Source organism: Bolinopsis microptera, chromosome 2 (genome assembly GCF_026151205.1).
Source record: "Bolinopsis microptera isolate Bmic1 chromosome 2, MBARI_Bmic_1.0, whole genome shotgun sequence".
Classification (NCBI taxonomy): Eukaryota; Metazoa; Ctenophora; class Tentaculata; order Lobata; family Bolinopsidae; genus Bolinopsis; species Bolinopsis microptera.
Window position 1 is genome coordinate 8,571,259 of NC_087073.1, and position 117,132 is coordinate 8,688,390.

The following is a 117,132-nucleotide window of genomic DNA, read 5'->3' on the forward strand; positions in this document are numbered from 1 at the left end:
TTACAACCTACAAGGACGCGCGCCGAGTTGGACTCGTCGACGGTCCAATATATGGAACAGATATTTTACGAGTATCACCCGTTAACCTGCGCGATGACGACAAAAGTCTGCTCCTTCGCAATATAGACCACTCCCCTATATTATGAAGTGCATGTATAGGAAGCGTTTGTTATGCTGCGCGCGACGCTAGCCATGTGTTAATTAATTTCAGTGAAATTCCTCCTTCGCAAAGTTATTTTCCGCAATTTTCTGGATTCATTTATTGTTGTTGCGCGGCGCTTCATTGATCAAATAAATCGTCAATTTTTACCATGCACGAATCCCACTTATTTATAAAAAACATAGTATGTAAATATGGTGCACTTTTTTTCCAGTCACACTTTTGACTCAAAAGAATTAATGGTACAAGTACAACTACATGGTAGGGAAAATTGATCGTGCGTGGTTTAACCGCGGCGAAATTTTTGTTTTTCTCGGTTTCGAGTAGAAGCATTTTGCCGCAAATTCAATGTCGAAATTCAATATTCGCGGAGTCTATGAGCGAAATTAAATGGTTTTCATTTTATATCTGAACATCTTACTTTTAAAACTTTTCGATTGTAGACCTTCAGATTAAGTGACGATGTCAATTCATGGCAGCTCGGCGCGGCACAGTAGCGCATCTCGCCGATCTAGCGTGTCGCTGTGAGAAGCCTTATTGAGTGCGCGGCGCGGTACAGTAACGCATCGCGCTACAAACTTTCAGAAAGCATTATTCTGAATCAGAATAAACAAGCTTAACGAATAACTGCTGATTAATTAACTTTTGATATTTTACTGGGCGGCGCTCAGCCTGTCATTCCGCCGAATCTTTATTCATAATGAACATAATTAATAGCCTGGGGTCCCCAGGTAATTGATATTTGGTTAACTATCGTGCTGTAATGCTTCCAATGCTTCCAATGCTTCCAATGCGATATCAGGCTCGCTAGACTATGAGTTTGAGTATGCAATTGTATCGCCGATACATATTCTAGCGAACCTGATTTTTTAGATGCATCATGCAATGTCTTAATCGGCGCGGTATTTGCAAGATGTACTCAGTTCTTGTTCGACAATGTTTTCCTGATTCACGACTTTTGTGCCGTAGGAACTATTGGCATACTTTCGCTCTTATCCATTATCTAACCATGGCCCTCTCGTGTGATGCATTACCACCTGGGAACAATTAGACTGACAAATATCGTAGAAAGTTAATATAAATGAGACATTGGTGATAGGTAACTCTTCCATCGAGTCTTCAAGCCCTATTCTCTCAGAATCCTGAGAGATCATAGAAGACAGGAGACTAATAATCTCCCTGCATTATTATGTAAGATGTATAAAATTAAAGTTACATTATATATATTACATGAGCTGAGAAACCAGCCTATTCAACAGCAACCTATTATGTGACCACGTTCTCTCAGCTGGCTCTCCAGTACCCCCCTCGCCCCTCGAGAGACTGGGATCATCATTCTTTATAGAGATCTTAGTATTTTCCCGCACGCGCTAGTTGCAAAATAGTAAGGCTTTTGATTGTCACTATCATGATAGTGACAAGTAAATTGGAGTGAGTGCCGCAATAATTATAAATAAGTTGTTTCGCAGAATGTTGAGATTTCGCACCATTTTCTTCTTAGTATTTAAATTAATATTCATGAAATTTACGTCAGCACTCAGCAAACTCATAGCATTAGCATGTAGCAGCATTGGCGTACTGTGACATCGGCGTACCTCAAACCGCAACGACGCGATCTCGATATTCATCATTCCAAAAATCGTCTTGATTCTTGGTTCTACTTCTACTGTATAACTTATTTGCCGGTTAGAGCTAGAGTTAATCGCGTTTTAAATCTCATTAAACTATATAAAAAATAAGTATAAAGAATAAGGAAAAGGAACGGGAATGAAGCCAATACCAGAAGTGAAACCCCACCAAAGAATAATTGATCCTTAGGTAGACCTGGTGAAATAAAGTAACTGAACTGTAAGTTTAAGAAAAGACGGAAGGAATAAAGGAGAGAGGAAATAATGTTATGTGAACATCATCAGCAGATGACTTGGCACACCGGTTTCGGGGGTTTAATACCTGTACCGGTTTAATGTGCCAAGACCCCCTAGCAATCACTCGTCAGTGATCACCTGTTCACGTTAAATGTGATGTCAAGGATGTCGCTGACATCAAGTATACTGTATTTGTACAGAATACTAGGTCGGTCTTTCAGAAGCTTTCTGAATTTACTCTTCAGGAGTCTGTCATTATAACATCTTGAAAGAAGTGTCCTATAAAGGGTGTTGGTAGAACACAGAAAAGAATCAAGGTCAGAGATAATGGAAGAGTAACGAAGGACCTGACCGTAAAAAACATTATAACCAACAGAAGAGGAAATATTACTGTTAGGAAAGGTGTACATGACCACAGGAAAGTTGAAGTCATCAAGTTTGTTGTAAAGCTTGGTGGCGACGTGTCCGGAGTTACTCATCGAGATGTTGATGTCGAGATAGTTTACGGACTTATTGTCGTCACCACTCCTCTCCATAAGCAGGTCAGGTGGATAAATGGACCTGATTAGGTTAGAGAAATGCAAATAGTTCATGGTGTTGAGGTCGTCGACATATCTGCAGTTTCTTGAGAGGAGCTTAGCGAGACCGAACTTCTTTTCTTTGATTAGGCGTGTCATGTAGTTGAATTCACACTTCCCTAGCGAAAGATCAGCGAACTGGCTACTAGAATTCCCTCCCATGGGAATGCCTTTCGTTTGTCTTAAAATCTGATCCCCAAAACAAACAAAAGTGTTAAACAGAATAAATGTAATAGCTGTTTTGAGTTTATCAGCAGAAAAACATAAGTATCCGTTATATTCCTTTTTAGAGAAAAAATTGTTGTTCTTATACAGAGAAACACAAATAAATTTATTCGTATTACTAAAGAGGAGATCTATTAGCTCGAAAAGCAGTGACTGTACAACCTGAAGGTCTAGATTGGTATACAGAGTGGTAAAGTCGTATACCTGCATATTAAAAATCTCTAGTCTAGGCAGCCTTTCCAGGAACTGTTTAGAGCTGTTAATGCTCCAGTCGCAGTTAATTCCAGTATTGTTGTAGATAGAGTTGCAGTATTTGGAAAAGTATTCTTTTAAAACTTTTAAAGCTTTGTTGACTACAACTGATATCTGCTTAGTGGTACATTTACTGGCCCCAGCTATAAATCTAGACTTATAAGGATTCTTGTGAAGTTTAGGAATCCAAAAGATTCTCGGTAGACAAAGGTTGTCCTCAGAAACACGAATATTAAAGTTATCTTTAATGAAGTTCACATGTTCCTGAATAATATCATCCTCTACAGAGTTAACCGGATGATAAGTAGAATTGCCACGACACTCTAGAGAAGTGAGATCGTAGCCAAGTTCGTTGAGAAGGGTTAAAAGATAAAACTTCTTGCAGACAAAAACATAATTATTTGAAGCTTTATCTAAGCTAAGTCTAATATCGACACAAGCCACCACGGTTTATGGTAGTGGAAGTTGCGGTGGCGCGGCCTGTAGCACTGGTTATAAGTACTACATACTACTGCTACTACTACTAGTACTACAGCGTCGAAAAATACATCGAATAAAGTGACTTTGATACTCTCATGGCCGCTTCACAAGATTTAAAAAAATTTTGGCGAGCGATTTAGTGGAAGCGACTACTACTACTAGTACTATAAGTACTACTACTACTACTATAAGTACTACTACTACTATAAGTACTACTACTAGTACTACTATAAATACTACTAGTACTACTCCTATAAGTACTACTAGTACTACTACTATAAGTACTACTACATCTAGATCGGACATGAGTTCAATATTCGGCAGATAATCCTCCGAATCAGTATATCCATGTCCCGAATCAGGGCTCGCAGTGCTTCTTTTGGTTTGTCCCTTGCCAACTTTCTCTGGATCCATTATAATAGACAATGCTTTGTCTTGGACTGCCCCATTGTCCTCCACCACGTATAGTGATACGGATGCCGAATCCTGCCACACAATACACAATAATACATTGCTCACCCTCGTTAAATACAGCAACTAGTTCGGCCTAATCCCATTGTAGGTCCCGTCTTTACGTACTATCTCTCGGTAATGGCCGATCGCTTCTATAAATATAATGTATGTAACTCACTGAATATCATTAAACCATTATCTTATTTTGCTTATGGTGTCTGTATCCGGAGTATAGAGTCGAGGAGTATGCTTAGCTAGCTCATAACAGTAATAGTAACAGTTAACACGATAAAATGTTCAGTTATACATGTTCTAGTTCCAAAGTTTTTCTAAAAGTCTAGTTTAGAGTGGTCATCAGTGGCGTAACGAAGGGCCCCGACGAGAGGGAGGGGGTGGCACAGGCCACTGGTGGTCATCATCCTCTTGTGAGACATTAAGCTTCTTTTTTTTAATGTTAAATAGATTTGTGGTTAAATGTCAATTACTTCATGCCATGCACCATCAATACCTTTGTTTGTAGCATGAGGGCAACTTGCCAGTACTGAGAGTGAGCACTGAGCAGTGTGCACCCACACATACCGCTTTTGTCTTACTAGACAACACTAGTTATTATGGCAAAGAGTGAGAGGGAGCCCACTTTCTTGTCGAGTTGTAGAATTAGCCCTCGTTCACTCTCACAGCTGCACAGCTGTCTACTATGTCTATAGAGATTAGAGAGTTGCAGTCTCTAGACTTTACAATAGTATTTCCATCCGAACAGGGGAGTTGCAAGCTGCCTGATACAATAGGATGATCTCAACCAGATCACTGCCCACTGCTCCTATGGATATCGTTTCATGGTTGTGTAGGATATTGGTCGCATACTGTTTTTTTGCATATTCTTATTCGGGATGGTCAACGACAACTACTAGGCGCAGGCCTAAGAGTAAGAGAAGAGCAAAGAGGGTGTTCCTCTTCGAATACTAATGTCCGTGTTGCTTAAACGAGCGTGGTAAATCACTCTAAGTCTACGCTCGATCTTATTCATAATTCTTCGAGATTTCTCTAAAATGTAGAAGGGTCCCCGACGGCCGACAGTTGAAACCAGACCGAAGTGATGTATTCTCGGACGCTGATTTTGAATCACCCCCCAATCCCCATGACATAGGGTAAAAATGCTCCCCTGGCGAGATATTGGCGAAAAATGTTTCGATCACGTGATATGACTCATCATCCTTGCTCAAATCTTAATGCGTTTTGCACTTTGGCGAATAACTTTATTCAACTTTAAACTTTCGGCAGATATTGTTCATTTCCGATTCTGAATAATTTAAAATTTCAATTTTGTTACTCTTCTCGGTATTGGGTATACCTATAACATCCCTCAGTTTATGATTCTGGAGAACTCCGGGTGGTTTGATAGACTTTACTAGTTTAACAGAAACTGTAATTTTTCTTTGATAAAGTTAAGCATCAAAGCTTTGAATGCCAAATTCCACATGCATTCAAAACATGTGGTTGTATACCAATACCATACAATGTATAGTTTTTACGCATCAATGAGATCGAGATACAGATGGGTCGGGCAACGTCTGACAATGTATCAGTATATAGTATGTCAAGGTGGGGCAAAAACCTGATTTCTAAAGAAATCTGCAGATCTATACCTACTTTTAAAAGTTGTTTGACCACGTGACTGCCTCGATTAGAGGGCGAATGACTAACTTTGTGATTTTTATCTTGGATGGGTACTGGGTAGTAATTACCAGTAGTATTATTAACAGGATTTTGTTAAGGTGCGAGTGTATGCGCCTCGCTGGACGACTTTCCCTTTGTAAGTGAAATCAGTTCTGTGATATAATTTGCATAGCACGTCCCTAGCTTGTAGTTGTAGCTGTCCCCCTCGCTAGATAATAGAAATAGTTATCAGTACCTACCGTGGCCGTTATAGTTTCAAAGATCAAGTATATAATACTCGCTACATGATTTTGTTTGGGGGACCGCTTTGATGCCTCGCGCATTATCATGCCGCGCGCATCATCAAGCAAGCGAGCTTCGACGAGATTGTAGCAAAACTATACGAACTGGCTTGGAACAGGAATTATCGTGGAAAGGATCGTTATCGTCAATCAACATTGGGCTAACAGTTACAATTAGGGCCTCGGTTATACTGGGTCCATTCTCAGTCATCACATTCCTCCCGGGAAGATTTTAGAACTTTCGAAATCATAACTTATATATAATTATCATGTACATGCTGACAACCTCTTTTTACTAAATTAAGTTAAAGATGTTTTTTCTGTTATGTGTATGTTATTTTCTGTATATGTTCGGCAGGAAAGTTACGTTATTGAATCCCTAAACATTTTCAAATTGCATTGTGGCTGTCGATAATTTACCTCAGGCTATTATAAATATAATTATATTTATCACTTTATCATTTATGTTCATAATCATAAAATAGAGATTCGGCGGAATGACAGGCTGAGTGCGGCCCAGTAATCGATAATTTGAGTGTTTTCACGTGGTTCTATAATTTAAGTGTTTTCTTGCAATCCAATTTAAAATACCTAGGACCCAAATAACATTGGTATATTCATTTGATAATGAATATTGTGCACGTCAATGTAAACACAAACGTTTTGAACATTTTTCAGCTTATTGCCGAGTTAGGAATTTTGTCTGTGCAGATACATTTCTACTGCACAAATTTTTAATCCAAGAGTAGGAGTAGGATCAGTTACAAATAAATAATTATGCGAACAAATCGTTTGATTTTGTTTTAGAATACCAGCTAATGAGCTGATGACCTTTTGTGCTCTACCTTTGTTCAAATATTTAATAAATAAATTACTTCTAGTTCTTTTAGCTATGTAAGCAGACTCGCATACCCGGAATTTTCGCTAAACCCGTTGTTTCTTAAAACAAAACGGCTCCGCCTCCAGGCTCCGCGAGCTATACAAACAAAAAAAGGATTTGGATGGCCCCGAAACTTTGAACTGCTACAACGTGTCCTAGTTTGGAAGAATTATCGGAAACAATGGCGGAAACTTTTGACGGTTTAACACTGCAAGTTAACGGAGAAACTGCTGACGTTACCTGGAAACAGATCGCAGATATGGTATATATTTATAAGAATGCGGTTAAGGTTTTCGTTCCACGGCACGATTTCTTGTTTGGGGTCGTTCACATATTGATATTACGTTACACTTTGACTTACATTATTATTATAATTAAAGTTATTTTAACACAATAGCTAGGTATGCGTAAAACTGATTACAAATGCCCAAATGGGGAGGGGGTTACAAATTTGCCAAAAGTTCATTAAATTACGCAATACGTGAACGAGGCTAATTTATTTTAACATTAAACACTTTGTTGAAAGTAAAGTGTACAAATAATAAAACCACGTGACACCAGATCGGTTACAACGCATCAGAGATAAAAGAACTAAAGGAGACGGGGGAACATACCAAAAACGCTGTTAATATCTCATGGATGATGATGGCAACCACCTTAGTCTTCATCATGCAGGTTTGTAAAGTGTTTTTATAACAGCACTATAGCTGTCCACTGACCATCGTTGAAATAGATATGGAAGAATAAGTTTAAATCACTTGAGAATAATGTTTTGCTGCCGTAAATTATTGTGAATGTTGGGTCATATTGAATGTTCTTAAAATGACTCATAATTTTTGTGGTACTCCAAATTCTACTGGATAAGAAGATAATTGAAATGAAGTGTTGTAATTCGTGGTTGGAAATGTACATTATACACTGTACAGTGGTCTGACGAGGACAATTAATATCGAAGATATGCCGGATGTTATCACTAAGGTGTAAAGTTATAGTTATAACTCCACTTTTGACCTATTTGGCGGCCATTTATTAATTCCATAATTGCACCGGTTTTTGTTCCAGGGGGTGCGATTACAAAACTAATTGCACTGTTTTGAGAGTGACCGAAATCTTATTAGGGTACGATTACTAAACTAATTGCACTGATTCCCTGAAAGATGCTGTAAATCATGGCTCAGGCAGATAATTAGAGTTAGAGAGAGCACCTCGTAAAATGAGGACCTAATTAAAACAGAGTATTTTACTACTGTGAGGTGCTGATTCAAGTATTGACTTAAATCAACTACCTGAGGTAGTTTGCCGACCGTTAGTGCAATGGTCGCATGTAATACAATTACGGGCATAAATTTAAATTTATAGTTTAGGACAACATCTTTCCTTGTGTTTGGAATATATATATATGATAAGAATAGTAGTGTTATATTGACATGGTCACTAAAATACCCTCAGGAGGGGGTTTGCAAATTATAGCTTAAGTTCAGCGAGGATTAATGATGTACAAATATTCGGGGTGGTCATTTACAAAAGTGAAACAGCCTGATACGGGACTCGAACCCGTGACCCTCAGATTAAAAGTCTGATGCTCTACCGACTGAGCTAACCAGGCTTGGTAGACGTATTACTAACTGATCATAATTAAATTTTATGATAAAGACAATATCAATTATCACTGTAAGTTTTTTGACAGGCTGGGTTCACAATGGTTGAAGTGGGTTCTGTTCGGATAAAGAACACAAAAAGTATTCTAGTAAAGAACCTTCTGGATGCATGTGTGGGAAGCGTTATGTTCTATATCTACGGGTGGGCCTTCTCATTCGGCAAGGGCAACGCTTTTTTAGGTAAGAGAAACCAACTTAGTGCAACGTCTTCCCAGCAATAAGTAGCTTATAGTTATAATTGTTAGATTCTAAATGAAAGAAATATTAAGTCTAATTTTAGGTATACTTTACAGGATACAACGGGTTCGTTTTGATGTCAGGATTTAACAGAGACGGAACTGAAATTGTGGACCCCTACCAATACGCTCTGTGGACCTTTCAATACACGTTCTGTGCAACAGCTTCTACAATCGTATCAGGTTATTTTAAGTTACAACAACAAACTTCTATTGTATTGAAGTTATAGTGTCGCGTGATTTTTGTAACACTTATTGTAACACTTATTGTCACGTTTTTAATTGCCCATCAATCCTATTGATAAGAATTTGTTCTGAAACAATATTCTAATATTGGTGTCTGGTGATCAGTGTGAATACATGTAGTATTATAATCAGCAATCAGTATGATGTGTCACACACTCCCTCCTAATTGTAAGCGTGAACCAATGACTAATCAAGTATGTGATACAGCAACGAGCTAGAAGTAGATCCACGTGTTTTATTCATTGGATACTCATAGGATACTTACTGTGTTGTACATATATAATATAGTTACTTTCCTGAAGTCAATGGCACGAGTCAAGTTATTAGCGATAGCGTACTCTTTCTCTCTCCCAAATTTGAATGTGCAGTAATCCTCATCGTTCAATATGTAGCAAGCAATTCTATAAATAACTTGAATGGTGTAACTTTAACCTTTGTAAATGTAATCGATTGACGAGGCCAAGATGCTCAATCGGCCGATTACAAACTACAAAGCTTTACCCTAAACGGCTCACCTTCAGGATATTTTGATGTCGCCGTTTTTTGTATTTCACAAGTACATGGAATACGTTCATTCCAAAAGTAAAATAAATTGTATAATTAGTACAGACAGATCCGTCTAAAAAAATCGATCTGCTGACACTCAAAGCTTTCAGAGGTTTTTTGACGTTTTTGAGTCCCATTAGGTGCCCTTTATGGCTGACCAACTTTTCCAAACTTTTCCACTTGTCTTAAGGCCACTTTTTGCCACTTTACCACTTTTTACCACCTTTTTTGTTTGTCGAATATCTTTAGTTGTGAACATCGTAAAAAGTTGCGGATCAATCGAGTGTGTTCATATTATCAGGAAGAAAAACTTCCTGTTCAAACAATTTTTACGTCAGATAATAAGTTAATTGGATAATTATCAATTAACTAATTAGCAAAATTCTAAAAAAATTTTATTGGCTAAAAATGATCGGAATAGCTTAAAACACGGAGAAAAGTAGTTTTTAGAAAAAAATTTAAAATTTTTTACTCACATTTTTTTTTCGAGACTTAGAAAAAATTTCGAAAATTAAAAAAAATTTTCCGCCAAAAGTGATCAAATCGCATGAAACACGGATAAAAATGCCTTTCTAAAAAACGTAGTGAATTTTTCGTTTCAAGAATACTTAAATCGCCAATATTTGTAGTTGGAGTTCAGTAAATCTCGGCAGATTTTAGTAATCAGGAATTAGTATTACTAAGTGAAGAGGTCTGAAACTGAAAAACGTTAACCATACGATCGCGCGGCGATATAAGAGTTTCATAAACTAATTTTCACAGAAACTGCACCAATGGCACAGTCAAGATCGAAACGATAGCCTGCTGTACTGTCATTTTATTGATTTCAATGATGAATCAGTGGGGTTAAGATAATCACATTTGTAATAAAATATAAATAAAACATCTCTGTACCGTCAATTGTGCTAGTCTAAACCAGCCTACCTGTATTACCAGACCTCTTCTTTTCCTCGACAATCAAACCAAGTTGCTCATATCGCATTTGGTGGGTGATGTAAGTAGTAATGCGCTTAGTCAATAAAGACACCGTGATTTTTATTAAAAGGAGACGATGAAGCAAGTATTCATGACACAAAGAAGAATGGTCGGTGGGGATTGGGACCCACTTAAATCACCTTAACACAGTGCCCTCGGTAATCCATCCTGTCATTCAAATCACCTTAACGCAGTGCCCTCAGTAATCCATCCTGTCATTCAAATTATTTGTTATATATAACATACTATATATATAACATACTATATATATAACATACTATATATATAACATACTATATATAGTAGTGTTGTAGGTATTGAAACTTATACATAACGAGCTGTATTCAATCAGAATACGACACAATACGTGTATATTATATGGCTCTTAATGAGAAACCCGGTATAGAGACGTTTTAAAGTTTATTACGAAAAAGTATACTTGGCCTCATTACATGGCTCATTTACAGTTCGAAGAAGGCAAGAACAGATCAAGGAAACTAAGGAACAGCCAGGTCCAGAAAGCAAGTGTAAATACACCTTCCAACATCAACTGTGACTTGTTTTGTATTGTTCTGCATACCGCTTCATTTGCTATGCTGGATACCTCAAATCAACCCCATATGTCAGGGTCGGCTAAAAATACAGGTTCTTCCCGTAGGATATTCGGGGCTATGATGATCAGCTCAGGATTAATGTGGGACAGATGGACGCCGGACGGGCATTGAAAAGAGCGAGTTGAAAGCTTTCTGGTCTTTTCTTGCCTTCTTTGAGCCATGAGGCCAAGTAGACGTTTTCGTGATAAACTGTAAAACCTCTCCATACTGGGCCTCTCACGGGAGAAACGAGAAGTGTACGATATAGAACGTTTCATATACCTCATTAAGGGCCATAATATAATATACACGTATTGCATTGTGTCGTTTTGTGATTGAATACAGCTCGATATGTATTACTACTTACATCACCCACCAAATGCGATATGAGCAACTTGGTTTGATTGTCGAGGAAAAGAAGAGGTCTGGTAATACAGGTAGGCTGGTTTAGACTAGCACAATTGACGGTACAGAGATGTTTTATTTATATTTTATTACAAATGTGATTATCTTAACCCCACTGATTCATCATTGAAATCAATAAAATGACAGTACAGCAGGCTATCGTTTCGATCTTGACTGTGCCATTGGTGCAGTTTCTGTGAAAATTAGTTTATGAAACTCTTATATCGCCGCGCGATCGTATGGTTAACGTTTTTCAGTTTCAGACCTCTTCACTTAGTAATACTAATTCCTGATTACTAAAATCTGCCGAGATTTACTGAACTCCAACTACAAATATTGGCGATTTAAGTATTCTTGAAACGAAAAATTCACTACGTTTTTTAGAAAGGCATTTTTATCCGTGTTTCATGCGATTTGATCACTTTTGGCGGAAAATTTTTTTTAATTTTCGAAATTTTTTCTAAGTCTCGAAAAAAAATGTAAGTGAAAAATTTTAAAATTTTTTCTAAAAACTACTTTTCTCCGTGTTTTAAGCTATTCCAATCATTTTTAGCCAATAAAAATTTTTTAGAATTTTGCTAATTAGTTGATTGATAATTATCCAACTAACTTATTATCTGACGTAAAAATTGTTTGAACAGGAAGTTTTTCTTCCTGATAATATGAACACACTCGATTAATCCGCAACCTTTTACGATGTTCACAACTAAAGATATTCGACAAACAAAAAAGGTGGTAAAAAGTGGTAAAGTGGCAAAAAGTGGCCTTAAGACAAGTGGAAAAGTTTGGAAAAGTTGGTCAGCCATAAAGGGCACCTAATGGGACTCAAAAACGTCAAAAAACCTCTGAAAGCTTTGAGTGTCAGCAGATCGATTTTTTAGACGGATCTGTCTGTACTAAATGGCAATCAGATGCACTTAAATTGGCCACTTGAACAAACACCGATGGGACATTAAGACAACATTAAGACAACAATAAGACAACAATAATACAACATTAAGACAACAATAAGACAACATTAGGACAACGTTAACGCAACAAACACCAATAAAGGCGACTTTAAGGCAACATTAAAGCAAACATTAAGGCAACAATAAGACAACATTAAGACAAGATAAATTAAACTAATTCCTTTTCGCCTTCAGGAGCTGTAGCAGAGAGGACCCAACTATTTGCATATCTGGTTTACACATTCTTCCTTGTGACAGTAATCTACCCGCCGGTAGCTCATTCGATCTGGACGGATGAAGGGTGGGCCAGCCCATACAACCCTAACCCCCTATTTGGTGTTGGAGCTATAGACTTCGCAGGGGGTGTGGTGGTACACGTGGTGGGAGGGACTTGTGCTCTTATTGGAAGTATTCTCGTCGGTCCTAGACAGGGCAGGTTCGTGAAGAATAGCAAGATCGTCAAGCAGAATGCTGTCTTCCAGGTTTTAGGTGAGTGATTTTATGATCACGTTGGCTTTGCAAGCCCCTCTTTTGAACTCTAGAGTCAGCTGTAAATATATTGGACGATTTGCAGTGCATTGGACGTTGTTATTGAGTCCATGTATATATTATAATAGTAACAAGATGAGAGGACTCCGCTCTGTAAAACCGATATTAATTTACAGGAACACTGCTACTCTGGTTCGGTTGGTACGGGTTTAATTGTGGCTCCACGATGGGTCTAGGCGAGAACCTGTCCAACTCTGCTGCAAAGATCGGAGTAGCTACCACTCTCTCAGCTTCCTCCTCTGGAACTACAACTATCCTTCTCAACTTCTTCCTGGATAGAAGGTTCGTTGGTTCGATTGTTTGAATTTATTTACTCTGTTAGCAGTTAGAAGGTCTCAAAGTTGCTAAACTGGCGGCCATCTATGTTTTCGGCTGGTTGATAATTGCAGGTATTTTTTCTGTGCAGATATTTCTTTTGTGCGACTCATTGAATATATTTCTTGGTATCACTGAGCTGACTTACAGCAATAAGAAGGTTTGACGGCAAAACTTGGTTTGGACATGGTTTGGTATGGACATGGATTTTACAATAAAACTTTCGGATTGTCCTATTCTAATCCTGATATTTCCAGGTTTGATCCGGCAGTCGTTTGTAACGGGATATTAGCAGGGCTCGTCAGTATCACAGGAGGTTAACAACCGTTCTCTAACTCTAATTCACGCTGTAGATATTGAATTAAATTGTCAATCATGTCGAACCGTGAAATGCAGTATCACATTTATATAGTTTTTATAAATTACATCTCTTATCTCTTATCTCAGGGTGTGCAGTGGTGGAGCCTTACGGTGCCTTTATCATCGGAGTTATTGGAGCTCACGTTTACTACTTCGGCTCAAAGGTTTTAGATATGCTTTCTGGATGTGTATTTATCATCTATGTTACTTGATTAATCATTAATTCAGAATATATCAGGTTATTTCATACTAACAAATCATTACTGTTCACGCGAAATACAATAAAATTGTAATTTGCAAGTCTGAGTCATAATCATATTGTTATTAATATTATACCGCGTCAATGATACTGATACTGATACTCATTAATGATTTCAAATACTGCAGTGGGGATTTTTGACGGCTTTTGCAAGTTGTACATAACTTTATCTCCTCAGTTACTGGTAAACTTGAAGATAGATGACGTGGTAGATGCCAGTCCTGTTCATCTTGGTTGTGGTATTTGGGGAGCCATAGCAACAACATTCTTTTGTCATCCCATAACGTTTCGTGACTCTTTCAGTAAAATCACTAATGTTGACAACGGATACGGGGTGTTTTACGATGTAAGTTGAAAGAAGCTTTTGCACATCTTCATTTTTTATTTATTTCTGTGATTAGGTTAGAGACTACATATTACATAAGACCATCTTTTACAATAATCACTAAACAGTTTCTCGTTGTTAGGTACATACGCACGTTTTGCCACTAGTTATACCTATAGTGGGTAGTCGACAGGATGGTAGGGTCATGTTGCCATACAAATTGGTTTATAATTATATTAACTGTATATTGTAGGGAGCAAAAGGTGGAAAACTCCTTGGTGCTAACTTGGTGTTCCTCATTGCCGCCATTAGCTACGTCTCTGCCATCGCCGCCCCAATGTTCTTCGTTCTCAAGGTAAGATGATTGCGTGAACTATTAATCAGTCAGTGTAACTTTCTTCACAAATTTGTTTTACAGTACATCAGAATTCAGAATTACAAATTAAACACGTCGCTATAGCCTTTGCGAGGGCTGTTTACTAGCAATTCTGGGGGTTAAACGTTCCCTGCAAGGTGGTTTGCCCGATTAAGGGGCAGATCTTGGTGTAATTATAAGCAGCAGATCCTTGATACACGTTGTAAACCCCTTTTCTAAGATAAGAGGTATACAACGTGTAGCAACCAGTTAGCAGATCCATATTCTAGAAGTATTCGAGGCAAATAATCAATCCACGTGCAATGTGCATTGTTAATACTAATAGTAATAGTCTGCTCTGCTGCAATTTAGATTTTGGGCAGATGTTAGCTCCATATTATTCTCATTATCTATATTTATATAACTTAACTTTTCCTAATCAGATAACATCAGGAAACATATTAACATATTTGCTAGAATTATAAATCATGATTTCAAACTAATGAGTTTGGAAAAGGTTTAGGAGGAGGGGGTAAGGGAAGGGTGAGAAGGACTGAAAAAGGATCCTTATAAACCCATCATCAATCATTTTCAGATGCTGCGACTGTTGCGTATAAACAATATTGAGGAGAACAAGGGACAAGATAAAGTCATGCACGGTGGTGTTGCGTACGAGAACCCTACTGCTAATTCAAATAGTTCCATAAAGTCCGTAACCAAGACGTAAGTGCTTCAATGTCAATTACAAGTTGAGGTTGGAAAGTGGACTTTGAGGGCAGCGTTAACAAGCTGCATCATTGATCATCCATTTCTTTTATGTACTTTTTGCCCAATCAAGGGGCTGGCAAGGCGATGTAATCATACAACTTTGCTAAGACTATGCTTGTTTTACAATGCATGTACAAATTTGTTTCTTTCACTTTTTTGAGATGTTGTAAAAGTGTGCCACCGGTTTCTATAACCCCAAACAGACACAATCCTTTCCGCCCAAAACGGGTATTATTTATTAGTTTTCTAACAGTAACCAGCTGTCTCGCTCTTTTGGAATCCTTTTGTGTTACCCGATATTCGTGCGCTGCAGCCTGCTACTAGACATTAGGAACGGGTATTAGTTTCAACCCAAAATTTATGTACATCTCAAGCTTTATTTTTTAGAGAAATTATGTTTGAATGTGATTTTATTGTGACAATTCGTGACTTTCTGATTGATATAATTATCTGGTTGTTTCATAGTTACAAGTTTTTATGTGAATTGTAAATGCATCACATTTTTGATTCTGAGGTTGATTTAAAATTTGGTATTTATTTTTTATAATAAATCTACTGCTGCATATGATAAGAAAAAAATAGGACTTAATTTTGATCACGAAATTGTAAAACAATTTTACATACAATTATCATTATTCGCTGATTTATTGGTCAATCTGTGAAAAGATTAAAAACCTACTGTCGACTAAAATCACTGACTATTTAAGATTCAAATCTGAATGAATTCCAAACGTATAAAACAGTAAAAATGGTAAGTAAGAGTGATAAATAGTGGATTTTAGAGTTTTGATAGTATGAAAGGTTAAAATGAACTTTGTCAAAATGAAGGAATCTGTACTCCAGAAGCCTAGCCTTTAGGTTAGTTTCAAGGTTTTTTAGAGGAGACTATGGTCCATTGATCATGATTCAACTCTCCGAGTCTCTGTAAATGGGAGATAGTTCTGATAGGGGATCTAAACATCTTCTTATCTGCTTAATTTGACATGACATATCGGACATTTTAGGATTCCCCGCTTTGAACAACAAATTGGATTATTTTTCTGTTTCCATACTCTGAAAGGGATTATTGAGGGGTAGAAATGCTGTAACGATGGTAACTATCACATTTACCATGGTGACTTGTGTGACTCTATCAGTTGGAGGTAGGATGGGCTAACAGATAGTCTCTCAGATCTTCCTCGCAACAATCTCTCCAGTCCAGCACACTACTTACCTCATCCACTGCTATTCTAAATGCTCTTTCCCCTGTCCCTGTAAGTTTGATAATTTCTAAAACTAATAAAAACAAAACTTAAACTAGAATAATTGTAATTCAAATCAAAATATGACCAGGACCAGGACCAGGACCAGGACCAGGACCAGGACCAGGACCAGGACCAGGACCAGGACCAGGACCAGGACCAGGACCAGGACCAGGACCAGGACCAGGACCAGGACCAGGACCAGGACCAGGACCAGGACCAGGACCAGGACCAGGACCAGGACCAGGACCAGGACCAGGACCAGGACCAGGACCAGGACCAGGACCAGGACCAGGACCAGGACCAGGACCAGGACCAGGACCAGGACCAGGACCAGGACCAGGACCAGGACCAGGACCAGGACTACATTCATAATAGGAGTCACTGAATCTACATCACTGAATCAGAATCACGAACATGAAGGCAGGCGTTTAATTTGATAAAGAATTCATGTAAACTAACCCAATTTTTGTGACTCTAAGAAAGTGGTTGCCTCCTCAAGATCCTGTCTTGTTTTGAGGTTTCCCACCACTGTATGCAGAATGTTCCCGAAATTAAACTGCGTTTCTCCGTACAACTCGTAAAATGTGTCGTAGTTTTCCTGAATTTCAGATCTTTAAAAGTTAAAACCAATTAGGGATTGATGATATAACTACCAAGTGATTTATTTTATAAATCATAAACTCAAATCATTAATATTGTTTTAAAAGTATTTAGTTACTTCATATACGTACCTTGAGGAATTTGAAAGCTGCGGCGGGATGATAACCGGAAACTGAATTAAGAATGTCGTATTTATTTTGCAGGGGCACCCAGTCGTACTTCAGTGATCCTTGGGTTAGATCTTCGTTAACGCACAGAACCAGTTTTTAATCTTTAAAAGACTAATACTGAGTGCGAAACATTCTCTGATTATCAGTCTTATGACAGTTCACAGTGCATCAAAAACTTAACAGACTATATTAAACAAACCCTCCAATAGTCTAGTCACAGTTTCAGGGTTCTTTGTCGCACTCAAACTCCTGTAGTACTCCTGATTGTGTGGATATGACGTACTTTCCAGCTTCTCCCACAACTTTTCCTCTTTTCCTAGTTCTGCTACTCCGTAAGTTAGAACAGCTGAGGTTACCTGTAGGAAACATTTTATAGAATCAAGGACGGAAGTGGACGTGTACATGCAGAATGTAGATATAAGAATCGCATTAACTGTGATTGCATAAAGCATTGTAAATAGCATTGTAAGTAAGTGGATTGATTAAATGCGTTTTTAAAAATAATTAAAAAGAATTGAAAGGCAAAATTAAAAAACATAAAACCAATTAAAAAGATTAAAATAATTCATTGATAATGCATGCAGCAGAGGAAAACAAGAAATTAAAATAATTCATAGACAATGCAGACAAGTATTTTTCAGGCATGAAGAATCAAGAGACGACTGAACACTCAGTGTACTTGGTTGCTCCAAGCCTCTTTGTTTAATGAAATGGACGTTGCCTGGTAACTAGTGTCTTTTTCCCACGTTGCGAATTCTTCATCTGCTCTCTGAATAATTAGGAGATGTTAACTTCTGGAAGCACGTATAGTCATAATTAGGAGCATGGGATTGATTGTAGTCATGCTACACATAAAAACGATGTATCTCGAGACGACTAGCTTGTGACTCAAGCGGGTCGCCTAACTCGAGCCTCGAGATACGTCGTTTTCATGTGTAGCATGACTACCAGCAATCGTAATTATGCAAGCTTATTTATCTTGGGGCGACTGCGGCTACAAAACATCACGGCTGACTTGTCTATTTCTTTCAACGTCAGCTAACGCCAGCTATTGTGGAATGCAATGCCTGATACCATCTGATACCATCTGAATTGCATCGCAACCGGGAGTGCATTTCAAATCGCAGTTCATCCAGTTCATGATATCTCTTCCTGATACAACTCTTATCAGGAGCTACACTCCTCAGAACTCAAAAATCCCTGCTTAGCTGGAAGAATCACAAAGAGATCTCCTCTCTGTGATGACCCTGTTAAACCTTTAAAGCAAAACGAATCTCAACATAGGTGACAGGTAGGTACTAGATAGGTGGTATTGGTACTAAGTGAGGATTCAGTGGTGTCTCTTAAAAATGTGCTAAAGTACCATGCTATTGGATCGAACAGTGCGGTGCAACATGCAGCAAATATTTTCACTATACAACATAGACCACCTCGTCCTCGCCCTGATATGATGTGGCGGTAGGCGTAGTGGTACTGGGGGAAACGGACAACAAGTCCTTAGCGGTCTGGATACGTCTCTGTAGCGATATCAAATAAAAGTCAGGACAGTGCACATCGAATTCATATTGTGCAATGTGGAAAGAAATTAAGTGATGGGACGTTATGTAATATGACGTCAGGAAATATGACGTCACGTAATATTACGTCACATGATATGATATCACGTGATATGACGTCACGTGATATTACGTCACATAATATTAATATGACGTCACATAATATAACGTCACGTGATATGGCGTGACGTGATCGTCATAGGTCGTGTTTCCCTTACCTGAACGGCTTCAGGGATTCGGTAGACAACACCGTAGTAAGACAACAGGTTGGACAGTAGACCACTGCTTATGGAGTCCGTCTGTTTCAGTACTGATGCTTTGGTTATCAGGTCTTTCATGTAACTGAAATAAAATCAGGTTTGCATCAAGACGAATTTACCGAATTCTTTGATTTCACAGTACGGCCTATTTGTTCAGCAAATTTTTTACAAAAGTTGCCCACTACATCTAAACATCTAAACAGTATACCCACGTATTAAATAAAGGTTTGGTTCGGTTTGAGAGACTTTCAGCGATAGAGCTGATTTTGGAGAGCGCCTGGTCCCACACCATATAGGACGTTTCTTTTGGTAGATATCTGAACAGGATAGCTGAGTAATGATATCGTGCAAAGCACATGTATATGCTTTGCATTACAAGTCCATAGTAGACTATTTGAAATAGACGGTAATAGGTAGCACTGTCACCGCTCAATCAGGACAATTACTTTTGACGGCCTAAACGGAGAAATTTACGGGATCCTAACTTGCAGACGAGTACCTGTGCAGAGAACTGAGAGTTAGAACTGATGCTCATAATACTCATAATTTTACACGTACCTGATCATGTTCATAGCGTAACTCATTGGACACTTGTTAACCGTTGCCATGGTAATAACGTCTGATACCAATCCTGCCCTGTCGTCCTCTGTGAAATATCTCTCATGATCCGCCTCTAGCTGCTCCGCTATACCTCTGGTTATTGCAGGGAAGATTATAAAGGGGCGCTTGCACTGCTTATTTGGTAAAACGTAGAGAAATAGTGTCCAACTTTTAGGATATCTCAATCATAATGACAAGTTTTTAAGATATCTCAATTATATTGCGACAAGTTATTATTATTATTTATTAAGAGTCTAGCCAATATTAAGTTGCTCACTAGACAATATGTGCCATTTTGATTTAAAGCAATTCCTGATCGGCATAATTTTGTTGTCGACAATCGACATTTTGTCTCCCTATGCAAATGGTAACGTTTTTTTCACGTACTATGACTATTGACTATTGACTATGAACTTCTAAGGCATCTTTAAATTCACAGAGAATAAAATCAACTACTGAAACATCGGAATTAAATATATTTCTAACTATATAACTAGTATAATTAAGAGTTATGTGACGTAAAACTTCAACTCACGTAATAGATTGAAGATCGTAGTTGACCCTGATGAACATGGTGGAGTTGATGTTGAGCTTTATGAAACCTGGATCGTAGTTAAACGATACTATCTTCGTCCCACCATTCATCATAAACTTGTAAACTTTCCTTCGCTCCGTTCGTAATGTTATCATTACCTGCGGGTTTATAAGTGATATATTCTTGAAGGAATAAGATTTCTTTGTAGAGGTCAGACCATGCATTGATCACGTGCATTTGTTTAGTATCTTGACTCTTTCAACTCCAAACAATCAGAGTACGGTTTGTGGTTTTCATTTAGAAAATCTCTACCACGTACACGGTTTGTGGTTTTTAATAATTGTGTTAGAATAATGTAGCAAATTCTATATCCACACATGGTTTTCAACGTCATGCATTCATGAGTACGGCTGGTGGTGATAAGTCATTATCATAAAATGATTTGGCAAGTCCGTCCCTCAATACATGGTTTTCAATGTCATGCATGATTGAGTACGATTTGTGGTTCGTAATAATTGCGGTAGAATAATGTAGCAAATTCTACTGCTTCAAATGGCTTTTGATGCCATGCATTGAGAACGGTTGTGGTTTTCAATCATTGTCACTAAACTAATGTAACAAATTCTACATTCTTCCGACTTCCTTACGTGTTTTTCAATGTCATACATCATATCATGGGTATATATTATATATCATATACTTGGCTAGTATATATGAAACATTTGATATGGAGTTGTAGAGGGAGTTATGTGCCTCGCCGGGCTAAAGTAGTGGATGACCTTGCTGTACGGCAAGTTAAACAAGGATCTGAAACTACTAGGTTCCGTACAGACTCAACTCTGCACCCGTGTCAATATGTTCATTATATGCAAGCCTCTTGATTTATACCCTATGATATATATATACCCTATATGATATATTGCAGAGCTTGCACGCCATTTTGTTTTCATAATTCATTTGAGGTTAATTGTTGGTGTAATATGCTAAATTTATTTAAGTCGACAACTTCTACACTGGCTTTGTAGGTTGAGTGTTTGTGAGCTGTTTCTCCAGATCCCCCAAAATTTAGTTATCGTCCCAGTTTAACTTCAGTTGTATCATCACTCACTTTTTAATAACATTGCATTACCACATATAACTTAATCTTGCTTACCGGCCACCTTTTCATGACTGTCTTGTTATCTTTAAAGTTAGGTTTGTTGATAAATCGATACTGAGAAAGTCTGTATTTACGATTGTTCAGTTTTGTCACGCTCACTACAGGATATCCTGTCTTCGTCAGCCACGATCGCATAAAATCTGAGATCTTCACGTTTCTGTAAACGGGTCCTGGACATTGCACAAGTTAAATATAATAAACTATCACACCTCATAACGCATTTTGTGACGTAATTTCAGTAATTTTTGACGTCATATAGCAGCTTACACTTGTTAGCTACCTGTAGTGTCCATGGTTTTCAGAAAGTCCTCTAAGCTAGCTGATCCATATTGAAACTCTCTGACGTATTTACCGACCCCCGCTCTGAATCGGTCGTCTCCTATTGCTGATCTAGATAAAAATCAGGATCACATCTAACGTCCTACCTAATTGTTAATTTGCTTACCATCGTCTTATTTACGAATTGTCGCCTCAGTAAGTGAATACTGATCGTTACTGTGATAATTATTAATTAGTTATAGTTACCTAAGCATATCGAGAAGAGCGGCTGATTTTGAATAGCTGATAGCATCGAAGGCAGCAGCAGCCTCGGCAGGATCAGAAATGTTCATGGCAACGGGGTGAGTGTTGACGACACTATCGTAGTCTAGAGCCGGGTATCTGGATACTTGTAGCAGAGAGTTCTTTATATCCGACACTGTCGCGTGGGTGTTCTGAAAACGTGGCTTTTTAAAATTTGTATACTTTGAAAATGATTACACATTTTTGAATTCAAGGTATTACCAGCTCATATCTAAAAGTTTACATTAAAACAATTGTAGGCACGACCCACGTAGACCAGAAAACACGTTTATTGACCAACATTTTTGCTCTTAGAATTAAAAATTAACGTCGAGATGCTTGGCGACAAAAACAAGTTCCGCGGCAAATCTTAAATCGGACAGTTCTACTTCTAGAACACGGTAGGTTATAAAACATGAAGATATTTAGGAGACACGGCAATTGCATGGTCAGGGTGTTAGTTAGTTAATAAAAATCTAACATGAAGTTGAGTTGGGCAAACTTGTTAGCTCGTTTACTGCCGAAGACGTGTTGACTGACGTTTCCAAGCGCTTTACTGCATTAGAGTTAAAGACCTCTAAGTTAAGAAGTGGCCCGCTTTTAAAGCTGGACCACTTGGCAGCATCTCAAATCTTCAGCTAAAATCTACAATTTCTTGCTTCATTCCCTAGAAATTCTTGTTTGTTTTCTTGTTGCCGGCGTCTTTATACATATTGGTGTCTTTGTAGATGTTGTTGACATTTGTGATCAAGCGAGGTGACCAATTCAGACTCGAGTTTTCCTTAGATTTCATAACTCAAGTCATAGCATAGTCATACTGTCATCTTTGGTGTTGACTGTTTAATGTTACTTAGGTTACTGTCCGTTACCATTATTACTTATCATTGCCGTTACATAGGTTACCAAAAGTTACTATAAATAATATAAACTATAAACTATAAGTTACCTTGGTAATGAGCTGCTCAATCGCTGGGTACATAAGCATGTTCGCAGCCCCTTCTTTCAACCACAGGTTATTCCATGAAGTTATAGAGACCAGATCTCCAAACCACATGTGTGCTACCTCGTGTGCTAGAATAGCCCTGTTTATGGGGTACAGAGTTAACCATGATTAGCAAAAAATATAGATAAGATTCGTGGTGTGTATTCGCTGGTCATACGTGAATATATAAAACGTCTTCAAGATTCAACGATTTATTAAATAACAATACGTGAATAATTATCATTAATAATAAACCCTGCAGACCTGGTAAGGATGATTGATTCAGGGGGAGTATCATTATCTGTGTAGAACATGTCCTCCCTGATCGTTATCAAACCCCAGTTCTCCATCCCACCAATAGCAAAGTCAGGCAGCGGCACCACATCCAGCTTGGGGAGTGGGAACACACGGCCCAGGTAATTCTCGAAAAACTCCACGGACTGCGGGGAAACAAGTCACGTGTTGTGACGTCACCTCATGTGGTGTGACGTCACCTCATGTGGTGTGACGTAACTTCACGTGGTGAGACGTCACCTCATGTGGTGTGACGTCACTTTATGTGGTGTGACGTCACTTTATGTGGTGTGACGTCATCAAACAATAAGCGTGGGTGTCGAGAACATGATCCCGTAGTACTAGGATACACGATGATCAACTATTTTTTCAGCCACTGTTGGCCTCGTAAGATCATTAGGAAATCCTGTAATTATCCCGTAACTACTACCATAGTAACCGTAGGAAAACCGAAGTAAAATATGGATAATATGTAGATGGAGTTCGAGCAAGTTCCCGCAAAACTCACTACACCAAGCAGCGAATGGTGCTCTCCAAATTGTTCCCTGGAATTTAAATTAGAAATAATGAGCCGCGGTCGCTGGGTCCTGCAATGAGGGAGAGTTTAGATCTGGGACACTTCCGCTAATACCTTAATCGGTAATCCCCAACCACTCCACAGCGCCTACCGATTTCACCAAGCTCCCCCTTGCTAAATATGCTTTTTAGATTCCAGGCGTATTTTCTGGTAACCGTCGACCTGGCTCCAGCTAACCTCCACAGATTCCCCCCTCGACAAATGCGGTAGATTTGTCTCTGGTAGACGATTGTTTAACATTTTTGTGGGTTAGACTCGCACCCTTATATCCGTGTGTTCCGTAACGGTCGTGTTTTTATGACTTTGAGTAGGTTATGTGTTTGTAGTGGGCCTGATTTTTAATGAGCTACTCGACTGTTTGTTGTGTGTTTGTAGTTTAGTGGCTCTGATGGACTGTAAATTTAGCTGAGTGTTTGTTTATGGACATTTGTTGAAGTAAGCCCTGATAGCATGTTTGAAAAAGTTTAACGATCCAGTCAATTCATCAGATTTCAGTAAATTAAACCACACGTGTAGATCAATCAAATCTGATTTGCGAAAATATTCACCATCTTATTCGTGGATCAGATTCATCGAACTGATCATAACAGCGATTCGGTTATACTTTTATAGTTTTTGACTGCTTGTTCGTTTTAATGGTTGTTTATTCGAATCTGCTTATCAGTTAGAATAGTTGATGGTTTAACAAACATGCTATCACAGACAAAATAAAGTGAAGTTATACACCACAATACACAAAATCACGCGATATCACATGTTATAATGTTATATCCTAACCTGCCTGACAGTTTCGATGCCAGTTTTAGTTGCTTGTCTCTTGCCAGGTCTGTTGTAAACACTTATTGCAACTCCTCTGTTCGTCCTGACGGTCGTTTCCTCCAAATCAGACATCACAAACGCCACCAAATACGTGCTGAGAGGCAAAGGTCTTATAACAATTCAACAACCAGCGACCTAAAAGCCACCATTGGATCCATTGGTTTCGCTGATGGATTCCAAATGACGCCATTATGAATCCACTGCGGTTTGAGAACCAATGCGCTTAGCGGCGCGAAATGGGGAATTCCGGAAGATTTTTGTCCACCCAGATTGGTCAAAGAAATTGAACTATTAATACTTAACTATTGATGTTACATTCCACATCTCCCAGTAAATCTTCCCACGGTGGTTAAACAATCATGGAATGTTTTGATAAATTAACTATTTGTTTCCCTTCCTTAACTAAATATTGAGTTTGTTCGTATGATCAGTAAGTTTCTTGTTAATTTTTTTTATTACACAACCTTAACTAAACATGGGAAAATATTGAACAAAACATCGGAAGTCACGAAATAAGTTCATTTTAGGCCGCACGTTTTTGTTAAAAACGATAGACATTTATTTTTTCTGGATCATACAATTATTGATTGAGGAGCACTACCGAGTAACGCCTTAAAATCGTATTATATTGTCAACAGTTTGAGAGTGCCCCCTAAGTTCACTTAAAAGTTAATTGATCAATAAATTATTCATTAAGATTCTTAAAATTCCTGCGCCTCATAACTTGGCCCACACCCTGTACCTCATAGCTGGGGTAGGTAGGAATTCTGATCGGATAGTCGCACTCCTGACAACTCTGTCGTTACTCTTCGGCATGTTCGATATTACTCTGAACTTCGTAGGGTGGTCCACCATTACCGTGAACCTGACGCAGAGAGAACGTCAACGACCTAATAGCACTAATAGCCCTTCAAGGCGCATCATTTAAAGAACACAAACTTCGACTTATTCTCGTGGAAGTTTTAGTTTAATTTGGGTTAAATTTGAAATTAATTTCGGGCTTACAAATGTCGTATCACAAGGTCTTCAGCTGAATAATCAGTATTGAAACCCACTTAATCAGTATCGTAAAATTCTCCTTCATATATCCGGTGCACATCTCGCCATGTAACATATTATATATATATATAAAAATACATGACTCACTCAGATTTCAGCTGGGGTTGGTCGAAGCAGGGGAAGGCCTTCCTTGCGTGGGTTGGTTCAAAGTGTGTAGCTACTATAGGGTGTACTTCACCGTCCTCTGTCTTGTATTCTGTCAGATATATCCCGTTCAGCTGAGAGACATGGGACATTGATTACATGGTTAGTATAATGCCTGATAATTGCTAACATTTTGCCTTTAATTTTTTGTAATTAAATCTCAATCGAACTTCCGAATCAGGAGTGCTCTTTATCAATCACCTAACGCTACATCAGGCAAGAGTAACGGAAACTATACAGCAACAGAGTGAAAATGTGTGTAGGATCACTATATGTTGTCTGGTTATGATATGTAAATTGTAAATACATTCCAGTTTCCACACGCGCGCGTTTTCAAACAGTTTCATTGAATAAACCAATCATGGCACAGAAGAAATCACGTGACTGTTCGGTGAACCAATAAGATTTAAATGATTGCGCGTCCCTCCTTGTATTGATAATGATGTGATACATCAAACGACTTTCACGCACTATCTACGATGAAGCTAAAGCTATGTTTTATTAATGAGCTTATTGATATTCTCGGGTTGGCATTCAGTTGATAAGTTGCAGAGTTGAAAAATACGTATTTTACGAATTTTATAAAATATCAAAAATACGTTAAATACGGCGTATTTTATTTTCGTTGAATAAAATACGTAAAAAGTGTTATTGTACCATTGATAGCTCCAATAAAGTAATAAGTACTATTGCTTTATATAAATTTACGATTTTATCAAAACTCGCGTAGCTCTGTCGTTTTTCACCTCGCATATGACTTCAGAGTACTGGGCACGTGCTATACCAAAGCATTAAAGCGTTGAAGTTAAATAGAAATGTGTCTGAAACGAATGACATAACTTTAGTCTTTGAATGAAATTTCAAGAAAAACGTATTTTAACGTATTTTTGACGTATTTTATTTCTAAGCAAAAATACGCAAAATACGGCGTATTTAAAAAATTGTCTCACGTATTTTTCAACTCTGATAAGTTGATATTCCTATTTCTTGATTTCCGGGTTCAGCCGGAAAGTTTTGTGAAATTAGATTCCGAGATTGCAATTGACATACTAGAAATATTTGTTACATTTTCTTTACTTCAACTCATATTATGTTTTGTGTATCCCCTTTAGATAATTTAAAAAGTATGATAAAACCTACAAACCTCCCGTTTCAGTTCAGCCCTGTATTGCATTCTCAGAAAATAGGAATCACTCCTAAATCTTTTCTCGTCTGTTCTTGTTAACACTAACTCTTCTTTGTCGTTCAGAGTGTATATCACCGGTATGTTTTCCCTCTCTTTGCCCTGAAAGACGTATTGTTAACGTCACAGTCAAACAAATTTATACATTTTATGACTAGTCCTATTATGTCGAGACAGGTTTAATGTCATTAGAAATGCCCGTGACGATATGAAACGTTGGTTTGTTTGATTTCTTTGACACGTGACATATTAATAAAAGACGTGTATTTACCTTGTATATCAGAGCTCTGACAATATTCAGATCCTTACTGTTGAGAGTCAGTTCCCTCGTGTCCGTCAGCAGCGAGAACTGGATGTCCGTGCTTCCTGCAGAAGGAGTAGAGTAAGCTTTTTAAAAACTTTTTAAACAGGTAGGATTTTGAAGATATTGAAATGTGGGTCTTGGAGTAAGTCTTAACATTATAAGTAGTTCAATATATTTGAACTATATTTAACTATAGTTAAATCACTGCAGGTCGCTTAAATACTTGACTCGTATAAGTCGGGGACCACTGTAATCGTGATAAATTGCTGGGAATAAAATCTAAGTTTTATGTGCACAATTGCAGTCACACCAGGACTTGACATTAATTCACCCTCCGTAAAGCATCTAGTTACCTGTGAAAACACCAGTCTCGGGATACACAGAGAACATGAGTGTATACCGCTCAGGGTCAACATCCGATATGTCACCGACCACCAATGATAAGACCAGGAGATAAGAAACTGATAACACGCGCCATCCTGAGTCCATGAGAACCATCCCCGGGGTGTACTGTCTTGTCGGAGTGAGGGGTCTACATCTCTTACATTGGGGTCCTGTCTTGATGTGGACTTTAGTGTGTTATATAATGTCTTTGGAAATCTTTATCTTCCTTCAAGTCAAACGTTTAATAACAAGTCTTATTTTGCTGTCATTATGTTTGTCTTGTGTGGAAATATTAAGGGTCAACAGAAATCAGAAGGAAAAGCAGCAACTTAATTTGGGTTGGAGAATATTAGATTAAACCCTGTTCTACCTAATATTAATTAAAACGTATTAACTAATGGCCTCAATAAGACGTGATAACTGTAAGAGCAGCAAATTTTAGTGAACGTAAAACACTGTTAACTCAGAAATAGAACAAAACGAAAATTAACCCGTTTATCAACATCATAGTGTTCAAATTTATAATCGGTATTTCATATTGGTTTGTTGTTCATTCGTTTAAATCTCGTTTCCTGAATCAGCTATCAAATTTCAAATTGAAACCATTTAAATTCCTATTTGAAAATTTGATCTAATTGTCATTGCTACGGTAATCATAATGATGAATAATTATGATGAATATGTTCTTAAAATACATATTGATATAATGAAGTGATCATTCTCTACATTCTCTACATTCTCTACATTCTCTACATTCTCTACACTAACAAGTTCCACACTCCATACTCACAACGAACAACCACAGTCTTACAAATCATGGCTTTTGGAACTTTGGAGCGTGTGATTTTATGGTAAAATTGTCAACCGAATAATTAGTAAGGAGCGCAATCTTATTAAGTAATTACAAAATACGGCAAAGTTTTTACCACACAACATAATATTCAAAACCACTGACTAATACTGTGCTCATAAGTCTGCACGAAATATGTACATTCCAGAATTTTAACTATTAAACAATCTTACGATCAACTAGAGAGAAAATATCAATAGAAAAACACATTATGTGCTATTTGTGACCGACAAAATATGTAAATGCACTATATATCATGTCACTTAAAAGGTCAGTAGGTACTGCAATTCCTCAGATAAACACCAAGCAGAATGCAACATATCGCATGTGCAGATAATCACACGATCAGAACAAAAGGTAAAGCTGCGGTTTATGCAGTGTTAATAAACCTGCACACAACTCGGCTAGTCGGCAAGCAATGACCTGAAGTCTACTTGGAGTACTTATTAAGAATTAGAGTTAAGATACGGATTACGGACTCAAGTTTAAGTGGAATTGATTGTGTGTTCCGAGCAGTGTGACGCCATTTTGAGAGAGCCTAGGAACCTTAACAAGGTTGTATTTTAAATAGGCGAGCATAATTAAAATGTTACAAGACAAATCAGCAAGAATAAACGGTAAACACGGCAAAAGTTTAATTTACAAGCCACTTTAGGTCATGGATATAAGGACCCTTTACTGATCTTTTGTGTGAAATCATTACCATCCACGTGGCAGGAACTCTTTTCGGTAATTCCACATGTCGGTATTATATTAATTGCACGTGCACTCGGATCTTTTGTTAATTAATGACACTAGTAAATTAGACCCGTTAATTAAGATTAGGCAGTGGTGCGTGCTCTTTTTCATTGAGAACCGTGCAGATTACATATAATCTAATAACGGAGAAAATATGATATATTCATGGTATTGGTTCTAAGAAGTAGGCCTCACATAACTTTACAAAGCCGGTAGAACCTTTAGAGGTGTGGTCAGACCACATAAGTGATTTAATTAACATTTCTACCAGCTTTCTCTTATAACCGATATTTATTATCTAATATTGGTTGCTGAGCGGCCGCCCTTGAAGTTTTTACCGCGTTCATTAACCATATTTAAGGTTATGCGGTCTTGTACGTCACAGAATAGAGGGCTGACAGCCCACAAGAATGCAAGGGACAGACAGATAGAAACACAAAGAACAACTGCTGTTTTAGAACATACAGTGCTAAAATCACTAATATTCAGAAGTAATGTAGGAGCATAAGTACAACGTCCTTTACCATCAAGTAACATAAATTGCCAAGCACTATAATAAGAGTAAGACAACTGTACAAATACACAGCTACACAATACTTCCGAACAAGTAGTTTAGACATGTCAGTATGACGTTTTAATAAACAGGTGGGCCTGTTTAGATTTTAGAAGCGTAGGTGAAAATCAGGAATTAGGAACAATCATCAGTTCGGTTACCGCTATTTGCAACCAGCATGGTAATCATGGCAGGTGCAGTAATTAAACGAATATTAGACCCAAACCTTCAGATAAGTACCATTATATTGATATTAGACCGTGTGTGAGTGCTAGTACGGTAACACCCCCATAGGCCTACCAGTGAGAAGTCCCCGTAATTTGGTTATCCGTGGTCAGTATTAATTCTAATAAGGGGACATTATAGCGGTATTAGGGTCTAGGGATCTGGTTTAGGTGCTGTTGATATCACGGTTTATGTGGAGGCCCCACTATCAAGGATATCGTGGTAGACTCTTGCTAGCGAGACTACGTGTAACCTGTCAGTCGTTTAGGTGGATAATCATCACCTGTTGTGTGTATGACCCAAATTTAATCTAGTTCAGCTTAGAGCGTCGAAATTTTGCGAGATAAGTGAGAGCCAATTTGTTTGTTATTGGTTTATGTCAAAGAAGAAATTTAATTACACAGTTACACGACTTGACAAATATTAAGTAATTGAATGATGGTTTGATGTAAATGAATCCTTGTCTACATTGAAACGGGTGTTACAAGCTATAACGAAAGTCAGGCCATGATTTTAAAACTGGAGTGAAAATACAACTCACTGCAAAACGTTCAGAAATAAACACAGTAAAGTAAATAAACACAGTTAAGTAAATCACAACAATACAGATTGATATGATAGCAGGAATAAAAACAATATCACATTCTCGTCGACAAAAGAATAATATAATTACACCAGGAAATCTATTCCCTGACCAAACAATGAAATCTTGCACATCACGAAAATCTTGCACACCACGAAAGTAGGATTAAAGCAGTTATTGCATCATGTTGCGCAATAGCACTGGTATGCAGCTGTCCCCGGAATGCGCATAAATTAGGGCGTAGGTATTTACTTTTTGGCAGGCAGCTGAAATTTTACAGTGAAAATGACACTACAGAAGTTTAAAAGTTGATAGGAGCATACATATTTGTCTAGTAGGTATCTCCCGAGTTAACTCCTCTCTCTCTCTCTCAAGAGAGAGAGAGAGAGAGAGAGAGAGAGAGAGAGAGAGCAATACCATTATTCTGCAGTGGAGATGCAAGGTAACAGATACAAGACGTTCTTCTTTGCAAGATTAATGAGAAAAAGAGTCATCATGACTAGATATACACACAAGATATACACACAAGATATACACACAAGATATACACACAAGCACAATATTAGCCCACACTAATAAACTGCAGTAACAGCAAGGTTGGGGTTAGCAGGGTTGCACAGGATGGTTATCCTTTAAAAGGAAATGTTGATAATTATACGCCATCTGGTTCTGTATTAAATACTGGCATGGTAACTGAAACTAACTGTATGCTCAGTTATCATGTGTGTTCCACATGATAAGGTTTAAACACAGCTGTATCAAGAATGGTCGATTGTTCGGTGATAAAGGAAGGATTACGCAAGTTTTAACTAACTTCCCGGTTACTTACTAAAGTACTTAAAGTTAAATACTCAAACCTACTTTATATAAAGGAGCATAAAATTAGAGTTTAAATTTGCAATGTACGGCAGGTTATTTGTACTCTACACTCTACAGCTGTCTACTTCAACGTCATTTACTAACAGAGACTACATAATATAATTTGTCCCGAAGACTCTCCCAATACTTCAACTATAACCGCTACAGGTTTTCAATTCCGATAGCCCAAACTTTTCCGGCCTTTTGTTTTTACGTCCCCAAATATCACATACGAGACAACAGTGAAAATTTGGGACCTATCAAGTAACAGGAAAGCACAAAATTTGGAGGAAAATATAGCCAACTTTTAACGGAATATGGAAAAACCTAAAGTTAATTTTAATCGCAAAATAAATGTTGGGAGTGGCCTATTTCCCACTGCGGTTTAGGTGTGCAGAAGCCTGTCTATATTAGAGCAAATTGTCCAGCGTTATAGCACAGTGACTCTAAAATCTGTGGGTTCCGTATTTAGAGCAGTAAAGTGGTATGACGAGTGACAAATTAACATGTTTTATTGAACCAGCAATATGTTGGATATTGCAATTTGTAACGCTATATATTATAAACCTCAATACCAGCCTTTTTCGGAAAAAATTATTCCAGAAATAACGGATGAAATTAAGAACATCTTAATTAAATGCTCATTACTTTTAAAAGCATAAATTATCTGAATGCGTGTAACTGTGACCAACTTGTAGCCAACATTAGACCAGTTTTAATATTGAAAGTGTAACAATTCTAAATCCTGCTCCTTAATTTTTAGCTCACTTTATGGGAATGAACTACTCCTGAAACCTGAGCAGGAATAAAACTAGTTTGTAATTGAGTCTCGCTATTGTAGCACAATTTAGCAGATTTCTTGCTACATAATTGTCAGTGAGTCGCAAGTTCACTTGGGAACCATGTAAACAAACAAAGAGCTCGGTTTTAAAACAGTTGTAAAACGAGTCAAAAACAATTTGTAAAAAGATTTCGGGTCCAAAAACAAACAAACAATAAGAAGCTATTAATTGAATAATGATTAATTTTTATCCGAGCGGAGAGAGGAATTATTTCCATAACTACACATCAAGCTTAGCCCGAAACTAAATTATGTTGTATTTCATTGCCTCCGGTTATATTGTATGTGTGAGTCTTAGCATACCTTTTTAGGACCGTCCTCTTTTAAACACCAGCTAGTTAAGAGTTGCTAGATCATCACGACAACTCAACCGTTGCGGACCCCCTGAAATTAACAGGTGTTAGGTCACATTGCTGGCAAGCGTGGCTGTCAAGTTTATAAAATATATATGTTTAAAAACTAATTTGCTGATCTGTGAAGATATGCAGGATACGCAGCACGCGATCACCCGTATTTCCAGGTGTAACTCTGAACTCCGGCTCACTTAACATTGTTGCCCTGCATAATTTGCAGGAATGTGCTGCAGATATCCCCAGGATTTGCAGATTAGTACTGAGGTGATATAATATACGGTGGTAAATGGTATACACTCTAGTACACCCTACAGCTGTCTACTGTATACTTCGTAGAAACTGTGTAGGTACTACTACTTCAACGTATTATACGTCATAATCATTATCCGCTTTGAATTATCCGCTTGAATTATTCGAACAGCTTGTTTGGTTAATTTATAGTTCCGATATTTTCATTGGGAGTGACTTGTATGAGATGTTAGTTTATTGGCTGTCATCCAAGAGTCGGGGAAGCTGGAAGATGGGTTAAAAAGAATGAGTAAGGGCAATATATGTTACCATTTTACGCCCCGGCATGGACCAATACACACCAGTTACAACCTACCGCTAGATGATACAATGTAACAATGCGGTTTTACATCGCATCTCTCCTGTTACGAGGTAATATGAGAGTGCATTGTGACAGTGTCAGCTTGTTGGCATGACAACTATTATAATCTTATAATGATAGGAAGTCGGGGGATCAATAAAACAAGGGTATTGACTGAACTCATATTTGATATTCTCGCTAATTTCCCTGCAGACGTGCCAATGAACGGTATGTTCCATAATTACCCGTTAGAATGAAAACAAATTTACAAAGGTATTCATTTTCCAGCCTACGCACTTTGTGCCCCAAATATCATAATTTTCATTTTCAAGCTTTACCCAATTCACTTTGTTGCCCTATGTCGTAATCGCTTGTTTTGACTTAACTAGAAAACGACCGAACCAGGAATTTTTGTTGAACCCGAACCGGACCGAACTGCGATTTTCTTTTGCCGAACCAATCCGAACCGGTCAAAATCATCCGAAACCCGAACTGAACCGAAATTTCGGTCGTTTTTTAGACTGAACCTGCTAGCTTGCCAAATGATTTGACCTAGTATTTGAACGTCATTTATAAGTTATTGGATTCGACATGGTAGCTTGCGGCACCGTGGGAAATTGTCATGGTAACCTGCTGTCTGCTTGTTTTCATGGTAATCTTCTATTTGCTTAATTAATTATAATTATAAATTATGAATATTCCAACGTAGCGAGTAGTGGGCACATTTGACCACAATGACATTGAGCCATCTTATTTTGAGGTAAAGACGAACTGAAATGAGTGTTTTATTTTGCTTGTGAAATAAATGTCGGTTTATTTAAAGCTTTACAATATAATCCATTATATTTACAATATAATCCACGAAACATTTCTTTCAGTTTACATTTTAACGAGGTTATATCTCTCAATCAAATTACGGACAAATTGACACTTTACCTCCGGTGCGTAACGTCTAACTCGATCTACATATCTCTTATGTTGACGAGTTTCCGTGGATCAAAGTTTGTGACTGACTGTGCAGAGCCTATAAATCAAGAACACTTGATGCTTTTGATAATAAATAGCACAATAATATCCGGATATCTCCCAGTTTCTTTATGACCTTTAAAGTATCGTTTCAGAGGGCATGTATATGACTTGGATATTATTTTAAGTGCTGTGTATTAACAGCTATGTAATTTTACAGTTCTCTGACTACGATGATCTCTTGCTTCATGTAATTATCAGTTAGAACAATAATTTATTAATTAAGTTTTCCAGTGAACTTGATCAATGCGACCTCTAAGTCTAGTACTGCAGGTACCCTTAACTCCTCCGTATCTTCTCCTAATCAGGCCACGTGCTCCCAAGTAATGACATGCTCAGTATACCACCTTGTATCTCCGACCAGAAGTTGCTTGCAAACTGTTCACATTACGACAAGCAAGCACGCTCTACCAGCATTCTTCCGACAAGTATCTCATCAGTGTTCTATCCCACAACAAGTACTTAACTACTCAACTATAGCAACACTGTTAAGAAGCGCACACCAGCTTGTCTCTGAAACACTTGGTCACCTTTCATCTGCGCCTTTTAAAGCGCTAAAATTTGAAGCTTGCACCCTCTTTTAAACCGCTCAAATATCGTGTGCAAAAACTGCAGTAGCTTTTGAAAGCCGTGCTCTCCGTAACATCTTGCTTGTCAGGGAAATTTGTCCGATCTCAAGCAGGTCGTGAGAAGACGATAGCGCGCTTATTTTGATAAAGGAGTGATAGGTACAGATCGGCTTGTCAATCAGGAGCACGTGTTGTGTGTTCTCATCTGCTTCTGCCACGTGCTACTCCAGTTGCAGCTGCTAGGTATGCTGACGTTATCTCTCCATTGTCAATCTAGCTGGTTTTCTTTCATCTCTGTTATTCATTGAAGGAGCTCTGGTTACCACTGATGTCTAATCTTATAATTGTTAATTCAGCGCATTATTATTATCTTCTTGTCAGTTAATAATCGTTTGTCTTAATAACTCGTTTAACGACTTATCGACCTTATCTTATACAGAGCATGTGCACTGTGCAGGAATAACAGCCGTTTGTACCGAGTAAGGGTGCGTTAAATGTTCATTTATTAAACGCTCAAGAAGGTGCGAACCCTCTAATGTAAGGTTTCCTGCGTAAAATACCCCATCTTATTTACCGAATGGTTATCCTCCTTAGCCACTCCCCAGTCCTCATGTCAAGCTGCCAACTGAAAGCGTGTTAGCGCAAGGCAGGTTCCACATATTTCTGATACAGTTATACGGTATACCTGATGTGGTTATGTGGAATGCTCCTGGCCTACTCCGAGTTCAGGGAGCGAGTTGCCGGACCGCAACACGTGTTGGTTAACGGATATGATTTACTGGCACCTCTAACCTAATTGTGCTTATCTTAACCACTTCAACAAACAAGACGTGTGCTCCCCAAATCTAATCTCACTGCTGCTGTTCTCTCTCTCCCGGGGCGGGAACAGCACACTTTGCCCAACCTGTATTGTTCCTGCAGAGCATGTCGCAGCTACTGCAGTGCTACTCGAGTGTGCACGCATGTCTTTTTACCCCGCCTCTATCATTTCATGAAATTTGAAGACCGGACGATTTTAAATGTGCGTTAACGCAAGTGACCGTTGTTCGTCAGCAGTGCGTCAAGCGTGTCCATTGACAGATTACCAAATTGCTCACAGCCTTATTCCACAGCTCGAACCTATCTCCAGTGCCAAACCCTACAACTTAACTCTTATCTCCAACCCTACGACTTAACTTAAATCAGACGGTGTATTTGCAGGCCAACGAATATAGTGTTAGCACTACGGCAGGGTGAACGAGAGATTCACAGACAAACTGTGAATACAATAATATCTGTAGCTAAAAATACCCGACACCTTTAAACCGAGTGTAAGGACTCTGAAGCATGCTTCCAATGACCTATAAATAGATCTCACTAAGGGTTAAGGAATGAGGAGGGTTTTCTATTTATAGTGGGTTGATCAGATATATGTTGAAAGAAGGCCGAAGGGCTTTTGAGTTTCCCGTGCAGTGTTTCATTTCCAACCCGGCCACGTGATCCCTTTGTCCAGTACAAGCACTAAAAGAGAACGAGTAAATCTAATCGACCTGCTTCGTAATTCTGTAGACGTTATTCCATTGTCTGTGTCTTGGGTGTCTGGTGTTTGTGTTCCGCCATCTGGTTCTAGAATTGCCCCCCTTCTCTTCCCCTATATTGTCTACAGAATACAACACCTTGAGCGTATTGTGACGTCATGTCACGTGGTGTGACTTTATATTATCAGATTTAGTGCAAAACAGCGAGTTAGTTTGCTGTCCCACTGTCTCAGTCTGCCTCACCCTTGAAAACAGGCATATGAACTTTTATATATTGTAATTTTCCTTCGTTAAAAAGTTTTATGCAAACCTTTTTAACGCTCCATTTACCATAACAGTAACATTCTGGTTGTTTTCATAAATCACATAAGCTTAGTTTTTATAGTTTTAATACTACATAATAGTGGTCTGAAGTATTGAGCCTTGCGTCTGAAGACAACGAGCAAACCTATCAACGTTTTACTTTTTATTCTAGATTGTTGTATAAGTACTACAACAAGAGATTGCTGAGGTCTGTGTGCATGCCTGATTTTCAAAGTTGCAGTTTCGAAATAGATCGGAACAGTTTCGTCAGCTGCCTGTGAAATTTCTTGCTTGAGGAAAGAACTGAGGAACGTGTTCTGTTACTGTAGCTGTGCGTTTTAACTGTTTACACAGCGAGTTTAAACTACATGTTGTTTCTTTTTTAATTGTTTAATAGTTGTTACTTTTTTTTAACAGCTTTTTTTTCTGTTTGATATTTGTAAATTTTAAAGTTTTACGATAGTGTGCAGAACGCAACTGCGATGCTCGATACTGGTATAGTCGCTACTATTCAATTTAAATTCAGATACTTTACAAGGCACAGGCGGATGATTCGCAATGCACTATAGTGACTAGTCCTCATTTTTGCTTAACTTATTTATGCTTTATAATCATTCTAAGGAGCCTTGAATATTTGGGACATATATTTTAGGACTAGAAAAGGCTGCATTTTACCCTCACCTTGTGAATGGAGAAGACTGACATTAGATTAGTAGCAATGTCTTGACTTTCTGGAAGTGGAGAAGTCCAGTGACTACTTAATTAATTGTGCTTTGATACTTGACGTTTTGTGGCGGCTTCTTATGCAGATCTCACGTGCGATATTTCCTGTTTTCGCTGATTTATAGATATTATTATGAGTCATGACTGAACACTTATCAATTACCAATTGTTTTCATATCAAGCACTTTAAGTTTACGACCGCGACCGTGCCGATCTTAATTAAAAACCATATCCTGTTCTTTCAATATAATCCACCGCTTCTCTTTTTCAATCTGATCTTTAACCGCAAATTTTGATAATTAAATTGGGAATGGTAAAATAATAGCCATGTTAGGGGCCTCCAGTTTGATGTTCTGACGTTGACTTTACATTTGACATGCATCTTTGTGGTGTTCCATGTCAGTACCGCCCTCCCTTCTCCTCCTTCTCCTTCTTCAGCCTTCCTTTGTAGTTCTGTAGTTGACTCACGATCTACTCCTACACTTCCTTTATTTCGGGTACTTTTGGTTAATGCGATGCTGGTTTGATGGAGTTTCAGCTTCAATTCTCCTTGTTTTATGCGCAATTAATTAATTCAAGTTATTTGGAAATTTGTCATGGATAAAAAATGTATACCTGTGTTTCGTTATGGGTCAGTAGTGATGACCATGTTTCTACATATATAATTTATCCCGCGGTCCCTTTTTTGTTTTAAATCAGAGTTTGAATAAATTTAAGTAAAATGAGATCATTACAGATAATTATCAAATTATTTTATTTCAATACTTGTCTGGTCATCATCGAGTGATCTAAGATCTGTTAGAAAATAAATTTAATTCGAAAAATTTACTTTAAAACAATTGATTCTTAACGATATTCATTTGATTCTTCTCACCGAACTTGTAATAAAATCTTAAAAGTTGAAACCGGCCATACTCAGCTGCAGACTGCTGAAGTACAATGTTGTATGACTGCAATGTTTAATGACTGACTAAGAATGACATTAACCACCCCCTTCACTACTTACCCCCCACTTCATCAGCTCCTTCCCATACGCTCTATAATCGATCATCCCAATTTAAAAATCGTCTGTCCGTGTAATCCGAGCCGTTACTGGTCCTGAGCTAATCCTGATAACCCACCTCCCTGCTCTGCCCTTTGTTGCTCACACAACGTCCCCCTCAGTTACAACCCCACATTGCTCACCTCGCGGCTGCATTTGTGCTATTAGAGGTTTGGTTAGGGCGTCTTGTTGAGCGTTTAGTTGGTCGTGTAACCTGTCTGCTGGCGCGTTAGACCTGAAGTTCTGGGCAGTGCGACCTGCTTTAACTTTACCCTGACTTCTTCTTGTAATTTAATTTGGGTTATCTTCTGTACGTTGTTTATTCTTGTGTTTAGTTTTAGGGTGTTACAAGTTCTTGTAATTTTGTTTACATACTGTAAATTCTAAGTTAATTCTTGTATAATTCTGGTCGTCATAAACTGAATCCATGAAGAGGTGAATAGCTTCTGGCCTTCTGAAACCAGATTTAACAAACAATATCCACTTTGTAGGGCTCAAGCTGCTTAGGAGATATGATGGTTTGCGATACTACAGACTTAGAGACTCTGATATATCAGCTATTGTTCATTCTATGCCGTATAATTGGTATTTCTTGGTATTACCATGCCACTCGGCACACTCAATCTGTGAGCATGTCTAGTTCACCAGTTTACTGGAATTAGATGAAATCAGGTATCAGACAGCTCCTCTACAGCTAGAGATACCGCTTCCCTCTTGACACGAGTTCACATTTATTTCACCGAGTATCTTGTTAGCTACAACTACACATATCAGTTCGGTTTAAGGACATGTCTTATTGACTTAACTTTATAAGTGTTCAGCACCTGCATCAGTAAAACCTACCTTTTAGCCTGTAGTTTGAATCGTTAGGACTAGTTTCGTTTAACTTGCAGTTTCCACGAATTTAAGTGGAAAATATAAGCAGCTAATCCTCCATTACTTGCGTAATGTGCCAAGATTTGCCATTAGTGACCATTAGTTTGACAGCTATGATTTGAGTTTTTAGTGGTTTCATTCCCACCGGTAAGCCTGCCGCTCATACTATATTTATCTGTTTTCGTATCAACTATGTTTTATCAACTATTATAACCGATTAACCGATGGATTTATCAGGTTTTATTATGACATGAGACGATAAAAAGATCACCACATTCTTATCTTCATTGAATCCCCTTGAAGACTTCCTCGACTTGCTGCAGATCTCCAGCAATCTCTACTCCAGAGTCTTGTCTCTAATTCAGTCTACAACGACTGATTTCCCCAATTTTATAGGGTAGAATAACTAGCTACTGTTTGGTACGAACTACCCAACTTAGCGTTATCTCTCAGTTGAGGACTACGAACAGACGGTTTGTCATCTCGTGTACTTGGTGGCACAGAAACAGAGGGGTCATGTTGAAACTCTTAGTACTCTTACTCTCCCTCCTGCGCTACGTGCATCCTCTAAACACCACGGAGGGGGAAAGCTACTCGTCACAAAACCAAACAACCAGTTCGCTGATAGAAGATGTCAGGTGGCTGCAGTTCGTGAACACATTCCAAACTAAACTGACACTAAACTCAACCATCAGTAGTGTCCCCATGTGCACTACATGGTTATCAAACAATTATCAGACCACGAGGTCACTCGACAAAACAATATCAAATTTGGAGAGATGGGGTCAGCATTGTGTGTCCAATATAGACTGTGTAAGCGGAAAGTTGAGCTTTCAGAGCCATGGTCTGAGTATAACTGAGCAGCTGAACGCGGGAGTCAGGAGGTTGGTGTTGGAGCTGCACTATGTGCCGGGCATGAAGAGGAAACTCCGAGTGTGTGCTTCTCTTCAAGGTGGGAGTTCATTTGTTTTTTGGTAATTCTGAACTATTTACTTGGTTTTCACGTTCCAGTTAGCTACACCTCGTAGCTAATTGTTTTTCCTCTCTAATAAATCCTATACACTTTTCCATAATACATAATATAAAAGTGCCTCTCCTTCATGCTTGTAAACAGTTACAACCCCCTTCAGTGGAATGTACAGCAATGAAGAAGAAACTGAAAGTGAAACTAAGATCTAAGAAGAGGAAAAAGTCAGCTTATAATTGGTGCAAGGGTTTCGAGATGACAAGTAAAGGTGTCCACACCGGGTGCCATTCGGTCAGTTTGATATTATAATAGGAATTTTAAACAATGATTTATTGAAAAGTGTTTGAGTAGTATTTTTCATAAATTCATATGATAAGCGTTACTGCATATCCGATACGATTCGAATTCAATTTAACCACTTTTAAAATCTATGTAAGTATACTACGACACCCCGCTGCTATCTGATTCACAATCCATCTAAACCATTTCATTGCAGGGTTCTCCTGAGTTTAAAAATACGGTAAAAGAAATTATAAAGTGGCTGAACAAGAACCAAGACCAGTTTGTGGTTATAGATCTACTTGACTACATTTCCTCGGAGACAGGGTGCAGGGTGGTTCCAGAGTTGGATAGTTCTCTGAAACTCTTTGGCTCAAGACTCCTTAAGCCTTCCCACCTGCAGGTATACAAAACGAGATTCTTACACTCTTTACTTATCTCCCAGCTTTTAAGAATTGATCAAGTTATAAATTTTTCCCGTAGGAATTATTTGGAGTGTTCCCAGAAAATACTTATCCAGTGATAATTAACTTGGGTATTTAAATTCCAATAAACTTAATGACACTTTTCCGGCAAATAAATTAACATTCTGTGTTTGTTCCGAAAACTTGTTTTACAAAGGGACCTTTCTGTCTCTCTGCTGCTTCGGTGAAAACCTTACAACACACAAATTACTCCGAATTCCTACTAAATGCTGTGTTCACGGAAATTGAGCACGAAAGAAATGTGTATTATTTAGCCATTAAAACGAGCCTCCCACAAACGAGATTAAATTTGTCATGAGTAATTATTTATGACTCGACGATAGCTTGAATTTATAAGTGCCTTCTAGCTCATTCACACTATCGAAGGATCGTTGACCTGATTTTTACTGACAGGTACCATAATCGAGCATATTTTCGGCACTCGCCTATCACCACTGTTTCAAAAATAAAGCTTGTAATTGAATTTCCAGTGTCAAATAAAACTGAAGCCGTCTATTTGATACCGAACGTTAACCGGGTTATCAAATTTAGAATTCCAGACAAAAGCATCGCGATTATCAGTCGGTCAAATATTTCAGTCTCAAAAATGGAAATGTATTTTGGTTCCTGACCTGGTTGACTTTAACCCGGCCTGTCTAGACGAGTTTTCAAACTGCTGAACTCAGAAAATCAATGAAAAAGTTTCATTTCAAAATACAAACAATTGTATTAATCTTGAAAAGGGAGTTTACTTTTCACATTTATGTTTTCTATTAAGTACGTTAGTATTTAATAACGTTAGTACGTTAGTACGTTAGATGGAAATAAAACGGAGAGCTGTTTGGCTCTAGAATTTAACGTAAAAGAACATTTTACTTTTCCATTCCTTTTCTCTAGATAGAACGAAAATAGGACTGCTGGGACACTACCCTCGCTGAGAGAGATAAGAGAGATGGGAAGGAACGTCCTGATAAGAAGCACCTGCACTTTTGGAGGAAACCTCGTATTCCCTGCTCAGGAGAACAATTGTAAGTGTAGATCACGTTTTTTTGAAGAGTAATTTTGGATTTAGGAGTCTAGGAGATATCCTGAGAGACTGTGACTGTCTGCTTATGTGGTTTATGATTAAAGGGAAGACGGGGATAAATTAGTGATAATCTTACCTCGCCAGCGAACGTAACACTATTTGTTTCAGACGTTTCGATAGATGAGTTTAACAGGGATGTATGTCAACAGGAGAATAACTCATTCACCCTCTACTATCACGACAGGATCCACGTTAGTCCTTTTGATGTAATCCTAATATGTGGGAGGACACACTGTGACGCCGTGATGCTATGTAGTTTATATAATATGAGTGCAATTTATATAACCGTATTACTATTAGCCCTTTATCGGCTATCATCATGTCCAGTTTCCAGTGCCAACTTAGCACATTCAGACCCAAAATCGTATTTTGTAATTATCGTGTCCAATCTGAAGCCAGAATAATTATTCCACAATTCTTCAATGTCTACCTTATCCCTCTTTTCACGTCTCAGTGCATACAGGCATGAAATCCAATGCGATTAATTTCCAGGAGCCTTTCCTCTAATTTCACTAGGGTGGGGGCCTGGCAAGATGCCATGTTGTATGGGTAGGTACCGGGTAATTCAATAATAAACGGTGCATTATTAACTCCTGTAATCTGGTCCCGCTCATTTTGACTTATTCAAAACAGTATGATTAGGGACTAGAAGCAACACTTGCCCAGTCATTCCTGTGGTTCATATTGGAGGATGGGTAGCAGGAGTAGGTTGACAGCAAGCTAGAGAAGAGTGGTATTATGTATAAGGTGTAAAGAGCTTGTAACTATAGACAATTTTACTATTGAGAATGTTATCCCTTTAGCCGAAAAGTAAAATCAAATATTATTATCAGGTAGATTTGCGATTGTCAGCAAGTAGGAAAGTAAGACAGTACCGAACTTTAAGGACCCCAACAAAGTCTGATCAACAACTAGCTACCAGATGTAACTCTCAGATAGCTCTCCAAGCTTCCAACTTCTCAGACCTTTTCGGTAATCTACTCGTGCACTTATCTGCAATTTCTTCTCATATTATTTTCTCTTATAAACCGCAGCAGTTCATCACAGAAGGCAGAGTTTCTGAGCATGCTCGCAGTTAAAATCATTCTAACATTTTTATTTGTCAGGCTGTAGTTGGACATGGTTACCCCACAACTATAATAATGACTGTTCCGGCTGCACTGCATTCCATTTGGACCCCACCACCATGACATACGGCTGGGTTAACACTGAGTGCAGCAAAACACTCCATTTAGCTTGTAAAGGACTGGGGGAGGGAGAATTCTCTGTTTCTCCTGACTTTCAACATCTTCCTAACAACGGGGACGTTCTAGCTTGTGGGGGACACCTGAGATTTGCTTTGCCTTTATCACCCAGGTAAGATGATACAGATTGCAGGTTTCAGGGGTGTTGAGTGGTTACTACAACCGTGAGGTCGAGGTTTCGAGAACGAGATGTTCTAGATATAAATGTTCTTATTATTCAAAATAATTGCAATTTCAGGGAAGCATTCAACCTAGCTGATGGAATGTGGAGACATGGATTATCTCACGTCTGGTTACCTCGAATTGAAGGATACACGTGCACTGATGTCGGTAAGACCTTCCTTAAAGTTTTATCGTGATATGCAACAATAGTAGAGAAACATACAAAATATATTTCCAAATATTTGTAATTTAGAAATGTCTACCCGTAGTGCAACTGTTTGATAGCCTATTGACCAACATGAAATTTCAGCTCCAGACATCCAATGTGGAGAGCCCGATATCCCTACAAACGGCAGTCTTATTGGGGAAGATAGTGGGTTTGATGCTCTAGTCACTTACCAGTGTGATCTGGGATACAAACTCATTGGAACTGAGACTAGCATGTGTCAATCTAACGGTTCCTGGTCCGGTTCTGTCCCGATTTGTCAGAGTAAGTTCAAGCTCCTCAACTTGGAAATTTCTGTAAGGAGTTGAATGTTTGGAAAAAACTTATCACTTTAGGAGTTTTCTTGTTTAAGATTTACTTGTTTTAAGACCATTTTATCACTTCAGGAGTTGACTGCGGAGTGCCACCCCGAATAAAGATGGGAAGAGTGTACGGGACGAGTACAGATTACGGGAGTATGTACGGTTACACGTGTAACTGGGGTCACGTGTTCGAAGGACGAGCCAGCATTGTTTCCATAGTTACCACGTGCCAGGAAAATGGACGCTGGTCTGTCGAAGTTCCCGATTGTATACGTAAGTATTACATTATTTGTAAGTCTGGCAGTTCACTATTTACCACAAAATTATATTTAATATTACGCAGAAGGCGTTCTTTCTCGCCCCTTCTTAAATCTGAAAAGCTCGATCCGTACTTATTTTCATAACTCCCACTTTCTTCAGAAAGGCAGTGCGAAGTAAGCGAGTGGGGGGAATGGGGCGAGTGCTCGGAGTCTTGTGAGGGTGGGACACAGATAAGGTCTCGGGAAATCCTGTCCTCCCACGGGAACGAGATAAACGGGAACTGTCCCTCCCTGGAGGAAATCAGAGTTTGTAACACCCGGAAATGTGACACGTGCACCACCAAGGTTTACAGAGTCCCCCTGGAGGCTGATCAGTGCAGAAGTGCTGAGCGGGTCACTAACAGGGTCAGTATTCTTGTTATAGAGTTAAATACTTACAGGATAGGAGGGTAAATCCACATAGACTTATAGTTATAGACTAATAAGAGGGTAAATCCAGATTCGATTTTGTTGAAATCTCAATTCTCACTACTTTGATTAATGAGTAAACGCAGAAATTTAAAATGAAGTCCAGCCGAACTTTGCATGATTTATCGGAGGACCTATTTTTACTCATTATCCAATCTAGGTAAACTATAGGTAAAAATATAATACTAATCATAAGCTAAAATGTACTAATCTTTGTATTCTAAATGGGGAAAAAGAAGAAACATTGTCAGTCAGTCGAGAAAATTGTCAGTCAGGCTATATGGCAGCTTTGTAGATGTTGTGACTATGCTAGTAGTGGTCCCAGGCTTGCGACTGGAATTGCGGTGTTAAATCGATTTAATGGTATACCAACGATCCACCTCCCACTTGTTGTTTGGTACTTAGCATTAATAGTGTTAGCTGTAGCCATTTATGGCAAGAATCTTAAAACTAATGGGGATGACAAGGAAAAGAGGAAGGAAAAAGAATAACGGAACAAACAATTAATTAAAGTATTTATAGGAGCATTAGATATTGTAATTACAAGCTTCAATAATAAATCACTGACTAAAACTTCTAATTTAAATGACACTTGGTACGCTCGCCCATTTTCACTGGTCAGTCTGAACTTCGGTTTAGCACGTTGTACACTTATTCACCTAAGTTTCAGAATTTGTTCAGTTTAGCAGAGTTAGTACCCGTGTTTCAATAAATCAAAAGATATCAGGGGAGTTCTTTAATAATGTTATGGTCATCTAGAATACCGAACTTCCTGAAAACGTTATCATATTTCCTCAGACAACGTTTAATGCCTTTAATCAGTCTATCACGGCTATATCCTCTATCAATTAGAATTTTGAATATTTTGTGAAGATGGGAGGTAAAGATATCCAATCTAGTGCAAACATTACCATATCTAAGAACTTGACTTGAAAAAACGTTGTAGCCAACCTCGGTTGGGATGTTACTGTGAGGAAATGTAAGGGATACAACATGAAAATTAAAATCATCGGTTTTGTTATACACTGATATTTCTAGTCCTTCTGTGGAAATATTAATATTTAAATCAAGGTAGTTAATGATTTTATTATTAACTCAGTACTGTGCCGGTACCTGTAGAGAGACAGGAATGTGCTGTAAAGCTACTGTTAAAAGCACTAAAAACATCCTCCTCTTTTGTGAGAATTCTCCTCCCAGAAACTTCAAACTTCCGGTGAGTATTATGCCTGTTTTTTTTTATTATCGTCGTATCTTTATCATGTCTATTATTATTATTTTTATCGACAAATTGACACTTCTGTATCACAGACAGGAGAAATCACAGAGCATTCTGTCAGTCAGAGTCATTAATAAACATATTAAATTTCAGGTGATAGAAGAATGTGGTTGCATACCATGTGGTTGAAGTTAAAACAGTCTTTAACAAATATCATCTGGAAATCTGCTAGATAATCGAAGAAAGCTAATTCCCGTAAAGAAAACTCATTGAAACTGTATTAGTGAAGATTGAGAAACTTATTTGAATGCTGACGCTGTCATTTGTCAGCAAACGGAACTGAAATAGAACAGGAAATTCAGAGGTTGTGACTTAACTTTCATAGTAATAACTAATATATGTGAATGTCTTACTTCATTAATAATAGTCCTTTTAAGTTTTAGTTAATTAAATAGTTAGGTGAATTAGGATATAGGATTTAAACGATATAATGATGAATACTTAGAGATTTCTGATATGATTTTATAGTAATGAATATTGGTTATCACATGTTTTAACCCCATTACATCTTACTGGCCCGAATTATTTCCACTTGGGGTAGATGTGGCAAATAATTGTAGCGAATTGTTATACATAGATCTCTTCGAAAGATTTTAGTACGATTCATGATATTATACAATAGTTATTTTTAAGTTTAACACTTAACTTACTTGTACTTGTACTTGAAAAGGTCTCCTCCTAGTCGTTGGAGTGGCCTGCACCACAAAGTAACTCCTTTCTCCGGTGTATTAGACCTCTCCAGTGAACCCTGTCTGTAGCTTGTTGTTCTGCATCTTCTATCGTGATGTTATCGACACCTGTGAAGATTGCTGCATCCTCCCGGACACATGACAACCAGTTTTTCCGAGGTCTACCTCTTGACCTTTTACCATGCTTTGGGATCCAGTGCAGAAGATAGTTGGGTATTCTTTCTTCTGGCATCCTCACCACATGGCCAAACCATCGGAGTCTAGCTGCTCGTACGAAAGTATCAACAGGGGCGATGTTAGCCCGCTTAAGTACATCAGCATTAGATACATGATAAAACCATTTTATTTTCAGGATCCTCCTGAGACATCTATGATGGAACACCTCAAATCTTTTCATCTGCGTCTGTGTGGTATTCCATACCTCACTTCCATAAAGCAGTATAGTGAGAACAGCCGCTTTGTAAATCCTGATTTTAGTTGGAGTCTTGATGTTGCGACTGTACCATATACTGCTGAGCTGATAGAATGCCCCAGAGGCCTTTTGAATTCGAGCTGAAAGTTCTTTGTCAATTGTTCCATTCGCACTGATGATTGCACCCAAGTAAGTGAAATTGCTGACCTGCTGTATTGGGAGACCTTCCACATTGATGTCCATAGTGTCGTCTTTAGAATACGGCCTCTGCGATGCACTTTTGCTGACAACCATGCTCTGTGTCTTGCCAGCATTAATCTTCAGACCCGCATAGGCACTGTATTTGCAGAGAAGGTCAGTGGTTTCCTGCAGCCCCTCTTTTGAGTTATCTAACATAGCCATGTCATCAGCGTAATCAGTGTCCAAAAGATGTTTCTCTTCTACCCCGGGGGCTGGCAGCTGTAATAAAGCCCCTTTGCTAATGACCTTGTTCAGTTCCATAAGGTATGCCGAAAAATTCAAACAAAAGTTGAAGACTGGTGGTCCCTGTATATCACCTTGCCCAGTACCCGAGTTGACATCAAACCAACCTGTAACCTCTCCATTGACCCTAACAGCACTAACTGTGTGAGTGAAGAACGCCTTCATAATTCTAATGTACTTGTCAGGTAAGCCGTAGTGCTGCATACTTCTCCAAATGAACTGCCTGTCAATTGAATCAAAAGCTGCTTTGAAATCAACAAAATTAATATACAGAGGGATATTATACTCAATGCATTGGTGTATAATACAGCGGAGTGAATAAACCTGGTCAATACATGAGCGATTCTGTCTAAAACCACTTTGATTTTCCCGGAGGAATCTTTCCATGCCATTGCTAAGTCTCCGCAGGAGTATCATCTGCAGGAGCTTCGAGGCTGTGGATCTTAATGTAATGCCTCTGTTGTTAGCGCAATGAGAGGTGTCACCTTTCTTTCCAACGATGATAATAACACCTTTGGACCAATCCTCAGGAATCTTCTCATCTTCCCACACTTTCTTGAACAACACAATTAGTTGATCGACCAACCCATCCTGTCCATACTTAAGTTGCTCGTTGGTGATACCATCCACTCCTGGACTTTTGTGATTCTTGAGTTTTTTGAGGGCATCAACAATCTCGTTTCTTGTAGGAGCTTCATCCGAATCGGAAAGGTCGTCAAAACTGGGTTGCGGAGGGATGTTGTCTAGGTCAGAAATATTGGCCTCTTGCGGGGGAGGGTTCAATAGCCTAGAGAAGTGCTCTTTCCACCTTTCTTTCTGGGCATGTGGGTCGGCAATCAACTGGCCAGATACGTCTCTAACTGCAGTTGACTGCTTCTTCTTCTTTCCAGATATGACATTGATCTTCTGCCATACCTCACGTTGCTGACCTTTTCTCGCAGCTTCTTCCAAGTCATTGGCCATTCTACGTGCCCAGTTGTTATCGTCCACCTTGCTACTTTTTTTAAAGAGCTTATTCAATCTAGAATACTCTGACCTGTTAGCGTTCGAATTAGGGTCTTTACGCTTAAATTCCTTACGGTTCTTCAATAATTCTTTTGTCTTCTGAGATTGGTGCCTGTCCTTCTTTTTTCGAGGTCTTTGCCCAAGGATTTCCATGGAAACTTGTTGGACAGTTGTCTTGAAGTTGTCCCACATTGATTCCAGGTCAACCTCAGGTTCCAAACAGTCAAATTTGTTTCTCAGAACAATATTGTATTCGGAAACAAGTGAATGATCACGCAGATGCTCAATAGCAGGAATCTCAAGCTTACGTTCCTGCTTCTTTTTCACTGACATAAGCTTCATTCTCAGTCGTGCTCTTACCAAATAGTGATCAGACCCAATGTCAGCCCCCCTACAAACTTTTACATTTAGCAAGGAGCCTCCAAACTTCTTACTGATACAGATGTGGTCTATTTGGTTTACAGTACGACCATCAGGTGATCTCCACGTACCTTTATGTATATCCTTTTGCTGAAACATAGTGCCCCCGATGGTAAGTTGGTGGGCAATGCAAAAGTCCAACAATCGGGTACCATTGTCATTTGATGAGCTGTGAAGCGAGTGTCCACCAATGACACCTGACATAGAACTGCAGTCCGATGTGACCTTAGCATTAAGATCACCGAGCAGTAATTTTAAATCATGTCGGGGTAGCTCATCGAATGCACTTGACAACTGCTGGTAGAATTCATCCTTATCGTTATCTGAAGCCCCCTCAGTTGGCGCATATGCCACAACAACAGAGATGTTCAGGTGTTGACTATGCAGCCTTGCACTCAACAAACGGTCAGATATTGGTAGATAGGAAATTAATGAATTTTTAGTCCTCTTTGAAAGGGTAAGACCGACACCTCGCCTTCTTATACCGTCCGTCCTCCCTGAATAAATAAGTAAGGAGCCATTATCCAGTAGCTCTGATCCTGTACCAGGCATATGGGTCTCAGTTATACCCAGCAAGTCCAACTTATACTCAGAGATATTCTCTGATAGCTGGAACAACTGACTTGAACTACTTGTCAGAGATAATACATTCCATGTCCCAAATGTAAGACCTGTTTTAGAATAATTTGCTGGCTGTTTCTTATTAGAGTCGGAGTCCACATGGGTGATCTGTGGAGAAATAAATCTGCTACAATGACGTGTTCTCCCAACACTCATCTGGCCACGGGGGTCCCTTAGGCTTTGCCCCGCCACCTTCATACTGGTATCATCCGTCCTTGCAGAGGGAGCCACACACCGTTTCTTGTTGTTACTTTGTGATGTTTCTGCAGCAAATGTTTAGAGAGGAAAAGTTGCCAGCATCTCGCACCCGGTTTTTTATCGACCTTTGCCTGTCTAGATCCATAGTGTTTTGTTGCACGTCATCTGTTTAAACTGGAGTCACCCAGGACAGATTACAATGCTTAATAGTAGCACCTCGAAAAGGATGTGATTCTTCATCACGCACTATGGTCATTGGAATAGGAGAGGTTATCAGACATCAGTGACACGATCACTATTCCCTGAGATTAAAAATAATCTCTTGCCACCAAACTTAATATCAATCTAAATGGTTTTTTATTTGTCATTCGTAGCTAGATTCATTATCAATATCACTGTTATGGACTCCATGTTACTCAGTCATTACATTGATAACTTTTTTCGCAGTTAGTATAATATCGTAAATAAGATACAATTGTTTAATGTGGAAGAAATGTTGGAAATGCAATACGGACATCCATATCGAACTTTAACGCATTTCAAAACTCTCTGGAAGCCCAAAACTACCCAAACTTGTAAAACGCCGAAAATTACGACACAGTACCCTCCTAATGAATATTTTGAAACTGGTTATAGAAATATAATAAACAAAAATGTTAGAGATACCGTTAACGAAAATAATATTGAACACAAACTTGTGGACAGTCTCGTCAAAGAAATGTCGCGCTGCCGGGGACATAATCGTCATAAAAGTGGCATTTTCTAGGTTAAAAGTCACATAGAGTGCCACTGGGAGGAAGGCAATTAGGTAGACACACCCCACGTAACCTGCAGTTAAAATGCCCTGTCTGTTTATCCTGCCGGTAGCTTTCTTCACAACACTCAACAAGGTAATGGTAGTGCAGATCACCATGAGATTGGGAATTAAAACGAATATAAGTCCTTCGATGGGTAACAACCATTTATATATTGAGTTGGTGTAAAAGTAACTGCAATTATAAATCTTGTAATCGAAGTAGAAACTTTGACTATTGACTATTATATTAATGATTGGAGGAACAGCTGATAGGAGCTAGATAGAAATGCTGATCAGGTATCCAGACCTATTGGTTCGTCCGATGGAATGGAGGGGGTAGAGCAGAGAAAGGAGCTTGCTGATGTGCATTGCACTTACCAGAAGGATACCAGAGATACCACATACGTTACCGAGGCTAGCAAACAGGCTACACAGGAATGTGCCATACGGCCACTTGTCCCAGATAAGGGACACCAGGTTTGGATGCACTGCAAAAACTGCCAGCAGAATGTCACTAACAGCAATGTTTCGGATGAGGAGGACGCTACCTCTGTCCAGTCTGATGGCTCTGTAACGGATTGTGGAGAGAAGGATGATGGAGTTCCCTGCTAGGTTCATCACTAGGACGGTGACACTCCAGCCGATTAAAATATACCGTTCTACTTTTGTCTTTTCATCGTACTCTAACTCTAGAAGGTCTGAAGCCGACGAGTTTTTGGAAATCATCTATGGTGTCGCTTACAATCAGTAATATTTTATTAATGCCATGGTCAACTATAGAACTGAACTCGTCTGGGACTCGTCCGGGACTGTTGTGACTGTTAAAGTAGGCGTGGAATGACCAGAAAATATGGAACCCGTCACGGTAATAGGTACTCCGACCTGTTAAAAGCTTTGTTTTTAAATTTCATACCTATTGTTTCCTAAGTGCATATATCTGGAAATAGGAACCATATTTCGATTAACAAGTGACATCGAATTTAGGGTTTTATTGGCCAATGCTGGAAGTGGAAGCTGATTGGTTAATCGCGTGTCAAACAAATCTTGGCTCACCAGCATCCAAATTTATTGTTACCTGGAGATCCCACTCCCAGATATGGCGGAGTGACAGACTGAGTGCCACGTCCAGTAAATTTATAGGTACTACTACTAGGTTGTGACGTAAGAAAATCAGCTCAAAACGGTTATAATGATCAATAAAAGGTGGTAAAGGATATACAAATTGTTGTTGTGCCCAGACGTAGACATTGTTTTTAATTTGAATATCGTCACATCATTCTCTAAGAACATATTTATAGGACTCTATACTCTACACTAAGGCTTTGCCTAACAACAGTAACACTAACAGTAACTGTGAACTGTTTAGCGCTATTGTCTACCATTTAGGATATATGAAGTAATTCGATTTTGTATGAAACTGTAAATTATGTTAGAAAAAAAAGAAGTCATTATCTTGAGTAAAGTATGATTATAAAGTAATGGTAATTGGTAATAGTATAATTAAATCTGACAACACCAAGTTGTTATATACTTTCAATTAAACTTATTTTCGTGCGAAAGTAGGCAAAAATGATTAAAAAGTTAAGCATTATTATTGCTATATTGATACGCCCGATAAAATTAAAATAAAAAGTAAGTCATCATTTCTGCTTTCTGATACATAACCTCTTATGTTGAAAAGTTTACATAATAGTTATGCTATACTTATAATTAATAAAATATAATCATCGATCGAGGATTGAATTTAAATTAAAAATTAAAGTTATACTTATACCAACTCATGTAATAAGAGTTAAAATAAAAATTAATTAAAATAAAAATTCACTATCAGTATCATTGCGATAATAAAATTGTAAAATAGCATAATAAAAATATCAGTTAAAGTAAAAGGTAAAATCACCATATCAGTGGTCTCTACTTAAACGCAGTCCATCTGTCCATTATTATACTTATAGTCCATGATCAAGACAAGGTAGGGTATCCCAAGGTTGACGAGTTTCAAATAGAAGTGTTTGTACTTGTGTAGAAGCAATGCGGGATGTCAATACCTACCTCATGTTCATTTCATGTTAATGTCATCTCGGTCCACTCTCTGAAATTGTATCCTTGTGTCAATCAACAATAAATAGTTTAAATGATATTGATATAGCGCATTTTAACTAATCATCTTCGATGTAACATCGTACAACTACCATATGAAAATCAACTTCATTTTATTAATAAAATAAAAACTTACCATAACTTGACGGCTAGGTTATTTAGCGTCCCCCTCGCTCTCACTCTCGCTCTCAGTTGCACACGATGTCCATCCTGACTTGCACTTGGAGTCTTCGTCGTCACTCTGCAAGATCCAAAACGTGTGACATTGGAAAATATTTATATGGATTTTATTGTTATGTTACTGTTAGTGTTACAGTATGAATTGTAGACAAAATACGAACCAACGGCAACAGTATTGTTTCCAAGTTTTATATCTTAACAAATCAATTATAACATGAACAAACCGGGCACACATCGATGTAACAGTGCATAAACACCACGGCAGTAGGTCGCTCGTTGAAACGGAACACCTCGAAACTGAATCTCTGGGCCAAACTGTTGGGAGAGTCGTGGTACTGAACTGTGTCATCAGCCGCGCAGCCATCAGCCAGCAAGTTGTGGTGGGTACTGTAGTCCGGGTCCGAGTCCGGCGTCATCACACACTTCTCTACCCGGATACTTATCCTGTCTTCTCCTGGTGTTCAAGATGTTGAATTAGCGAAAAGTTTATTTTAGAAGTCAATATTTAGCCACATCCTAATTTTAAAGACAAATCTTAATCAGTGGCAAAATTATTTAATTTACACAAAGTGTAAAATCTAGCCGATTAAAAATATTCCCGGAGCCCAGAACGATTTTTTAGCTTTTAACATAAAACTTAGAATACTATAACTTATAAGTATAAATACCACTGCTAGAAAGTTGGGCTTGAGCAAAGACTCTCTCCTTGGAATCTGCATGTAGTGGATACTCTGCCTCCCGGTATGCCGTTTCGTAAGAAGAGTCATGGTATAGCTTGAGTCCGAACGAAAAATCACGGGCCCCCTTTCCCTTCACCGAATATGTTGAAGAAGACACTGCATATGCTGCTATGGAGTTATGAGGCACGAAATCGTATTTGCATGTCACGAAGAGGCGTGATTCGTCTAGTGCTATTGATCCACGGTTAATGACAGCGTGGACAGTTTCCTCAGAGTCAGACGTATGATCAGGTGGGTTTAGAATGTCAGGGACAATGTAGTTGGTGTAGTATGCCATAGATTCATTGTAAGTAACGACAGTGCCACAGCTAGCCCAATTTGTGGTTACATTTATAAAATTGTCATCTGCAACGACCTTACAACTCGGGTCTTTAAGTGAGGCCCTGGATGGGATGAGATGGGGGAATGCAGAGCGGTCGAGGGTCAATGTCATGTTGCTCGAACGACACGTGACGGCTATGTAAGACTGTGTGAATATCTCCAACTCTGGGTATATGACCACGTCACCGTTTGCCCCTCCGATGAAGGAACCCCAAGATAGAACCGCTTCAGAATCACTTGTTGCCTTCTTGGAAAGCTTTGCTACATGATCAGACGTGGTGACGTAAGTAGGATACACATTAAAGTACATGATCTCTCCTCGGAAGGAGTAAGTAGAACTGCTGTCATGTCTCTGTCCTAGCTTCAACCGAAGACCCTTCTCAATGACGGACCCTGCAGACAGACCACTGAAAGAGAACACTTCGCTCCGTTGACCCAAATAGACCCTACCCCGTTAGCATCAGCTGTGCCAGACCAAGTCACCACGATATGCTTCCTACTACCGGGACGAAGACAGTTGTCGCAATATTTTTCAACCCCATTGACAAATAAATGCAGTCGTTTGACCCAGACGGAGCTATAGCTACTGACATAAGTATATATTCTATCATAGTAAAGCTGTAGTTCTCTGCCGGGCGTAGAAAAATATGCAATGTAATTATCAGTTACATCATCTACCCAGAAGGAAATAGTGAACTGGTTCAAATCCATGGGTATCTCTGTGGTTGACTCAACGTACGAAGTGGAGGCTTTCACGGGAAACTGGAACTTCCAGTTATGGTCCGGCTCAATGGTGGATCTGTTAACTGCTAGAGCAGATGCACAGCCTAGCAGACACAAGAAAGTGCCCACGTGTATCGTAAACATTGGGAAAATCACCGAATGGAACAAAAGTTCGAGAATCTTATAAACTGCACCTTGCTCTTATGATGGCCAAAAAGAAGTGAAGAGGTTGAGTTGGTCATGGTGGTTTTGTAGCTGAAAAAACGTGACTAGTTGCACCAACTCATTCCGTTCCCAGCCCTCTTGTATGTCATCTCCGTGAACGGATGTGATAACAGCTCCTGGAATGATCCTTGGTGACGGGAGTTCGTGTCATGTGCTCGATCGGGTCATTATATTTTAGGTCTTAGAGACCTGAGACAATTCCAAATTCAATATAAATCAAGCCACGAAATATTTGTGTGTAACTATAGAAACTTATTGAATTTGATGGTTCAAAGGTGAACATCTATGGCTGAATCAAAGTGTGTGCACGTTCGAACCAATGCTGTTGTGACTATTTCAATTAGTATATTATCGTGGAGTCAAAGTAACCGGACACGTGGACGGAGGACAAAAGGGCGGTACTTTTCTTAAACTAAAATGATGTTAAACTAACATTGTGTTCATTTGCTTTAAACTGAAAGTCACAATAAGGGTTGGACATTTTTGAAAACTTCAAAAACCCGTGTTATTTTATGTTTTACCAGTAAAGTATTATCACTATCAGGTGTAGTTTAATTGTTGAACATGGTTTTATTTTATGTGTGGACAGCTACAAGATATTACTATAAAATATAAAAGTAGGTTGACCGTTGACGGCGTCAACTTGACGCTTATAAACTGCACTGTTAAACAAAAGAATCAGATTGTGTTACAAGTTTATTACTAGTTCATCATTTGAGACAGTGTTTGTATTGGTCCCACCATCCATTTTATAGTGAGTATCAATATCATGTGATCCGCCCTCCTGTCCACCCTTTTAGGAAAATAACGCCATTGAATTGATCCACAGTCCACACTCTCGAGTTCTTCTGTCTTCGTGTCTTATACCGGGAGTCAGACCTTTTGGTGCAGTGTACTGAAAAGTAATTATTAATGGCAATTCCATGTTTTTTTCAAATGTTGATATAGATATATGGTCTAACTCTAAATCTTTGACATACGTTGCATGCCACTTTTCGCGCGCCGACGAAACATGTATCAACTAAATCTCTTAAAAATGTTTGACTCCAGGCAAAGCTAAAAGCGCATGAGAAAAGTTAACGCGCTCCAGGTCAGTCCAATTAGTTAAACTTAGATAACATTAACAACTATAAACAATGCGAATGGGCAAATTTTGTACTATCAGTATCTGTACCGGCACGAATACGGTCCTATACCAATCATCAGGTCTGAATTCATTAATAAAACATTGTTCTGGAACATGGAATCCGAATAGTAATTCACTGTTTCAGTATTCTCAGTGGGAAAATATAAATTTATATCAGTAATAATTGTCATCGCAATTTATTTAATCTAACACAGCCTAGTGTGATATTTGGCGGTGTGCCAATTTGTGTGGGATTTCCCAGATTAACCGTTCTTAGGGTGTCTTAATGAAACTTTGTAGGTGCAGAGGCTGGCCGTTTAAATTTAATTTTATATTAACGAATCAATATCATATTGGAGCCAATCAACAAAATATAAGTTGACCGTTCCAAATTTCTGAGAAACTTTATTCATATTGTTGTACTTGTACGATTTCACGTGCCCGGCGAGTACAGTTTTATTTTTAAATTTAATGCTTAAATTTGCCAAATAACTTTTAAAATACGAAGTAGGACTAGGTACTCGAAGTTATTAGTTAAAGCAAGCTTACGTATAAATATGAACAATCCCTATACCACAGACTGTGCCACTATAAGTGATGCTAAAATAGCAAAATAACGAACAGGAAACTGGAAAGTTTTCACAACCCGTCAGAAAGGACGCAACATCATGTGCACTTCTCAAAGTACACTTTCAAAATATACTTATAGGGTCACAGAACTGTGTACGCCAACCGATCGCGATAAAAAATTACATAAAAATATATTATCCAGAATAACAATGATTAAAATATGAACCAGTTTTAACCCAAACCGACTTCTTTACACCATCAAATATACTATCAAATAAATTGAAATTCGGTAAAAATAATACAAAATACTTTTTATTTAACATGCGTAAATTTATATACAACCGAAAAAAAAGCTTAGTCCCAGAAAAAGTGCGTAGTAACCATTGTATTTAATTAATGTCGTCAAGTAATATTAGCACATGCAGCGTCCCTTGCTTCACTGCGCTAATACTTTAATACACATCCTATCATACCCTTTAGTATCATTTTACAGCATCTTATTGCTCCTTACACAAACTCAACCGTTCATCCACAGTCCTTATCTTCAGAGCTACTCTCCTCATCTTGAGCAGTTTTTCTCAGACAGTCCATTACAAAGTCAGACTTCTTGACCTTGTTAGCGTAGTGGCCGAATATCTGAACATCAGGACAGAAGGCAGCTACTGCTTCTAGCAGCACCACTGGTATGTTCTGACAACCCCCCAGATGCAGGAACCTCAGACATCTTCTTTCGAGCACTGAGGGAGGGACTGGATTAGTGGACACAACGTTAACAGTGTTCCTCGGATATGCAGTCATTGCAAGGTGTCTTCACTGTCAATACATGGTCAAAGGAAGGCATTCCTGATTCTATTAATGATTAACCTAATACATTTTCATTCATTAATATACAAAACCAAGATAAAATGCATAATAATAAAACTCCCTGTACCTGGTACTAGAGTAATAAAAGTCCGGACCCCCTTGAGTCCCTTCAAGACTAGACGCTGGAGTCGAGGGCAGCCCACCAGCACAGCACTAAGTCCCACATCTGTGAGTGTCTGGCAGTACGACTGTGTTAGTTCCAGATCACGCAGGTTGGAACAGTGTCGGCCTATTGAAACTAACCCTCTGTCGTCAACCTGCAATAGTACTGCCATTACCCGTGTGCATAATAAGTATAATATGCAGTACATTATCATGGTAACGTGGTATCATTAATCAACAGTGGACTCATCGCGGTAGAGAGCCATTCCCTCGTTACCATTGTAACCAGTTACCGCTACAACCACCAATTTACCACTTTACCATGGTAACCAGTTACCGCTACATACCACCAGCTTACCACTTTACCATGGTAACCAGTTACCGCTACAACCACCAATTTACCACTTTACCATTGTAACCAGTTACCGCTATAACCACCAATTTACCACTTTACCATGGTAACCAGTTACCGCTACAACCACCAATTTACCACTTTACCATGGTAACCAGTTACCACTACATACCACAAGCTTACCACTTTACCATGGTAACCAGTTACCACTACATACCACAAGCTTACCTCAGAACAGTCACTTAAGAGGAGGTCAGTAAGGAAGTGTAGTTTGACAGCTAGCTGACTAACGCACAAACTTGTCAAGTTAAAACTCCTGTACAATCTGGGGGATATTCCATTATCAAATTATAGTGGACAATTATTCTTATTGGCACGTTTTTCAGAAAAATTAATAAAAAAAGTAATAGTATAGAGGAAAAATACAGTTTACCTGCGAAATCAGCTAATTAATAATTGTCAGTACCGGAGCGCACGTAAATTAGAGAGTTGAGATAACGCCGCCACGCCCGTGTCTGATATCTCATCGCAGTACTGAATCTCTAACGACATAAGCGCAGATAACTGTCCTATCTTTGCAACGTCCTCGTCACGGAGATTGCCTCCATCTGGTAGAGGGAAGTGTTACTATGGTTACTGTTACTGGCTGTGGTTATTGTTATTTTGGTTACTGTTATTTTGGTTACTGTTACTTTGGCTACTGTTACTGGCTGTGGTTACTGTTATTTTGGTTACTGTTATTTTGGTTACTGTTATTTAGGTTACTGTTACTGGCTGTGGTTACTGTTATTTTGGTTACTGTTATTTGGTTACTGTTATTTTGGTTACTGTTATTTTGGTTACTGTTATTTTGGTTACTGTTACTGGCTGTGGTTACTGTTACTGGCTGTGGTTACTGTTATTTTGGTTAATGTTATTGTGGCTATTGTTACTCATACTGTGGTTACTGCCACCATAATTAAAGTTATCACCGTTACTGTCACAAACCAGCACTTATACTATGGTTACTGCAAGAGGGAATTTTTTATCACGATTTTACTTTTTTCGTCAAGTCACCATGGTAGACAACGAGATTATATATAATCTCATTGTCTACCATGGTGACTTGACGAATACATTATATATAAGTATATATAAGTGCATCGGGGAAAAACTTTACTAGGGAAAGTTAATTAATTTCACCTAGATAAAGAGTGTGAAGAGTTTGAGGACAGAAGCTGATGAGGTTCTCTATAGTTCTGAGCCTGACGTCCAGGAGGTAACTAGCGTTCAGCTTCCTCAGGGGCCGCTGACTGATTAACATCTCCAGCCCTCTGATTTGTTACAATTATAAATCTTAAACTCATATCAAGGATTGATGAATTTGATAAGAATCGCCAAATCACCAGGTGATCGTATAGGAAACAATTATTACCGAGTATATCTGAGAAAATAAACTGTTCCATTACAAAACTAACGTGATTGACTGAAAACTAACCCGTCAGTGACCCGGTCACAGTTAGCAATGTTCAGAGACGAGAGATTCAGGCAGTTAGCCAGCTGACACATCGTGGCATCATCAACACAGGGGTTAGCACTGATGTCAAGGTGAACAAGCGACACGCAGTAGTCCACTATTACACTGATCAGGTCTGACGATAACTGAAATGTGTAGTGTCACGTGGTAGATTCTAGAAACCACGTGACGAAATAGACCACGTGATATAAGCTGAAGATAATTAACACATGTTTTTTAAAAGCTTCTATTATTAATTGTAGTTTGTAAACTATTGTATCATTTATATGCTTCAAGAACACCTATCCAGCACGTGACATGAAGTTACAGACCACGTGACCTGAAGTTACAGACCACGTGACATGAAGTTACAGACCACGTGACATGAAGTTACAGACCACGTGACATGAAGTTACAGACCACGTGACATGAAGTTACAGACCACGTGACATGAAGTTACAGACCACGTGACATGAGGTTACAGACCACGTGACATGAAGTTAAAGACCACGTGATATGAAGTTACAGACCACTTGACATGAAGTTACAGACCACGTGACATGAAGTTACAGACCACGTGACACGAGGTTACAGACCACGTGACATGAGGTTACAGACCACGTGACATGAGGTTACAGACCACGTGATATGAAGTTACAGACCACTTGACATGAAGTTACAGACCACTTGACATGAGGTTACAGTCCACTTGACATGAGGTTACAGACCACGTGACATGAAGTTACAGACCACGTGATATGAAGTTACAGTCCACTTGACATGAAGTTACAGACCACGTGACATGAAGTTACAGACCACGTGACACGAGGTTACAGACCACGTGACATGAGGTTACAGACCACTTGACATGAAGTTACAGACCACGTGACATAAAGTTACAGACCACGTGACACGAGGTTACAGACCACGTGACATGAAGTTACAGACCACTTGACATGAAGTTACAGACCACGTGACATAAAGTTACAGACCACGTGACACGAGGTTACAGACCACGTGACATGAAGTTACAGACCACGTGACATGAAGTTACAGACCACGTGACATGAAGTTACAGTCCACTTGACATGAGGTTACAGACCACGTGACATGAAGTTACAGACCACGTGACATGAAGTTACAGACCACGTGACATGAAGTTACAGACCACGTGACATGAAGTTACAGACCACGTGACATGAAGTTACAGACCACGTGACATGAAGTTACAGACCACGTGACCTATTATACTCACAACATCACAGTAAACCAGGTAGATGTGAGTGAGCGTCTTTCCGCACTGAACAAAGACTCTAGATAATCCTGTCTCCGTTATTTCACTACTGTTGTCATCTGATAGGCAACAATTTGTTAGTCACCTTTTTTAAAGAGAATTAGTACATCATAGAAGCCAACATTTTTGGCAAAAGAATAATTGCTTACTTTCAAAACAAAATGATGATCCGTTATATTTATAAAAAGTATAACTTATTGAAAGTAACTCTTTATCTCTACTAAACTCACAGTTAAAATGAGTCATGAAACAGTGTTTCTCCATAATCTTGTACAATGTCTCGTCTGTAGTTCGCTCATTAGTCGGGACGTACCTCCACAATGACTGTAACAATTGTATTCAAACCAGTTGACAAGTAAGGACTACATTCCGATCAAAGTTCTGAAAAACAATGTTGGTTCTCAAAGAAGAGGTTAAGAAACTAACGAATGAAGTAAGAAATAACCCACATGAATAACACTACAAAAACTGACGTGATCAAGAGCGAGGAAGTGCCAGTATCGAGACAGGAGAGTGACCTGACAGAGATCAGAGAGGGGAAGGTAGGAGAGGATGTGTATCTTAACCTCCTCAGGTACCCACTCCATAGCATGCGGGTGGGGAGCTGTGGGGTGGTGGCCCCACCAGTGGTGGTGTGGGTGGGGTGTTAGGTGGAGATGGGGTGGAAGTGGAGGAGATATAGTGAGCTAATGAGGAGTTTGAGGAGTCCTCAGTGAGGAATAGTGGTGTTAGAAGAGGGTTGTTTTGGTTAGTTCATATCAGGAGAGTTGTTGAGAGCAGCTGAGAGGGGGAAGAGTATTACAGTTCAGTGTGAGAAGTTGGTAGTATATCCGAGTTCCATGTAATAGCTGGGGAGTATGAAGGTGAGTAAAAGAAACAGCGAATTTAATTATTCAGGTGAGAATAAAAAAGGGTTTTAAAGATTGTTACGTCGTGGTTTATTTTGATCGGAATAAATTTCAGCCATTCTAGGGTTTTAATTGATTATAATATCACGTATATAGAAAACGTGTTTCGATTACAGCCAAAAGTAAAGCACGGAGTTTACGAAAATGAATATCTTTGTTGAAATGATGCTATTATAAATATACTATACTAATCTGAATTCTGAAATACTAATCTGAATTCTGGAATACTAATCTGAATTCTGAAATACTAATCTGAATTCTGAAATACAATGAATAACAATAACAGGATTTTACCAAATCTGATATTTCTACGCGAGTTTATATAAATAATTTGCATATGTCACAGATCCAGCTAGCAAGTAATATTAATAAAATTATGTAAAAATTGATTGGACCGTTAAATTGATGAGGTCCACTGCTATTATAAACTTATTAACTGAAAAAAAATTATTTGTTATAAAAAATATATAAAAATTTCCTTATTATATATAAAAGTTCCATTATTAAGTTAATACTAAATACAAATGATAACTTGAAGAGTTTTAATTTTTGTCATAGTAAAAAATAATAAATTTGTCAAGCATATAACTAACATATTATAACTAAGTTGATTTTGTAATAAGACTCAAACGAGCATACTACTCTAACATAATCACAGTTGCCACCTTTAAGATAATCATGATAAAGATTGGCTATAAACACAAACGCTCATCCACAAGTTGTATTTAAATCATATTATCCAGATAACAGAATCACGGCAGATACAACCCTTGTTCCAGGAAATACTCCAGAGCAGAATCCCAGGGACCAGGCATGTCAGTAGGGAACTCTAACTCCGCAAACAACCCCTCATACACCCCTGCATACTCTGCTCTAGCTGCCATGACCCGTATAGCATGGTAGTACAGCGTCATGTCAAGGTGGTTCAGATGGATTATCTCTCTATACTGTTTCTCTGTGATGTTAAACCGCTCAGTGAGTCCCTGGTTAAAAGCTAGGCTGTGTTGATCGGTGCCCTGTATGTTCAACGAGTCGAACAAAAGACCCTCAGAAGCGCTGGCGAACTCATCAATTCCTACGAAAGTAAAGTTCTCCAGGTTCACCATGGCAGAGTCAAGTAAGTAGCGCTCGATGCGGTGGTCAGGGGGGATACGGGTCAAGGTGCACTGGCCGTAGGCTAGCATCTTGGTGACTCTGTTGAAGGCAGGGTTGTTGGGACACTGGAGGAAGGAGTCTAGAGAGTCCGGAGGGTCACAGGGGTATCGTTCTCCAACCTTCCTCACATTACACTTCCTCCACCAAGTTTGAGGCCGCTCCTTGTTGGACCTGTACTCGGACAGATACCTATGGACAGGATGGCACATTGACAGAGCGTGATGTAGTTGTCCCTCCACCCGGCATATCCATGAAGCTACTGTAAGTAGGCAGACTTCCAGCAGGTCTCCCAGCTGTTCTCCCGGAGAGTAACCACCTGGACCCACTCTCCCGCTCACACACACTACCTCCTGATACCTTCCTACAGGGGTACCGTGACCAGGTCTCCAACATGTCCAGGTACCGGGAACTACATCCCGGAATCAGGAGGTAGGCTAAAGTCTGGTTATCATCTGTTATATCAAAGTCAGGGAAGTGGTCAACTAGGAGTATTTCTACATCGGTGGTGGGAGGGAGAGGGGAGGTGAGGAAGAAGACGAGGAGGAGGGTGAGGGTGATGAAGAGGATTAGGATGGCATGTTTACAGAGGGAGGTGCTAGAGTTGCGGAGGATGGCTCTGTATGCTATGATGAGTTGGAGTGGTGTTTTATCTGTCTTGAGTTCTAAGTGTCCTGTATTATCTACAGAGGACGCCAGGATATATCAACTGTTGGAGTGTCCCCTGTACTTGCTACTAGTTATATCTGCAACTAAACTACATAACCATCCTGTAGGGGAGGAGAGGTTAGTTTAACCGTCAAGTTACAAATCAGACATTCTTATCAATTGTGAACCTTAAATTAGTATATTTGAAGGTTTAGCAGGAAAATTTAAATTTCCTCGGAAGTTTCTATTAAAATCTTACAAGGGTTCGGGATTCTGGAAATTTTGTGTTGGGAATAAAGCACTAAAACAGTTATCTTTCAAAAATAGCTAAACAAATAATACTAAGAATCAATATCAATCATTCACCAAACTGACAATCTAAGTCATTAACTTTAAGGTTCACTGCGTCCTCAAATTTCAATTCCCGTCCCTCAGCCTCAACGATGCGGTCAAGTCCGATACGGAATGTAACTCCCACAATATTGAAAATTATTATCATGCCATGTATGCACATTGCACACCCAATCTAAGTCAAGAGTTTCCTAAAACAAGTCCTCAGGTAGATCATTACGTGAAATCACATGGAGCGTGACGTCCTAACACGTGGTGCGTGACGTCATAACACGTGGTGCGTGACGTCCTAACACGTGGTGCGTGACGTCCTAACACATGGTATGTGACGTCACTTGTCACCCTCTTTACTGGGCTCGGTATTATGAGAGTACATACTGGACGGTATTGGGATCATATCAGGTTGAACGTAGAACCGCGGCATGTACATGTTGCTACCCCCTCCTGCAAGACGAACATAGACAATTAATAATTAAATTTATTAGCATTAATAATTACTTTAAAACAGGGGATTTATATTGACAGATTTGTGAATTAAGCAACGAGACTAATGTTACATTTGAAACGTATTTCAAGGTGGAATTATGCAGGATCTGCAGAGTAGAATAGGCTAAAGCTTCTGTTATATCTGCAGCAAGGAATATAACCTAGTAGTAGTACACTTATAACCTACTACATTGTAATATAACCTACTACATTTGTAGTTTACAAATAGTAATACTTATGTGATAACTTACCGATAAAACCCTGTTGTTTTCTTATAGCTTCCAACCTTCGTTCTATCTCCCTCTGATCAGCTCCACTTGACTGTTGAGATCAGGGTTTAGGGGTTTTAAGATTATAACCGGTAAACATATTACTGCAACCTTATGAGATTTCTGTGATTGATAGAATAGACTGCTAGGAAGTCCAGATAGGAGATGAGATAAGAAATAGATAAGAGAATTAATGTTAACCTTGTAATGTTGTTGCTGGTTGGACAGCTGTTGAAGCAAAGCAGGTAACCCAGTCCTGGCCAACAACTCAGGATTAATCTGATCTGTCAGTGCCCTCATCTGTTGCTGTTGCTGCTGTTGTTGCTGCTGTTGCTGCTGCTGTTGCTGCTGTTGCTGTTGTTGCTGTTGCTGCTGTTGCATCATCTGAAACATTTACAGTTATATATAATATATGAGCAGAAACCTTTTCTGTTTGCTTTAAACATGATCTGTTCTAGAACACTTGATTGGAATGATATTTTGTCAAGCAGTACGGAATATGTTGGACTTGTTAGACGGGCTCAAATCTACCACACAGTGTTAAAATACACAGTAAAATACCCCACCACAGTACCTGTTGAAGCTGGTTGGGGGATTGAGTATGAGCTGCCAAAGCTGCTGCTAACTCCTGATGTAACAGCCTCTGTTGTCTGGCAGCGTCTGCCTGCTGTGACTCTGCTAGAGACCTCGCCACAGCTTGTTGTTGGGATTCCGCTATAGACCTCGCTACATGCTCTAACGCCTGCATGTCAGTCATTCCCGACACTGATAACCCCCTCAGTTGTGCCTCAGACAGACCAGCAGCTCCTCTCTGTTCGATCAGGGACCTCTGCTGTGCCTCAGACAGACCAGCAGCTCCTCTCTGTTCGATCAGGGACCTCTGCTGTGCCTCAGACAGACCAGCAGCTCCTCTCTGTTCGATCAAGGATCTCTGCTGTGCCTCAGTCAGACCAGCAGCTCCTCTCTGTTCGATCAGGGACCTCTGCTGTGCCTCAGACAGACCAGCAGCTCCTCTCTGTTCGATCAGGGACCTCTGCTGTGCCTCAGACAGACCAGCAGCTCCTCTCTGTTCGATCAGGGATCTCTGCTGTGCCTCAGTCAGACCAGCAGCTCCTCTCTGTTCGATCAAGGACCTCTGCTGTGCCTCAGCTATACTCCTCTGTTGTTCTGCGATAGTTCTACTCTGTTGTTCTGCGATAGTTCTACTCTGCTGTTCAGCTAGTGTTCTGTTCCGCTGCTGCTCTGCTAGTGTTCTGCTCTGTTCTTGTAACCTCTGCCTGTCAACAGTGTATCTGCGCTGTTCAGGTGATGTGGTCCTGTGTTTCTGTTGTTCTGTTAGATGGTTAACCAAGGTTCTCTGTTCTCTAGATCTCCGCTGTTGGTCCATGATGGTGGACAGATCTTCAGTCCGTGGTATTATAGCTGATTTAAACTGGGAGAAAGCTGAACCGCCTGATCCAGGCAAACCTGACCCAGATATAGGTCGCTTCTCAGGGTGCAGAACTCTCGCAGTCGGCATCGACCTGGGGGAGCTAGTTTGAGGGGCGTTTGATTATATTTTAAACTGTTGATATCCGGGAAAACACGGCAAATTAGAAAATACATAAACGGAACAAGGCTGAAAATGAGGAGATGAAAACTGATAACAGTATAAGAAAGTACCTGATGGTTTGATGTTGCTGCCTGGAGGACTCCGGATAACCAGACATCATCTGAACATACTGTTGTCCTGCTGCTGACCTGGCTATAGTCTCCTTGTTCTTACTCTTCAAGTATCCTGCATCTGTCTGTATAACTGAAAATATGAGGTTTAGTTCCTAATCTCTCCAACAATCTGGGATATAGAACAGTACGGTGACTGGGATAACTGGACAATGATTATGGATTTCTCATTATCTCCTACCACAAAATACTAGGTCCTAGAAGAATATTATGAATGATGTGTGAAAATTAAAGCAATGACTTATCGGATATTTTTCTCAAGAACATACGAGACACTTACACACATACAATACATAATTGTTTAAAAATAAATAAATATTAGATCGATGTAACTCGATCACGAAAAGAAGTTTGCATATACATATTATACATGTTATATATACGTTTCCATCACAGCAAGTACGTTATTTCTAATGTGGTGTGTCGACGTCGTCGTTAACAAATGATTTTATATATAGCTGCTTTATCGTAGCTATAATATAGTCGTTCGTCAACAGTAACATGAGTACACGTTCAGGTCATATAATCTTTGAAATACTTTAGTGAAGTTTTTTTATTTAGCTAAATTGTCACTTTGAACAATCATTGAACAAGTGTTCAGTGATATTATGTTACAAGTCTCAACTACAAATACATTGTACATAGTATTAGTACATTCCTGCTAAAATTCTATGGTTTTACTAGTATGTTGTTGTACTATGATTCCTTATGTATGCTGCTATCTCTCTATCACGCAGATAAAGTTACTGTTGCATTTTGAGTTTGTCGTTAAGGGTCTGCCCACACTACGCCATGTGGCGACGGGCCACATGGCCCGATTCACCTAAACACATTGTGCCACTTGGCGTGGAAACTCTCGGGGAATAGAGGCATGGATTTTTAAAATCCGTGCCAGAATTCCTCGAGAGTTTCCACGCCAACTGGCGGGAGCTTTTTAAAATCCGTGCCTCTAGTCCCCTTGCTAAATCCACGCCAAGTGGCACAGTGTGTTTAGAGGACGGGCCACATGGCGTGACTACTTACGCCAAGTGGCACAGTGTGTTTAGGTGAATCGGGCCATGTGGCCCGTCTAGTCGCCACATGGCGTAGTGTGGGCAGACCCTTACATCAGAATCTTTCTAGTTTAGTAGTTTGCAGTGATAACAGTAATACCTGAATTATTATATTCTAATTTTTCACGTGAATCAATCACTCTATTTTACAATTTGGTAGCTGGTGCTCAACGATTTAATCTTATTTGGTTAAACTTTTTCTGAAGAGTTTGCTAAGGCGAAATAGTTGCGGTAAACTAAATTTTGACATGATTATGATAAACTTAATATTTTATTCTCTTATTGGAAACATCGTTCATCAAAATAATCATATTTCAGCAACAAATGACCCATAAAGAAACACAGTATGAAAAATACCTACGAAATGGAAAGGAGATATTCGATTTCTACTGCTCGAATAGAGACCCACAACCCATCATGCTTCCCAGAGCCCCTCAGCAGCAATATGTTGACTTCTATGCAAACGAAGATGAGCCCACATGTAGTTTTCGAAACGATAAACAACAGCAATTGAACTATGAGGCAGAGGTAATAGTTTACAGGGCATTAGAAAGTCAAGACGAAAATTTCATTGTTCTTCATAATTTGGAGTTCACTCACCACCAATTCTATTTGGGTGACACCAATCACGATAAACAAAGATGTATGAAGTGCAAAAAGATGGCAGCTAATAGAGAAGGCGAGTGCGATTTTGTGATCATAGGTGCCAACTATTTTGTTATAATTGAAGTCAAAAATATTTGCGGGCCAAAAATCGGAGCCCAATCAGAATCTTGGTGTACTGAAGAAATGTCACTATCATTGGCCGGTTCATTTAGAAAATCGATCGAGCAAAGAGAAAAGTTAAAAAGATTTATTAGAAGATTCTGCAAACGCTTATCTATTTTTCAATTTACCGCATATCCTAATTTCCAAAGGAAATACGAGAATAGATTCCAGTTGAAAAGAGAAGACAAATCAACAGTCCTTTTCGCAGAAGACATTCATGATTTCAAGGTTTGGTGGAAAGACAATGTAAGTGATCTATCCTTGGACGAACCATTACACTCAGAGTTCGCACCAAGCATGAGGAAGTAAGGAACATGTTGCTAGCTGTGTGGTGCACAAAAAATAACACTTGTGATCCATCTAAATGCAGTTTAGGCAGGTGCATATCAGTCATAGATGAGCAACTGCGCTCAGGAAGATTTACATTCAGGAGCAGTAACCCTGAAGTTATTCCAACAACGGCAACTTTCAAGGACTTTTTGGGCAGTAGACAACTTGACCAAACAACAGAATGATATAATCAATTCAACTGAGAAGTTTTTGTGGATTAATGGACCCGCAGGAACGGGTAAAACCGTTGTTATGTCAGCTAAAATATTGCAGCTAGCTTTGTCAAATAAACAAAACAAAGTGGTGTTAAATTGTTTAGTGGAAGATAGAAAGCCCTCAGATCATTATCAGAAGGTTCTCCTCAAAGCCGGTGTAAAGGTTTGTATAAAATTTGTTCTGGTCTCCGAGACACCAGTTCAAATATGTTCTGAAATATCTACCTTACTGCAAGATTTTCAAGTTATCATAGCAGTACCAGCCGGTCTTCAATATAACTTAAAGCTTTTACAAAATACTGAATGGCTGAATGGATTGTTTGATTCATTACGGGACATCAACGTACACGTGTTTGTTGATGAAATACAAACAATTCTTGGTTCTCCTGTAGTGGAACAGGACAACTATCAAATCATCGAATCCCTCCTCCGCCTATCAGACAGAAATTACGTCTGGGTGGCATGCGATTTCATACAAATGGTTTATTCCACTACAAAATCTAATGCGAATTTACCCAATTTTATTCAAAACAGATTGTCTCCTCGACAGCAAGTGAGTCTAGTAAAGAACTTGAGAAATACGTATAACTTATCTAAGACTTTTGAAATAATAAGGAATAAAGTGATGGAGTCGAGAAGTTCAGTGTCAGATGTTATGGATATAATCTTCCCTTTACAAACACCCGGGCATTACATACATGGACCAAAAACCACCATACATGTCCTGGAGAACTTTAACAATGATTTGATATATTCTATCTACGCTAAGGAAATGAATCAGTTATCTGCAGATGGCTTAATAATAAGTCAAAGTGACTTAAGGATTATTTACACTGCAATTGATGTTGAAACAAGATCTTTGGTTAAGAACATTGGTAAGGAACTACCAGAAGTTATGAAACCTTTGCCACACGTGTCTACATATTCATCAGAGTGGCCAGTAGTTATTGTTCTTCAAACGCTCCTAGACTATCATATTGAGACGATTGAGAAACTGAACTTAAATCGGGAATTTATTTTCAGGAAAGCGGCCGACATAGAGATTCTTTACATAACTATGTCAAGAGCACGGGTGAAGTGTACTGTAATAATGTTCCCACTGGAGGGAATGATATTTGACAATTTTAATCGCATGAAAGATTTGTTGGATAAACTTAAAGATTCTGTAACGATACGTCGATACCCTATCACACCTCCATCTTGGACACCTACATCAATAGCAGATAAAAAGTCATTTAATGATTACCACGACGACAGATTTCCTAAATTATGTCCAGTAAAAGATTATTTTGAGTTGCCATATGATTTAAGAGATTGCTTTGTTCAAAAACCGATTTAATATCAATCTACATTGTATGGTTTCCATTATATTAGGAATTATTCACTTCATGAGGATTGAGGAATAATGTTTTCATAATTAAAATTTCACTGTTTGACTGCATTTTTCATGAAAGGCCATCTAGCAAGGTCACTGAGGATAGCAGGAGACACAATTGTGGTACTGAAAGTTTTATTCTCAAATAAAGCTTTGATTAACGGAATATCATTAAAACATAAAATGAGATTTTGGAAGATTTTTGAAGAGAAGCTTTTCTGCCGTCTCCTTGACCCAAATTTTGCGGTTTTGACTGATTTTTTGACCAGTGACCAATCAGTGAGGTCGGTGAGAGTGACACAAGTCGCCATCAAGGTACTAGAAGCAGTATGTCCGGAGAAAACTTTGATGCAATGAGAGAAAATTACCTGAGTTAGGGCTCCTCCTTATGATATGGTCGCCGGAGTTGCCAGGACTAACTGAGGGTTTGAGTCTCATAACATTTCTCTGAGCAGCTTGTTGTTGAGCTGCATGTTGCTGAGCAGCATGTTGTCCCATACTGGTCTGTAGGTACCTCAGTGTATCCTGCTTCGAGGTATCTTGGAGGGAACAAGTTTGAGTTAAGGAGAGCCTTGACATGGCGAGAGAGAGGGGAAGCGGGGGCTTATACATTTATTATTATCATGTATATGATTATCCTAATTGCATTCTAAATGCATTTTAAGAAATGTGATAAAGACAGTACAAACTCACGGCTGACTGGGAGGCTCATTGAAGAGAGAGCCTGAGCGAGGTGAGGGTTGCTAGCCAGCAGACTCGCCATCTCCTCTGTCATGACATTTCCTGTAGCTGACACAGCTCCTGCCACTGCTCCTGACATGGCCCCAGACACTGTCCCTGGTAAAGACCCCAGAACAACCCCTGAAGATGCAGGTGGTGCGGGTGAGATTGTCACTATCGGACCGTTCTCTTTCTTCATGACGGCGTGTGCTTGCTGCTGTTAGGTGATAGGAATGTAAGCTGACGTTTGGAAAGAAATGGGGTAGTTCTTGCAACGATCTAAAAAACACAGTTTTCCTAGAAATGTAACTTATGATGAATGTACATTTGCATTGTACATTGTACATGTTTGATCAACTCTTTACCTGTTGCTGTTGTTTAACTGATAAGTCTTGCTGAGATTTGAGAATAGTTTTCCTGATAGAGGGCTGTTTGTCCTCGTGTCTGTTAATTACAGAACTCTTAGTATCTCCTTCTCCCGTCCTGGTTGAATGAGATGTTAGGATTTTAGGGTGTCTGGCTTAGAATATGGTTATTGGTGGGTGTATGAATGGAGTTGGGGTGAAAGATTACGATGAAACTTGAAGAGTTGAGAGAATCAGATATAATTTAATTTTCAATTGTGGCTACGGAACTGATTTTATGCAAGATATGGACAATGGGCATTTAGAATCAGTTTACTCACATGTTGGGTTGGGTGATGTTGGTCTCATCTGACATGTCGTAACAGAGCGGTAGGTCACAGCTAGAAGAAGATGATGAGGGTCTGCTCACTTTTTTCCTGGCTTCCTCTGTTTCGTCTGCGTCATCCGTTTCACTTCCACCTCCTAGTTGGTGTGATAACATTGTTAAAGATAGTTACTTGATATGCTATTTATAACTTAGGCCAGATTGATAGACAGGCATTTTCGAAAATGGCATTATAAATGGTCGGTACTAGTTTTTGACCCTACTACATTTTAAAACAAATCGCTCGCAAAGATGTATCCCTTACCAATAGATATAGTGCGAGACTGTTTGTTAGCACAGATGTATCCCTTACCAATAGATATAGTGCGAGACTGTTTGTTAGCTATCTTGTTGGAGAAGTGAGCAGCTATAGGATCGTTACTAGTAGTCTGGTTGGGTACTCTGCCTACCACCCTCTTCTTCTCCGTTGTCTTACTCGTCACCGGCTCGTCCTCTGACGAGTCGAAGTCGTATACTTTAAATACGGACGACTTCTTGTCCACTGAGCCCTTCTCTGTTCCTTTCTTCTTGGGGGTTATCACTTTGTCTTTCACCTGAAGATGGGGGGTTATCACTTTGTTACACTTTTGTGTGACTCATCAAATACCGGGTTTTATTTTAGCCTATCAAAAGAAAGACATAAACAATAAATATAACAGTGAGATTAATTATTGAAACTATAGATAAGAATGCCTAAGAACAATCTAAAGCTCTAGCTAACTGCTAAAATAATAAATCGTAGCCCCCCCCCCCCCCCCCCCCCGCCAACATACCACTTCGAAAGTTTCGGTGGTGTTGTGGTCGCCTCCCCTCATGTGCGACTCCCCAATCCACCCAGCTATCTTTATAGGGTTCCCCATGTTATCTTTAGTTTCTACTGGAGTGAGGATCGTGTATCCTTCTTTCTGAGACCTGTCAGAGCAACTTTTAGAGTTGACAATTATTATTAATCTTGATGAATGCTTACTTACTGAAACACTGAGTGTTATAGTCAAGGGGTAGCATGAAAAAAATCCTATTAAAATATTAAACATTTTTCATGCTAACAATGTATTACATAAAACGAATATAGCTCTCCACGTGACGCGACGTAGAGTCAAACCACGTGACGTGGAATCAAACCACGTGATGTTTAGTTTCCTCACCTGTTCAACATCATGGTTTTGAGAGCTTTCTCTCCTTGGTCGTCATCAGAGGAGGTTATCTTCTCTCCCTCCTCAATCTTCACAAACTTGTCTTTAGTTTTACGTCCAGGCCCTGTTCTTAACACGTACTTCCGCTTTGTGGGACCTCCATCTGAGAGGATTTATCATTTAAGTGACAAAAATGTTTATAGATTCGAGGTTATAAAGGAACAGGGAAGAAATCGACATTTTTCAATAAGATACACTCGATAGGATTAGATAATGAAAAAGTTGCACAAATTATCTTAATAAAGGATGCGCGCCCCTTTTAGAGACCGCTATTTTAAAGTTGTATCCTGAAACCCAGCATAAGTTGCGTACGGTCAAGAGCAAGAAGGAGCGACCTCCAGAAATAAAAACTTAACCTTGCTGAGCGGTCGTCTCCTCTGCTGTTTCCTCCCCAGCATGAGACTTAGCAGTGAGTCGGGGCAGGTTCTTGTAGGCGGAGCTGGTGGTGGAGGGTGGTGGACCAGGGGTCTGGATGTCTGGGGCTGGGGTCTTATTGTCTTCTGTTTCGAACCTGGATACGATGTACAAGTAATAAATGACCAATACAAATGGTTTTTTATTTAAATAAACGATTTCAATGCTACTTTTATTTCCGTTACAAAGTTATTGACTTTTAAACAAGAATCTCCAAACTAAAAAGTGGTACTAACTTGTTCCAGCGCTTCATTGAGGGGGGAGCAGCCTGCCCCACATCACTACCCCTGTGAATCTGAGGCATATGTGGAGGGAGGGTGTGTGAGAAGAGTGGGGGTGGGTTAGCAGCAGGGTTGTGGAGAGGAGGTGGTGGAGGGTGGGAGGTGGGGGCACACTCCTCCTGGATACTGCTCACCATAGCTATCACATCTGGCGTGGTGGGGCGGGGCAGGTTACTGTCGTGGTGGGGTTCTAGTGGGGGTAGTGTGTTGCAGGACTCAGAGTGGGACGTTGCTATGCAGGTTGCTATGGAGCGCACTTCCGCATCACGTGAGTTTTCTATCTCTTCCAGTGTTTTCTGTATCGCTGCTGGGTCGCTCTCTAGCTTTAGATCGTTACCCTGGGAAAGGAGCGTTAGTTGCGAGGAAACAGGTAGTTACTCAAAGTTAGGCCACATTCTAGACAAATCTATGAAAGGAATAATTGAGGGTGAATCAGTTGAATTCTGTGATGTAGTTGGATAGCAGTTGACCAACAAACTAGGACCAGTGACCGAACTTTTGAGGGGGTCCCGGACCCCAACCGCCAAACGGTGCCCGCGGGGCAGCCGCGCCCATATTTGGTCCAAATTAGGCCCAATTTAGCCAAATACCCTGAACATGCCGAAAATCCAGATTTTAGGTGCTTTACTTGTAGCTAGTGGTCCCCTGAACTTGTATATGAATTTTCATCAAGATTGGACAAAAAATAACTGAGTTATGAGCCAAAAACCATATGACCATATTTGGGCATATGCACCAAATTTGATCGATTTTGGCCCATAAATTAGTCAAATATCAATATTTTTGAATGAAACTAACTTTATATGGAAGGTAAGCCTATACTACACATTATCTATGATTATCAGCTCAGTATCTACCTAACTGTGGATTCTGTGGTCAAATAATCGCAAAAAATGAACAAAACTGCCCATATCTCAGTTCGCGATAATTGCAAAACTGACTTCGCTCAAAACAATAGAACTCAATAGGGTTTCAATATTTTTACATGAAATTTTCAGAATCAACGTAGAATCGCATTTCGACCTTAAGTTTTGTATTATAATTTTGAGTTAGGCCTTTACAAAAATTTGGCGGCCAAATTCCAAAATTTGCAATGCAAAATTCAGAATTTGTCGAAATGCGATTCTACGTTGATTCTGAAAATTTCATGTAAAAATATTGAAACCCTATTGAGTTCTATTGTTTTCACCGAAGTCAGTTTTGCAAATATCGCGAACTGAGATATGGGCAGTTTTGTTCATTTTTTGCGATTATTTGAACACAGAATCCACAGTTAGGTAGATACTGAGCTGATAATCATAGATAATGTGTAGTATAGGCTTACCTTCCATATAAAGTTAGTTTCATTCAAAAATATTGATATTTGACTAATTTATGGGCCAAAATCGATCAAATTTGGTGCATATGCCCAAATATGGTCATATGGTTTTTGGCTCATAACTCAGTTATTTTTTGTCCAATCTTGATGAAAATTCATATACGAGTTCAGGGGACCACTAGCTACAAGTAAAGCACCTAAAATCTGGATTTTCGGCATGTTCAGGGTATTTGGCTAAATTGGGCCTAATTTGGACCAAATATGGGCGTGGCTGCCCCGCGGGCACCGTTTGGCGGTTGGGGTCCGGGACCCCCTCAAAAGTTCGGTCACTGGTCCTAGTTTGTTGGCCAACTGCTATCTCGAAACCAAGTTTCACAAAAAAATCAAGGTGAACCCCCCCCCCCCCCCCCCCCCCCCCCTTAACACTATCTAGACAATGCACTTTACCGAAGGAACCTTATCATTTTAGTAAACATTACCCTCTTTGACAATTGTTGACGATATCTTAGCGGAATAAGCATTTTCATTCGTGGTCTGAAACCCTGAGTGAATTTTAGTGAATGAGTGAACATGCGAATGAGAACAAACAAGTGGGTGAAAGAAATAGATTTGTAAGTGAGTGTTTGGGGAATTCAGAGAGTGACTTACGTCCAGGACTCCGTTTTCTATCACAGCGTTCACATTAGACATCACATTAGAATCAACATCAAAATCGTCTATATTTGATCCTGAATCGTCGGAGGAATCTGCTTTAGAGTTAGACTTCATCTGCTCCTGACTCTTTTGACTCTGAAATAAACGTGCAGGTCAATGCACTGAAAATAAGAAGAGTGCTTAAGTAAATACAACAACGTCAACAAACGGAGGTAACATGTGATGATCAAGACTGCAAGCAACACACTTTATGAGTTCCAGTCAACATTGGAAAGTCAAAATGAAAACGAAACTAATTTAACGGAAAGTTAAAGTTTCTGTACGTGAATAAGAGAGGGGTTCTTGAAGCAATCGTCCAGGGCAAGTCGTTTCCTGTGGTTGTGGAAGTAGTGTTTGACTTGCGCTGCTGTCTTGGTAGGAATCTCCTTAGCAATCTTGTTCCAGTTCTTGCCCAGCTTCCGCAATACTGAAAATTGAATGATCATTATCTTGGTAATCTGGTACTGATATCCAATCAGACGGTAAAAATCCTGGTGGATTATGGACACAAATGCCCAATAATACCAACAGCTGACCAAAAAAACAGACAAAGGACTCACATTCTCGTAGAGTCTCAATATCCTGCTCGTTCCATCCTTTACCAGACTCAGTTTCGTTCTCAACCCTCTTAGACCTCGTGATACGCGGCGTGGCGGGAGATAACGGGGTCTGCAAGTTGATAGAAGCCTAAGATGAAAACAAAATCTACTAATAGTAATGGCCTTAATCTTGAAGTTTCATGTATTTTCCGTCAATCTACCTGCCAGTAGTTAGTGTTAATCCACCTAAAAACTGCTGCAGAAAGTCCCGAAATTATACCTGTTCTTTTACTCACGCTTATTTGAGCGACATCTTTAGGAGGTACAATTCCCTTCCTCTTTTTCTTTGGTAGCAGAGCCTTGTAGTTCTCCTTCTTCTTTGACAGATAGTAATAGTGGACACATTGAGCTACCTAGGAGATTGGGTTCTTCTTTAAGGAAACCTCACATTGCATAAAATATTGTAACTAATGTCTAGACAGCACGTAACGCATCACGTAGTTACGCGTTACGCGACGCGTTATGTTCCATCTTAACAATCACTTTCTTATTATCCTTTAATTTTTATCGGTTTTTCGGCTTTGAAAAAAAAAACAGCGCAGAACCTTGTCTCCGATAATTCGAACGATATAGAAAAAAAGGTACTAACATTTTTAGTAGGAATATTGGCGGCGATCTTGTGGAACACTTTGCCATGTTGAGCAAACTTTTCCCTGAAGGTCAGTCGCTCACTCTCCGTCCACACATTGTGCACTGTTAAGATGTGAGACTTGTGTTGCTGGGCTGGACTGAACTCCCTCCCTGAACGATAATTTACTTAAATTGATAATTTTAAGTTCCACGAGAGGAGGAATCGACTGACTTGGTAGCGGATTTCAATCCGAATTCAGGGCACATTGCGTGAGTTTTAAAAGGTCTTAAAAATATGTCACAAACCGTTCTCGTTGTAAAAGCGTTTAGCCTTCTCCACAGGGTTGAGCATCATGTGGGGGGTGGTGGCTGCTGTCTCCAGCTGCTTGTCCTCACTCTCCTGGTGCTCTGTTAACTGTTCCACTATCTCTGCTAACTCCGCCTCACTCCGCACTGCGTTACCCGAACTCCGTGCTCTTTAAACATTATCACAGTGAGATGTTATAATGATGAATGTTTTTCCTAATTTATACGACAGATTGTAAAATCTCGGCACCGCTCATCGAATGTTTTTTAAATGTAAGAGTTGTGCGTAAAGACGAAACATGAAAGGTGCAAGACGATGAGTACTAAAACTGTAAAATATCCGGCAGAATTCAGTTGATCTCCTTACGAATTATTGGTTGAGGAGCACAACCCTAGCTTGAAACGTTTTCTATACCTGTTAAAACGTTCCTCCTGCTCCAGTTTCCGTTTTATGGTCGGGAACATAGTCTCAAAATATTTCCTACACTGCAACAAGTCCTTCTGTCTCTTTGGGTTCTCCTCCAGTATCTTCAGCTTCTCCTGCCATACCACGTACTTTGTATTGTACTCCTCTACCAGCTGCTTCTCCTGAAACACAACATAGTCAGTTTCTCCTTCCAAACCACGTACTTAATAATCGTACTCCTGGGATATACAGTGAGGTTATAATTTATGTGGGTGTCAGGTTATGTTTAGGATTTATTTTACCAGAAAGTATGGTCGCTTTCATTACCCAATAGTTATAATGATAAGTCTGCAAAGAATGTAATCTCTGTTTGGTAAACCAAATAGCAAATTTTTCTATTATAAAAGCTGATAACGAATCAGATAACAGCATCTAAGTTAATCTGCTACCATAACCTTAAACGTCGACTGATGAGTTTAGTGCGACCAATCACAATGACTAATTCTACTGATAAAATAATTCGACCAATGGCAACAGCTCAATTTACGGTAATTTATGAAAAAGATAAGACTGATTTAAAAGTATAGTCGCATTGTCCTACATCTCATAATTGTTAAGCTTGTGGCTGATTGATCGTTAAATATCGTTTTAATATTCAGTGCAGAAATTAACCTTTTCTATTTTCCCTAGCTCACTTACGATGTTTTAGAACGAAGATACTAACTATTACATGATAGGTATGCCCAAGATCACAGCAACCACAAGGGACACCATGCAGTATTTTGAAAAAGCCTGGTCTGGAATCTCTGACAACCGATGAGATTCTCACAGCGCTAACTAACGACATGGTATAAAACCATCCATCGAATCATCGAAAATGGTTCACTATCCTCCCTATATTGCGGAACAACGATTGTTCGTCTACTTGAAGGAAGAGAATGGAGTCTTCTACCCTCAGCTTAAACGACGATTTCAAATGAAATTCAACCGACCATCCCCTTGCCGGAAAAGCTGCTTTGATATGCATCACAACATCAAGTTCACTTTTTCTGCACACAATCGGCAAAGAGCCGACAGAAGACGAACTGCGAGGATCGAAGAAAACATCACCATGGTTGTTGGTGACGTGATGGATCTATGGATACACCTAAAATTGGCACCCGAAAACGAGCTCCTGCCTTAGACCTCAGCAGATCATCACTTCAACGAATCCTAAAGCGAGATCTTTCTAACCGGGCCTATCGGATCACAAAGAAACGCAAACTTTTAGACCGTGATTTCCAATCGAGGATAGATTTTGCCAACACATTCCTGTTCAAGCAAAATGCGGATCCTTACATTGAGTACGAAATCTGGTACAGCGACGAGGCTCACTGCCACATCAACGGATACGTCAACTCGCAGAATGTAATTCACTGGGGCTCTGCTAGACCGGATGAAGTGGTGAAGAGAGAAGCTTTTCCTGAAAAGATAAGAAGTCTCCCTCCGTTGCCCTCTTCAAAGTCCTAAAGGATCTTCCAACATGGAATTCTCTCGACCTTTCTCATCTCCAGTTTCCTGCTCTTCCTCCTTCTCTCCGGTCTTCAGTTCCTGAACTTCTATCCTTCATCGATCATCGTCTTCTTCCTGAGAACGAGCACCTCCTTCCTCGCTGCGACTACAAGGAGTTCCTGGAACTGGCAAAGCTATACATTGGTGGAACAATTGAACGCAAGAAGAGGTGGACCTTCAAGATTTCCCGTCCTGGGGCGAACCACCACGCCAGGTGGATGTCGAAAGCGATCTACATTCTTAAGCTGGCGCTCATCGGTCATCGACTCAACCAATCAAAACTCTCCTGGCAGAAGAAGGAGAAAGTCCGCCTCCTAGCCCCTTGGATCGTGTTCTGCTACATGCAGTTCTGGTTCCTTTCTCCGTCCCTAGAAGATGCAGCAGTAAACGACCTCAAGCTGTTCTTATCTCTACAGAGGGGTATAGCATAGGACTCAGTGGCGGAAGTCACTGCGGCGGTGTACAGTCCGGCGGAGGACGGTACAGCGGAGGCCGGTACGGCGGTACTTTCCACCGACCTTGGACATCGACGACCTCCTCGTCTACTTCCAGACGACATGGATCCAGGGACTCACCACCTCCTCTGGTACTGGACGAGCCAAGTTCCCTCCACTCTCCTGGAACGCTTACGATCGGACCCACTTCCACATGAACAGAACGAACAACTTCGTGGAGTCCTGGAACAAGAAGTTCTCCGCTATCCTTGGACACTCCAACCCCACCATCTACAACTTCATCACAGCACTTCAGATGGAGCAGAGTTCAACAGATGGGAAACACGCAGCCTACCTGGTCGGAGAGAACCCACCGAAGAGGAAGAAAGCTCACAGCGACAAGGACAGGAGGATTCACCGCATCGTGCAGAACTACCACTCTTACGAAGATGATGTCTTGGCTTACTTGGATCTGTTCAGAAGTGTTCTGTGAATTATTGATTGCTGTAACTTCTTGATAATGATTTGTGGGATTTAGATATTATTGCTATTGAGTGTGTCAAGTTATATTAACTTTTTGATTTTCAACAACTCAATATTCTCGATTTACATTGTCTGCAAAGCCCTGAATAAAAAAAATGAACAACTAAACTAACAAGAATTATACAGAATGATAAAGAGAAAATTAAAAAATAAAACTTATAATGCGAATCTAGAACAAAACTTAGAAACAAGTTGAATGTGTAAGTTCTGTCTTAGGTACAGTTTCTAGTAGTAGTAGTAGTACCGCCGTACTGTCCAAAGTAAAGTGGGTGTCATGTGATCCGCCGTTCCGTCCAACCTTTTTGGAAAGTACCGCCGTACCGGCCTCCGCTGTACCGTCCTCCGCCGGACTGTACACCGCCGCAGTGACTTCCGCCACAGTGACCGGTTCCCACTTGGTACCTCTCAGAAGAGTTGATTCCGATTGCCCTCTTCTCAGATAAAGTCCCGGACGAGGAGAAGGAAGTCCTTGCGGCTAAGATAGGAAAACTGCCGCCTCAATCTCTACCTATCCAGAAACCTAAACTGCAACTGCCTACAATCAGTGAGAAGTCTCGTCTAGGTGACTTCGTGGGACCTCGCTCTATCCTCATCTTCCAGTTACTCGGGGAGTCCCATACCTTCCTATCAACAGATGAGTGGTGGCTTCTACCTCAGTACGACGACATGAAGCGGAGTCTCCGGAATCTTGTGCCTCTGAACGACTCCTGCGAGCGGGCTTTAGCGCTAGCCACTCGACTCAACGGGGCTATAACACGGGACGAATACTCATGGCAGGAGCTGGTCAGGGTGGTGGCTTCACATCACGAAAAGTTCCCCGTGAAGACAAAGAAAGATCTGAAGAAGTTCTTGTAGTTTTAAATACCTTACAAGACATATTTATAACGTACGAAATGTGGCGGTTTTCCGAAAATTTCGCCATATTTTCGGACCGCCAAAATTTCGGTCGTCGTAATAGAATCCGTCGCATTATCTTTTAGCATATTTCAATGACTGTGCCTTCACTGCTTTATTTTGTTTCTAAAAAGTAATATCAAGTAAAATAAATAAATAAATTCTGGCATCTTGGAACAAATTATCACCACACCAATGACCAATTGAATGTCAAGCAATACAGTTTAAATTTGCATTAAAATACATGTATGTGCTAACATGAAAGTCTTACAGTCTTAATACAGACTAAGTTTGAACATGATTTTACCGAATTTCAGAAATTTCCTTACTGCTTACTGTCACAAAAAATGATGAAAAATACCCTTATTTTCTGTGACGTCCGAAATTTGACGATTTTGTTCAATTTCGCCATATTTTCGGACCGCCAAAATTTCGGTCGTCGCAAATTAGGCCGCCATAAATATGTCTTGTAAGGTAGATGTTTTAAAGATAGTATTATAATTATGTATGATTTGATATTCATTACTTTAAACAATACACTGATTGCACAAATTTGTAAACAAAAATATGGGTGTGGCACATAGGGGGTGGTCACAGAAATTTTAAATCATGTTTGAACGAAATGCTTGGGTCACATTTATATTCGAGTAGAAAGTCTTAAAGCTCTAAATCAATCCTATCATTTACGTGAGTTATTAAAGGTTTGCATGTGGGTAGTTACTTTTGGGCCACCCTGTATATATACGATATCTGTACTAAGTTTTATACCTTAGGGCCAATAATTTGGTTCACAATAAATTTGGTTCACAATATATTTGGTTACCATAATTTTGGTTACCATAATTTTTGTTACCATAATTTTAGTCACAAATTTCGCAAATTTTTAGTCTACAACAATTTTAGTCACAGTTTTCGACTTTTCGAGACCATTTTCCTAAAGAGTAACATGACAATGTTGATTAAGTTATCAACAGACAACAGCCACAGTATTTTTCATTTAATCGACTCGGGTTTGTAAATTGACAAATAACTGAAAAATAACAATAAAACAGCCTCTTGATAATAAAATAAGTCACAGACGAATTCAAAATCAACAATACAATGTACAAAGAAAATTATTACGTTAACAAGCACAGCTATCACACATTCTACAGTCTACTTCTACCATAACAAAGTCCTAAAACTTCTAAGGACAAAGGTTAGAGTCTATAATCCCCATTCTATCTCTCTGAGCACGTCGTTTTCTCAGACTTATATTACCGGTTATATTGAACATACTAAAGTTGTCCCCCGAGTTAAAATCTCTACAAACACTCCCTGTCTCACGATGGTTGGTAATTGATGTTTTGTTAGGGGCACTCTTTGGACGTGATATGTGTCCAGTTTGAGTCTGTATGAGAGAAGATCGGGTGGCTAAATGAGTCTGGAAAGTAGGGAGAAGGGGTTCTGGGAGAGTTGTGGTAATGTAGGTAGGATGGAAATTAGTTGATAGAGGAGGATGGACAGGACCAGTGCAAGGCCGGTAAGGGCCAGTATCCCCACCATTAGTGGTTGTATCACATCCTATATAAACTCTGTTAACACACTCCCTATAATTCTGATGGGGTCTCACTACACATGTCTTCTTCTCGCCCGGTATTGGAGATCTTCTTATCAGTTTCAAGTGAGGGTTATCTTCAGTCCTCATCACCGGGGAACTCCGGATATTTGTGATCTCAAAGTTAACCAGGTTGGGGACTTCTTCCGGAATTGGAGAGCTGTGGATGTTGGTGACCTCGAAGTGTTTCACGCTTTCTTCAGGGATCGGACTGATGATTTGTTTGTTGGGCGAGAAAGCTCTTTCAAGGGAAGGATTATCTGTTTTGATCTTAAGTTGGTTTTCAGGAATGATGTCAAGTTTAATGGGAACCTGTTTCTTCTTTTTAGTTCTCGTGATATTACTACCGTTCTTTGGTGGCGACGTGGTAATCTCTGGAGGACTGCTTACTTTAGGAGAGCCTGATTTGCTGCGTTGATTAAGTTTTAAACAGAGTTTGACCTTTCTCGTACCCTTCATCTTGACATTCTCTTGGACACTTTGGGAAAGAGGATCTTCAGGAGGAACCATTTTCAGAAGCTCGCTGAAGTTAGGGAAACGAACTTGAGTCTTCGGTTTGAAAGGAAGAAATTGGGCAATAGTGCGGTGAACCACTACATTAGTTCCTATGGGAGACGTCTCCTCGCTGACTGATCTTTGTTGAGGTGACCTGGAGGTCACCACGATATCCTTGTTATTTGATCCGGGTACACTCTGCCTAGCTAGCTTCACTTTGTCAGCTCTAACTCTGAAGATCTTAGAGCGATACTTAACTTTACAGAACCCGGCTCTGCTTTTGTGTGGTTTAATCAAGCGGCCAGGGATGTTAACTACTCTGGGGCCCAGGTTAATGCAGTACAGGTTGTTTTTGTACTCAGGAGCAGAGAATGTAGAGGTGTTTGTCAAGGAGAGTTGCTCGTCTAGTATCGCTGTTTCGCCTAGCTTTTCTTCAGGAACTCTACTCTCTACTCGATCTTTACTCGTTTTGCCGATGAATGGCTCCAAATCTGTCAGTTTCCACTACATGTTTCTCGTTTTTGTAGGTGATGGCAATCTTATCATCTTGACTCTTCAGAACTGACATCAAACTCATCGGGACCTTGACCAATCTGTTCTCCAGTTTGGTAACGTATTTTTCAGGGATGTAGTTAGAACCCAATGGCAGGTTGAGTCTCTTCAACATCGGATAAACTTCCTGCGGGAGGATAAAGATCACTTTACCGTTCCTTTTCACGTAGTAATTACCCACTTCCTTAGCTGAAGGAGCGAGTTTATCTGCTGGGATTATCTTCCATACTCCGCCCAGTTTTATAGCAACCATGTCCTTCAAAGATGCAAACTGTTTAGGTGGTTCTATCACCTCAGTAATATGGTCACGCTTGATTTGAGTTAAGACCCCCTCAATTGGGACGAGGAACCCTCCTTGTTGGCAAGGTTTGATATCAGAACCCAGTACAGAGAACACTCTACCTTGATGAGATATAGAGTAGGTCTTGTTATCACACAGATAAACTAGACTGGTCGGAGAACCTACACCAGGGACCCGCACTACTTTCTCAACCTTCCTTCTTGTCTTGTCTATCATCGTCATGAACGTCTCACCATCTTGAGATGTCAGCTCTGTTCCCTTAGCAGTGAACCAACTGCCCTCAATCAGAACTCTGAAGAAGTCAACAGCCGGCTCTTCAGCACTTTCGATCTGTCGGAACGGGGACCCACCAACATGAGGATCACAACCATTCTCACCCAGACTGGAATTCATGGACATCATCTCATCTATCTGTTGAAGAGTGTTAGCCGAGGAGCCCGTGTTGTTCCGACATCTTCCTCCTCGGAACTTGAGACTGACTGAATCGAACAGATCAGAGTCCGTTACCTCACAGTCCTCACTAGGTACCATAACGTTTAGAGCATCTTTTACAGCCAGAGCACTGAACACTTCTAGTCCTGGTAGGTTGCAAAGTTGGTTAACTTTGTCTACAACCTCTATCTCTGAGGAGCACGGAGACATGTCCTCCATTTCCCTCTCAATTATCTGCTGCTGTACTGCTTCTATTTCAATCTCTGTTCTAATCCGCTCATTAAGACTGGCTATACCAGGTAGAACTTTATCTTCTAGATTCGAGCCAGGTTCTACATTCGAGCTAGATTCTACATTTGAGCTAGGATGATTCAGATGGTTTTCCTGTTCGACAGAAAGGGCAATGAAAGCTTCAAGGTGCATCTGCTCCACTGTGGACGCTTTGTGGCCCAACATGTCGAGTCCTGGTAACTGGGACACTCTCTCTAGCCCATCCTCAGGGGAGGAACTCTCGGATGAAGAGATGGTAGAGAAGTGAACTTGTTTTCTGTTCTGGACTGGTTTTTTTGGCTCACGTTTCACATTAGGAATCACTTGCGAAAGAAAGGCTGATGGGGAGGCAAATGTTGCTTTTTGAGATTTATTTGTGATGCTGGCTATGTGATCTAGTTTGATGATGTATTCTTGTATGATATCTTGTCTGGAGGTTGGTCTGGTAGACAAAGAACAGGAGGATACATTTATAGGTGACTGCTGTTTAGCGAACCCCTGTTGGGTAATGGGAGGGAATAGAACTTGATGGTCAAACTGGTGAGGAGTGGGCTGATTAACTGTCAAATAGTTATTAGTCAGGAAGGTTTGAAGGGGTGAATTCAGGGACTGAATCACACCAGCTTGCGGTAAACTTGTGGCAGACTGACTTGATGGAAGAGGGTTCTCTACCAGACCTGTCTCACCCTCTACAGACAGCAGATATTTACCAGGCACATCAGTAGGATGAAACATTCCACCAGGCAGAGTTAGAAATCTACCATTGAAGATAACATCGTAATTAAGACAAGGGTTGAGATGAGAAGAGGTGGGTCCAGGAGCTACTTCCGAGTAAACACTCTCATCAGTCTCATCCCCCTCGATATCAGACACTTCCAACAGCTCCCCGTTTATCTCCACCAAGTACCCCTCACTCTCCTCCCCTGCTCTGATAATCTCTCTGCCTTGAACCCTGTACTTAGTTCCCTCTGCGAGTACAGTGTACACTTTGTCATTCTGTAGAGTCAGTCCCGAGGTAGTGTCTGGTGTAGGTACTACTAAGGAGAGGTCTGAAGAGGAGAGCGAGTCTGGTTCGGAGGGCTGAGGACCTTGTTCTAGACTCACCTCTTCGTAGGAGAGGACCGGGAACTGTAGCCCGGAGATAGAGCAGGATAGCTGACCTGAAGAGCTGAGGTTGAGGTACTCTCGGGGTACAATTACAGGCTGATTGTTGATGAGGACCCTGCAGAACTGTCCTGTTGTGGAGTGTGCTGATATCACTGACACACATTCAGGTGAGACACCAGTTGAGACACCCAAGTGCGAGACACTTTGAGACATGCCCTGGTTTTTGAATTGGTGTCCTACTCCCAGCTGCTGCATGTAGACGATTGTTGTGCAGTACAACGAAATACAGTAAGCCAAGTACTATTATAAGCAAACCAGGAAGGGCGGGTATAACTGATGACTGACGTTAGTCATCCTAATGGCTAATACCCAAGGTTTTCGATTCAAAACCTATAGTTAGAATTGCAATTGTGTAGAACCTTATTTGGGAAAATTTAGTTTATTGATGATTTATTAAATGGCATCTTATGGTCAGGTATTTTAAGGGTTCAAGAGAGTGTTTATAGTTTCTTTTTCATATCCAAGTACGATTAACCACAACAGTCTTCAGAGTCAAAAATAAAATCAACCTTAGCAATAATATCATCTCAATTTTTGAATAGATCACCATATTGAACGTACCAAGCGATTGGCAAATCAAATGATCCTGAATTCAGGATACGTAAAGATTTTCAAAAAACACTGCATTCTATAAACCGTTAAAATAGGACAACCACATTGAGCGCATAAAAAGACTTCACTTGTACAGTATATAATGAATCTTATGACTTATCAAACCCATTCAGTCAGTTCATCTATAATTGTTTTTATTAAATTGATTAAACAGAGTTGACTTCCTAGCAGTAGTAGCACTGGATGAGGCGCGAGTAGCACTGGATGAGGCGCGACTCGACGAACTGGTAAACTTCTGACTACTAGAGTAGGTAGATCTCTGAGCAGCTGCTGTCGAGCTAGCAGCATTCTTTACATTCTCTAAATTCCTGCTGCCAACATTGCACGTGCTCACGTTCTTACTGGTCTCCACATTGCACGTGGGCACGTTTCTATTTCCCTCATTACACGTGGTCATGGTTTGTACATAAGAGTTGTCTGATAAGGAAACGTCCATGTATGACTTATCAGTGAGGTCCTCTAAGAGTTTGTAGTAGTGAGGTCCCTTGTTCCTCCTCACATTCACCCATATTGGGGCTCTCACCCCGAACCCATCATCAGCTAACTGCAGGTAATCATCCTCAAATATCACCTGGGCCCCCTCAAAGTGTGTTCTGATACAAGTTGTTACTTTCCTGATATCCTTGTCGTTAATGTTCCGGGTACCAGAGTTCCTGAGCACGAACACAGGGTCCTCACCCAGTTCTGTTGAAACTGATCTGATGTAGTCCAGACAGTTTGCAGGGAGTCTCTCTACAAACCAGGTCCTCAGCAACCTCCTACCATCTGCCAGCTTACATTCCAGGTTTATAACGTCCTCTAGGGGTTTCAGGGGTGCACGTCTCGCTCTAGAATCAAACTAACACTGTCCTTATACTTTACAACCGCGTACCCTGTCTGCGTTTTAGAGGGTCGCACTGCTTTGGGCCCCACTCTCACCCAGCAGCCTCGCACCAGAGCCAGGAACCCTGGCTCAATGTTATCATCAGACTCAGACACATCTTCAGCTGTACACTCCTGACCAGGACATGCTGCAAACTTTACTGTTTTGGTAGGGGACTGAGCAGGAACGTATGGTATAATAGCAGTTCCATTAGGCACTATCAGACGACAATCTCCTGCTCTAACTGTGAATTGTCCTGGAACCTGTTTCCTGGGTTTGAACTGTTTCCCAGTCACCACGTACGACACGGACTCTATAGTCAGGATGTACTGTTTGTCCGGGAACACTAAAGTTCCGTTTATCACCATGGGGATGGGACTAGTAGAGTTCATCTCCACTGCTCTACTGATGTTGTTAAAAGTGGGGTTGATGTACGGGGTGTTGGCTGTGTCGGTGCGTGCAGGACTCACCGGGGTATCGTTAGGATTGAGAGAGTTGGTTTGTTTGATGTGACTCTGAGGATTGTATGTAGAGATAGTGAGAGGGTTTGTGAGCTGGCTGCTAAGGTGAGGGTGATTTGCTCTTTCAGTAGGGAGCAGGACGAGGGGATTGGTCCCTCTTCTTGCAACTTGTTGTCCCACGCCAGGGTCTGTGAGCCCCAGTAGGGAAGCGTACTGTGGTTTGAGTTGTCCCTGTGGATCATACAGTGAACTGAGAGTCACAACTCCGGGAGGAAGCTCCTCTACTCCAGGAGTAGAATCACTAGAGCTCAGATAGTTGAGGTCCTTCAAACTAGGGTGTAGAGTGTAGTCTGGAGACACTGACCTCTGCGTCCGAGCGGCGTGCTGTTCCGGAGAGATCGGGTGAGGGTGTACGGGGGACGAGCATGGAACATGGACTGGAGAAATGGTTGTGTTCTGAGGGTCAGGATAGTTTCCACCACCAGGCAGTGAAACAGGAACTACACTCACTGCCTTCACGATATACTTCTTGTTGTTGAATATCACCACATACCGTCCCGGCCTTCTCTTGCTGGGTCTAACATTGTTGTCTGGGAGTAACCGCCACTTACCATTAAGATAAATTCTGTAGAAACCGGTGTTCTTAGGTGTCACCTCGTCCTCCTCAGGTGACACTGGGCGGATGAAGTAGGATTTGTAGAGCTCGTTATCTATCTTCACTTTAACATACTTCCTATCTCTCTTCGTCTGGATAAACTTGCCTGACACAATGATAGTGGTGTTGTTCTCCAGGAGGGCGGAGTAGAGGGAGTCAGGGAGTATCTGGATATTCTTGAAGACTGATGGGTTCACGTGGGGAGAGATGGAGGATGAGGTAGTGGTCTCCTCCTCGTCTGGAGATGAGGAGGTGATCTGGATGGTCTTCTTTTCGTTAACTGAGACACTCTTCTTCTCCATCTTTTGTTGACTGGATGAATTGTTCTCTATCACTGTTGTGGTTCTGGAAGAACTCCTTAAAATTCCAGGAGGGGAGGTAGCAGGAGGAGGAGGAACGGGTTCAGGAAGAGGAGGTTGAGGAGGGACAGGCTCAGGTGGAGGAGCAGGCTGATCTGCTGCAGGGTTAGGAGTGCAGTTAGGACAGTGTAGAGGGAGTATGGTGCAGGATTGTGTCTGACAAGTACAGCTACCCAACTCCACCTTCTTCACTCCCTCCCTCAACACCTCCAAACTGGTATTATCAGTTGTATCTGAGTTCACTATCACTTTCAGGTCCACAATCTCGTGATACGTCTCATCGTACCACACCATACCAACCTTCCTGGTTGTGTGGCGCTGTATCATGGAGCCTGGCACTATCAGAGCACCTGCACTCCCCAGGTCTACATAATACCTCTGGTCAGGGAGAACGGACACTTCTTTAACAGTGAGGCTGACTGGAGTGTAACGCTCTGGTTGGTAGACGAATATATCTGTTATGATGGCGGAGTTGAAGTTAGCAAAGTTGACGATCAGTGAGTTAGGATCGTTTTTAGCAGGGTGTAGCTGGTAGCCGTGTACTATCTCCCAAACTGTATCTATCTTGACCTTGTACATCCTGTCTGAGTGGATGTTGAGACCCTTGAAAAGGAAGGGATAGTCTCTGTTTGAAAGAGGCACCGTGTTCTTAATAGGGTCGTATGGTTTCACTACCTCTTGAGAAGGAAGCTGTTGAGCCTGCTGGTTTGATGCAGGAGTGGGCTGCTGACTGATGTTATGTGAGGTTTGTTTGATAACCTCAGTGGTTGAAGTCTGCTGATGGTAGTAGTTGTTAGCAGGTGGTTGAGGTGATACTCTCCTCTTATCTGGAGAGGAAGGCTTGTAGTAAGGAGAGGGAGGTTTATATCCTGGAGAGGTAGGGACGTACCCTGGTGAGGAGGGTAGGAAACCAGAATATGAGGGTTGAGGGTAGGATGGTGAGTACCTAGGTGGAGAACGTCTAGAAGGAGAATACCTAGTGGGAGACCTTCTCTGGGGAGAAGAAGGACGGTCGTACCCTTGAAGAGAGGTGTGAGAAGTTGAGTCGGAGCTGACAGCTATGATCTGTGTAACTGTTATAGGAGAGGTAGGGTCCTGGTAGTATATCACCGCAGAGCCGTCAGGAGTCAGAGAGAGTTGGGAGCCTTGTACTATAACCCAGCTTGCCCTGATCAGTATCTTGTAGTACGAATGCGGGTAGACTGGGAGACCATTGTAGACAAATGAGTGGGTTGGTTGACCCGGTTGATAAGTATTAGTGGGTTGATTTGGCTGGTAGGGCTGACTAGGTACTTGGTGAGTGTTTGCAGGTGCTCCCTGCTGGAACGTCACCTCGTAAGGGTAGATCTCAGTGACAGTAACAAACCTGCCAGGTCCTTGACACATCAACACACACTGGTTCCCCGGATGGAGCTGAGATCCGAACACTACAACATACCTCCCACTAACTTGTATCTTATACCTCCTGTCCCGGTATATGGAGACTCCCCTGTAATAGAAGGGGTAGACAGTGTTGGGGAACTCTAATCTTTGGTCAGCAGCAGTGGTAGGGTACAATTCGTACACTCGGAGAGGGAGACTGGCCTTGTTGCTGAATATCAGGAAGTTAGGGTCTCCTGAAGGTTGGAGGTGAGCTCCTGATATCGTGACCCACTGATCATTTATACAGGTCTTGTAGAAGAGGTGGTGGTAGACGAGGAGAGATTTGAAGAGGAAGGGGTAAGTAGTGTTACCTTGTAACATGACGTTAACTTTCACCCTTTCTCCGGCTATTGGACTGGAGCACTTCTGACAGAACTCGTCGTATCTCTGGGAAGTGCCGTCAGGCAGCATAACATGAGCAGCTTCAATCTTAGACATGTAGTGAGATCTCACGGAACCATCCGGGTGAAAGACTTGAGATCCTGGAACGCAGTGAAACTGTTCACCTTTACAGATCTCAGAGTGCAGAGAGCTGGCACGGGAGTTGACACGTGACGAGGAGCGGGGTGAGCGAGGGCTCCTCCGGAGACTGGCAGAGGGAGAGGAGGACCTGTGAACACGGATAGAGGCTGAAGGAGAGCAAGGTCTAGAGCACGACATTAAACATATGAGTAGTGAGAGCTGGAGACTATAGAGATGTAGAGATATATTGTAGTGTACACTTTTACACGTGTGTAGACAGCTAGTGGACACGTGACATTTGATTACTTCATGTTAGCTACCAAAAATAAATACCGGTTTAGCTAATATTGTGGGAATTATGAGGATAGGTTGGTTGAACGGTGTTGACTGTCGAGAGCTACTTCAGTGTTTATTGATTCGAAGTGGAGACTTATACATCTACATGCATACAATTTTATACAGTAAACATTGTCCGACAGTATTATTTGGGAATGGGTATTTAATTAAAAGATCTATTTTGTTTTTGAATTTAAACATGAACAAATCATTGAATAAAGATATCGAGCATATCAAGTAAAAGTGACTTTTGAAATATTATAATCTTAACATTATATTGACAATTCACGGTAGGCCACCTTTCAGGCGGTCTATTCTCACGTACTGGAAAGTAGAAAAAATGTACGTGGTAAATGACCATATTTGGTAAAGACCAAAACAAACCTTATTATCAGTGTCTTGCTTCTTTTTCCATAGATACTCGACCAATACCTTCTTGAAGGTGCCCTCCTTCCAACTAGAAGAGATTTACTTGTGAGCGTTTTATTTTTATGACGGAGTGTGACATAAATAATCAAAGATATAACCAACAGAACAGTTAACAAAGTTGAAAAAAGTTCAACAAAGTTTAGCAAAGTTCAACAAAGTTCAACAAAGTTCAACAAAGTTCAACATTACATACCTTTTCACAATATCATGATACTGAGGCAGGTCACCCGGTTGTTTATACAGCGCCTGAGAAGGGATACTATCAATAACAGATTAAAAGGAGAAATAACAATCAGGTTCTGATTCATCAGAGTAAACAAACAATTATACTGCTGGGAAGAAGTGGTGAGTAACTCACCAAACCAGGAAGTCTAGGCTCGAGGAGAGGACACCCCAAATGTAACATTGACATGCTCGTCTGTTGGGCTCTAGCCTGCAAAAGGTAAATCATTTATTACATGCTGGCCCTACATTTCCTGGGTCAGAACATAATTGGTGAACTGATTTGGTTATATATTTCTGTTATTTTGAGATCCTGGCAAGCAGTGAGTAGATACATTTGTATTAATATCATTGGAAGAGTAAATCGTTGAGTTTGCTCGTTTGTATGCTAGCCTCTATCGAAATAAATTTCTTGAGTCGGGAACAAAAACAAAATTGAACTGACAAAGTAACTACAGGGATTTATGATGGTGAACGGTTGACTTGACTATGATTTCTGGAGGTGGCTTCACATTGATTTGACAGGTGATAATCGATTAACCAATCAGCTTACAGCTACAACAAATGAAAAAGGTGCGACCTGTTCTCAAATGTCAAAACGAAGTAATTGACCCGCCATAATAACCCACAATTTGACATACCTTGTTTTCTTCATATATCCTGTTAATGAGGTTCACATTTTCAGTAACCTCAGTCTTTCTAGGATTAACAGGGATAACCTCAACACCAGGAATACCAATGTTCTCTTGTTTCTGAAAATACAACTTTATTGCTTTTACAACTACTAGTCATACTAATTTAAACTTACACAGGGGCAAAACAACAGCGTGAACCAGGCACGACGAATAATAGGGGGAGAGCGCCTTTTTTAAAACGGACTTAGTGCGCTGTAGGTGTGAATGTACCGTGTATTTTCAGTGTTAATACACCTTGTAAGTACAGTTTTATATAGGAAATAACTTTCATACAATGGTCAATGGAATGTAGAGAAATAAGCATATTTACCACTGCTTATACAATTGAATTTGTGACTGATAAAAACTCCTTGAAAAACATTCTATTGCTAGCAAAGGTTTAGGATCTCGTGGCAATGGTTTAAGAATAAAATCTTGAATTAAATAGTCAAACCAAATAGTAGTACTAGATGTCTGTTTCCTTACCGCTAATTCCGTGTTCACTTTCTTGATAACTCTGTCCATGTCCACGATGTCCTTATCCACTTTCTCCATGGATGCAAGGATCTGTTCCATAGAGGGTGGCGGAACGGGAACAGGTGACCCAATGGGTGTGTAGGGCTGGGGTTCAGGGAGTGGGGAGCCTGAGGGGGTCTGGGGCTGGGTCGGGATTCCGATCATTGTTTGGTCTTCTCCTTCTTCTTTTACATGTTCTTCTTTTACATGTCCATTGTTCATGCTTAAATGAGACAAGTTAGACGTATCGTCAGATCTACATAAACAGAATAAATTGTCGCGTTAACTGTTTGGCGCGGAAAACTCAATTAATAGAGCACCGCGCTCGGCGCTGGGTTTTTAATCAAAACATGAAATTTGCCACCACACCGGGTGGGAGTGAAATCGAGCAATGCAATGCAAATAGGATCAGTAAAAACATCTGAAATAAATAAATTAAACTCTGAATCTACAAATAATGTTAATAAATTAACTCCCCTCAACACCCAACCTCTGTTCCGGAACATCTTCAACATGTACTTTCCTCTTTTTAAATCCCAACTCTCTCATATTCTCAACATAATGTTTAACTTTATCGTCAACAAAATGTCCTGAAATATCTTCAACAAGGGTTGTTTTATTCCACGCTTTTTTCGGCTCCTTAACTTTCCCACTGTGTATCGTGGCAATGTGTCGCTCAAACGCAGCTTTGTAATAAAACTTCATCGGACAAATCGCACAGTTGAAACGTTTTATACCCTTGTGTTTGCTCTGGATATGTTTTACTATGTTGGACTTGGATTTAAATATTCCGAAACATTCTGAACATTTGAACTCTGTAACATTAATGGTATTGTGAACTGACTTCATATGTTTGGTCAGCACTGCTTTACTTGAGAATATCTTGTGGCAGGTAGCACATTCAAACGATTTCACAACTTTCTTATTCTCAGGTATACTAGCATCAGTCTCCTCTGCAGTCGTCTCTTCTTCAAATATATCATCAACATCATCAGAATACTGAACAGAGTAATACCCTACACTACTATCCACACTGCAAGTATCTGAACGAGTATCTGGTGCTTTAGTTAACTGATCAGGTGTTATAACTTCAGTTCTCAGTTCAACTGAGCTTTGTGAACTGGAACATGCTGTGTCATTTCCGATGTGAACTTTAGAAATGTGACTGTTCAGATTAGTGTGAGATGAGAAAGTCAAGCTGCATTGTGCGCAGTGGGGTTTCTTCTTGTGCGCTTTACCCAGGTGCTTTTGAAGAGCGCTGAACTTATCAAATATCTGATAACAATCTGTGCACATAAACCGTGACAAGTGCTGGTTTTGAGTGTGTCTGTTCAGATGAGACTGGTTTGTGAAGTTAGTCTTACAAACTTCACACTTGAAAGGAGTGCTAATCGCATGCTCTGATAACAGGTGCGAGTAAAGCTGCGTTTTCTTCAGAAACGCGCTGTCACAGTCCACAACATGACATGTGTACGGTTTCTTGCCAGCATGTATTTTCTCATGTTTGCGGAGGTTGGAGAGCACTTTGAAGGCTGAGTTGCAGATGGAGCAGGAGAATGGGCGTTCGTCTGAGTGTGAGAAAGTGTGGCGCTGTAAGTGCGCTTTGCGCACAAAACTCTTATCACACCCTGGCTCCGTGCAGATGAAAGGTCTTTCTCCTGAAGTGGACGGTGGAAATACAATAAAAACTAACGATACAATTTATTTGTTTAAATGCATGCAAAAATTAAGGATTGCGAATTACTGAAATAAAAGGGTAGAAAAGACAAGAAAACGTACCTGTGTGAGAGCAGAGGTGTTCGTCTAATTTCCATTTCTTATCGAACTTTCTGGTACAATTTTCAAACACACATTCCAACGAAGGAGACATTTCTATCTGCTCCTGCAACCATCCACCCTCCTAGTTTAAAATAAAGATGTTCAGGAGAATTTTATGTATTAAATCAATTAAGTAAATTCTATTTGTAACAATATATTGCACTAGGCAACTTTGTATTGCCACATTTAGTTTTATAATGAGTTTGGTGGGAAACAAATACAAGAAGGATTACAGCAATTTGCAACAAAAATGTAGACCAGGCAGGGCAACACGACCTTTAGATTAGATAACAAGTTATGACTGGTCAGAAATAAGATTATGAGAGTAAAAATCCTGATTTTACCGTTTCTCAAAATGAACTTCAGAGTTGTTACTTTAATTGGTCTAAGTTCTAACTTTTATAAACCACTGAAAAGCAACTGATGCTAAACGTGACACAAGAATTTTCTTCTTAATCTTAATTCAATGAAACACTTTGTACTTATCTCTCAACAGTCATTAATGATTATATGAATACGACAATTATTATTCCATTAAGTTCTAAATAAATACAATATGATAGTTAACTTTATCTTTTAATCTGTAATACAATCAAATTCATACACAAATTCGATGGGTGTAAATTGACAAAAAAGGAATAGAAGACAGTAAACATGGGATGTAAATAAATAAAACGTCAAATAAATCGAGCATTTTAGAGCATATTCTGCTTCATAAGTGGTAGTATAGAAATGTGACCCTTGCAAAAGTTCTACACTACTGTACTCCTTAACCGATTTATGGAGAAAAAAGCTTTACATTACGTCCCATGATTACTGGAGCCTATTATTTAACCAAAACACTGAAATTAAGCATTGAAAATTGGACAGAAAGTAATAATAACTAAGTTAAATAGATTCCAATATACAAATTCAATGGGCATGACTGTAGCCTCACAAAGTTGTTTATAATCGTTTGTTAATAATACATCAATATCACATCAAAACTGAACAAATCCCACATAAATATCATTATACACACGATTAATATTATACATTTAAAAGTAATTTATACAGTATTAAGTATCCCATTGTTCAAAAACATCATGGAACAAATTAGCAATTATCTGAACAAACTTGAAATAAAACGTAGCATGTCATTGGTTAAGTATATTAAATATTACGTTTACATAAACGATTCTAAAACGTAAATAGCAAAGAGTCTGATAATAGAACAAAAACACAAGATAACTAAATATGACACTATAAAAAATCTAATAATTCAAGTAATTCAAGATGCATCACTACAATTTAGTAATAACAGCTTCCCAACTTTAATATCAATTATTCCAAATTAATGAAAATGTGTTCCAAAAACCCGATTGTTCAGCCCTTAGCAAATTCCCTGAAGCATCAAATAAGAACTCAATCAGCAAATAGTACGGCATCCAGAACAGCCACCTTCTAAATCTCCAAGGATAAGAAACAGTACCTCTATGTGAGAAATATGTGAATGTAGATCTGCTGGAGAGAGTACCACCCTGGAATAAAGAACATTCCCTGCACTGCGGATAGAGACGCTGTGGAACCTCCTTGTTGAGATACATAACGGTGGGAGGCATGTGATCTGAAATGTACTGCTCTGAAAACTTGCCACAGTGGTGACACCCATACTGTGCTCCAATCTCCTGAACTCTGTGTTTCATCGAGGGACTCGGTGTCAAGCCTTTGTTATCAACTGTCACATATTTCCTTGCAAAAGCTCCAGGACAAGCCACATGGCTGGGAAAGAGTTGAGCAGGAAGGCCTCCAGAGTATAGAAATACCAATAGTATTATTAGAGTTGTACATAATAACATGCCCCAATTTGTTGCCATGGCAGCTGTGTTTTTGAACATATCCACCTTCCAATGTTCACACAGGTAGACAAAACAGAGAGATGCAAAGTAATTTGACAAAGTGATTGTGCTAATCCCGGCTATAGTGCTTGTTATTTTCTGAAAGCAACTAAAACCAATCACCAATGATAACATGTAAAACATTCTTAACATGAGGTTGAAAACAACAAAAGTAATCCATGCCAAGATAAAGGCAGTAACACAGTCTTTGATTTCAGCTTCAACCATAATCAACACATATAGTCCGAATCAGTGAAATTTACACAGCTTCCAGCATGATATTAGACAGGAGGCACTGACCGAGCTAGGACAACTGGTAAGCTCACTTGTCAGTCTCTGTTACTAGTAAATCATACCTAAAAATTAATATTTAACTGAATGAAATTCACTCTGAATTATCAACTGAACATCAACATTCAACAATACATAACATTATTGAATCAATTGTATAAAAACATCCATAGAAGGAATGTGAAACACCCTGAAAGTATAGCCTTTAATGTCAATGAAGTAATTAATGACTACAGGATGTAAGGATAGAACCTGCACTCCTACCTGTTCAACCAACTTCATTCTTCAGGAAGACCAACACCCAGGATGAAGCCCGTCTGGATGTAGCAGCTGTTGGACTGTATTCACCATTCGAAAGAACATTCTTTGACATCAGGGTCACTCATCACTCATCCACTAGATAAAATCTACAGTGCGCATGAGAAAGAGAAGAAAGATCTCTATGAGGAGAGAGTACTTCAGTCAGAGAAAGGGTCCTTTGTCCCACTAGTCTTTACAAAATCCGGAGGTATGGGCCCACTCTGCACTGTGTTTGTAGATCGTATTTCTGAAAGGATAGCTGACCACAATAAAGAAGCTAAGAGCCAGGTCAAAAATCACATCAGAACACGATTCAGGTTTGATCTGCTACGAAGCACACTCATAGCACTCAGGGGAATCAGAGGAAGACAAAAAGCCCAGCACCTTAGACTGGATGACGTATCCTTCAATCTCATTCCTCAGAAGACGAGCTTTGAGGTCTCTTAAGTTTTTTTATGTAAATTTTATTGATTTAACTTATTGTAGCTTTTATATTGTGTAAGATTTTACGGACGAAATGATCCCAGGGAGAACTCCCACCTACTCGGCGGGTAGTTGATACACCGTTCACAAGCAAGAGCCACTTTAGTCTACTTGCTGTGAGGTGTCTCAGCTACATGGGTTGGGGGTCCCCCCTTTTTATTTCCTTTTTTTTCTACAAAACACATAAACTACATTTTAAATAAGCATCTACACTACAGTTGTCAATTAAAATATCATTCTATCAATGTGCGTGGTGCAGTTAACAAGCACGATCTGGTGAGCCCAGTGGATTTTCTGGCTATAAAGCTAGCAGGAAGTATCAATGATGATTTCTGCCTTTTGGAACGGCTTTTATGCCCACTAAAGCAACTACTTGTGTCTATAAACTTAACTGAACTAGCGTTTCGGTGTGTGCAAAAGCTTCCAGGCACACGCATTCCATGCCCCGTTAGTTACCTGTCCCTCTAAAACCAAACTAGCAGTCAAGGACAAAAAGTCATACACCAAATGGGCATTATATTTTATGAATTGTTTTACATCTATTTATTCTGTAAAAATGTGCTAAAATTAAATTTCATTGAAAAAAAATTCTTGTTTCATTGAACTTATATTTATATTATTATTACAGTCTAGAACTTTTGTTTCTAGACTAGAATCCCGAGTCCCGACGGCAAAACTATGTTATAACCATCTCACATACAGATTCAGGTGAAGCAAACCCTGATAGAAAGAAAACTCCAAGAAAAATTGGAGCAAATGTCATTATGACACTCTGCTGCCCCCAGCAGATCAAGGTGCTCAAAGATACAAGTGCGGTCATCCTGCACATAAGAAACAATCTGCCATATGTTAAGCATCATAACCTGACCTGTTACACAATTGTAACGGTCAACATAACGGTCTAACAGCGGAATTATTATTAAATTGTGTTAAGAAATCAATGCTTTTTACAGCATACAGTACACACCAATGACATGTGTCATGTGTGTTACAAAATTCAAAACCTTTTGGTGGTGCTCCTCCCGATCCAACCTTCAATTGCAGTTTCATTATAACTCGGCTGTGACATACATGCAATTAATAGTGTCCTGTTTCAGGATCCTTCAGTTAAAAATACATATATAAATAAGTAATGCATGTTACGTTGATTGATTTGCTATTTATATTTTATACAGCTAATTTAATAACAAAAAAGCTTTTTTTAAATAAAAATGTACAACGTGTAGCAAGCCAATCCTTGTACTGTGCGCAGCTCAACTTTTTTCAATTTCAAGCTTTTTGTATATCCGTGCGAGTACTAAGCAACAAAAATAAACTAGAGTACTAGATAGCAAAAATGTTTATTAACCAAGCATGCAACACGTTATATTAACGATTTTATTAAATATTTGTTCCAAATATGAGACTGCATGTCGACAAGTCCAACTCTGCGCACGTCTCGGTAGGTTATAAAACCACAAATTAAAAAGTAATATTAATTGAGCTTGCGCTTGTAGCGCGCGCGATACACTACTGGGCCGCGCCGCGCATCAAATAATGTTTCTTTTAATGGATGATACTCGTAAAATTGATCCACGATGTCAAATATCCTTCGCATTTCGCCGATTTGCATACGATCGGAGAGTTGCTCTAACCAGAGCCCTCTCGCTTGCAGTAGCGCGCGACCGCCGTACGCGTAGGCATGCATGGCTATGTGAAATCGGAGAAATGTGGTTGACATACGTTGCATGCCACTTTTCGCGCTGATATTGGGATACGAAACATGTATCAAAGATGTGGTTGCAAGAAGATGCGCGGCGCACCCCAGTAGTGCATTGCGCTACAACTCGTAAAATATTTGTTTGGCCTCGTCGACGAGTCCAACTCGGCGCGCGTCCCAGTAGGTTATAAACCTACAATGTTTCTTGCAACCACTTTCGGTCGAAATCTAATCGCGATCTTCGCACTTGCAGTAGCGCGCTCGTAAAGACTTGCGGTTATGCAAATGCACCACTGGTTCACCTAGCCATGAGTCTACGCGTACTGCGTGACGCGTTTGTTTCACAAGCTACTGCAAGCGATAGGGCTCTGGATAGAGCAACGCCAGTACCAAGAAATAAACTCTGTCCGTAATCCAGGTCTTGGGTAAATCTTGTCATACGTTGTAAGACCCGCCGCGCACGAGTGCGCAGCTCCCCCTGTATCCGTCGAAACTCTACAGTGAAGCGACAGTGGGGGTCACCACGTGATACAAGGTAAATCAGGAAAAATAAAGGATAAAGGAAAAGAAGAAGAAGAAAAATGTGTAAGTGTACATCATCAGCAAATGACTTGGCTATCGGTTTCGGGGGTTTAACTCCTGTACCGATATTAAATTGCCAAGCCCCCCTAACAATCACTCGTCAGTGATCACCTGTCTACATTGAATGTGATGTCGAATATTTCGTCGACATCAACTATTCCGTATTTGTGAAGTACGTTGGGTCGGTCACTTATCCAGTCATCCAGCTTATTGTATAGCTTGGTTGTGACGATACCTGACTCACTTAAAGAAAGGTTAATGTCAAGGTAGTTGATGTTCTTATTGTCGTCACTGCTTCTCTCCATGAGTAGGTCTGGTGGATAGATTGACCCGATGAGATTGGCAAACTTTATATAGTTGATAGTGCCAAGATCGTCAACATATCTGCAGTTCTCAGAGAGAAGCTTACCAAGGCAATATAAATTTAATGGTGTCTTTCAGCTTGTAGCGCGATGCACTACTGGGTCGCGCGCGCATCAAATAATGCTTCTCGCAACCACTTCGGTAGATCGGCGAGATGCACCACTGTGCCTCACCGAGCTGCGAAGGATTGACATCGTGAATCAATCTTTCAGCTTACCGGCCGAGAAGCAGATAAAACCGCTGTATTCCTTTTTGGAGAAAAAACAATTGCATTTAGACATTATTAAATATATATTTAGACATTATTATATATATTTTGTTATAAAATTATTTGAAAGAAAAGGCCTCAGACTTTGGGCACGGGCATTATGGTTTGTGTAATCCTCATGGTGGCCCATCCTCATGGCTCCCATCACCTGCATGCGAATATCTGGACTGCCTATCGTTTTTATGGTTTAAATTTAAATAATTAAAATATGTCTGAGGCATTTTTACCACATTAGCAATACAACCGATTACACCAAAGCTTTACTGTTAGGGAAAATCTGCTATGGCCATGGCTGTATGCTGTTACACATCAGTTCATGATATCAGGATCCGAGGCACCCGTTGCAAATAAATGGGTCCTGATCAAATGTATGGTGCTTGTAATGGGTGTGCACCGGATTTGTAGTCGGTAGTGTCCTGACTATTCTTTTTTGTTGTCATGGGATTTCTGATCCTTCAATAATTTTGTTTGGTATTTAGGTCTAGGTAGTTGTTTATTGTATTATTTTACATTATTCAAGACTTACTGAGGGAAGTAGGGACAAACTCTAATGATGAACTGCAAACCCTGATGCGGGACAGGGATGCAGATGTATGGAGGGGGTTTTCTGGCGCAGTTCCGACTTAGGAGTAGTAGTAGTTAGACAAGAAAATATAGTCACTTTTACTGTTTTTAACAGCTTTAAGTCACTTGCACTGGTATATTTAATTGACTCATTTTGTTTTAAATACATGCTATATGTTTAGTCTGGAGACTTGGAGCCCGTAAATATAATGATACAAGCCAATAATTGGAGTAGGCAGGTAGCCCTGACGGCTGACATGGTGGGTGTATAAACCTTATGGTCTGCTCTCCAAGATCACCCTGCTTATCTTCTGTAATAATTTTAAGTAGTGGTTATTAAAACTAACCAAGTAGTAATTAATAATATATCGTGACATGTAATTGTAAGATAACAAACCTCGCGCGCGCGGCGCTTACATCTGCACCTGAGAATCTCTCAGCAATGTGTGGCTGTCTGCGCGGCGGGCTGTGTATTGTGTATATAGCTGAATTTAAATTTAGATTTATTTGTAAATGTATAATAATATTAAATATGTTTTGATTGATTGTGGTAAATAAAAATTTTTGTTTTAAAAAATTTTTGTTTTACTATAGTCACGTTAAGTAAGATTGGGATGACACCAATGCAAATTTTATTCCTCGCACTCCAGAAATGACATTGAAAAAGGAGCAAATGTTCAAATAAACAAGACGTATGGATGACGTAATATTAAAGCAAAATTTTGTGGTTTTGACATGATGCATCCAGAGCTTCTGTCGTGCCACATCTGTTGTAATAATAATTTCTCATAAAAAAAAGTAAAGTAAAGTAGAAATTATGACATAACATCATCACTAATGTCTACAAAGTATCATCACACTACATGGAAAAATAACTATTTCTCCATCAAATTTAAAGGTAATAATTTATCAAATATTAATCATGAATAAAAACAACATTACAAAATTCAATTTATTCATAAGTGGAGTAAAGATTTATAAAACGTTTCTTTGCTACATAAGGATGAAACCACAGATAATCATAGTGTTTTTCCTTATTACTGATGTAACTGGTACCTTCAATTCTTGTTAAAACTTCTTTCGAAACATTCCAAAAATGAAAGTCATTTACAATACATTTAGAAATCATATTCTTTTTAAAACTTTCCAATCCAATTTTAAAACTCAAAACCGTCATGCAGTTCTTCACCTCCGAAGGGAGTTTGTTCCAATAAGGAACAACCCGCTCTGGAAGAAAAGAACACTGAAGATTCTTGACCTTTGTCACACTCTATTGGATGAAACCAGATTAAGACCTGATTTACTTGGTCTGAACAAGTCTGAACCATAATCAGTCCAGCCATTAATAACCTTAAAAGCTTCAATAAGGTCCCCACGTATTTGCCGCTCTGCCAGCGTTGTCAAATTAAGGATTTCCAGTCTACAGCTGTAAGGAAGAGTACCCACCTCATCAATCAGACGGGTAAACCGCCTCTGGACGCTCTCCAGCTCCAAAACAGTCCCCCAACTTCCATGAGCCACAACTTGATTCCACAATTGGACACAATACTCTAGATGAGGTCTCGAATGGTAAATTGTTGAAGGTAAACTTAAAAGATACTTGGACTCCAAACAATTTAAATTGTAGTAATCTAATCTAATTGCAGCGGCACACACTTACTTGTCATGATTGTACTATAGACTGAAAATCTCTAAAATCGATTTTGGGCGTTTTTAACCATTGGTTGTAATGTTTTTAAATACTAAATATCTTAATTTTTTAATTTTTCAATCGGAACAATTAATTAATATTTGATAATTTATTCGGTAGTTTGGTCTGATATTGATATTGATATTGATTATATTGATATTGTTATTATGGAATGAAGCTAACTCCAGACATAAATAATATTACTTCTTTTAACAAAGGGACTTGGAGCATAAACGACCAAGTTTGCATAAATTTCTATCCAACCAAGAATTCAGGAGGCAAGGGTGGGTGCGTAAACTTTATGGTCTGCACTCTCCGATCCTGTATCACCCTGGATTCTTTTCCACGTATCTTTGTAAAAGGTATATACCTTCTAGTCAATCTCTTGCTACTCCAAGGCCCCTAGGACATCTGATCTAAAGTTCGTGCTAGTTATATTATATATGAAATATATGTTTTTGTCTGCTTTAATTGATACTAAATAAGATTGTTGTTTTCTTGAAATTGTTGTTTTCTTCATTTACCTTTACTGGTATGACTTGTTATATATATAAATATATTATATATATATATGTTAAATGATTTGTTTGCATAATCTTCACTCTTAGGTCATATATTATAATCTGAAATGCAAACCTATCAGGGCACTCGCCACTCAATTGTTGAAGAGATGTAAAACCTGTATTTTATTATTGATTTTTATACATTATTCATCACAATCACATCTTACAACCTATCTTTAGTGTTATCAAAAATGAATAAGAAGCTGAAACATTACACCATTGTAAACGTAAAATATAGAAAACAACATTAATCAATATCAGAATATAAACAATTGGAACAGCTCTGTTTGTATGCTTCAGTTCTATTATTAAAACAAGACCTCTATTATTTAATGTATTGTTATTTTGTTTACACTTGGTCAAGGCATATAAGGTCATTCAGCGAATTTTCTTTGGAATAAAATAAAAATGATGTATTTGTAAACATTTTGACAGTTTATTGATTTAAAAAAATATATTATATATTTATACTCAAATTGCAATTGATTCCTGGCTGAAATCCACTAAGCAACTGTGATGAAGACTCCATTCTTTGGCTTAACTGTTAAATCTGTCTCTTTTTCCAAATGTTTCTCTTCTGGCCTAGCATCAGCTATTTGTAAATTATGAAGCAGTTTGGTCAGCAGTACCTTCATCTCCATTATTGCAAAATGCTTGCCAATGCAAACCCGTGGCCCTGCAGTGAATGGGATGAATGTGAAGGGCTCGACTTTTGAACCAGGCCCAAATCGGCCTGGATCAAATTTTTCTGGGTTGGACCAGTGAACATGTGACATATGCACTTCATGAATTGAACACCATATTCGAGTATCAGGTGGTAAAATTACTCCATCTACTGTCGTATTATAGTTTGGAGCGAGTCTAAAAGTCCCTTGTACTGGTGCGTGTAATCGCAATGCCTCCTTTATACACTGCTCCATGTACACAAGTCCATTCAGATCATCAAAATCGAGTTCATCTTTTCCATTCAGCACTGATTTAATTTCGTTCTTTAGGTCTTGGGTAATTGTTGGTTTTTTAAGAATCTCCCAAATGAAGCATGTCATGGTGATGGCAGTAGTTTCCATTCCCGCAATGAGGAATACAAAGAAATCGTCTAGCAGATCTTCAATGGTAAGCTCGTCTGAAAAAACATTTCCTTTCACAATGTATGACAGTATATCATTGGTTTTGTCTTTTTCTTGATCCCGAGATATCGCCTCAAATCTGTCTTTCAGATGGTCTTTCATGTAGCCCCTCAAAAATGTTGCTGTCCTCTTCAAGGTGGCTTTTTCCTCTGTGTATTTCCATGGCAATAAAAACGACATCCAATTGTAGGCATGCAAAGCGGCAATTTCCAATAGTTCATTTACTGATTTATTCATTTTTGAATCTTCTTTGGTGATAAAATCATCGTACAAGTTGAAACCACAGGTGCAAATCACTTCTAATGCAGTTCTATTCATTACTGGGAATATATTAATTTCCTTTTGTTCTGACATATTTGTTAACTGAGAGCATAGTTGATCTGCAGAGTAGGTCATCTTGCCCATCAACTGACGGAGAAACTTCTTTTGAAATGCAGGGTCCATTATCCGGCGTTTGTTGTGCCAAATTTCTGTTCCCTGATCAAGTAGGATATTTTTTCGACCCAAGAAGCGCTGTCCTTGGATGAAGTCAACGTGCGTGTTCTCCGGTTCCCTTTTAAGATATGTGCGGTGATCACTCAAAATTTTGGAGTTTATGCTTGTTTTCACCGTATAGATCATGCCCCTAAATTTGGGTCCAAAAACCAACGCTACAGTTTCACCCCCAGTTTCTTTACGTATCACCTCCAGCAGAACGTTTAAGTTAAACCCATGAATCTTGGACAATTTAGTGAATAAGAACAAGTGTCCGAAGTACCAGAGCGGTGATATGGGTATCGGAGGAGAGGGAAAGTGCGAGTACTGACTCCTCTTTCTAACAATGTACACGTGGTATACAGCAAACAGTGTTATCACCAGTCCAAATAGAGTCGAGATGAAAATCATGCTGTCGTTCTGAATTAATATTTGGTTTAAAAGTGGAATTTATATATTGATAAATTAAGTTTACTTGAAATCATGTTAGTTCATCTCTTTTTCAGAATACAGGCGGACGCGGAGTTCTATTGAGTAAATAATATTCTATTGAAGTTAATTAGTATCAATCAACAAGCAGTACGTATCAAAACATGTTTAATTAGTGTATAATAGGACATTTCCGCAAAACATACAAAATAGGGCAGCTGGATAGTTATCAAAACTAAATTTTTAAAACACGTCAGAACGAGTTAACACAGCCTACATGTGCACATGTGCACAAGTAATGCTGATACAACATTTCACATATTTTACTTCCACAAATTGTTATCTACCACTGCCTATTAGGCACTGGTAGTGCCACTACCTCTGAACAATGTGAACGCGCATCAGAGAACTCGACGTCACGACTCATGGTAATTAGATTATTAAATGTTCTAGAATCTAGAGAATGTCCTAGAAAACTCGCAGCTGTAATGTCCCGTGTGGCCCCTTGCCAATGATGTAGACACTAGTATATATTATATAGTGTGATCTCATTGTTGTGTTGTGATCTAATGTTGCCGTTAGTTGGGACACTCGTGTGTGACCTAAGTCTGACGTCTTTGCAGAGGTAGTTTATTTAGGAAGCATTTTTCACATTTCTCAATCTCATCGTTTCTCAATTTTCAGTTAACAGCTCTACTAACTTACTGAAGTACGCTTACTGTTGACTTTATTTCGCGTCCAGAAAAAGCTCGAGCATTATATTAATTCTCTCCCGGTGCGCACCAGATGGTTATTTACAGATTAGTTTTACAGTTCAAGTTACATTACTGGTATAATAGCCTCGAACAATCTAAAGATGCAGTAAAACGTCTCTCTAGATAATATTATTATATGGAAGTGATAAGCTTACATCTTTCTACAATCCTGCGTTTACCATCATCTACTTTTGCGATGTGAGCTGTTTTCATTGTTTTCATTGTTACAATGCTATCTTACTACTGCAGTAAAAGTGGTATTGTTTATGTTTTCGTTGATAATGATAGGCAGGTTCTCGTGTACTAAGACCGTGTGTTTATGAGCAAATAGTGCAGATCTTCTCAAATATATTTTACTTAGCATTCCTGATTGTGCTATAGATCTAGCCTGGATGTTATATAATGTGTCTATTCTGCCCATATATGGGCATTATATAGTTCAGCTCATATCAAATAAGAGTGCCAATTGCGATTATACCATGATGGTATATTCTTGGCAGTGAAAGAGCGATTGTGTTAAATCACAAAATACATTAATTGTAGTCTGTCGGAGGTTTTCACACAATATCTAGATTGCTTAGATGAAAGGAAATATCTATTGTTATCTTCCCTCCATCAATCAAACTTACATGTCAAATTGCACATTAAAGTTCATCGCTGCATCTGTGGCTGTTCTTTTCATTAGGTTTTACATATCGCTCTACAGGCAGCTCTTTTATTGAAACGTGACGAATATTGTTAAGTTGAAACAAATCCTAAATTCCCGTAATTTTACCGAACCAGTATTAATTGCAAGTCCATTGTTTTTTGTGGACTGCAAATGACTGGCTTAGCATACCAAGAGAAACAACTAATAAACGTGAGCTTGTAAAACTTACATACTCAGGACCGGTGTAAAATGTGGAATCAGGAATGTGGGTGGTGTCGGAATGCAGAACTGCTCACAAGAAGTCTGTATAATTGTTGAAAACTTTGTAACTTCTGAAATATTGAATTGAGTAATGAGTATTACATTGAGAAAACTAAGTTTTTTCTTTGCTACATTAACGTACAAGGTACTGTACACTTGCACATTAAGTTCTCAAGACACACCTTTTGTTTTTCTGTTCTGAACCCATCGTTTTTTCCGCAGCGTTTATTAAATAAGTACTTCCTTTAGACTTTCGGTCTTAGCCTGCTTTGTTAGTCACATACCTTTATACTACATTACTATCCGTTCATGTGACTCACACGTGGTGGTCACACGAACCTAATATTTCGACGGATACCGTCACCCTGCCCTCGTAGCCTTAGCGTGTGGCTCTTTATTTATCGGGCCCATTACAAAACAGCGACGGGTCACACTATAGGGTCTCAGAGCAGTGAATACGTTCGCACGTGACCTACATCTGTCAAGATTATTCGTTCGCACGTGACTCTTACGTGGCTCTTTATTGGCACTATATTATTGGACAGTGGACACGATATTCAGACTTTCAGAAAATCGGTGTGATTAGTTTTGTAATGGCACCAACTATGTTTTCGGTTGTTTAAAAAAAATTAAAAGCCGTGTGATCAGTTTATAATCGCACTCCCTGTCCGGTCACAAGTTTCATTTAGTCCGGAGGAGGAAAAACTGAAAAAATCCGGTACGATTATGAAGAATATAATTGACCGTAATTATTTCAACCGTATTGTTCTTTCTATAACTATACCATGAAACGATATTTGTCTGACCGCCTATTTCGAGTGTTTCACTTGTTGTAATGCTCCTGTCTGCAGTTGAGCACTGTCTTTGGGAAACCAAGCAACGACAAATTTTAACTTAATATTTATATAACCTTTACATATCACTAGCTAATATTACAAATACAATTTATAAAATCATAAATATACAGGGTCACGAGTTGAAAATAGCGTGTAGAATGTAAATATCGATAATTTTTTTATGAAGGAGCAAATTTTGAAAGGTGAATTGCTATCAGTTCATAAACGTTACAAATTTCATTCTTGCCTCTCATTTGATTATAACTCATAATTTGGTAGACTCCGTGTTCAGACTTTGGCTTTTTGTACCATTTTATCATTAACTTGGAATTTTATTCCGATTTTATTTTATTCCCACTCTCCAAGCTAGCATTCCGGTCATTTTAGAGCCTCATTTAATCATTCGGTCTTACTAAAGAACCTCTCACCTTCTAAGATTTTTTACCGCTTCGTTCATTTTAAGCTTTATTTATTCATTTTATCATTTTTATTGTACACACTGGCTGTTTACTTTACAAAGTACAAAAAGTCCGAACAGTACACGGAGTCTAGGAAAAACCTGTGAACCAAATAAGCAGAATGGCACCCGTACATGATGTGTTAAAATATATACCGTTTTAGAATGCCTTCGTAAACGTTTTCTCTTTTGTAAGGTAAACAGGTAGTGTGTACAATAAAAATGATGAAATGAATTCCAACCACTACCAGTTAGCTCAATCTTCTTATATCTTGAGGTATGTTACACAGCATGCCCTTACTTTGTTTAGTTGCTAAGTTTGTCTATCAGTTACATTGTCATATCATTACACTTAACACTGATCAGGATTTTATTGTTCGATATAAGGAATGTTCTAGTACAATTCTTGTAGGATTGTTCGTTCATTCCCTTTCATGTTATAATAGCGCTAACCATTATTTTCATCGCTTCTTTGTATTCGTGCCGAATACAAGCAGACACCAACCTAAATTGAATTTAGCTATTCATACTTTATTGAGAGCCAGATCTCAAGCGCCTTTTGAGTTTTATACATTTTAAAAACTTTTATAAAAGTGATATTAATATTGTTGTTAACCTAGTTATTACTATTAGCAATAGGTATCTCACGCAATATGGTAGATGCGGAGAAAGGTCCCGGCCCTTCTAATGCACATCAACAAAAGAGCAGCAACAATAACAATTACGAAGGTAGGTGGAAGTTCCCCTTTTTAAAATCTTTTCTAGTTATGTTCTGTTCAGCTCTTTAGAGCTTTTGATGTGGTTTGCTAGGAATGTTATCGATGGAACTGACTGGAAATAAAGGGGAAAAAACTAACACACGTCACACTATGACAATTTATCAAATTGTATTAGTATTCACTCACGCTGCCAATTATTGTGATACGTCATAATATATCACTAAGTCACGAGAAGGTTTATCAATCAGTACCGACCACCATTATTGTGCAATGCTTCGTATACATTAGAGTATTAAATTTCAACGTGTAAACTCAATTACCCAACCTCCATGTTGCCACTGTAAATGCATGATGTAGTTTTTATTTTGTTGTTCCAGGCATGATCAAATTTCTATCGTCCAAGGCAATTACTCCTGATAATTGCCTTGGGGGGCCGGGGATCATTAAACAATTTTAACGCTGCCTTTAAAAAGAAATTAGACGGTAATGTTATATGAATGTTACATCAACTACAGGAATGTTATCAAGCGTCAACAAAAGTTTTGTAAATCAATTCTTCTCAGAGAACTCTTTTATTTTTCCATTTGAGCTCCACGATCCTTTCTCACCTTCCCGTTTATAAGCTCCTAGCGTGTACTCTTAGCATCTTTTTCATGATAATTGCCCCCATTTTGTATTACATGCTAAAAGTACGCCCACTCGGTTCCGCTGCAATGGTATTACGCCCAAATTTGGTTAAAATCTCAATACAAAAAGACCACATCCCCGACAAGGATATATATATATCTATATATATATATTCCTTCTTTGCTCTGTAAGTGTTTATATTATGCAGTATTAGATTTTATAATAAAGTCATATCATGCATTAACCTCCCTTTTTTATGCGATTGTCCTTATCTTACGTTTATATTTCTTATCTCATATATATATTACATAGACTTAATCTTATGATGGTTGTCATGTTCAAAGAGGACAGTTGCCACCTTAGTGCCATTGCGATAGACACTGACTCTGAACTTTAGAGTTTAGTTGCGCTTGTGAGCATGTCATGCTTGTCACAGATCCTCGTATGGGTATAAATAATAAACCAATCCTATTCCTGGAAACTTTGCATTGCGGCAATTGCGCTGAAGTTCAATTTTATGATAAAATTGATATCACTAAATGACTGCAATCGATTTCCAATTTAAGGCATACACAGTTACTTTTTATAAGAATAGTCCGATCCAAACAGTTATGGTTATCTATTTTCAGCGATAGGAATGGAAGCCGTCCCAAATGGCAATTCTAAATCCACGGCCCGCTTGATAACTGAACATGAACGTGTGTATAATAAGTGTTACGTTGCTATTGTAGAAACGTCTGCTTGAATGGGACTCATTTTAGAAGTTGGTGTTTGAATTGGAACGAAGGAGAAACATTCGTTTATCTTTTGCAACGTGACAGCAATTTGTCTTCAACAGATCGTATGCGAACTGCAGTCACGTGGCAAAACTAAGGAATTTTTCCCTTCTTCCAACTTCACTACACCACGGCCGTGACAAGTTGGCCTCTAAATTTAAAACTTTTAGCAGCTAGCTTTTCGCCGACTACCTGTCTTTTTGTGCTGTGCATGTCTATTTATGAATGTATTTAGTTTGTCTTGTTTGTTCATTTATGTTTTAAGAAATGTTTTACTTCAAAATGATTAGATCTACGGTGAATAGTAAGTAGCTACCCAGAACAAAATATCCATTAAGAGGGAAACAAACTTTCCTTCCTAATTGTATAATTGAACCTTTGTTGTAAAGTTTAATTGCAGGAATGATGTCGCATGTCTATGATTTGCAAATTATTCTTTACCGTACAAATCAATCTTAGATGATCCCTCTTTCGTTTGCTTCTTGAATTTCTGCAAAAGCTAAATATTTATATACGTACTCTTTTAATTTGAAATAAGTTGTGTCTCTTTGTAAACATGCCTAAAGGCTTCAGTAGTTTCATCAGTAATACTTATGACGGTGAGATTAAAATAATACCATCCCCCAGCCGCCCACCCTCCTCCACAAAAACGTAGAGGGTGGAAGAATAAAATACCAGAAATTCCACCGCAATTTTCTTACATTCTTAATTAAAACGCTTTTATCCTGTCAGATCCGTCGGTGGCATGACGCTCGAGAAATTTATTTAATAATTAAATTGTCCTGATTTTGGCACCTGTCATGCACTGCTGTCACTATCAATCCGATTAGTAATTTAACCCCTCAATGTCATCAGAAAGAATGAATTGCTAATTATTTAATTAAATTATAAATTAAATTTAAAAAATAAATAATTAATTAATTACTTTAATAATATTATAAAATCATTCATTCATACAAATTCATATTATATTCATTCATTCATAACTACTCACCTAATTTGAATTAGATTATTCCGCAGAACACGATGTGGGCTTCTGTGGCGCTATTCTCATAGGGATTAGTATACTTCTCTGTATCTGCTTCTTCCCTCTTGCACCTTTCTTCATCATCAAGGTAAATTTAAGTGGTTTAGCTGCACTCAGTAGTTATTTGATAATGATTAACTATGCTCGTTAATAAACGATTATTTGGACAATCTTAATGTCTTGTTCATTATGACATTTAATAAATCCATTAATTATCATTTGTCTTAGTATCTGTAATCCAAGTTGTCTCATTATATCCAAGATATAATTGCACATGCCAATCCGCCTCCAATATTGAACGAAAGCCATTATTGTCTAAAAATTACAACACGAACGCGGACGAAATAACAACTTACTGTTAATTAACATTCTTGACCACATCACTTTTAAAGCTACACAATACAACATGTTTTATATAATTTACTTGCTCTGTCATACTGTTGTTTTACGCTGCCCAATTAGCAGAGTTAGTCCACTAACTGCCAACTGGTTCAGGTGGTAGCACAGTACGAGAAAGCAGTAATATTGAGACTGGGATGTATCAGAAAGGGTGGAGCAGCAGGACCTGGTCTCTTCTTCTTCCTGCCTTGTGTAGATGAGATTCACGTTGTGGACATGAGAACCATTTCATTTGATGTTCCCCCACAAGAGGTAAATATGGTATACAAGTATAGGGCGCACGTCGGGGTGGGGGGGGGGGGGGTGATCAGTGATTATTTCATATTCGGTCATTCTCTTCGAGCTCACACAAAAGTGGTTGTCATTGCTTTTGGTAATTTGGGGTTGATTTAATAAAATTACACACAAGCTGCACAGTATTCAATTAGGCTGAAATCTTTGCAGGAACATTCGAGTATATTATAGTAATAGTAGTAGTTATAGTAGTAGTCACTAGTCGGATATATTCTTTATAATAGTAGTTATTGACTACTATTACTAGTGGGTACTTGGTATCTACAATAATGTCGCTGATAAATCTGTCTATCCAGATTCTGACAAAGGACAGTGTAACAGTGACAGTTGATGCAGTCGTCTACTTCCGTATCCAGGACGCCGTCTCCTCCGTCTGTAACGTGGACAATGTCAAGACTGCCACCAGATTGCTTGCACAGACCACCCTCAGGTCGGTGGTGTGACTTCTTTAATCTTTCACTATCAATGAAACTAATTATATTTATACAATATTTTATGTCTTTTAGGATAAAACAACATCTAAAACCCTCTTTTACAGTTTTACTGTTTCAGGAACATGTTGGGAACCAAATCTCTGTCCGAGATTCTATCAGAGAGAGAGGAGATTTCCAACAGTATGCAGGTACAAGTTCAGAGCCTGTTACAGAGGCCCTTTTACACACCCTGTCACCCTCACACAGCGTGGCGCTGTCACACACTCTGTCACACACTCTGTCACACATATTTCACTGTCACACACCCTGACAGACCCCTGTCACACACCCTGTCACACACTCTGTCACACACTCTGTCACACATATTTCACTGTCACACACCCTGTCACACACTCTGTCACACATATTTCACTGTCACACACCCTGTCACACACACTGTCATACATATTTCACTGTCACACACCCTGTCACACACACTGTCACACATATTTCACTGTCACACAGCCTGTCACCTTGCCAATTCCAATCACACTTGTATTTCACATTAATAAGACTAGAGTGTACAGCCATCCCACTATACTTGTACTGCTACGTTACTCACAAAATTCTTATATTTAATCTATATATAAATTAAGTGTGTACTGTGTAGTAATATTTATATTATGTCACATTTTGGACTTGCGTATTTAAACATAGTACTATAGTAATGTAAGAACAAAGCTTAGAGACCAACTTTTATTGTATACTACATAGTCTCGTATCGTTATTATAGGTCTACCCAGCCCTGCCCTAGTCCCTACTAATGAGTACTAATTAGCCCTAATTAGTCCCTACTAAACTGTCTTGTCCGCCAGATAATATTCTAAAGTCCAATAGCATTCCTAATCACTAGACGGTTCCTTCATTCATTTAAACAGTATATGTAGGGGAAATATTTAAAAAGCTAATCCCAACCCTGGTAGAAATATGACCAGCTAGCTTGGCTCTCCTGACAATATATTATTAGTATAACAAGAACACTTGTTTTCAAGATCACTTTTCTAATTGAACTCAGTTAGTAAGTCATTTGAAAGCCGACAGAGGGTATATAAACGATATGCTCTGATGAGTGATGACTGGCTACCGATTTAGGAGGGCGGTTCGGTTTATTTCTAGGCTACAATATGCCGCTAAAGAGTCTTGTGAGGATACAATACGCTGAGTTTCTGCCCTATGGTCTATTACTCTTATTCTAATGATGTGGTTATGTCGATAATGTATCGATCAATCCGATTCGAGACTAAATCTTCTAGTTGTGAGCATGAAAACCTTCTCTGTTACACATAGAATGATTCTGATGTAATGATAGAGTGTAGTAGAATGATTCTGATGAGGTGTGACTCATGCTCTCAATATTACTTCTAGAAGTGTATTTATTCGGAGTGGTCTCCCAACACAATAGGTCTCGTTCCAGAGAAGTTCCACGAACTCTCCCCCACCTGATTTGGAATAATTATTGTGGGCGTTACAGCTTACAGACTGACAAGTTTCGGTATTAATAATCTCATTATGCCTCCCCTTTACAAGATAACCTGACAAGAAACTCTCGCCTATTTAGTAGATATTTAAAGCAAAATATGTTCATAGACATTGGATTGACGTGGCCTTAAATACTAAATAAAGCTAAAGGTGGAGCTCCCACTGTAAATTTAACTGCACATTGCACTTGTATAATTACACGGACCCCTTCACAAGGTTCGCTGCACTTGTACTGTGGTAAATGTTATTATAACAGTTGTAAAATTGAGGAAGTACCCTATTATTACAATTAGGACATGTTCCTCTGTAAGTAAAGCTTAGGAAACTTGTTAATTGTTTTAACAGACAATTGAATTGTCTCTTATATACAGAACCATACTAGCTAGCCTAGCTAGGCAGTAGGTATCAAACTTGTTCTTATATAATTACTTTCTGATCATTGATCATACGCATTAATCACTTGCCTCATTCGTCATCTCCAGAGCCAAACAACGGTATCACCATGCACATCACCCTGTCATACACCCCAATTTCACAGAAACATCACACTAATTTAACTGGATGTGAGGTGAAGGTATGAGGTTGATACTGTCTAACTGACTAAAATTTGATAGAAAATAAGTGAGCTAAGTGTGACGTTTTTCTAATCCATTTCAGCGTATTCTTGACGTAGCGACGGACCCCTGGGGCGTTCTGGTAGAGCGAGTTGAAGTGTGAGTTTTAATGTAAATAGCACTCTTATCTTCATCTGATAGTTTAATGTTTCAGCAAACTCTTGATGTGGCGACCGATCCATGGGGTGTATTAGTTGAGCGGGTTGAAGTGTAAGTTAGAGTGTACGCTAGAAATAGAAATATCTAGATTGTGGAACTCTAGAATCTACAGTTCTACGATGTAGAGTTTGGTACTTTGCCAACCTTGCTGAAATCTTGTCTGTGTGCGCAAATTGGTAGAATTCTTTGTTAAAGTTTAAATATTTGCGTATCAATAACCCTACGTTTGAACTTTGTTTACAGGAAGGACGTCAGACTGCCACAGAATCTCCAAAGAGCCATGGCTGCCGAGGCTGAAGCTCACAGGGATGCCAAGGCTAAGGTAAGCTCGTGCAGATTGTTTTGATTTACTTTTAACTTTTTAATTAGAACCTTTTTGAATATATTCAGAAAAGTGTAGCGGGTTTGTGGAAAATTAAGAGCTGGTATTATATAAATTAAAGGTGTTAGAATGGCTTTGGATAGATTCGAACCCGGTTCAAATCTATCCAAAGCCCATTCTAACACCTTTAAGTTTCCTTATACCAGCTTTTAATTTTCCGCATTATATAGCGAGGCAGCATAAATTTAGCTAATTGAGCGAGAGTGTACGACAAGTCCAAAAGGAGCCATACAAATAACAGGTAAATTCGGCACACAAGTATACCATTAAGTTTTAAAATTTCCTCTTATTAACAAATTGCCTCCACTCCAGGTTATTGCTGCTGAGGGAGAACTGAACGCCTCCAAAGCACTGAAGGAAGCTGCTGATGTTATCGCTGAGTCCCCCGCTGCCCTCCAACTGAGATACCTGCAGACTCTGAGCGCCATCGCTGCCGAGCGTAACTCAACCATCCTCTTCCCAATGCCAATTGACATGATGAAGGCTTTCGCTGGAAGGTAATCAAAGAACTATCATGAGACTGATCAAAGATTTAAATGTTTCTCAAAATTTTGTCTTCAAGGAACAGATTTTAGTTTTGTTAATTGTGTTGTGACTTAGCTTAGTCTAATGTACCGTATAATCGGACAAGGCAGATATTTAATAGAATGATTAAATGAAGCTAATTAGTTAATTACAAAGCTAGTTGATTATGTTAGGATCATTTTTGTTGTTGCATGTGTTAGCTAATTGTTCATAATTTGATAGTGCTGTCAGAGAGATCATTTTGTATCGAAACCTTTTACATGGACCCCTTTTCTTGGACCCTCAATTGGTGTACTTTTTAAAATATTTTAGGAAAATGTTTTGTTTCTTTACATTTTGGACGAAAGTTATAAAATCGTGTTATACTTTACTTTTTGCCTCTTTGTCGGTATATAACTGGAAGGTTTTATCCCAGATTATAGAACTTTCATGATCATGACAATCTTATTTCGATGATCTCATTCTTCCATCTAAATGTGCTGTTATGCTAACAGTTAATACATTTCTAGTTTATACTTCTCTAAAAATAAATACTTCTTGTTTTATTTGTCACATGACACAAATCTCAAGTAGATCTCAAAGATTTTGAAGTGCATGCTCATTTCTAAGATGAGTCATCTCGTGAAGTCTCCTCAAATATATCATTACTTATGACCTATCATCATGCAAATCTTAAAACTTATAACGTTATGATAAGGATATATCCTAAAATATATAAATATTTCACTCTTATGAAATTTAGTAATTGCCCTAACTTTTAAAACCTCATTTACCGACCTTTAGCCCGGCGTGTAGCATTCGGTGTTAAGTTCTGGCTGCTAGAACTATTGTCCTGTTGCTATGGTAACGAACCATTACCTCTATGGAAACATCGTAAACAACACATTAACTATAGAACTAATGTTTCCTAGTGTACAGGTGGCTCTTGCAGTCTAATATTGTTCAATGAAAGAATTTGAACTCAACTTTTTGATCTATATATACCCAAGTAATTATTCTAAAAACTCAGCTAAAGTCTCTGATTTTCCCAAAATAAAACATCTGCGACCTCATCTGAATCATGTGTTAATTTAGAACCTACATAATTACCATTACGAACCGAAAATTGCCGATCTCAAACACGGAGCCACCATAATTTCCCGCAAATCAGTTGCAGTAATTTTCCCAGACTCTGCGATGACAGTTGCTGACGTTAGACTATTATAGGTATTATTTAAAACGAAAATGGTTATGGTATAATCGGAACGGGTGTTAATAATTCTGATACACAGTCCACTGTTCAGCCTAACACTCTGTTTAGTGGATCGTGGCGCTAAGTGCAATTTATCAACAACACATTACAACACATTACGCATTTACGCAACTTCTCGAACAACTCAACATGAAACCTGAGAGTGGCTCAGCTCCTCCTCTTCATACATTGTGTGTACAGTGTACACTTATATAACTACTCGCAGCGGCCTCTATATATATCTGTATGTAGTACTATGTATTCTATATAT

General features: G+C 39.3%; 10 protein-coding genes and 1 non-coding gene across 29 annotated transcripts; 3 read left to right on the top strand and 8 right to left on the bottom strand.

Moving 5' to 3' along the window:
• Nucleotides 1–6,850: 6,850 nt before the first annotated feature.
• On the top strand, nt 6,851–15,913 carry LOC134826670 (uncharacterized). The gene is made up of 11 exons (XM_063839140.1): nt 6,851–7,113; nt 7,413–7,526; nt 8,539–8,689; nt 8,803–8,928; nt 12,656–12,949; nt 13,126–13,291; nt 13,582–13,640; nt 13,772–13,848; nt 14,122–14,289; nt 14,522–14,623; nt 15,219–15,913. Exons 1-11 carry the CDS (start codon nt 7,033–7,035, stop codon nt 15,348–15,350), a joined length of 1,470 nt encoding a protein of 489 aa, XP_063695210.1. The 5' UTR covers nt 6,851–7,032; the 3' UTR covers nt 15,351–15,913.
• On the bottom strand, nt 8,385–8,457 carry Trnak-uuu (transfer RNA lysine (anticodon UUU)). The gene has a single exon. It is a non-coding gene; the product is annotated as a tRNA-Lys (tRNA).
• A 65-nt stretch (nt 15,914–15,978) lies between the features above and the next one.
• LOC134826669 (aminopeptidase A-like) lies at nt 15,979–28,102 on the bottom strand. Of its 5 annotated transcripts, none has more exons than XM_063839136.1 (21): nt 27,792–28,024; nt 27,406–27,500; nt 27,096–27,236; nt 25,895–26,025; nt 25,491–25,613; nt 24,707–24,842; nt 23,323–23,498; nt 23,023–23,158; nt 22,041–22,228; nt 21,796–21,905; nt 21,510–21,685; nt 20,357–20,514; nt 19,780–19,914; nt 19,434–19,538; nt 19,180–19,303; nt 18,836–18,922; nt 18,127–18,174; nt 17,605–17,761; nt 17,367–17,464; nt 17,095–17,233; nt 15,979–16,642 (listed from the first exon to the last, which is right to left on the bottom strand). In XM_063839136.1, exons 1-21 carry the CDS (start codon nt 27,934–27,936, stop codon nt 16,524–16,526), a joined length of 2,727 nt encoding a protein of 908 aa, XP_063695206.1. In that variant the 5' UTR covers nt 27,937–28,024; the 3' UTR covers nt 15,979–16,523. The 5 variants fall into 5 exon arrangements, with proteins under 5 accessions (XP_063695206.1, XP_063695208.1, XP_063695205.1 ...); XM_063839135.1 differs by having other exon boundaries at nt 15,985–16,642; nt 18,085–18,174; XM_063839138.1 differs by lacking the exon at nt 18,836–18,922 and having other exon boundaries at nt 27,792–28,102.
• An 11,594-nt stretch (nt 28,103–39,696) lies between these two features.
• On the top strand, nt 39,697–46,848 carry LOC134826663 (sushi, von Willebrand factor type A, EGF and pentraxin domain-containing protein 1-like). Of its 2 annotated transcripts, none has more exons than XM_063839128.1 (13): nt 39,697–40,420; nt 40,599–40,726; nt 40,932–41,117; nt 42,076–42,206; nt 42,374–42,456; nt 43,099–43,237; nt 43,372–43,621; nt 43,748–43,839; nt 43,982–44,161; nt 44,284–44,472; nt 44,620–44,864; nt 46,027–46,140; nt 46,297–46,848. In XM_063839128.1, exons 4-13 carry the CDS (start codon nt 42,131–42,133, stop codon nt 46,330–46,332), a joined length of 1,404 nt encoding a protein of 467 aa, XP_063695198.1. In that variant the 5' UTR covers nt 39,697–40,420; nt 40,599–40,726; nt 40,932–41,117; nt 42,076–42,130; the 3' UTR covers nt 46,333–46,848. The 2 variants fall into 2 exon arrangements, with proteins under 2 accessions (XP_063695198.1, XP_063695197.1); XM_063839127.1 differs by having other exon boundaries at nt 42,080–42,206.
• Nucleotides 46,849–52,275: 5,427 nt separating this feature from the next.
• Nucleotides 52,276–55,232, bottom strand: LOC134826482 (oncoprotein-induced transcript 3 protein-like). The gene is made up of 4 exons (XM_063838863.1): nt 53,776–55,232; nt 53,332–53,561; nt 53,064–53,168; nt 52,276–52,919 (listed from the first exon to the last, which is right to left on the bottom strand). The coding sequence occupies exons 1-3, from the start codon at nt 54,476–54,478 to the stop codon at nt 53,082–53,084; spliced, it is 1,020 nt and encodes a 339-aa protein (XP_063694933.1). The 5' UTR covers nt 54,479–55,232; the 3' UTR covers nt 52,276–52,919; nt 53,064–53,081.
• A 1,544-nt stretch (nt 55,233–56,776) lies between these two features.
• On the bottom strand, nt 56,777–61,769 carry LOC134826483 (F-box/LRR-repeat protein fbxl-1-like). The gene is made up of 9 exons (XM_063838864.1): nt 61,393–61,769; nt 61,150–61,243; nt 60,881–60,978; nt 59,608–59,771; nt 59,313–59,443; nt 58,597–58,738; nt 58,359–58,455; nt 57,744–57,933; nt 56,777–57,549 (listed from the first exon to the last, which is right to left on the bottom strand). Exons 1-9 carry the CDS (start codon nt 61,504–61,506, stop codon nt 57,338–57,340), a joined length of 1,242 nt encoding a protein of 413 aa, XP_063694934.1. The 5' UTR covers nt 61,507–61,769; the 3' UTR covers nt 56,777–57,337.
• Nucleotides 61,770–62,151: 382 nt separating this feature from the next.
• Nucleotides 62,152–116,161, top strand: LOC134826285 (stomatin-like). Of its 6 annotated transcripts, none has more exons than XM_063838609.1 (10): nt 62,152–62,161; nt 108,788–108,885; nt 110,132–110,200; nt 111,299–111,393; nt 111,801–111,956; nt 112,295–112,428; nt 112,551–112,620; nt 114,719–114,774; nt 114,967–115,045; nt 115,418–116,161. In XM_063838609.1, exons 2-10 carry the CDS (start codon nt 108,810–108,812, stop codon nt 115,604–115,606), a joined length of 924 nt encoding a protein of 307 aa, XP_063694679.1. In that variant the 5' UTR covers nt 62,152–62,161; nt 108,788–108,809; the 3' UTR covers nt 115,607–116,161. The 6 variants fall into 6 exon arrangements, with proteins under 6 accessions (XP_063694679.1, XP_063694680.1, XP_063694683.1 ...); XM_063838610.1 differs by lacking the exon at nt 114,719–114,774 and adding an exon at nt 114,608–114,663 and having other exon boundaries at nt 115,418–115,674; XM_063838613.1 differs by lacking the exons at nt 110,132–110,200; nt 114,719–114,774 and adding an exon at nt 114,608–114,663 and having other exon boundaries at nt 111,287–111,393.
• LOC134826286 (uncharacterized) lies at nt 62,494–63,390 on the bottom strand. The gene has a single exon (XM_063838616.1). It carries the CDS (start codon nt 63,189–63,191, stop codon nt 62,580–62,582), a length of 612 nt encoding a protein of 203 aa, XP_063694686.1. The 5' UTR covers nt 63,192–63,390; the 3' UTR covers nt 62,494–62,579.
• LOC134826283 (AF4/FMR2 family member lilli-like) lies at nt 63,946–92,895 on the bottom strand. 9 transcript variants are annotated; one of them, XM_063838605.1, is made up of 28 exons: nt 92,641–92,895; nt 92,122–92,232; nt 91,617–91,691; nt 91,452–91,504; nt 91,214–91,286; nt 77,434–77,606; nt 77,019–77,188; nt 76,732–76,883; nt 76,379–76,495; nt 76,104–76,212; nt 75,828–75,970; nt 75,499–75,639; nt 75,330–75,392; nt 73,488–73,870; nt 73,194–73,348; nt 72,790–72,940; nt 72,418–72,556; nt 71,958–72,198; nt 71,601–71,742; nt 71,281–71,398; nt 70,889–71,132; nt 70,564–70,734; nt 66,396–66,528; nt 65,714–66,256; nt 65,308–65,560; nt 64,935–65,117; nt 64,716–64,785; nt 63,946–64,422 (listed from the first exon to the last, which is right to left on the bottom strand). In XM_063838605.1, the coding sequence occupies exons 1-28, from the start codon at nt 92,890–92,892 to the stop codon at nt 64,310–64,312; spliced, it is 4,671 nt and encodes a 1,556-aa protein (XP_063694675.1). In that variant the 5' UTR covers nt 92,893–92,895; the 3' UTR covers nt 63,946–64,309. The 9 variants fall into 9 exon arrangements, with proteins under 9 accessions (XP_063694675.1, XP_063694678.1, XP_063694677.1 ...); XM_063838608.1 differs by lacking the exon at nt 75,330–75,392 and having other exon boundaries at nt 70,889–71,129; XM_063838607.1 differs by lacking the exon at nt 75,330–75,392.
• On the bottom strand, nt 93,098–94,566 carry LOC134826478 (zinc finger protein 84-like). The gene is made up of 2 exons (XM_063838857.1): nt 94,450–94,566; nt 93,098–94,328 (listed from the first exon to the last, which is right to left on the bottom strand). The coding sequence occupies exons 1-2, from the start codon at nt 94,538–94,540 to the stop codon at nt 93,139–93,141; spliced, it is 1,281 nt and encodes a 426-aa protein (XP_063694927.1). The 5' UTR covers nt 94,541–94,566; the 3' UTR covers nt 93,098–93,138.
• On the bottom strand, nt 103,672–104,475 carry LOC134826760 (uncharacterized). Its single transcript, XM_063839256.1, has 2 exons — nt 104,079–104,475; nt 103,672–103,844 (listed from the first exon to the last, which is right to left on the bottom strand). Exons 1-2 carry the CDS (start codon nt 104,473–104,475, stop codon nt 103,672–103,674), a joined length of 570 nt encoding a protein of 189 aa, XP_063695326.1.
• Nucleotides 116,162–117,132: the final 971 nt, after the last annotated feature.

What these genes read in the sequence shown, in the direction of transcription:
- LOC134826669 (XM_063839135.1), bottom strand. Translation starts at nt 27,936, where the DNA reads ATGGTTCTCATGGACTCAGGATGGCGCGTGTTATCAGTTTCTTATCTC. An exon ending in CAGTCATGAAAAGGTGGCCG is followed by an intron (nt 20,515 to 21,509) that starts GTAAGCAAGATT and finishes ATAAACCCGCAG; the next exon opens with GTAATGATAACATTACGAAC. An exon ending in ACCAAACCTTTATTTAATAC is followed by an intron (nt 19,304 to 19,433) that starts GTGGGTATACTG and finishes ATTTTATTTCAG; the next exon opens with TTACATGAAAGACCTGATAA.
- LOC134826482 (XM_063838863.1), bottom strand. Translation starts at nt 54,478, where the DNA reads ATGTACTTTAATGTGTATCCTACTTACGTCACCACGTCTGATCATGTA. An exon ending in AGCCCAACTTTCTAGCAGTG is followed by an intron (nt 53,562 to 53,775) that starts GTATTTATACTT and finishes CTTGAACACCAG; the next exon opens with GAGAAGACAGGATAAGTATC. An exon ending in GTTACATCGATGTGTGCCCG is followed by an intron (nt 53,169 to 53,331) that starts GTTTGTTCATGT and finishes TGGATCTTGCAG; the next exon opens with AGTGACGACGAAGACTCCAA.
- LOC134826285 (XM_063838609.1), top strand. Translation starts at nt 108,810, where the DNA reads ATGGTAGATGCGGAGAAAGGTCCCGGCCCTTCTAATGCACATCAACAA. An exon ending in CTTGCACAGACCACCCTCAG is followed by an intron (nt 112,429 to 112,550) that starts GTCGGTGGTGTG and finishes TTACTGTTTCAG; the next exon opens with GAACATGTTGGGAACCAAAT. An exon ending in TTAGTTGAGCGGGTTGAAGT is followed by an intron (nt 114,775 to 114,966) that starts GTAAGTTAGAGT and finishes CTTTGTTTACAG; the next exon opens with GAAGGACGTCAGACTGCCAC.
- LOC134826663 (XM_063839127.1), top strand. Translation starts at nt 39,985, where the DNA reads ATGTTGAAACTCTTAGTACTCTTACTCTCCCTCCTGCGCTACGTGCAT. An exon ending in CCCTGCTCAGGAGAACAATT is followed by an intron (nt 42,207 to 42,373) that starts GTAAGTGTAGAT and finishes TATTTGTTTCAG; the next exon opens with ACGTTTCGATAGATGAGTTT. An exon ending in TTCTGTCCCGATTTGTCAGA is followed by an intron (nt 44,162 to 44,283) that starts GTAAGTTCAAGC and finishes TTATCACTTCAG; the next exon opens with GAGTTGACTGCGGAGTGCCA.
- LOC134826283 (XM_063838600.1), bottom strand. Translation starts at nt 92,892, where the DNA reads ATGAACAATGGACATGTAAAAGAAGAACATGTAAAAGAAGAAGGAGAA. An exon ending in TATCATGATATTGTGAAAAG is followed by an intron (nt 91,287 to 91,451) that starts GTATGTAATGTT and finishes AATCTCTTCTAG; the next exon opens with TTGGAAGGAGGGCACCTTCA. An exon ending in GTCAACAATTGTCAAAGAGG is followed by an intron (nt 73,871 to 75,329) that starts GTAATGTTTACT and finishes CTCCTTTCCCAG; the next exon opens with GGTAACGATCTAAAGCTAGA.
- LOC134826478 (XM_063838857.1), bottom strand. Translation starts at nt 94,540, where the DNA reads ATGTCTCCTTCGTTGGAATGTGTGTTTGAAAATTGTACCAGAAAGTTC. An exon ending in ACACCTCTGCTCTCACACAG is followed by an intron (nt 94,329 to 94,449) that starts GTACGTTTTCTT and finishes CGTCCACTTCAG; the next exon opens with GAGAAAGACCTTTCATCTGC.
- LOC134826760 (XM_063839256.1), bottom strand. Translation starts at nt 104,475, where the DNA reads ATGTCGTTTTTATTGCCATGGAAATACACAGAGGAAAAAGCCACCTTG. An exon ending in ACTTGTGTACATGGAGCAGT is followed by an intron (nt 103,845 to 104,078) that starts GTATAAAGGAGG and finishes CATTCACTGCAG; the next exon opens with GGCCACGGGTTTGCATTGGC.
- LOC134826483 (XM_063838864.1), bottom strand. Translation starts at nt 61,506, where the DNA reads ATGGAGTGGGTACCTGAGGAGGTTAAGATACACATCCTCTCCTACCTT. An exon ending in ACCTGGTTTACTGTGATGTT is followed by an intron (nt 59,772 to 60,880) that starts GTGAGTATAATA and finishes TACACATTTCAG; the next exon opens with TTATCGTCAGACCTGATCAG. An exon ending in TGTGACCGGGTCACTGACGG is followed by an intron (nt 59,444 to 59,607) that starts GTTAGTTTTCAG and finishes GTAACAAATCAG; the next exon opens with AGGGCTGGAGATGTTAATCA.
- LOC134826286 (XM_063838616.1), bottom strand. Translation starts at nt 63,191, where the DNA reads ATGTGCCATCCTGTCCATAGGTATCTGTCCGAGTACAGGTCCAACAAG.
- LOC134826670 (XM_063839140.1), top strand. Translation starts at nt 7,033, where the DNA reads ATGGCGGAAACTTTTGACGGTTTAACACTGCAAGTTAACGGAGAAACT. An exon ending in GCTCGTCAGTATCACAGGAG is followed by an intron (nt 13,641 to 13,771) that starts GTTAACAACCGT and finishes CTCTTATCTCAG; the next exon opens with GGTGTGCAGTGGTGGAGCCT. An exon ending in TTTACTACTTCGGCTCAAAG is followed by an intron (nt 13,849 to 14,121) that starts GTTTTAGATATG and finishes TTATCTCCTCAG; the next exon opens with TTACTGGTAAACTTGAAGAT.